A 144,179-nucleotide genomic window follows, 5' to 3' on the forward strand; every position below is an offset into this window, starting at 1 on the left:
CCTATGGGTTTAAATTAAAAACACTCAAATAGAGTGTAAATTTTTTTTTTTTATAATAACTAAGAGTGTTAATGAAAAGGTTACAATATTAAGATAGATTGAAGTGATCTCAAGTTATCTCTATCTAGATAACACAGCGGAAGGCTAAAACGATCCTAGGGAGTTTCCCAACGCGATTACACAACTTTACACCTAACTCAACTTGCGTCATTTGATCCATTAAACTGGATAACTTAATTATGAGGACAATGCATAGATCTTAATTACAAATGTGTTCAATGGTTTGACGTCTTATAATTTTAGGAAGAGATTATTTACTTTAGACGGTTAGGGAGCCATTGAGAAGTTATTTATTCATTGCACTTTAATTCATAATTACATTAGGAGGTCTCCAAATGGGCTCAAGCGCCTATAAATATAACAAGGTTCATTCATTAGAGTATTAAAATGACCATCCACACTTGACATCATCCTTTAATACTATAAATATGCTTTACGAGATTCATTCGTTTAGGGTTATACTTCGATTAGTAAAACAAGGATGCCATCATTTGATTTTAAGATATTCACCCACATTTGTTAACTTTTTTTTTTGTTAATATTAAAAGCATGGTTGATGAGAGGAATTCATTTCTTAAGGATTAACCACAATTAATAGAGTGAAGTCCCCTCATTTGGTTTCATGCATATTCAACTAATGAGTTGTAGTGCTTATACGAAGGGTAAGTTATGAGTAGCCATAGATCTCATTTGAATTTTTAATAATGCAATAAATGGACTAACTTCATTAAGTTGGATATGCATTAGAACCCCCGAGAGCATCCTTCAATTTAAAGTATCATTAACGAGATTACATTCATCATTTCAAGGTTTGAATAATTAGACCATAGTGATGTTCTTCTATTAGGATTAGAATGCAATTATCTTTTTGCATATCTCTTCTTATAAACGAAGTTAATATGAGATGGTACATATATTAAGATTAAGGTTTAAATAACTATACCAAAACTTCCCTTTTTAGATCCATTTCAGCATTCATAAGGGATTCGTTATTTAAGGTTACAAATATAGATACTAGTTGAGTTCACTCTTGTATAAAATAAATCTGATAAAGAATATTTGTTAGGATTAAAATGTAAACAACTAAGTAATTTCATTTGATAAAGTGAATTACAATTAACATGGCAATGTTCATTTACAAGGGTAAGAAGGTAAATGCCTAAATGAGTTTCACCAATTATCAAGTTAAATTTCGGTAAGGTTGATTTGTTAAGATTAAACGTATTTGACCAAACAACTATATCTAATATATTTAAACATAATTAACATGACATTTCCCATTCTAGTTCAATATTAGCAAGCATGAGGGATTCCTTTTTATAAGATTAACATATGGGTTTTCTAGTTGGGTTCACACAATTATAAAGTTAATTTAGTGAGGATTATTGTTTTTTAATTACAACACGAATTACTAAGTATATTCATCCAATATACAACATGAGTTACCTAATTGAGTCCACACGATTATCGAATTACTCTGGTGAGGTTTATTGTTAAGATTAAATCGTGAAATAACTTAACAAATTTACCCAATGCAATGAAACATAATTGACATGGCAAGGTTCGTTTACTAGGGTAAAGGATAGATATTTCTATGATGTTCATCTTTTAGATTTCAATTTAAGAATAGTGACATAATTTTATCTTTGTTTCCTTTTTACATCCATCCCATTTATATACTTAATATCAAGATGATCCCATAAAGTAATTCTAATTAGATTTCTGCCACTATTACAATTTAAATTAACGTTACCAATTTACCCCTTTCTTTTTTTTTACACTTTAATTTCTAATATTTAAATACCATGCCATATCCATAATTTACAACGTTTTATGAACTTAAATAACTATGTTTATCCATATGAAAAATGTTATACATTTAAATTTGAATTCATTTAATCTACACTTTACACTTTGCAAGATTACAACCATTCAAGATAATTTAAAGCATAAAACAGAGAACGCTATAAACATCGCATAACACAGATATGATCTCGGAGTTCACCCCGGATGGGCTACATCTCCGGGTCTGCTCAACTGCAAGACCCCTTTAGTATTATGTTGTTAGAAATACATGATTTATGAGTCTTTTACATCTTGCCACTTAGGCGAATAAAATCAATATACAACAGACTCCTCGGACGTTAATTACATAAGGATCCCTTTTAGAAGCGGGTCAGAATGAGTCATAACAAACAAAAAAGAAACAAACAATCCTGGATACTCTTGTTTGGCGGTTTCCTAATTAGGGCTTGACCAACTTGCAACCAACACTATCATGTCAAGACTTACCATTACATAACCAAATTCAATAATAGAAGATTAAATCCAGCATAGGCATTATCCGGTAGAGGTATTCGTTTTATCATATTGCTTTGACTAATAATGTTAATACTTCGATATACTAACTAAATTAACTTTTACTTAAAACTCTTAATAAACCGCCATCACTATTTCTTCTATGTTAATGGCAGTACTAACCCGGGTATGAAGTAATCAACATGAAATTAAAACTGGTATTAGGCTAAGGATTAACTAAATATTGCTTCTCGAACTCCAAATGTATTATTTACTAAGTTTGAAGTCAACTAAGATAAGATACTAAATTTAAAATTACCTAATATCAACGCAGACTGGAATTCAATTCCCTTATGCTATTTTTTAATTCACTAAATAATCTGAAATTCTTCTTCTTTTTACATGTGACATAAATATACCTTTATCCCTTTTTTTTTCTTCTTAAACATATTATATAATATAATAAACAATTAATAATTAAATATCCATCAAACTGAACCCCTTTTTTTAAAAAAAAAAAACAAATTATATAAAATAAAATATTAATAATTACATAAAACAATAAAATAAACTGTTTTTTTTTTTTAAATTTCAAAAAAAGGGAGGGGAGAGGGTACCCACGTGGACATCCACGTGGGCCCTTCCCCATCATTGGTAGCCTCGCTACCTTTTGGTAGCGCTGCTACGAAATGGTAGCAGAGCGCTACCAAAGGTAGCGCTGCTACCATTTGGTAGCAGATTGCTACCAACTGGTAGCAATGCCGTGGGGGGCAATAAAACCCAGTTTTTTTTAAAATTTTTTTTTAAAATTTCCTTTTTCTAAAATTTATTTTATTACAGACATTAAACACAGTCTGAAAACAATAAAGGAAATAGCAAGAATTCTCAGTGCACACACACAGCCTGAGACAGAAAGAAAGGGCATTCTCCAGCATTTTTATATGTATTTTTTTTTTAATATCATGAACAATACACCCCAAATGAAAATGTAAGACAAATAAAACCCCCTTTTTTTTGCAGTCCTAAAGTAGATTTCCAGATTTCTCATAACAGATAACCAACTGGGGAAACTAATTTTTTTGAAAAGTTCATGAACCAAACAACCAAAACAAATGTAAAAACCCTCATTCTTTTATCAGATTTTTCCAAAAAAATAAACTCCATTATGAGAAAACTATATTTTCTCATCAAGCTGAAACACAACATCAAACTTCATTCTAAATCAACCAAGCTTAAAGAAGCAACTGCAACTATTCTTCTAAGAAAACACATTCATGAGTAAAAATGCTCTCTTTTTTTTTTTTTAAAACAAGAAGTAGATAGGAAGATTCAAATCCTACCTCGTAGTGCAATCCCGGGCATGAATCTTGATGAAGAGTTTTCCCCCAATCTGCTGCTCCATTGCAATTTCCCCATTTTTCTCCCAAAAAAACTCCCAAGCCCAGAACCCCCAAAATGTCTCCAAAACTAGGTTAAAAAGAAAAAGCCCTAATTTTGCCCTAATTTCAATTTCGAATTTAGGGTTTTATTTCTAAAATACAATAAATGAAAATCCAAATGGGAATCATTCATTCCCTCCTTGTTCATTTTTCTTTTAAAATTTAAAAGCTTCTATTTCATATTCAACTCTAATTTAATTTACTGAAAATCAAACTTTTATATTTTATCAACTATACAAGTAAGAAGAAATAATTTCTTTTAAATAATAATAATTTTCCCTTTTCCCTCCAAATGCGAAAATGCGTAATTTATTGCTATCTCCCAAATGTCTTTAAATTTTTCCTTTCCAAAAATGCATAATCTCATTAAATTCATTATTTTAAAATTAGCTATTAAATTAACTCGCTACAACATAATAAAGCGATATTTTTAAATAAATGACTAATCTAATGCAAGAGTTTAATTTATTCTAATTTCTCGACTACAAATGCATAAAAGTTACAAATGCGTAAATGAGCACACTAACCTCAGTTAAATACCTTAAACTTGCTACAATAATAATTTAAAGCAAGTCTCTTTAATTACTGATTAATCGTATAAAGAAGCTACCTATTTAAATTTCTATATCTCTAATGTGTACGTTTAATCATAATTTTAAATTTAATACTTAGGATAACAAACCTCACTTACCTCGTGCAAGGCACGCAAATCGAGGTAGTCCTCCAAATCTCTCGACACGCATCCCAATGAAAGGCAAGCTCCACGAATCCATGCACGATGCTCACCTAACCATGGCTAAGGCAAGACGAGCATTATATGACCACTAATTCCGAATTCAAAAGATGAAAGAGCATACTCAACCTTGCAAGTTCCAAAGGAGGTGAACCTTGCCCTAAGCGGTGTTGTACCTACAATCTCCTGCACCCATGAACTCATACAAGCATGCATATACATATACATATTCAATGAAGGCGTTAGCTCAAGATTTATCTCAAGGGTTAGGGAACAATTGCATTTACATGAAAATCGATGCAAAAGCACAATAATAAGTATGCACAATTTATTTATATTATCTAAACTACACATTGCATATCGGTTACTCTACCATTCAAAAATGCCACATAGGAAGTCAATCAAGGTTAAACGGGTTTTAAAAGTCCGACTAGGGTATGGGCATTACATATATCTAGGTGTGTGGATATGGGTCTTTTTTTGTATGCCATGGGGATTTTTGCATCTGGTCTGAAAAGATGGTTTTGTAGAAGTGTTTTTGGGTGGTAGGGTTGACTGGTGGTTTTATGAAACCACCTTTATCTAGTTCAAATGTACTCATTTTCTTTTTAAATTATATAAATACCAATTCTCGATCCAAAAAAGGCATATATTATACCAGAAAAATTACTTCTCCTACAATAGAAATCTTAATAACAATATTGTAACAAATATGAGCTCAAAGATTTAAAACTTTGACAAGATGGTAAGTTTGAATGTAATTTCTAAATGTCAGGAAAAATCACTTACAATCATTGTCCCTTGGTCGATTTTCCCTTTCTGAGTGCCCTCAACTCTCGCTCTGGCTTTCCTCCTGCCAAATGGTTCCTAGTCTTCCTCCTCGTCTTAATGGCCTTTCAACACTCATCTAGTGAAGTCTCGTAACTCTCCAATCAAGGGTTGGATGTAGTGGTTCTTGGTGCAACTATCCAGTTAGGGTCTCAGTGCAGTATGCGATGTCGTGCTCCTACACGCGCACAGTCAAAATTGAAATAAATAGTTTATATATATGCTATGTCAACATATAGTTTATATACAAAATATATATGTCATGCCAACATATAGTTTATTTTATTTTCTACAAAATATAATTTTTGTATGGTGGCTTGCTAAGCTTATATAGTTGGCTCTCTCTTTTCTTATAATTATTGATGATTTATATCCTACAATATGATTGAATATTATGTACAATCCTAGTGATTGTTAAAAAGGATTATGATATGTGATGTTTTATCATGATGAATGTTTAAGAATCAGTTATTGAAATACTTATCCTTGTGCATAAAGAGTTTTCTTCTATCCTATGATTCACATTGTTGTTTTAAAACACTCATTACAACTAACATGGATATGAATTATGATGTGGGTGTGAGAATGGATTGTTGAATATGAAGGAATGGTTTAGGAAAGTACTCCTTAATCCAAATGAGTCATTTTCTTGTCATGGAACATGTTGAGACTTTAAAAGTATATTCAATCTAGTTAATATTGACACATCTAAAGCATTCCAAAGGCACTTCAAATAAATGATATGACATAAAGAAGATTGTTTAGGTGATGTCAAGTCTTGATCCATGAGGGTAGGAAACATAGATGCATCGGTAAAAATGGTTCCATTCAACTTGAGAAGAATGGTTTATTTGATCATTATTGTTGAAGTTTATTAATGCAAGACATGAAGGATACAACAGTTAAATATGCATCAATTACAGAGTTTTCTTAATACATGAACATGAGTTTTCTAAATGTGGGGACAAATGTGGCTCCCATGAGGGTCGAGCCTAGCATGTAGTAACAAAAGGAAATAAAATCTATGAATTCCACTAAGAGGCATCCCTTACCTCTTAAATTAATTCCATATGTGGGTTTATCCTCCAATATAGTGCCATTGGTTAGCTTATCATGTAAATTTCTACTATAAGTAGGATTACCATACACTTTCATAACATGCATGTGTGGTTTCAAAAAGGACGTTTATACGTTCTTGTGATTTTGAAAGAAATGCATGTTTTGACTTTTCCAATAGGTGTTAGGGGTTAATTTGACTTGGTTTTAGCATTAGAGTGACAAACCTCGTGGTTTAGGTGTTGGAACCCTATTTTTCTAAAAAAAGTTTAGTCTTTCTCAAATAATAAGTTAACTCCCCTGGTCTTGTCATCACCAAGCTTTTGTATTCAACCAGAAAGAGAAATTCTTCTCTAAGACTCTGCTCAGAATTTTCTAAGTTGTCTACAAACATTGGATTGAGAAGAATGGTTTATTTGATCATTGTTGTTGAAGTTCATTAATGATAGACATGAAGGATAAAATAGTTAAATATGCATCAATTACAGAGTTTTCTTAATACATGAACATGAGTTTTCTATATGTGGGGACAAATGTGTCTCCCATGAGGATCGAGCCCAACATGTAGTAACAAAACAAAACAAAATCTATGAATTCATTTTAGAAAGTCAAGGAAGAAATACATTATACTCCTTATACGAAATACTCGGTATCGACAAGACTCGTGAAATGCTACAACAAAAAGGAATATTTCAGAGTAGCTAATAACAACAACACAATAAGTATTACTTTCTTTGAAAGGGATACTTGTACCAAAAAGGGATTTCATATCGGCATATAATCACATCTAATATTACCGAAAATACAAATTTTGATGTATTGTATCTATCCTACCAAATATAAAGATACTTTGTCGAAAGCACATACTACAATGAAAAGAAGATATATCAGGGTAAGTCATGCAAGTTATATTGATGATATAAGGTTTTTTTTCTTCCCACCGAATGTTTTTTGGCAAAGTACTTGAAGTCTCTTCAACCCTACTTTGTTTTACGCTACCTCAACAACATCGATGGTTTATATTTGAAGTTTTAAGCTTGGTGTCCAGAATATGGAATTGAGATCTTAAGTAACCCAGAGTTGATTGTGTGACTTCTCGACTTGCATGCAGCTACAATTAGTAAAGTATACGTGGTAAGTGAATGTCTTGTCAGGTACATATCATAATTGGTGAATATTGCGATTTGGAAAGAAAGGATAGATAAGATCATGGTATAATTGCTTTATTTAGAATAAGCTTGAACATAATGAGTAAAATCATGTACGAGCCTTCTGAAGTTTACATATGGTAGATAAGGAGGGATTTGAAAGCAAAAAAGCACGAGTCACAAATTGCATGATAGAGTAGTTGTAGGACTATTTTTGGAATCCTCTTTTTTCTATAAAATCAGCAAAGTTGTTCACTAAGAGGAAAACACAATGAGTCTTATTTTCCTGAAGAAGTCTACTAGCCTTGCCTGAGATGAAGCAATAGAGTTGCACTTTTGTGTTGTTCTTATTTTACGACACTTGTTGGAGAGAGTGTCATTAGGTTGCTAGATAATCAGGGGATCTCAGAAAGGATATGGATAATCATAGGGATCTTCAAAGTTCTTCTCAGTTGTGGGGATCCTTTCAAGGATTGTTTATTTTTTCTCCTACAACATCGAATCACTCAAAGGGGGTGGAAGAGAAAATAAGAGGAGCAGTTGAGGAGGATGGATGGATCGGGTTTGCAAAAATTTGGATCCTATCAACGCATGGAAGTTGCTACTCCTTCTCAGTTCACAGGCTTTTTGAATAAGCTCTTCTTTCCACCCTCATTGCTACTAGTTCAGGGAAAAGGGCTCCTCCAAGTCTGAGGGTGCACAATTTTTCAACCCATAGGGCACGGTTTCAAAGCAGATGGGCTTTTTCACATAATGAAGTGGTGGAATTCATGCCTCCATTTGGAAGCATCTGTAGTGCGATGATGGCACAACTCAAAAGTAGTTAAGACTCCAACAAAGCGGTTTTTGGACATATTCTCTTTTCTTGTTGGTTTTGTAGAAGTTTATTTTCTTGTTATGGGCTAAATGATGAGTCATAATGAATTTTCTAGATGTAAACACCCTGTAGATTATGTATTCCTTATTATATAAAAGGAATACCAAGGTTGTAAGAAAAAGGGACAGAACAAAAAATTAGTTTCACCTTAGCAAGTTGGGTGGTATAAGCTAGTTTTATTAGTGGTTGTAGAGTTTGTTTCAAAAGGGAGGCATATGACTGAATCATTTTAAGAATTCAATTTAAAATGAAAGAAATTTTTCCATTGTCGTATGCTTTGTCTCCTAAATTTTCTTTTTATGAATTCATGTGAACAAATTTGTTAAGGATTGATTTGTTTACCGTGATATTTGCATATCATTGTGTGATTTTTCTCTCGGGTTATTTTTAAGGAAAGTATTAAATTTTGTGAGCAGGTTGCAATGGGTTAAGTGTACAATTTTTAGGATATTCAAGAATGGGTGTACATGATAGTACCTATGACACATAGTCAAGGGGAGAGTTTCATTATCAGCCAGTATAATGAGTTTCCTCAAAATATTATTGCTCCTGTAGCCATGGAAGAATGAACAATAGACAATATGATTTTTGTAATACTACTTCCAATTTTTTCTCATGTATGTAATGTAAAATCCCCATATGTAATCCTTCTTTAGCATGTGTTATGGATTTTGTTGGCTATTTTTGTGCCAACCTTAGCAAAAAAAAAACTTAGGTCTCGCAAGATAAGGTCCTGCGAGACAAGGCAAATAGAAGAACAAAGAACTGTCTTATCCCACGTGTTCCTGTGAGATAAGAAAATAAAGGTTTCAAAGAACACAATGGGCTTTAATTCTATTTTTGAGTTGACCAGGTCAGCTGGTCAGCTCACTTAAGTCTATCGGCTGGAGGGTTCGATGGTCATTGGCAGACCGGTTTTCCTCCTTGCCCACTCATCGGTCGATGGCGGTCTTCTCGCAGCAACAACAACAGCCCACAGGATAAGAAAGTAACTAAAAAGGAAGAATTTAGTCTTATCCTACGAACTTTCAAGGACTTTAGTTGGATCGCGCGAGATAAGGAACACAAAGCATAAAGGTTTTTTTTTCTTATCCTGCGAGTGGAAAAGAGAAGTGCATAAGTGTCACAGGATATGAAAAGACAGAAGCAAACCAAAGAAACCTTATCCTGCGGAGTGAAACAAAGGTTTGTGAGGCCGCGTGAGATAAGGAAATAAGAGTAAATCAAGGTGACTCTTATCCCGCGAGGTAAACAGGAAGGACAAAAAGGCTCACGGGATAAGGTTTATCAAAGAAACATTGAATGTTCTTTTATCCCACAGGGGAACAGAGTGGAAACAAGGGAACATATGACTTCCTCATCCCGCGTGTTCCTGTGAGATAAGGTAATAAGGAAAACTCGAGGGACTCTTATCCTGCGATGTGGAGGAGAGACCCACAGAGATCCTGCGGGATAAGGAGCAAACATAAAGTGCAAAGCATTTTGCTTATCCCACGGGGTAAATTTGAGGACACAAATGGCCCACGGGATAAGAACAAAGAAAGAAAAGACATTAAGGCCTTATCTAACAAGGTAGACAAAAGAGTGCAAAGGATCGTGTAGGATAAGAAACAAGGAATAATTAAAGCAAATGCTTATCTTGTGAGGTAAGGTCAGGTCCGCAGGGGCCCTATGGGATAAGAATTCAGGGGCCATTTAGCAGCCAAACACAGTAAGGATACATGGACCCAGGGTGCCACGTCGGCCAATTGTGGTCATTGGATCTTCATAAAGGCCTGATCCAATGACCATGTTTTAATCATCGATTGGGCATGTTGGAGGCCTAGATGGAGATCTCACGCATCCATCTTTGTGCGAATCTCTTAGAAAAATAGTCAGCATTTGAATTCATTGAGGGCATTGGCATTTAAACTTTGGTAGGTGGTTTGTTGTCGACCCAATGGTTGAGACGTTCTTCCTGCTCAGTCGGCGCCTCATATCTAATCTAATCATCTTCCAACCACCAAATTTGCTCATCATTATTTCAGACGCAACCATGCAGGCCATTTTTAGATGCCACCATGCCCTCTTTAATGCAGAATAAAGAATTTGTGTCCCTGCAAGTGTGCTCAACCATGCTTGTTGGTAGGGATTACTTCGCCAAGGGGGCATTTTTTATGCTTCTAAAGACAGAAGACTAGCTTGTAGAGTTGTTATAGTACACCATGAGATCTGTCAATCTAATTTCTTCCCCTCCTCTCTAATTTTTTGTAACTTAACCCAGGTAGGGTTAGGGTTTTCTCAATGTAACCATCTGAGTTATGCCTGAACTATAAAGGAAATTTTGTACATTTTTCTCAGGATCTTCTCCCTTCTTTTGTCATGCAGAATTCTTATGTTTCTCTGCACTTGTAAAGTTTTTCTTTGCCCTTATATGACTAGAATTCACTTGTTTTGCCTTCTTTCAGTTTTGACAATCTGTGTATTTCTTTTACCTCTTTGTTTGAGTGCATTTTAATTTGTTTGTTGAGTATAGATGACTGTGTTGATTCCTTGTGGACATCATCTATGAACTGGATCACTTCCTCCTACTATCTTACAAATTCCAACCTTCACTCTACATTTTAGGGGTTGGTTACGATAGAAAATTGTGCATACTTGGGTAGTCATTCATTTTCTATGAGTTATAGGCATGAGAGATCATCATTTCAGTCTAGGTGCAAACCCCTTTCCCCTCTTACAGTTACCCTTCTCTCTCTCCCTTTTCTCCTATCATTCATAGATTAGTTTTATCAATGCTGGGTTGATCCAACACTTGTTCTTAGATTAAAGAGGAAGTTGGCCTTCTCCAGAGACTCAGCCTTACTTCTACAAGTCCCACACTTGGGAGGTTATTTCTATGTGTCACAAGGTTGATGAGCTCAAAGGTTCATCAAGGGTGTACACTTTTGTGATAACAGTTTTTGGCATGTCAGGTGGGACATATTTTTAAAGCATTCAAGAAAAAACCTAGTTCCATTCCAAGCCACCAGCCATACCACAGTTTTTGGCATGTTTGGTGGGACTTTTCAACATCTTTGCTAAGGATTTAGTGCTACTCTTAGCAAATAAGCCTTTGGAGGCAAACATCAAGCACTTGGTGACTCTCTTAAGGAGCAATTTAGACTCTCGGTGATACCAGTTGCAACTTTATGCCAAGGAGACACACTAGATCATCAACTAGAAGTGTTTTTTAATTTATCTAGCTTCCTTATTCAAATTACAAGAGTAGAAGAGGTAGGATTTTTTTTGTCACTAATTAAGGGAACTCAAGCAAATACATCTACACCATCTAGGTCTCAGTCCACCCCTCCTATTACAAGATTAACATGGCCTAGAGGCCCTTCTATCCACATCAATAGGCCCTTATTTCATATGGCGGTCCCAAGACCACATACCTTTGTCACCTTCAATAGTGGCAGTCCCTTAGTCTTATCTCAAAAAAATGACATTCCAGTAGCAACCTTGAAGGCTATACCCCTTTTCACTAGAGAGACATCTACCTCCCCAGAGGAGCATATACAAGATATGGCAAGCATTTGCACAGTATTTTATGTCACTCAAGACAATGTTGCAATGAAGCTTCTTGCTGCCTCATTCAAGGGAAAGGCCCTTTAGTTGTACAAATTACTAGCTCTTAACTCTATTCACAATTGGGATGAGTTAGGGGAGAAATTGTGCAAGCATTTTCAGGACAAAAGTAACCATCTATCACTTATGGGTGATTTTAACTATAGATTGCAAAAGACATGGGATAGAATCTCATCATTAGTAAAGCCTTCATCAAACCATGCTTTCTTATATTTTCTCAAGGCTTTGAACAACAACATAGTTGCAATGATTCAATCTATGGGAGGAGATAATCTCCCATTAGCTTATGAAACTACTATAATGGCATAAAATTGCTTAGTACAGGCAGAAAAGTTGTCTCCTAGGCCTCTAATACCCTTATTTCCAGAGGCTCCTACCCAATAGCCTGTTTTAGCTCATATTCTAGTGGCTTCCACAAGCCATTTGCTTACACCTGCACCCTCTTCCTTATCTTATGAAATTAAGGAACTGCAGGCGTATCTTGAGATATCGATGTAGAAGATGATTAGTCCATTACAACAACTACTACAGGGACATGGAAATGAATTGGTCTCAATCAAGAGATAGTTACCATAGGCTAATAGTAGGCCTTATTAGCCCTAAAAGCAAAATTATCAACAGTAAAGATCAAATTTTCAAGGGCAGAACCAATGGAGCAATATTAGGCCCTTGAACAGTTTGAATCCCACAATTTCAAGCACCTCAAAGGCTATAGTGCCAGTTCAGAATAATCGTTCTCAAGAGCAAGATTGGTTTGTTCCATGCAATCAACCTCATAATCAGGCCTCATGTCAGAATGGTGAGTTTTCCCAGGCCCTAGTAGCACAAGAGGAGCGAACAACATCAGGGCAATAACAATTTGCCAACTATCTCAGTCATACATAGGAAGATACAAATTTTATGAATTGGGAGAAGGCTGAATTTTGTGGAATGAATTGGACAAGTGGGGGTAGTGTGGATGGCAACACAAGATCAAAAAGGAGGGCCATAGATCCTAGTGATAATTCTGCAACATCACCTCAAACTCCATCTATAGCTCAAGCTTCACTACCCATCCTGCAATCTTCAATGCCAAATTCATTTGATAAGGCGATTGCTCTAAACAAAGAGAAAGACTTGACACAAAGTGTCAAGGAGAGAGAGCCACCTAAGGCTCCTATAATATCAAAACTAGACCTTGTTGTTGCAAAATTCCCTGCTAAGGATGTCATCCCCTTTAATATTGTTGAATAGATGAAGAGAGCCAGCCTTGGTGTATCTATGTGGGATGCTCTTGCTATCTCATCTCAAAGAGACCTACTTTAGGAGGCCCTGAAGGGGATGGATGTTGCAGAAGGTACCGGTCAACATTGCAATTCTTCAACTTCCACAAGCTTGGTGCAACCTTTTGAGGTAAAGAGTTCAAATAAAATAATTAAGCCCCCCCCCTTTATATCTGTCATTAATCATAGGAGATAAGCTTATTCATAATTGCATGATAGATAGTGGGGCTAGTAGTTTAGTTATGCCAAAGGGGATAGTTGACCACCTAGGTATCAAGTATGAACCTATAACAAGAGGGGTGGTGCATCTTGATGGCACATTAGTTCAGACTGTGTAAGTCATTAAAGATTTAAATCTATCCTTGCACGCCTTCCTGGGTTGTACTTGCATGCCTACCCAGATTATAGTGTGTTGCAAGACATCTTAGTGAATGACCTCCCTACTTATTTTTCTATTTGTCTGTCTAGGGAATTCACTGCCAAGATAGGTGGTTGCCTATCTTCTGACTGGTCTCACATGTTGTTTAGGACAAGATATGGTACCAAAGTAACCATTAGGGTTGAACCTATTGTCAATGATCATATAGAACCCTATACCCCAAGTCCTATCAACATGAATTGTACTCTCCATGAGGAGAAAGAAGAAATTTAGTAAGAGAGCCTGTAACTCAGTTGGATGAGGTTCCTAATTGACTACTTGATGAGTGGGAAAATGCATTTCAATTTGAACCCATTGATGAGGTCAATAATACCGGCGTGGGCACATATTGTATACATGAGCAAGACACACCCATTCCCAATATTTTAAAGGAAGACAATGATATGCAAGGGATATGGGGCATGTTCTTTGATGGTTCAAGGAGCAAGAATGGTGTAGGGGTTGGTGTATTGCTGACCTCCCCCAAGGGGGAGAAATATTACTTTTCTTTCAGACTTTAGTTTAGTTGCACAAACAATGTAGCTGAGTATGAAGCCCTGATTTTAGCTCTCCAAATGACACAAAAGAGAGGGAACGAATCCTTAAAGGTGCATGGAGATAGTGAGTTGGTTGTAAACTAGATTAGAGCTCAGAGCACCACCAAGAACAACCTTCTCAAGTCCTACAAGCATAAAACATGGGACCTAATTGACAGAGTTGAAGCCTTCAATATTTCTAGCTATTAGATAGTTCAAATAACCAGAAGACAACTGAGAGGGGGGGGGGGGTGAATTAGTTGTCATAGATTACCAGAACTATTAGCAATTTAAACTTTAATATCGAACCCCAAAACATTAATACCAGAATAGCAATTAAACCAATTAAGCATAAACAATAATCACAGAATAAGAGCCATCCACATGACACCAAGATTTATACATGGAGAACCCAGTAAAGGGAAAAACCATGGTGGGAAGCCTACCCATAGTCAAATAATACTTCTGCAGTAAGTATGTGAATTACAACTGAAGGGCTTGCACTTGCAAGAAGGCCAACAACCTAGAGCGCACTACTCATCACAAATGGAGCCTCACTGACTACATAGAAATCTAGACTACAATCTGGAGAAGTGTTGAACTACAAAAGATAGCATCTCCTATGCCCGAGTACAGTTTCGGTTAATCTCAATACTAGAGGACTAAATCCTCTTACATAAACCCAATTCGATCTCTAATGATCGATCAACTCCTCTGCCTGAATGATATTACATTGTTCGGACATTACATTCCTTGACCATAACCTCTAACATAACCATGATGATCTACAATGAGATCTTACATCTATATATACAAACCCTCGACCATAAATAATTAGGTCGGCCACCAGACAATAAACCAATTACATAATTACAAACCATGTCAGCCTAAGACCAAAAACCTAATATCCAACACATAAGACATCCTGGAAACACATCGAGAGGTCCAATCCACACGTTACATTAAAGTCGATCCATAACCTAGATCAACCGAGACCCAGTATAGGTCCATACGCTATAGCAATGATCTCTATTCGCCAAGTCTCAAACATGATCACCAACAGCATCTTGAAACTCCACCAGAAGCTACACCAACACCATTTGTGTAATTCATCAAAGATCTTCATCAAAATCTCTACTGGTGAAACTCTCGTTGGAACCAGGAACTAAGCTTCTAAGCAAGCAGGATAGCATCTGATCACCAGACCAAAACCAACTGACCAAATATGAGCACAAGTATCATGAATAATCCAATTCCATCACCAAACTATACTGGAGCCTACCGGATCATGCCATATCCAAATCAACTAGAAACCACTCAACCTATCGGGACCAAAAGGGTGTCGGTAAAGCATCCAAATAGCTAGTGTTGGAATCAATGACAAAACATCAATGCAACACATAATCAATTCCACCAAATGGCCAACACTAGCATCCCTAGAAATCAAAATAAACATGTTGACTGATTAGCAGCAATTGGTGCCCAACGTGACATTCCATCTCATGTTGCAACTGAGAAAGAACAACATATTAGACTTGTGATGATACCTGTAGTGCCTAATAATCAAGTAAATTGGTAGGTCTTTGATTCTGATTAGTAGATTGTGAACTTCCTCCAAGATGAAGCAAAGTTCTCCCATAGGAAGTAGGGCATGCTACAGGACCAGTATGGAGATCAAATCATGTAGCTCGGCTCTAACAAGTTGCCCAAGGGGTTGATCACCTTAGAGGGGATCTTCAACCATGATGATCAAATGAAAGGGAAAGCAATGAACCTGGTCACCAAGAAATGAGACTACAAATCAATAGTCATGTTGGAAGGAAAATCTCTCAATTAGGTGAAGGTATGTTCCCAATCAGATCAAAATACTTTTGTAAATCTCTGTCAAGAGTATAGTGATATTTTTGATTTTACATATGAGGATCTAAAAGGGTTTGACCCTATTTTAGCTCAGCATACCATAGAGTTAGATCCTAATGCTAAAACAGTTAGACAAAAGAAAAAGCCTATAAATCCCAAAATTGAGCCTTTGATGAGGAGAGAGCTATCCAAGCTTAAAGAATCTAACATTATTTTTCCAATTAAGCATTCCTCTTGGGTAGCCAATCTTGTTCCAGTTAGGAAGAAAAATGAGGAAATTAGACTGTGTGTGGACTTTATGGACTTTAGGGACCTCAACAGAGCCTCCCTTAAGAATCATTACCCCCTCCCTTCCATGGAACAAATTTTAGCGAAAGTTAGTGGCTTTGAAATATTTTCATTCTTGGATGGATACTCAGGGTATAACCAAATTTTAGTCCAAGAATATGACCAATACAAGACTGTATTCACTATTAAATGGAGCGTTTATGCCTATTGTAAGATGCCTTTTGGACTAACAAATGCAAGTGCAACTTTTCAAAGGGCCACATATATGGATTTTAAGGGAGTATTAGCAGAATTTATACTAGTATATCTTGATGATATTACTATATACTCTGAGCATGCAATAGATCACTTTGCTCATCTTGAGCAAGTATTCAAAAGGTGCAGGGAATATGGTGTGTCCTTGAATCCCAACAATTGTGTATTTTCCACTGATCAGGGAAAATTACTTGGACATATTGTATCCAAAGATAGTTTGGCCATAGACCCAGAGAGAGTAGAAGCCATTATGTCTCTTCCACTTCCATGTCACAAGAATGAAATTCAAAGATTCCTTGGAAGAATCAACTTTGCAAAAGGTTTATCCCAAACCTTGCAGCTTTGGTTAAGCCTCTCACAACAATGCTAAAGAAGGATTTACCCTTCAAATGGACCAGTGAAGGGAAGGAGGGCTTTGACCAAATGAAGTAGGCCATTGCTCAGGATCCTACCTTAGTAAATCATAACTATGAGAAGGATTTCATCCTTTATACATTGGGAGGAGATGCAAGTATATCTTGTGTCCTAACATAGTTAAATCAGGATGATTTGGAGCAGCCCATAGCCTTTTTTAGTGAAGGCCTAAAGGACTATGAACTCAGGTACAACTATGTGGAAAAACAAGTCATCATAGTTGTGAGAGCACTAAAAAAGTTTAGACACATGCTCTTGAACAATAGGATCTAGCTCTTAGTCCTACATGCCAACATTAAGGATTTCCTTCTCAGCAAGGATATAAGTGAGAAGAGAGTTGGGTGGATCACTAAGGTCATGGAGTATGACCTTGACATAAAAATTACCAAGTTAGTGAGAGGAAGAGGAGTTTGTGAGAAATTCAATTCATCTTTTGGGAAAGAGTCAAAGACCTCCCTCTTGCTGTAGGAAGAAGAATAGGTTGATAACCAGAGAGATGCACAAACCAGTTGGTTGGAAGTTGTATGTCTTCTTAAGGGATGGTAGCTATCCTTCTCACTTTAATAGAACCAAGAGAAGGCATCTCAGACTGTAGTCCATCCCTTATGCCTTAGTGGAGGATGAATTATTCAAAAGAAACCTGGATGGTGTCTTGTTGAGGTGCATCCATGGAGATTGAACCAATAGGTTGTTAGAGGAATTTCATAATGGGCCCTCTGGTGGCCATTTATCAGCAAGAACTACAGCCATGAAGATCATGAGAGAAGGATATTATTGGCCTTCCCTATTCAATGATGCTCACAAGTGGGTCAAGAGGTGCAAGGAGTGTGCATTTTTTGCAGGAAAACAAAGATTAGCAGCCCTGCCCCTTCATCCCATTTCAATTGATTAGCCCTTTGCACAATGGGGGCTTGATTTAATTGCCCCTATCAATCCAATATCAACTACAGGCCACAAGTGGATTCCAGTCTCCACAGACTATTTCACAAGGTGGACAAAGGTTGTTGCTTTGAAGGATGCAATTGAGAATTCAGTGGTTCAATTCCTTGAGGGGATTACAACCAAATTTTGAGCCCTTTCCACCATCATATCAAAATATTCCAAGGCCTTTGTGGGATCTCATATCAGTCTATGGGCAGTCTAGCATGATGTGTTTCTCAAAACATCATCAAATTACTATCCCAAAGGCAATGGCTTAGCTGAGTCCTCCAACAAAAATCTCATTAGAATCATCAAGAGGACTCTTGAAGACAATCAGAGGTCGTGGAACCTCAAATTAGGAACAACCTTGTGGTATGATAGGATTACTCCCAAGAGAGCCTTGAGCAGCTCACCTTTTGTGCTAGTGTATGGAAGGGAAGCAAGGCTTCCCTTATCACTTGAGTTGCCATCCCTGAACCTGGCATATCAGTTGGAGCTCCTAGAAAATGATGCCTTATCAATGAGGTATGTTGAACTTATAGAGCTTGAAGAGGTTAGAGATAAATCCAAGCAAGTTTTAAATGTCAATCAGGGGCAGGTAAAGAGATGTTTTGATAAAAAGGCCACTTTCAGGACTTTCAAGGTTGGAGACCTTGTCCTAAAGTGGGATGTTGATAGAGAAAAGCCTGGGAGACATTCAAAATTTGATACAATATAGTGTGGTCCCTATGTGATCATAGGTCATAAGAAGGCTAATGTTTTCAATTTGGCTAGACAGAGTGGTGAAGACCTTCCCATTGCAATAAATGGGATTCACCTTAAAGCATGTGCTTGAGGCGAATTCAATTTTGTATATCTGTAATTTATGTTCTTCTACTTTCCAAGAAGTGCTCGAGCACAATCTGCTCTTTCAATGTGGCAGAAAATTTTGACATTTTATAGGGATAGAGATTTATTTTGTTCCAGGTTTTGACTCTATGCCCAATGGATACCTAAAGGCTATTGATTAGTGTGCAAAGAAGGCTTGCCATCCCCTCAGAGTTGCCATAAATGTTGGCTATTTTTGTGCAAACCTTAGCCAAAAAAAACTCAAGTCTCATAGGATAAGGTCTTGTAGAACAAGGAAAACATAAGAAAAAGGGACTATCTTATCCCTCACATTCCTGTGAGATAAGAAAATAAAGGTTTCAAAGAACATATCGGGCTCCAATTCTATTTTTGAGTTGATCAGGTTGGCCGATCAACTCACTTATCTACCGACTGGATGGTTCGATGGTCATTGGTGGGTCGGTTTTCCTCCTTGCCCTCTCACCAGCTGATGGTGGTCTTTTCTCAGCAACAATGGAAGCTCGCAAGATAAGAAAGTAACAAAAAAGGAAGCATTAATTCTTATCCTGCAGAGTTTCAAGGACTTTAGTTGGACTGCACAGGATAAGGAACACAAAGCATAAAGTTTTTTTTTTCTTATCTCATGAGCTAAAAAGAGGAGTGCATAAGTGTCATGAGATATGAAAAGCCAAAAGTAAATCAAAGAAACCTTGTCCTGCGGAGTGAAACAAAGGTTCACGAGGCCATGCAGGATAAGGAAATCAGAGTAAATCAAAGCGAATCTTATCCCGAGAGATAAACATGAAGGACAAAAAAGGCTCGTGGGATAAGATTTATTAAAGAAACATTGAATTTTCTTTTATCCCGCGAGGGAATAGAGTGAAAACAAGGGAACATATGGCTTCCTTATCCTGCGCGTTCCCGCGGGATAAGGTAATAAGGAAAACTTGAGGGATTCTTATCTCGCGATGTGGAGGAGAGACCCACAAAGATCCCGCACGATAAGGAGCAAACAAAAACTACAAAGCATTTTTCTTATCTTGTGGGGTAAGTTTGAGGACACAAATGGCCCATAGGATAAGAACAAAGCAAGAAAATACATTAAGGCCTTATCACATGAGGTAGACAGGAGAGTGAAAAGGACCAGGTGGGATAAGAAATAAGGAAAAATTAAAGAAAATGCTTATCCCGTGAGGTAAGTTCAGGCCCGCAGGGGCCCTACAGGATAAGAATTCAGGGGTTATTTAGTGGTCAAACATAGTAAGGATACGTGGACCCAGGGTGCCACGTCAACCAATTATGATTGTCGGATCTTCATAAAGACCCAATCCAATGACCATGTTTTAATCAGTGATTAGGTCTGTTGGAGGCCTAGATGGAGAGATCTTGCATGTCCATCTTCATTTGAATCTCTCAGAATAACGATCAGCATTTGAATTCATGGAGGCAATTGGCATTTAAACTTTTGCAGGTGGGTTGTTGTCAACCTAATGGTCGAGACGTTCTTCCTACTCAGTTAGCACCTCATATCTGATTCGATCACCTTCCAACCACCAAATTTTCTCGTCATTACTTTAGACGTGACCCTACAGGCCATTTTTTGTGCTTCTAGAGACATAGGACTAGCTTGTAGAGTTGTTACAGTATGCCATCAGATCTATCGATCTGATTTCTTCCCCTCCTCTTTGATTTTTTGTAACTTAACTTGGGTAGGGTTAGGGTTTTCTCCATGTAACCATCTGAGTTATGCCTGAACTATTAAGGCAATTTTGTACATTTTTCTTAGGATCTTCTCCCATCTTTTCTCATACATAATTCTTATGTTTCTCTGCACTTGTAAATTTTTTCCTTCCCCTTACATCAATAAAGTTCACCTATTTTGCCTTCTTTCAGTTCTGACAATTTGTGTATTTCTTTTACCTCTTTGTCTGAGTGCATTTTAATTTGTTTCCTGAGTATAGATGACTATGTTGATTCCTTGTGGATATCATCCATGAACTGGATCAGTTCCTCCTGTTATCTTACAAATTCCAACCTTCACTCTGCATTTTAGGGGTTGGTTAAGATAGGAAATTGTGCATACTTGGGTAGTCTTGTTCATTTTCTATGCAGTTACAAGCAGGAGAGATCATTATTTCAGTCTGGGTGCAAGCCCCTTCCCCCTCTTTTAGTTACCCTTCTCTCTCTCTCTCTCTCTCTCTCCATTTTCCCCTGTCATTCATAGATTAATTTTATTAGTGTTGGGTTGATTCAACACTTGTTCTCAAATTGAAGAGGAAGTCGACCTTCTCCGAAGATAGCCTCACTTTTACAAGTCCCACACTTGGGAGGTTCTTTCTATGTGTCACAAGGTTGATGAGCTCAGAGGTTCATCAAGGGTGTACGCTTTTGTGATAACAACTTCCTTTTTTTTTTCTTATGGAAGCAAGCCTAATCTGATATGTATAGGTAACCCTAGAAGTTGTTTAGACCTATAGGTAACCCTGGAAGTTGTTTAGGCCTAGAATACTTGTTATTTTCTGTTGAAAATGTTAGAGAAAATCTAGCTAATAAGAGCCCCCCTTTTTTTATACATTGTAAAACTTTTACTAAATATCAATATAAATATATACTAGGCTTCCAACATTAGGTACATTCCATAAATAAAATATACTCATTTTTTTTAGCTTCCTACTATAAACCAGTGATTTTAAGCTCCAACATTAGGTACATTCCATAAAGAAAATATAGATCATGAATTAATTATGTAATGACATAAATATTAAAAACATAATGAATTAAATATCTATCCATATAAGTCAAATATAATTCTCTCAAGAAAATAATATCAAATAGAAAATATAATCGCATAACTCATACATTTCAATGTCATTGATCTTCTTCTTCATCTAACTCTTTGTCTGTATCATCCAATCTAGATTCGACATTGTAAGGAGTAAGGGTAGGGTTGGAATTACAATTAGGGTTGGGATCAAAATTATGATTAGGAGTAGGGTGAAGATTTAGATTTGGTTAGGGCTAGGGTTAGGGTCAAGGTTAGGATTAAGGTTAAGATTAACATTAGGATTAGGATTTGGCTTAGGTTTATGATTATGGTTAGGGTTAGGTTTTAGGAATATCAAAGTAGTATTTCAAAAATTAGTTGAAGCCAACCTTATTAAATTCCCATATGACAATGCACCCAAACTTGCATGATACAAAGAAATTTAGTACTTTTAGCACTATCATGTAGAGGGTCATTCTTTGTCCAAATGCATGAAACAATATAATTATAGCCATATCTAATCAAATACAATGAGAGTTGTCTATCTTAGTGGGTCACATTGAGGAAACTAAGGTCAACACTACTAAGTTGTCTATCATATATGAATCAATATTAGTTTAGAAAATATGTCACTTTTTGATCCATCAAATGTACCTAATCAATACAATTATAATTTTAACCTAAACCCTAATGTAACCATGTTTGTCATTAAAAAAGGGATCATGAAATTTTTGTAACCCTAAAATTTCATAATGATGCTTAGTATCCCTGGCATGTTAGTCGTCACCAATCTTTTGTATTTACAAGGGTGAAAGGTTGAAGCTACATAAGTTTTCTTTCATCTAGCATAGAGCCCCACATCTCATCTTCATTATGCCCCAAATCTTGTGTAAAGCATGCCTGATAAGACTCTAGCATAGTTATCTATCTTGGAGCTTCTTTTATATTCATCTATCCATAGGGACATATTAGATCACACCTTAATAGAATCATAATTCCCTAGTGATATTAATATAGATTAATTTCAAGCCATAACGGGTCAGCTATCATCATCTTATCAACCTATGTTTAGTTTATCAAATATGCTATTTTTTGATCCATCAAATGTACCTAATCAATACAATTCTAATTTTAATCTAAACCCTAACATAACCTTGTCTATCATTCAAAAAGGGATCATGAAATTTTTGTAACCTTCAAATTTCATAATGATGCTCAGTACCCCTGGCATATTAGTCATCACCAAGCTTTTGTATTTAAAGGGTGAAAGGTTGAAGCTATAGAATTTTTCTTTCATCTAGCATAGAGCCCCACATCTCATCTCCATTATGCCCCAGATCCCATGTTAAGCATGCTTGATAAGACCCAAGGAGGATCAATAAAATAACCTTCATTGAGAAACACTTTATGTATATATCAAGATAGCTTACCTGATCTAGCAAGTCAATGATAAACATCAACATCGGGATAGCATTACTAAACATGAGGTCTTAACACCTATCGAAATAACCAATAAAAGCAGAATGACAATTCTTTGTGATTTCAATAGCACAAGCTATTCCTATAATGTTACATTAATTTAGTCATACCAAACACAACACTTGAGATGTCTATCGGAATGACTACCAAAGGCGAAGAAGCATAATTTTGTAATGCTAGTAGAGTAAACTATTCTGACATGTGTATTTAGGAATATGTTATGCTGATACAAGTTTTATCAAAATCATATACAAGATCGGGATAGGACTAGAAGGCTATCCAGATGATGCGAGTTATCCCAATAAAAGAAAATAAGAGGAAATTTATCTGTAGTGACAAATTTGTCCAAATGGCACCAAACTTAGAGGCATCAACAGAAAAGAGTTAAGCCTATGTTACATGTATACAACACAATTCAAATTTTGAAAACACTACCCCAATGATTAGAAGGTTGAAAAATTTATTGTTGCATGAACGACATTCTCTAATAATACATTAAGGAAAGTTTTCGCATCAGAGCTACAAACATTTAGGGATGAAATTGGAGTGGGTTAAGAAGAACAATAACATCAAACAAACAAGTATCTCAAGCAATTCCTTTGTGATTTCCTCAAGAAATTAGTCAAATTGCCTATAAAATGGAAAGTTCTAGTAGTGTCAAGAATAGGCAGAGAGGGGAAATAAGTAAGGGTAAATGGAAGAAGTAGAAAAATGATGAGGTGAACATAGAAACTTGGGTAGAGGAGAGAAAACTAAGCCAGGACTTGTTAGACCAATTTCCTGGTTCTACCCCTAAACCTAAGAGGTCTGTGCAATGAAAACTAGAAGACAATTATAACAATGTGGGAGATGTGTATACAACTATCAGGGATTATGAGTTTTTTTGTTCCATTATCGTAGGTGTGACACTCCTGAGCTGATTTGCAACCCGTGGAGATTACGCTTGCGAAAACTAGTTGTTCCCAATGTTTACGTTAATGTGGATATACTGAAATTGTTGGCACAAAACTATGACCACGAGAAGAGGGAAATTTGCAGTGGAGATGGGAAGCCCTATTTTTATGTGTTAAGAGATGCAATTTCTAAATTTTTTTATTTGCTTGGGATTTATGAACATCCCATTATTCTTGAGGATTTTTTGAAGGAATATTGCAAGTTAGACACCACCTATACAGGATGGAGGTTGCCTCTTCATATGCTCAGTCCTGATGCACCATTGGAGGCAAAGGAAGGACTTGCCTTTCATGTGAATTTGTTCAAAAATTACTTGAAGTATACCTATTACTTAGCTGGCCAGGGCCTAGGGTTGAACACCCTAGATTTCATGAAGATTGAATCCATGGTCATTGCAGTAGATGTTCAAAGCCTGAATGCCAAAGAATTTGACTATGCTATGTTTGTAGCAAGACAACCTGATATAGGGATCACTACCATCAAGAAGGATTCTTCCAAAATCTGCTCCTCCTATTATTCTTTGCTAATGCATATGATGTTATTATGTGGTCAATAGCTTTGTCTGTGTCCTGAAGAGATGAGAATAAAGCAATTTGATGATGACAATCAGCCTTTGCCAGTCCAATTATGGACTTTGATATGGGATTGCAGATTTGTGAGATCTAGTTATATTCATTTTCGAGAGTTCTTTGTAAAAATTTTATATAGGTTCTATGATCACTCGTGCAATTTTGCACTTTTAGAAGAAGTTAAGAAATTTATTAAGCCTACAGACTTTGGGGGGCTTGAGACAGCTCGGCATAATTAGGGTGACCAGTACTATTTTTTTGATGTAACAATGATTAGAGTATATGGCTTTGAGGAATCTCCACTACTACTGCCCAAGACAGTGCCTTGTAGAGTTGCCTATTTGGAAATCATTAGGTAGATGGGAGTTTCTAATCACATGCATTTGAGTTCATATGACAAACAAGCCTTTATGTCTGGAACTTTATGTGTTGGAGAATTAACTATTACTTGGAAAGAAGGTCAAGAGCTCACACCGCATAAACTAGCCCATTTCAACTTAAAGTTGGGAGAACCAAGGAGAGGCTTTGACCCTTAAGGATATATTCATTTAGCATTAAAATAAATTAAAACTTGGTGAATATGTGGACATCCCATATATAAGGGATGGCTTTATAAGAAACATGGATAAGGAGGAGGCCGAATTGGCCATTGATAACCATAACAAAGAAATGGAGCTAAGGGCAAGAGAGATGCAGATAATTGATGTATCATCAGAAGGAGATGAGATTTCATTTGAGTAGCTCTCCAAGATGCTAATTAAAGAGCAAGTGTCCTTGGTTAGGGATCGAGATGAAGAAGTACCCATAAAAGAGGATCCAAGGCAATTGACTTGTAAGGATTCTGTGTCTGATGATAGTTTTGTAAAGTCTTCTGAATTTAAGTCTTTCTTGTATAAAATAAAAGGTAAATTGATTAGGGAGAGTGCTAGAGAGGTGAATGCCTCTAATGAAAACCAATTATTGATTGCTTTGAGAAGTGAAGTAGAACATGAAATGAATCAAATTAATCCTGAGAGAGGGAGGAAATTACTTGAAGATGCATGCCTCTTAATCTTTCCTAGATGGGATCTAAATTCAGATCTGATATTTGACAGTTTTCTCCATGATATTGATGCAAAATATAAGTTGTCTCCAGAAGTTGTGACCCAAGTGTACATGGGGTTTGTGTACAACCCAGATGAGCACTCTATTTTGATTTGGTCTTTATATCCTCCACACAAAAGACCCATGGTGATTGATAAACAAAAGGCCTTTGGGCACATAATGACTCTAAAGGTTGGAGAAATAGATCTTGTAGTTAGAGCTAATCTGGGAGTGAATATTGCCAAATTGAATAAGGCAGTACAGATTGAATTGTTGCTAAGAGAAAATGAGTCTACCAAACTTGAGAACATTAGACTAAATAAAGAGATTGATCATTTGAGAGAAATGTTGAAATAAAAAGAGCCACAAAAACTATTGACACAAGGAGAAAGCTCCTAGCCTCAAACCAAATCTAGCAAATTGATTGAAGAGAATCTTCAGCTCCAAGCCCAATTGACAAATATCAAGAATGAAACTCTATCTGTACTCATACAAAAGAGGTTCACAAATTTAGTGGTATGGATGGATAAATACTGGGATATGTACTTTAAGAATGAGACTATCATTGAGTAGCACAAGAGATTTGATGAGTTATTGCATGAGCGACCTAAAGAGATTTAGGGCAAAGATGAAGCAGACCCTAAGGCTGTGCAGAATTGTGAACAACTGACAAAAATTCATAAAAAATATATGAAGGCTCTAAGATCTGAAGGTGTTGATTTCATTGGTGATGGATCAAATGACATCCCTCATTTGCTTGATGAAGATGGAGATTAGAAGGAAAGTGGAATGGATTGGGGAATGCCAACAAGTGCTCAAGGATGCAATGAAAGATGCCAAAGTTGAGGACACCGACAAAGTGGAAAACTACATGGAGAGCATGGTGTTGATGGAGGTGGAGCCATGAGATTGTGTTCATGAGCGTGATACTCATTTCAGTGATAAATACTTGGCCACACTTAACCAAAGTGCATTTGTGCCTTACTAGATGATAACTACTTTCATTTAAAGATTAATGTTTTAATTTGTTTCCAAAAGACTTTTTCAAAGGGTGTAACCCTGTGATGTGTTATAAGTACTTGATGTAACCATTTACAAAGGACAATTTGATATATGTTTTAAGCTTTTACAAGTTTTTAGAAGTTCATGTTTCAAACAGTTCTCATGTTCCAAGAACAAGACTCTTATTTTCAGAAATAATATATAGAAATCGGTTTCCTTATTTGCTTATGGTATTGTGGATGTTTTCATTTTAAAATCAGTTCTTTATTTTTATTATCTACAATAGATAATTTTTGCTTTAAATATCTATGTGAAGAAATTATATATGTTGTTACATGGTTGGATTATCAGGATACATATGGCATAAAAATTAAAAACATCATGAATTAATTATGTAGCCATATAAGTCGAATATATTTCTCTCAATATCAAATAGATAATATAATCGCATAACTCATACATTTCAATGTCAATGATCTTCTTCTTCATCTAACTCTTTGTCTGTATCATCTGATCCAAATTTGACATTGCAAGGATTGGTCATATCATCATTGTTGTCATTGATATCAGTTTTGATAATGTCATCATCCACACGGACATCTTCATGAACATTAACTCCTACATCATCATGATCTAGTGCCTCTTCTTCAACATCTTCCTTGGGCACATCATCAACTAATTGTTGATCCAAATTGTCATCTAGATCATCTTCTAGTTCTTTTGTACCTTCTTCTTCCACCATATTATACTTTATCGGCCTTCCTCTAGGATAATGTCTAACAAAAAATGACCAACCCGGTTTACCTGGAACCTCTAAGTAAAATACCTGCTCACATTGGCTTGGAAGAGCATAGGGCTTATTTTTAGCTTGCTCGAACAACCTTGTATTAACCATGGTAAATCCATTATAATGTTCAATAACAGTTCTCTCAAGATCATTTTCATTCAATCATAGCTTGTACCATTGGACGATGAACATAACTAATTTGAAGGACTTAAAGTCACACTCAAGTATATGATCCAAAATCCCATAGTATCATTTTTTTGAGACTTTTTAATGTATGTTGCTTTCTGGATGAAACATTAGTCACCTAAAAGAGTTCAATTATCCCAGAATCACAAGTTTTCTTCGTGTCAACCAACTTATTGATTCAAAATTTACAACCATTGCACCACGTAGCCTTGTGGTTTTTCACTTGCAATATGTCAAACATGTAAAAATTATTGCATCGTTAGATGATAAACATATTTATTCTTGGTCGAATGTATGCAAAGAAAAAAACTCAACATATATATACATTAATAATGTAATTGAAAATAAGTAAATAATATGGGTGATTAATATATTTATATGTACTTGTTTATCTCTTAAACCATATGCTAAATCAATTTCCCTTGGTGTAACATTGGAATCTCCATTACGATGAGCTTATTTAACCAATGAAGCCACACCTTCCCATGTTAATGTGCTTCTAGATTGTTGACATTGTTCAATCCATACCGTCATCCAATCAATATTGTTTGTGATGTCCAAATGTAGTGCATCCCACTCTCGACCAACTCTATCAAAAAAAAAAAAAAATTCACAAATGACGTATAATTAGTTAATTACCACAGTATATGACCTTAATTTATAATTGATGTATATTGAAGATTTATAATTAAATAAGTATAATATACATAAAACCTAATGTAAATTGTATTCTAATTAATCTCCATGACCATCTTATAATTACCTCTCACTTTCCTCAATCTACCTTTCCCCATAAGGTACTCCCCTTTGAATCTATTAATGGAGTTGGGATCCCAAATGCGTTCTACATAGAACTTTGTTGCAAACTTAGCAAATATTCAATAATGTACACCATGGTCTGGTATACCACATATCCCTCCACCATACAACCCTCAGGATGTGCTCTTTGTCTAACCAAATCCTTAAAAAACTTCAAGTGCCTCTCAACCATCCACACCGACCTTGTGTGTATAGGTCCACACCATTCAATCTCCTCCACTTGGTGTATGAGGTATTGTTCTTGTGCATTGAAAAATGTCAAAGGTAGACACTTCTGTATTTCACATATTAGATGAGGAATTTTTCTCTTCCAAAAATTTATCTTCTTTATGGATTTCTTTAGATGACAACCATCTACAAGCGATTCAAGGCACAAATATATTAACGAGATTTAACAAAAATATTCAATATATTACATAAAAAGTAAAAGAAATGGCAAATATAAGATGTATACAATGAATTGAACAAATATCACTACTTACCTCATGTATTTTTCAAGATCATATATGACTTGCTTGACAATGTTGTCAAAGTTGTCTGGGAGAGATAGAGGTAGAACGCCTTGCAACAATTATAAAATAAATTTTTCATTATTTTTCCAAAACTAGTAAACATAATACACTGAAAAGTACATGCAATATACAAATATATATATAATATACCAAAATAATTACCTTAATGAAGGTATGTCAATCATGCGTTTTTCATCCCTGACCCAAATTCACCTTTCTTTGTTATGATATTGTTCATGCTTGCTACAAATCCTGTGGGAAATCGAATTTTTTGTATGACTTCTTTTATAGAATTGCTTTGCTACTCCATTAATAACCAAGGAAGGGCACTTATATTAATTTGGTCTCCATCGTTATTTAATTGAATGAGATTTTTCATTGCATGATTGGCTTCCCTAATGTCACTACAAATTTTGACAATTTTTTCTTTGTCATGTCTTCCATCCAATATTTTCCATAACGTTTGTGTTATATTATTTCTGATATGCATTGTATCAAACAAATGCACAATTTTGTAGCTGCTCATAGTAGGGAAACCTACTAAATTGTCTGGGATAACTTTTCAATCCATGTGGAAGTCGACCACTAATGCCTTGACGACCTTCATGAATCATATAAGTTAAACAAATTAACAATGACAATCATTGTCAATTACAACATGAGTAAACAAAACACAATATAAAAATATAATTTCCAAACATATCATATATGATAGATAAACAATTTGATCTGATGTATAACCTTGATGATTAATTTTATTATATTCCAAATTCCATAGGCGAGGTGTCATTCTTTGTGGTTTTGTCATAATCTCTTTTTTCCCATTGAAAAGATGTTTTTCAGTAGTTCAATATTTATTATTTCTATGGAGGAAGTGCCTATACTCATCAAACACTTGCTTTCCTAAATTTGTTGAATGACGAAATTTCATCTTTGGACCACAAAATGGACATGCAAATTTTCCCTTTGTTTGAAGACCTGCATGATCATATATAATTGGATTAAATATGTCAATTTTTATAATTATATATAATATCTACTTCATAAAATTAAATATCATTAAAGTGCAGTCGAACGTTATAACATACCACAAAAATGTGTTAGCCTTGGGGCATCATGAATTGTCCATACAAGCATTGCATGGAATTGAAATTGTCTTTGTCTTATTGGTCTTGAGACATCATACATAGTGATGTCATTCCATAACTTTAGTAACTCGTCGATAAGAGGCTCGATATATACATTCATATCTTTAACTTGGTACTTACCTAGTTGAATGAACATAAAAATTACATAATTATTATAACCATTTTACTACAATATATATAAATTAATGTACATGACTATTAAATCAAAAAATTATAATTCATTATGCAACAAATAAGACAAATGAAATGCTACTACGTTAAAGAAAATTGATAAACAAATACCTGGAACAATCATTGCCAATATTATGTGCTCCCTCTTTATTAGCATCCATGGAGGAATGCTATTGTTGATAACAAAAATAGGTCACGCCAAGTAAAAAGATCTCAACTCTTCAAATGGATTGACACCATCCGCTGCCAATGAAAGCTTGAGATTACGAGGTTCTTCTTTAAAGTGTGGTCATTTTTCCTTCATGTCCCTAAAAGGATAACCATCCACAAGCATTCAAAGAATGTCATCTCCACTTCTATTTCATGCATGGTAATCCATAAATTGCACCAAGGTTTTGCACCTAAATAATCATTTTATATGTGGAATAATGGGAATATAACGAAGAACCTTGCAAGGTACCTTTTTTGTTATTTGATTTGATCGATATCTACTGGTATGATATTCTGAGCATTCTGTTGCAAATTCATGTTGTTTATGATATATAATATGATCATTGGGACATGCATGCATATATTACTCGATACTCCATTCCAATATCTTTCATAATAGTAGATAAATCTCGGTATGAACGAGGTAAAATATTTGATGATGGTAACAAAAAATCACCTATCAAAGATTACAACAAATAAATAATTTGTTAATATAAAGAATATTAATGGTACATATTTCATCCTTTACTTACTAGTGATGAACTAACAACAAAAATAGATGAAAAAAGATGACATATATGACATACCTTAACATCTATGAGATTGCTATGTTGGATAAACCATTCATAACTTTTAAGTTCAACACCAACAACACAACAGAGAGAAGAGTTATTCTGGAACCTTCATAAAGGGGCTCGTATGCCTTCTCAAGTATAGGTAAATCATAAACATCATCAAAGTCCTCTCAATCATCATGTTCACCTACACCACTAAATGTTTCATGGATCAATGTATTTGTACCATCATCTTCAACTATGTTTTTTTGCACATGATCATCTTCTTCCCTAGGATCATTAACTTCATCTTCGATATTCACAACATCATGTTCCTCCTCTTGCAAAACCACATTCTTCAGGCCGTGATAATCCATATCATGTGTCCTAGGGCACCCCACCTTTATAATAATGATAGACACAAATAAACCATGATCATGATCAAGTGATTTTTTGTATATATAAAAACTGTTAAAACGATATAAACATTTACAAATTCAATCAATATAAAGACATATAATTAACATCCTACTCATGGATGATAATCATGCCCCCCTTCAACGTGACAATATTGCCTACAATGTTTCTCAGTTGTTGTGATTAAAAGTCTTCTTTTCTTTAATCCCTTGCAATTATTGCAAGTACAATAACATTTCCCATCACCCTTCCTTTTCAATATAGCCCACAATCTAGCAATTGTCTCTACATTTTGTTCTGAAATAATATTATCTGACATTATTTTTCTTTACCAAGCTCCCAAGTATATGCAAATTTGATTACAATGGATCAAGTTGAAGAGTCGGCCACAAAAGTGTATACATTTAATTTGATAGAAGGTAAAATACCCTCAAAGGTCAAAATCCCCTAAAAAGGGTCCAGAATCCCAAAGGATCACCAACCCCTATTTTGAGCAACAACTCAAATGAATTAAAATGAAGATCAATTTTTGGTTACAATGAAGATACCTTGTTACAAATAATATTTTGTAACTCTCGATTGTACTATGCACCTCTCCCTCTTCTACATTCTTTGTTATCAACTCTTTGCTCTGAACTCTTCACTTTCCTCTATTTTCTATTTACTGCTCTCTACACCGTGCTATGCACTTCTTCAGTGTTCTTCTTCTCTTTCCTGAATCTCTATTATCTTCTTCTCTCTTTTCTCTACCCTCTAAAACACTTCTTCTTTCTTCTCTACCAATTCTACTCTCATCATTAATTGTATTACCAAATTTACTTTTTGAGAGAGTCTTCCTATGTATCATAAAACTTCCACTAATTCTTGAGTTAATTTTTACTTCTCTAGATGTAAAAGGATTCGAGATATTCCATCTACCCTATAGACAGATAGCCATCAACATTAATTGACACACTTCCTTCTTTTGGTTAAAGTTTCTATGTTCAAATACGACCAGGCTACCAACTACCATTAATTATAGTATATTCATGCAACGATTCTTTATCAGCAATAAATCTCTTTCTTAGACAAAAATTAAGAATTTCATTTCTTCTTTATTTGCCACATCCTCAAGATCTTCTTTTCCATTAATTATTCCTTAGTCAAAATCCCCTACTAAGGGTCAAGAATCCCTTGCACGGATGTTAGTTATAAATGCTTTTTGACAAGCATTAGCTGCAATGGGTCGCTAATTATAGATAAATTGCCAAAATTAATTTTATTCAAAAAACATTGGTCAGAACTGTGATGAATGCTAACCATATACCTGTCAGTGCAAAAGTTAAAGGGAATGTCGAAATAGCAACAAAAATCACTGAGCATCACAAGATCGACGAATGTTGGGAATAAATGAAAAAAAAATGAAAATTTTGCACATGTACCTGACGATACAAATAATGATTGGACTTTCATCAAAATGTTTTATCAGAATTCGTAGTGTAATGAGTTAGTGTCTCCCATTTTCGTCATGACTTAATATCATAAGAACATTTGGCTTTGGGTTTGAAATGAACATAGTACTTAGGAATGTTAATGTATCATACTTCATGGTTATTTTCTATAGTTTAAATATGAAATCTCTTATGCTATGTTTAATGTAAGTCATTAGACTAGTAAAGGTTAATTCTCGTTAACTTATGTGAAATTTGATATACCATGTACAATTGTGGCAATCTATGTATTATCATTTGGATATCCTGGAGATTATAAATCAGGATGATATGAATTATTTTCGCTTATGCTTAAATAGCTGTCTTTAATATGTTATTCTATATGGTTGAGATATTGTATTTTTTTTTAAAATTATCTCTAAATTGTCTCGTTATTTTTTTAGAAGTATAATTCTTTAGGGTTTCTTGGCAGGCATTACATCTGGTATCAAATCCAGGTTACAACACTATGATCTTTGGCCAAGTATCTTACCCTTAGTCTTGCATGGTGTGCTGTCATAGCAAGTCATTAATAGTGTTTCTTGTTTTCCTTAATGCATGATAGTGAGAGAATAATTTACTTGGTACTCTCTTTCTTTTCAATAATTAAAAAGGTGTGTCTAATTTTGTGTGTATTCATTCCTTGTGTATACTTCTTTAATATTAGTCATTGATGATTTGATTTGAACTACATAAAAGTTTCTAGCATATACTTGGATGAAAAAGATAGTATTGATATGGTGAATGAACATGTTTATAGATTAGAATGACATTGTATGAACTTCTTTATTGAAAATTCCATTCATGTAATTAGTCTTGCTATATTGGGATAATGTATTGTTTTCCTTGTGACTAGTTAGAAGAAGGGTGGGTGTGCATGAGAATTTGTATGTATCTATTTTGGATTAATCTTGATACGTATGTGAAGAAATTAAATGACATATATGAGTATTATCTTTCTTTCCCTCCTTTCCCTACCTTTATATGCAATAAAAGGATGATTTGTTATGATTTATTTTGTACCAATCAACAATAATTGCTTATTTCATGAATGGGATCTTGTATGTATAAAATATGGTTTGTATAGAACTCATCTTGTTGTATGGTCCTAAGTTTTCAAGTTATGTTTATTAAATCTTGGAAATCTCATGGAATATTATATTTGTGTTCCTTATCAAAATTTGTTGACAATTTGGAGGAATTGATTATGTGTTGCGTTGATGTTTTGTCATTGATGTCAACACTAGTTGTTTTGTTATCTACCGACTTCTGGTAGAGTGGTTGGACTATGATATTGATTTGGAGACCATCTTTGGTATTCTCAAATTTGGTATGCCTCGTGGTATTGGCTTGGATTGGTTATTCATGTGTTCTTGATGCGTATCACATTCAGTTGGTTTGGGATTTGATGATCAGGATGCTATCATTTGTTCTAGTAAGCCTTTTGGTCACCGATAAGGGTTTTACAGGCAATGCTTTAATGAAGATCTTTTTGATGAATCCGATAAGTGTTGTTAGTGTGACTTCTAGAAGGTTATCACCATGCTGATGGTTATCATGTTTGTGTTCTAGTTGAAAGTGATTTTTTATTTGTCTTATGGTGACCTATTATAGGTCTGGTCTTATTCTGTTAGGTTATGGACCGGTTTGTGTAATGTGTTGGTTGATGCTCCCGATGTGTCATTGGTTGGATTTATGGTTTGGTTTATGTTGTTTCGGTCTTAGGCTGAATTGGTTTATCATTGGTTTGTGGAATTATGTAATGGGTCTATTGTATTATCTTTTAGGTGGCCAACCTAATTGTTTAGGTCTCGGGTTGGTATAAATATAATGTAAGATCTCTTTATAGATCATAACATGGTATGTGGGATATAGGATTATCTGTGTGGGAATAATATTGTAATCATATGCAGAGGTTTTGGTCGATCATAGGTGATTGGGTTGGGTTTGTTAAAGAGGTTTAAGACCTCCAGTATTGAGCTTAACCGGAACTATACTCAGGCATAGGAGATGTTATTCTTGCAGTTCACTCATCTTTCTAGATTGTAGTCTAGATTTATTTGTAGTCAATGAGGCTCCTTTTGTGATGAGCAGTGTGCCTTCTTTCATGTGCAGGCCCCTCTTATTGTAATCACATACTTGTTGCATAAGTATTATCTGATTGTGGGTAGGCTTCCCACTGTGTTTTTTCCCTTTACTGGGTTTTCCATGTACAAATCTTGGTATTATGTTTTATGGATGGTTGGTTAGCTATTCTATGATTTATGTTTATGCTTAACTATTACATCTGCTATTTCGGTATTTGGTTTATGCATTCTGGTAGAAGTTTTTGTGAGCTTAATTTTTTATGATTTATTGAAAATTTATTCACCCCCCCTCTTAGTTGTCCACTGGTTATCCTAACAATTGGTATCAGAGCTTGGTCCTCTTTTGCAGAAGCTTAACTGCTTGAGGAAGATACTGGTGCAGGAGCACCTAGTTGAGTAAAACTCCCATTTTTAAGTATTTAAATGATTTCATGTTTGTAATGTCTTGTTTTAGGTTGATAATGTTGTTTTAGGTTTTTTTGGGTCATGTTTAGTGGTTTTGATATCATTTTGGACTCAAGAGATCAAATTTTGCCTTTCAGGCTTTGAGTTGACAATTTTTGGCAAAAAAGTGCAAAATTGCCAAAAAGGTCTTCTAATGCTTTCCAAAGCATTGAAACATGTTTGATAAGTGTTTTTAGGCATGTCTAAGTTATTTAGACAAGTTGATAAGGCTAGATTGTCAAAAATGCCTTTTTCAGCAAGAAAAGTTGTCATTTGGCTTGAAAAGTTGTCAAAATTGTCATTTTCTTCCAAAATGAAGTTATGGAAGCCTCATGTCCATACTAGGGCTTGAAAACCAGCTAGAGAAACTATATAAGGCCTCCCTTTGTCTTGTAAATGGTTGGTGATTGTATAAGCAAGAGCTTTTTAATAAAATCATGACATTTTTTGGCTTTACGACAAGTTTTTCCTTCCTTTGTAAAACAGTCCGTACTGTAGCTCCATAGTCCATACTGTACCTTTGGGAGGTGTGCATAATAGTTGTATAATGCTCTCTGATTGATTGTGGTATTGGTTTCAGTTGTAAATTGGATTGTACAAAATTATTTGCAAACTGTGTGCTTTTTGTCCTGTCAAGGGTTTGAAGCTCTAAAATGACACCACTTGACTAATCCAGGTCTAGGATCCCACATAATGGATTTAGTCAGGTTGGAAAACATGTATATACTATACATATGCTCTATATTTTTCCAAAAGTGTGGTTGGAAGAAGAACTTGAGTGAATACTAGGCAAATATTGATTATTTGGTTGGTAACATGATCAAAACTCAAGATTTGCACCCAAGAGGAAGTTGGAGTGAAAAAATGAATGATGCAGAGGTCTAGAAATGTGGCCAAGTGTGTTGAGAATCATCTTAGTCTATTGGAATAGCTTTTTCTTATCAAACATTCTCATTTTGTAAGCAAAACAGTGAGTTCACTATTTTTATGAATTGTGTCACCAAAATGCTCATTGGAATGCTTCAAAGCATAATCCAAGCCTTGTAACTGAGAAGGAAATGTAATAGGAAGAATATTTAGTGTTTTTCAGACCTCATTGAGGTGTATTTACAATTAAAACTCTTCATTATGCAGGTCAAAAAGTGTAGCAGCAGTTGACTGGTAAAAGGGCAGCAAATTGACAGTGACAAAGGCAATTTTACTATTTTCTCACTTGTTTGCCAAGTGTTTGGAATTATGTTTGCATGGAAGCAATAGGGGAAGGCTTTATTTTGTGTGGTAGAAGTTCTAAGTCAGTTTGGAGACTTGATGAGAGGAGTTGGAAAGACTTCTCAATGTTCTTTGGTCTAAACCCTACCAAACCCTCTAAAAGTGCCTAAAATGGTGGACAACCCTCATATTGCCATAACAATGGCCTAAACCATGAAAATCAGTTAGCATATACCTCTAAACCATCAACCAAGACAACTTTGTGGAAGTTTTTATCCATCATTTAGCAGAATAAGCAAAAAAGTGCCAATTAGGCCTCCACGGGCTAGTAGCCCTTTTTGGTTGCATAACACACAAATGACAATTTTGGTCAAAATGCTCAAACCCGATTGTAAGGAGGAGTTGGGGGCTTGTGAAACCTTAGGAGAACAATCCTAAGCAGTGAGACAAATTCCAAATGGAACCTTGGACAGTGTGTAGCCCCTTTGGAGGTTTTGGATCCCTGGTTGCCTAGCTGAGTAAGCCAAGGCTATGTGCCTTAAACTAAAATTTGAGCATCAAAACTGGAACAAAACCTTACTACCCTTACTTTTCCATGCAAAATACTACTATAGAACTTTGAAATAGAGGGTTGAATGCCAAAGATCATAGATTGAGGGTGTGTAGATGGGTGGAGTGAGTAATGTGAGTAGATTTGAGCATGGGAATGAGCCTTCACCAAAAGGGGAGTGTGTTAGGGAAGTGATACATGAGATGATTGGTACTATAACCACAAGAAGGATTTTATAAACACATACAGTAGACTTAAACAAGTTTTTGGGTAACAAAATGAACCTCTTGAGCAATTGGCCTTTTGAGCACTTTCCTATCATACTCCCTATCATAGTGGTATCAGAGCCAACAAAAGATTCAGGAGGGAAGGAACATTAGGAAAACATGGTGACTAATGTAGAACTAGCTAAGAAGGTTGAAGACCAAGAAGAGGAAAATAGGGGACTCAGAGAAAGATTAGGTCAACTAGCAATGAACCTAGCTAAATTAGAAGTCAAAACTGAAGAGGTCCATGATAAGGTTGGAGATAAGGGTAAAATGGTGGCCATAGAAGATGAGGTTCCCATACCTGACCCTATCATTGAGCAAGAACCATTATTGAAAGCCTTAAGATCTATGAGTGGTAAAACCTTAGAAGGAGTGGCCCTTTTCAATGGAAAGATGGATCTAGATGCTCTAATAGAGTGGATTGAAGGTCTAGAAAACCATTTTGAGTGTGATGGAATAACTGAAGCACAAAAGGTTAAGTAGAAAAATCAATGCTGAGAGGGGCAGCCTTAACTTGGTGGAAGTTCATCCAAGAGGAAAGGGTGAAAGAAGGTAAGCAACCAATAGCCACCTGGAAAGCAATGGTAGCCAAAATCAAAGATACCTACCTTCTTGAAGACTATGAAATACAACTTCACAAGAAAAGACAAAAAGACCTAGATGTCAGTAGCTACATTGAGGAGTTTCAAAAATTGTGCATGGGATCTAGAGTAGCAGAGGATGAGAGCATAAAAGTGGCAAGGTACTTGAATGGGTTAAGATAGAACATCCAAGAAGAGATGAGCTTGTTATGCCCACAAACAGTACACAAGTGCTATCAATTGGCACTTAAGGTGGAAGAGAAAGGTAGGAGAAAGCAAGAACAAAACAATAGAGGAAGAGGTAGGGGAAGAAATGGTAGAGGCCATAGAGGCCATAGAGGCAGTTTTGGGGGAAGGAGTATAGATCAACGATCCCAGGGAGAGTCTAAACTTATTGAGCAAAGTGGGGATTCTTAGAGAAAACCCAACTATAGGGGTAGGGGATCAAGCAACCCAAGTAGAGGTAGATCTAATGGACCAAGGAGAGGGTCCTACTTCTCAACCATGAAGTGCTATAACTACCAAAAGTTGGGCCACCCTTCCTATAGATGTCTAGAGAAGCCTAGTTTATCCAATAGTGGTGAAAAGAGGGTAAACTATGTTCAGGAAGATGGAGGACCAAAACTTCAGCATTGAACAACCTAGCTTCAGAAGATGGTGAGAGTTTAATGATCAAGAGAGTGTTAATGAAGAAGCCACATAGTACAAAGGTCTCACAGAGAAGAGCATTGTTCAGGATTAAGTGTAAAATCATGGGAAAGGTGTGTAAGGTGATCATAGATTTAGGATCCACAAATAACATCATATCAAAAGAAGTAGTAAGCAAATTGAAACTACCTAGGATACAACACAAGGAGCCATACAAGGTCACATGGTTAAATAAGGGACAACATGTGCTAGTAAATGAGCAAGCCTAGGTAGATTTCCACATAGGTGGATATGTAGATAGGATCCTATGTGACATCCTTCCTATGGATGTTTGCCACCTACTGTTGGGTAGACCATGGTAGTTTTATAGAAAAGCACACCATGATGGGGAAAGAAACTCCTATTCATTTCAGAAAGATGGAGTAACCTATCAGATTCAATCCCTCATTGAAGAAGGAGAGAGCAACAACAAAGTACCTAACATCTTGTTAGTGAATGAGAAAGAGTTCATAAAAACACTAGAAGAGGGTGAAGGAGTGGGATTTGCACTCATAGTGAAACCCAAATAAGAAAAGGTAGAAAAGAAAGTTGAGATACCATATGAGGTGCAGCAAATCCTTGGTAACTTCAAACAAATAATTAGTGATGGTACACCTGCAGCCTTACCACCTCCTAGAGCCATTAGCCATCAGATTGACTTCATACCTGGAGCCTCTTTGCCCAATTAGGAAGCCTACAAGATGACCCCTGAACAAAACAAAGAGGTAGAAAGACAAATACAAGAACTCTTAGACCAAGGGCTGATTAGGAAAAGCACTAGTCCTTGTGCAGTACCTACAATGTTGGCACCTAAGAAGGGTGGAACATGGAGGCTTTGTATAGATTCCAGAGCCATAAACAAGATCACCATCAAATATAGATTCCCCATATAGGATAGAGGACTCGATGGATTGTTTGGGGGGTGCACAGTATTTTAGTAAGATTGATTTGAAGAGTGGTTACCATCAGATAAGAATCAAAGAGGGGGATGAATGGAAGACAACTTTCAAAACAAATGAGGGTCTCTATGAGTGGCTTGTCATGCCTTTTGGACTCTCTAATGCTCCCAGCACATTCATGAGACTCATGAATGAATTTTTACATGATTTCATTGGCAAATTTGTTGTGCTATATCTAGATGATATTCTTATTTTCAGCAAGACTAAGGAAGAACGCTTACAGCATTTAGCTAATGTTTTGAAATAGTTATCTGATGAACAGCTAACCATTAATCTTGAAAAATGTGATTTTATGAAGCAAGAATTGGTATATCTTGGTTTTGCTATATTAGGAGGCAATCTGAAAATGGATCAATCTAAATTTGCAGCAATAACCAGTTGGCCAACTCCTAGGACAGCCAGTGATGTCAGAAGCCTCCATGGTTTGGCATAGTTTTACAGAAAGTTCATTAGGGGATTCAGTGAGATTTGTGCTCCAATGTTAGACACCATCAAAGGGGGTGTAAAGGTAAAATTTTAGTGGACAAGTGCAGCCAATAAGGGGTTTGAATTATTGAAAACTAAAGTAGCTACTCAACCAGTGCTCATTTTACCTAGTTTTGATAAGCTTTTTACTATTGAATATGATGCTAGTAATATTGTTGTAGGAGCTATTTTAAGTCGAGAAAATAGACCAGTTGCATTCTTTAGTGAGAAGTTAAATGATGAAAAGAAAAAGTACTCTTCCTATGATTTAGAACTTTATGCATTAGTACAAGCACTTAGGAAATGGAGACACTATCTTCTTCCTAAGGAATTTGTTGTTTACACAGATAATCAGGCACTCAGTTTCTTGAACTCACAGGATAAACTGAATCATAGGCATGTTAAATGGGTAGAATACTTACAAGCTTACACTTTTACTCTTAAGCATAAGAAGGGTCAGTTGAATAAAGTAGCAGATGCTTTGAGTAGAAGGTTGTTAACTATTCATGAGATTCAAGTTCAGAGCATTGGTATCGATAGTTTCAAAGACATGTATCCTACTGATGATGATTTTGCTGAAGCTTATAAAGTTTGTCAAGATTTTGAGAATAATTTCTATGGTGCATACACTAATTTCACTTTGCAAGATGGTTTGTTATTCAGGGGTGGACAGTTGTGTGTTCCAAAGGGTTCTATGAGAGAGAACCTCATTCAAGAGAAGCACAATGGGTGCTTGAGTGGACATTTCAGTCTAAACAAGACCTTAGAGCTAGTTCAAAGGTTCTATTATTGGCCTAAGATGCAGAGACACATCAGGAGGTATGTTGAGCAGTGCTTGGTATGTCAGAAAGCAAAAGGTAATTCCTCTAATGCTAGTTTATATCAGCCTCTTCCCATTCCACATAGGCCTTGGGATTGCATTAGTATGGATTTTGTGGTAGGATTACCTAGAACTCAAGCAAGATTTGATAGCATCTTTGTAGTAGTTGACAGATTTAGCAAAATGGCTCATTTTATTCCTTGTAAAACAACACATGATGCAAGTCACATTGCTTATTTGTTTTTCAAAGAAGTTGTTAGGATTCATGGTTTGCCTACTAGCATTGTTTCAGATAGGGATGTTAAGTTTCTTGATCATTTTTGGAAAACATTGTGGAAGAGATTGGGTACTAATCTCTCTTTTGGTTCAGCTTATCATCCACAAACTGATGGCCAAACCAAAGTTGTGAACAGGTCTCTTGAAAACATGCTTAGGTGCTTGACAAAGGAATATGGGCAGAGTTGGGATCAACTCATTCATCAAGTAGAATATGTCTACAATGACAGTGTTAACCGGTCTACAGGTAAAAGTCCATTTGAAGTTGTTTATGGTATGGTATAATGGAGTTGAGGGATATCACTAACTTGTAGCATAAGAGTGGAATAGCGGATGACATGGTTCACTCCATGAAGGAGGTTCATGAGCAAGTGAGACAAGCTCTCCAAGATACCTCTCAAAAAGTAAAGGCAAGAGTGGATGCTACAAAGAGAGATGTTAAGTTCTCCATAGGTGATTATGTGATGGTTCATTTGAACAAGGCAAGGCTACAAAAGGGAGTTCCAAGCAAACTTCAGATGAGGAGGATAGGCCCTTGCAAGATTGTCAAAAATTCCTTTTTGAGCAAGAAAAGTTGTCATTTGGCTTGAAAAGTTGTCAAAATTGTCATTTTCTTGCAAAATGAAGTTATGGAAGCCTCATGTTTGTACTAGGGCTTGAAAACCAACTGGAGAAACTATATAAGGCCTCCCTTTGTCTTGGAAAGGGTTGGTGATTGTATAAGCAAGATTTTTTTAATAAAATCATGACATTTTTTGGCTTTTATGGCTGGTTTTTCCTTCCTTTGTAAAACAGTCCGTACTGTACCTTTGGGGGGTGTACATAATAGTTGTATAATTATCTCTAATTGATTGTGGTATTGTTTTCTCTTGGAATGTACAAAATTATTTCTGTCAAGGGTTTTGAAGCTCTAAAATGTCAGCACTTGACTAATCCAAGTCTAGGATCCCACATAATGGATTTAGTTGAGTTGGAAAACATTTTTATACTGTAAATATGCTCTATCTTTTGCCAAAAGTGTGGTTGGAAGAAGAACTTGAGTGAATACTAGGCAAATATTGATTATTTGGCTGGTAACATGATCAAAACTCAAGATTTGCACCCAAGAGGAAGTTGGAGTGAACAAATGCATGATGCAGAGGTCTGTAAATGTGGCCAAGTGTGTTGAGAATCATCTTAGCCTATTGGAATAGATTGTTCTTATCAAACATTCTCATTTTGTAAGCAAAACAGTGAGTTCACTGTTTTTATGAATCATGTCACCAAAATGCTCATTGGAATGCTTCAAAGCATAATCCAAGCCTTGTAACTGAGAAGGTAAACTAATAGGAAGAATCTTTAGTGTTTTTCAGACCTCATTGAGGTGTATTTCCAATTCAAACTCTTCATTATGCAGGTCAAAAAGTGTAGCAACAGTTGACTGGTAAAAGGGCAGCAAATTGAGAGTGACAAAGGCAATTTTACTATTTTCTCACTTGTTTGCCAAGTGTTTGGAATTATGTTTATAGGGCAGCAATAGGGGAAGGCTTTATTTGGTGTGGCAGAAGTTCTAAGTCAATTTGGAGACTTGATGAGAGGAGTTAGAAAGACTTCTCAATGTTCTTTGGTCTAAACCCTACCAAACCCTCCAAAAGTGCCTAAAATGGTGGACAACCCTCATATTGCCATAACAGTGACCTAAACCATGAAAATTAGCTAGAATATACCTCTAAACCATCAACCAAGTCAGCTTTGTGGAAATTTTTATCCATCATTTGGCAGAATAAGCAAAAAAGTGCCAATTAGGCCTCCACGGGCTAGTAGCCCTTTTTGGTTGCATAACACACAAATGACAGTTTTGGTCAAAATGCTCAAACCCGATTGCAAGGAGGAGTTGGGGGCTTGTGAAACCTTAGGAGAACAATCCTAAATAGTGAGAGAAATGCCAAATGGAACCTCAGATAGTGTATAGCCCCTTTGGAGGTTTTGGATCCCTGGTTGCCTAGTTGAGTAAGCCAAGGCTATGTGCCTTAAACTAAAATTTGAGCATCAAAACTTGAACAAAACCTTACTGCTCTTACTTGTCCATGCAAAATAATACTAGAGCACTCTAAAATAGAGGGTTGAATGTAGATTGAGGGTGTGTAGATGGGTGGAGTGAGTAATGTGAGTAGATTTGAGCATGGGAGTGAGCCTTCACCAAAAGGGGAGTGTGTTAGGGAAGTGATACATGAGATGCTTGGTGCTATAACCACAAGAAGAAATTCATAAACACATACAATAGACTCAAACAATTTTTTGGGTAACAAATTGAACCTCTTGAGCAATTGGCCTTTTGAGCACTTTCTTATCATACTCCCTATCAGATACTATGGTAGCTAATAATTCAACTATATCTATTTTTAGGAGAGAAACCCCTAAGCTTGATTCGATAAATTACAGAGGATGGAAGATTCAGATGGAGACTCATTTGAGATGTATTGGGAAATAAATTTGGGAGATCATGGAGAAAGGATTTACTCCTCATAATCTGGCATTTGGCAATCCTCCTCTGGCAAGCCTAGATAAGGATATTGAAAATGATTGTAGAGATAGAGAAGCACTCTTGAGTGCATTATCTAATTAGCAGATTATGGGATTAACTTACCAATCTAATGCAAAGGCTATATGGGATAAGTTGGAAGCTTTGAATGAAGCTGACCCTATTGTTAAAATTGCTAAACTTGATGGTTACCAGGTAAGGTATGAGAACCTGAAGATGGAAGAAGATGAAAGGATTAGTGCTTTCACGGAAAGCGTTAATAAAATTGTTATGGGAATGTAGTGTTGTGGTGGATCTTTGAGAGAAAATGAGATTGTTTCTAAAGTTTTGAGAGCTTTTCTAATGGCTTACAAGATGAAGGCTACTGCAATTAATGAGTTGAGAACAATCGCTAACACTTCTGTTAACTGAGATACTTTGGTTGGAAAATTGTCTTCTTTTGAGCTTGAATAATTTGGTCCGCAAGGAGCTGCAATGACTAAATTTGCTTTCCATGCACCTACATCATCAACCGGCAAGAGTGATTGGAAAGCTTTATATGTGAAGGAACTAGATGAAATGAAGAAAGAAGATGATGAGTTTGAGAAACTTGAAGCCCTATTTGCTAGAAGAGTATCTAAAGGTCCTGCTATAAGTAAGTATGAAGGAAAATCACCTTTTAAATGTTTTGCATGTAATAAGATAGATCATTTTGCATCTAGATGTCCTGAGAGGAATTCAAGATTTGAAGAGAGAGCTAGAAGATCTTTTAGGCCTAACCATGATTATCAGAACAAGCATAAGTACAAGAGAAACAAAGACAAATCATGTTACTATGCGGATGAGGAAAGTGTAACTAACTCTGATGATGAACTAGCACAAGATTCAGCTAGTGGATCCGGTAGTGGTAAGGAATGGTTTTTTTTGGCTATTAAGGAAGATGCTCTGGTACATGTTATTTAGAATGAGGAAAAGGCCCTTACTGCTAAAATTGAAGACACGGGTGAATGGGTGATAGACAATGGTTGTTCACATCATATGACTGGAGATAAAAGGAAGTTTTTATCTTTGCAAGAATTTGATGGTGGACTGGTTAGATTTGGAGATGACAAAGCATGTATGATCAGAAGAAGAGGAACTATATCTTTGGATGGTAAGCATAATACTGATAATGTGTATTATGTTGAAGGCTTAAGGCATAATATTTTGAGTGTAGGACAATTAGTGGATAAGGGATTTCAATTACAGTTTAATGATGGAAAATAGAAAATCATTACCAGATCTAGATTGGAGATTGCAACCGATACACAGACTAAAGGTAACATCTTTCATTTGAACTCCGGTGAGAAGACATGTTTGATTGCACAAATTGATGAGTTGGATATGGTATAAGAGATTGTGTCATGTGAATTTTGATTGCATTGTAAAGATCAGCTAAACTAAGGTTGTTAGAGATATACCTAGGATTGTGAAGCCCTATAATCCGATATGTAAGGAATGTCAATTGGTAAAGCAAGTTAGAACTTCTTTTAAGAGTATACAAGATAAATCTAGTGATTTTCTTGATCGTATTCATACTGTTTTATGTGGTCCTACTAGAATTAAGAGTTTTCAGGGTGATAGATATTTTATGCTAATCATTGATGACTATTCTAGAATGATGTGGGTTACTTTTCTAAGGGAGAAATTTGAAGCTTTTGAATAGTTTAAGATCTTTAAAGATAAAGTTGAGACATAGACAAGGTTCAAGATTAAATGCTTAGGTCAAATCAGGGTGGTGAATTCACATCTAGTGAATTTAACAATTATTATGAGAAGCATGGGATGAGGAGACAATTGTTTGCCACCTAGACACCTCAACAGAATGGTATTATGGAAAGAAAGAACAAAACTAACTTGGATGTGGCTAGAACTATGATGATGGAAGCTAATCTGCCTCATATCTATTGGAGAGAAGTTGTGAGCATGACGGTATACACATTCAACAGAGTTCATATCAAAGGAGACACCGGTAAGAAACCTTATGAGTTATGGTTTGGTCAAACACCTTCAGTTAAGTATTTCAAAATCTTTGGTAGTAAATGCTATATCAAAAGAGACGATTCCATTGGAAAGTTTGATCCTAGATGTGATGAAGGGATATTTCTTGGTTATTCTAATGAAAGCAAAGCATATAGATGTTATAACAAAAGATTGCAAAGAATTGTGGAAAGTGCTAATGTCAAGGTGGATGAGCTATACAAAGATCAAATCAGAACTTATGAGAGAGAACTGGAAGTGGAGATGATCATAATTGAACCAGTAACACCTCTATTGGAACAAAATGTTGAACTAGTTACTCTGGCAGCATCAGAAAATTCAACAATAACTGAAGATCAGAGCAAGGAAACAGAACATCAGAACACTCCTCAGTATGTAAGGTTAAATCATTCAAAAGATCATATCATTGAAGACAAGAAAAAAGGTGTGATGATAAGAAGAAGGTTGGTAACTGATGAGGTATGTTTAATTTCTCAAGTTTAACCGATATTAGTTATTGAAGCTTGTAAAGATGAATGTTGGATGAAAGCTATGGAAGAGGAATTAGATCAAATTGAAAAGAACAACACATGGACTTTAGTTCCTCGACCTAAAAATAAGAATGTTATTGGAACTAAATGGGTTTTTAGGAATAAATTGAATGAGGATAGACAAGTTGTGAGGAATAAGGCTAGATTGGTATGTCAAGGATATTCTTAGAAGGAAGGAATTGATAATGATGAGACTTTTGCTCCTGTAGCTAGGATTGAAGTTGTGAGATTATTTCTTGCTTATGCTACCAATGAGAAATACAAGGTTTATCATATGGATGTTAAATGTGCATTTTTTAATGGAGATCTTGAAGAGGAAGTTTATATTGAGCAACCTGATGGTTTTTCACTTCGAGATGATAAAAACTTGGTTTGCAGGTTAAGGAAAGCGTTATATGGTTTGAAACGAGCCCTTGGAGATTGGTATGCTAGATTGGACAAATATCTTTTGAAGCTTGGTTTCACTAAAGGTAATGCTGATAGTAACTTATATTATAAGATCATTTATGGTGACATATTGATTGTTGAAGTATTTTTTGATGATATCATTTTTGGAGTTGAGGATAAGTTATGTATGGAATTCTCTGAAAATATGAAGAATGAATTTGAGATGTCTATGATTGGGGAGATGAAATTTTTCTTAGGTTTGTAGATAACTCAGAATGATAAAGGTATTTTCATCTGTCAAACTAAGTATTCTAGAGAGTTTCTTAAGAAATTTGCTATGGAAAATTCTAAACCAATTGGTACCCATATGGTTACAAGTGAGAAATTGACAAAGAAAGATGTATCAACTCTGGTAAATCCTACAAGGTATAAATCTATGATTGGAGGTTTGTTATATCTAACTCAAACTAGACTAGATATAATGAATGTTTCTTGTATTGTATCAAGATATTAGAGTGATCTTAGAGAGAATCATGAGTGTGCAATGAAAATGATTTTTCAGGTATTTGCAAGGAACAACTGAGTATGGTTTGTCATATACTAAAAATGATGACTTTACACTATGTACATATATAGATGTTGACTTGGCTGGTGATGATGATCGGAAGAGCACATATGGTGGAGCTTTCTTTCTTGGAAAGAAACTTGTTTCATGGATCAACAAGAAGAAGTCATGTACTTCTTTATCTACTGTTGAAGCTAAGTATGTTGTTGTTGCTACTAACTATAAACAAGTTTTATGGATGAAGCAACTGTTAAAGGATATAAGGGTTGATTGCAATGAACCGGTAGTTATTCACTATGATAACTGTGTTTCTATTGATATATCAAAGAATTTGGTATTTCATTCTAAGACTAAGCATATTTCTATCAAGTATATTTTTTTGAAGGAGAAGGTGGAAGCAAATGAATTCAGACTGATTTATGAGAGCACTAAAAAGCAGATTGCAGATATCTTCACTAAACCTTTGCCTAAGGAATCATTTAAGTACTTCAGAGATAGATTGGGAGTTTCTGCCCCTTTGGTAGAGACTTGAGTGATGTTGATTGGCATTAGTCTAGTATGCATTTATCAGTGCTATCATTCATTCTGGATTGATTTGTTGATGCTACTACTCAGGGGGAGTAGTCAGTTGTGTGGTTCAGAGGTTTTATGATTTATCTTTGATGTTTATGTAAAATTTATGGCATTGATGTTAAAGGGGGAGAGATATATGTGAAAAATAGAGCTTTACAGTGATATCATTCTTAGGGGAGTTTGGTTTTTGGTTCAGAACTTCATTGTCATGTTATATTGGAGATTTTGTTGGATGTCTTCCATTGGTGGAGACTTGTTTGGCATTTTCTTGGCACTTGGATATTTTTCACATCTAGTGTTGCCATCAATGCCAAAGGGGGAGATTGTTGACAATTTGGAGGAATTGATTATGTGTTGTATTCAAGTTTTGTCATTGATGTCAACACTAGTTGTTTTGATGTCTACTAGCTTCCGATAGAGTGGTTGGACTATGATATTGATCTGGAGACCATCTTTTGTATTCTTCGATTTGGTCTGGCTCATGGTATTGGCTTGGATTAGTTATTCATGTGTTCCTGATGTGTATCACATTCAGTTGGTTCAAGATTTGATGATCTAGATGCTATCATTTGTTCTAGTAAGCCTTTTGGTCACCGGTAAGGTTTTTACCAGTAGCGCTTTGATGAAGATATTTTTGATGAATTTGATAAGTGGTGTTGGTGCAGCTTCTAGAAGGTTATCAGGATGCTGATGGTTATCATGTTCATGTTCCAATTGATCAGTGGTTTTTCATTTGGCTTATAGCGACCTATTATAGGTCTGGGCTCATTCTGCTAGGTTATGGACTAGTTTGTGTAACATGTTGGTTGATGCTCCCGATGCATCATTGGTTGGATTTATGGTTTAGTTTATGTTGTTTCGATCTTAGGCCGACTTGGTTTATCATTGGTTTGCAGGACTATGTAATGAATCTATTGTATTATCTTTTAGGTGGCCGACCTAACTTTTTAGATCTTGGGTTGGTATAAATAGGATGTAAGATCTCTTTATAGATCATAACATGGCATGTGGGATATAGGATTACCTGTGTGTGAATAATGTTGCAATCATATGCAGAGGTTTTGTTCGATCATAGGTGATTGGATTGAATTAATGAAAGAGGTTTAAGACCTCCGGTATTGAGCTTAACCAGAACTTTACTCAGGCATAGGAGATGTTATTCTTGCAGTTCACTCATCTTTTTGGATTTTAGTCTGGATTTCTTTGTAGTTAGTGAGGCTCCTTTTGTGATGACCAGTGTTCTCTAGGAAGTGTGCCTTCCTACATGTGCAGTCCCCTCTTATTGTAATCACATACTTGTTGCAAAAGTATTATCTGACTATGGGTAGGCTTCCCACTGTGGTTTTTCCCTTTACCGAGTTTTCCACATACAAATCTTGGTGTTATGTGTTATGGATGGTTGGTTAATTGTTCTGTGATTTATGTTTATGCTTAATTGTTACTTCTTCTATTCTGGTATTTGGTTTATGCATTCCGATAGAAGGTTTTGTGAGCTTAATTTTTTATTATCTGTTGACAATTGATTCACCCCCCCCTCTCAGTTGTCCACCAGTTATCCTAACAAAATTTAACTATATAACATGTGGCGGTGGTTGCATTGTTTGATAAAGATTGTGTATTGAGATAATTTAATTATCCTTGAATGGCCTTACTTGATTTAGTATGTACATATTATTTGTTAGAATGATAGCTCTCTCTTTTCGTCTTCTCTCTGTTGAGATGTTTTATTAATGAATATGCTACTTAGGAATATAAGTAGAATAGTATATGTAATGATAATTGTTTGATTAGAATAAATTTTGTGTTGGGAAAACAAGTTCTTGTATTGTATTCATGATCCTTTTAATATAAATTATCGGATGGAATGTCTTTTTCTTGATGATATTTTAAATGTTTGTATGTGAAACTTGAATCTTTTTTTTCATGTCCTTATGGACTTGGGTAATGGTTGGCTTAAACCTTGAAAGGACCTATATGCTTTTGATGAACATGAATGTTGTGGTTGATCAATTAAATATGAAAGGCAATGGTGTTACCATTTCCTTGTGAATAGAATTTAGAAAGAATGTGTTTGTTTAAGAGATCTAGTACAATGAATCAATGTATAACATTATTTTTTTAATGCAAATTCCTTGGATGTTGCTGAAAAATTTATGAGGATGGTTGGTTAGTGCTATGTATTCTAAAAGGAATTTTAATGAAATTGGGATACTTGTATCTGGGAATAATTTTTATATAGTTTATTCATGTGGGAAAAATAATAAAGTTTTTTCTTTGAGTAGATGATGGTGTTATTGAAAATTACTCCTCGTAAATGTGAATAAACCAGTACCATTGTTTATGTTGTGTGTTGTGAGAAACCAGTGCTTTCTTTGTGTGCCCATGGGATGGTGAAGTGATGAACCATGGAGATTATGTTTTCTTATGGATATGGGAATACCGTACTATCTATGTGTTGTTTACATGTTTGTTACCATACTGAGTGCCAACCCACGGGTTGTTGATAAGTCAGTATGTGAAGGGGTAGTAGTAGTCACACGTTCCTCGAATAGTATGGATCAACATACGAATAAGGGCAGCACAAAGAGACTTAATCTTCTCTATTAGATAAAAAATATATATAAAAAGTGTACTCAATGCTTCCCCTTATGATGGACCAACTTGTATGGTTCATATGTGCCAACTTAATCCCCAAAATTCTTGAGCATATTGATGGTATCTCTTGGAGGATCATTTACCTTGTATTCATGAAAGGTATGTTATTTCCACATGAGTTGCCAATTGGGGGCTGGGGTCTAGGGTGAGAGGGACCACCAGGATAACCCACTGGGACTATGTGATGACATCTGTCACCACTTGGGGGCCAACGTATAGGGTGAGAGGGACTACTAGGATAACCCAAGTGGGACCATGTGCTCATTGTATATGTATATTTTGAGGTCCAGCATGTGGAGGGAGATTTATTATCCATGCTGAGACAAATTTTGTATTAGCACATGTTCCAACATGATGCAATAGGTATGATCCCATACCCCACTGATGTTCTGTCATAGTGAGGTGATGATGTCATGTTGCTAATGGTGGCAAGTTGAGCTCAAGAGCGCAATGCCACATACATGGTACGTGAAGGCACATATGTATGTTATGTATTCCTACATGATGTAGAGCGATAGGGAGATGCTTGCACTTGTAGAGGACTGCCCATGGCTACTCGATTATTATTTCATCGATAGGAATATGGGTGGGCCTTAGCCATGTATACCTCTGGCTTACAACTAGTATCCTAAGGGGTACGTCGCTATGTGGGGTGTGATCTATGTGTGCCTTCCTTGTGAGGTACACTACCACATGGGATACATCCATTGCGTGCCTTCTCTACTTGGAGTATTTCCATGCTGTGTTGAGACAGGATGCGGGATGTGGACGATATTGTTATATGGCCTACTAGTTTTGCTTGGGGTAGGGCCATGTTATGTGACGACCCAATGTAGGGTGATGTCGAGGTGCACATCACCATGCCATGTGGGTAGTGTGACTATGTCACACCACATGATGATTTATTGTGATAGTTGGATTATTGTTCCATCCTTCCTCATTTGGTGGGTAGATTTTAGCCACATAGTGATGTTATGTGCAATTTATGATATTTTTATTTATTTACTTGTGTGGACCAGAAATTTATTTTATTTTTGACTATGAAGGTTTAGCCACAATCATGAGATCTTTTGGCACATTTGATTTAGTGTCACGAATTTCTTGGAATTTTCTTGTTTTACTGTTGAAATTGATGCTTAATTTTTCTTTATTAATTCATATTTTCATGGCTAAGCTAGTTTACCTTTATTGTTTACAAACATTGGTCTTGTGTTGTAATGTGATTCCTCTCCAAGGTCATATGAGCTGGTCTTAGTTGAGAGTATACAAGGAAGAAGATGCAAGGAACCATTCAAGATGGGGGTATGTGAAGTTGTAATGTAGCTAGGATCGACTACCTTCCTATGGGTGGTTCCTATCTCTTGGAGGCTAAACACCTTACACAAATAAGAGATAGGGCACAATGGTCTTGTATGGAGGATCTCACAGTATGAGTGCATGGTCCGAACACCATCAAGACACTATGTGTGAAGTGAGGATTTTTGATGTTGGAGTATGGAGGATGGATGCAGATATGGTAGAGTATTATATGACTAAGCATTGGACATGTTCATGTAGCCTTGTGATGTGCACTTCCCAGTGATGTGGATGAGTATGTATGTGTAAATTATTGAGTAAAATGTGTGTTTTGTCACTATATTATTATTAATGGACATTAAAAAAAATTACTTTTCCTGAAAAGTATAAAATTATTGTGTTGTGTTTTTCATGGATACTAACATAGAGATGCAATTTGAAATTTGAAGCTATTTTTATGCAATAATATATTAGGAAGGTGATAGAATAGTAAATGAAATTTGACAAGATGGCATGTTTTTCTTGTATGAATTAGTAGATGAATGATATAATTTGTTGCTTACCTCAATTAATGCATAAATTTGGTATGATTAAAGGAACAAAATTCTTGTTTCACTACCTTGATTATAGTTAGGTCCAAGAATGATAGGAAAAATACTTGGATGTTTCTAACTAATGGATAATTGCATTCATAAAAGATCTATCAATGATGTTTCATTCATCTGAGAAAGATATATATACATATATATATATATATATATATATATATATACATATATATATATATATATATATATATATATATATATATATATATATATATACATTTTGATATTTGTTTAATAAGTTTGAGGACTAATGTGTGCTTGTTATCATTTAACTTTTGGAACTTACAAGAGTAAGTCGATTTCTAGGGGGGAGGATGTAATACCCCTCTAGGTCGGCTACAAATAAGGATGTATTGTGATATCATACTTTTGTAAAAATATTATCAATAGATATATTCGACATTAAATGATAATCAATATAGTTAGGAATATGGAAGATTGAGAATGTGTTGTTGGATTAGGACTTGATTCTTATAATGATTATGATTTTTTAATGTTTTCATAGGATGAAGAATGATTATTTTTGTATGCTCAGATCTTTGCACCTTCACAAGAGACACAAACAAGACAAGCACACCAATGGGACATTGCATTAGAGATCAAAATCGACAAGCCATGTTAGTCAATTTAAACCTCTCAAAATCATCTCATTGTCCTCTATCTCCAAGGATATTTAAGATTCAAGGTGGCCCTCACTTGGAAGAGCACTTGATCTTTAAGTGACAACCTAAAGAATGAGATTTGAAGGATGAACTAGAATCTAAATTGATACAACTAAGATCTTAGTTGATTAGATGATAAAAAATATTGATATGAAGATGATATGGAAAATGGAGATGTGTTTCCAAATTGAAAGATTAAGTGATGTAATTAAGCTATGATGAAGATGAAAATGCTCTGGAAATGATATGCAATTAAGCTAAATGATTAATCTAGCACATGATATCATCTAAAAATGATGCAATTAGGATGGTCTAAATGCTTGAGAGAGGTACAATGAGAGCTCCTTGATAACCTGCAAAAACAACTATAATAAGGATGCATAAAGTGGATTAGATGGATCCTAAGATTGAATAAATAGACTCTATATAGAGATAAAATAGAGAAATGGATGGTTGAGATTGAGCAATGTCAATAAGGGTTAGGATTGAAAGTTATCAATCCATGGGAGGAATTCAGCCCAATCCCAAGTTGACAAATGTCATCTTGAAATGGCTTGAGAGGGTGCTAAGCAAGAAGTAGATGATAAGTAAGCATTAGGGATACCATCAAGGGATTACATCATTGGATAATGCCATTATCCAAGGGAGCATGCTATTTTACCAGAGGTAAACTCTTGTGCAAAGTTGAGGGATGGCCAAAGGGGCAACCATCATGGGCTAGGATGATGTCTTGTAAGAGGCATGAAATGCTCTTTGAAGAATTTGGAGGTTAACTTGTTGAAAGTTATATAACCTTACAAGTTTGGAAGACTCAACAAGTTAACTTGTTGGACAAGGTAAAGTCTTCAACACATTTAGAAGAATTTCTTCCAAATTTGGAGAAGTGACTCTCCAAAATTTAGGGATGTGATGTGATTAGAAGAATTAGGCTAATTAATGAGGGGTTAGGGAGGTTCTAGAAGAATGTTAGCATGCTAATGAAAAATGTAGGAGAATGCAAGTGGAGGAAAATAGGCATTTTAGATAAAATAAAATAAAAAAATTTAGCCAAAAAAGATGCAACTTGTATTTGTAGGATTTTCCAAGTGGGGAGGACTATTCACAAAATAAATAATGATTTATTTAAATGCAAGGGGATTTTTAATCAAATGTAAATTCAATTAAAAGGGGAAAGGGGTTCTAATTAAATTTTTAGGGCATTTGTCAACTGTTTTGAAATTTTTGAAAACTATCACATGTGCAAATTTGATTTTTAGGATCATTATGATGTTTGGCACTTTTTCAATGTGTTGGTAGGTGTCCATTGCGTCTGTTGAGATGCATGATATCAAAAAGTTTGTCTAGAGTCGATATGAGTTGTCGTTTGATATGAGTCAAGTCTATATGGATCAAATTTGGATATGGGTCACTTGGTACGAGTCTTGGTTGTTGATATGGGTCACTAGTCGATATAGGTCAATTGTCCATATGAGTTAGTTGTCGATATGGGTCAATTGTCGACATGGGTCTTGATTGTTGATATGAGTCAATAGGTCGATATGGTTTGATTGTTGATATGGGTCAAATTATCATTGATAGGATACTTGATATGCATCCTTGATTGAGTGATGATGATATGATACTGGATTTCAATACGATGCTTGATTTTGATATGATTCCTGATTTCGATATGAGACTTTGATTGCGATATGATTCCTGATTTTGATATGATTCATGATTTTGATATGAGACGTTGATTGAGATATGATTCTTGATTTTGATATGAATCCTGATTTTGATATGAGACTTGGATTGCAATATGGGACTAATTGATAGATAGATAGGTCAAGTTGAAACCTCTTGATTGTCAAGGGTGTCTAATTTGGAACTCTTTGTGTGGTAGCATGACTGTTGTCACTTTGATAGTTGCCCCTTTTTTATTGAAATTTGATGCTTGATTTCTTAGAATAGGTGAAACTGATATGGTACTCATGTATTGATATAGGTGGAATTAGGTGTCATACACCTTCAGGAGAGATACCCGAAGATGCTCTCCTTACACAGTTGATTGACAGACAATGATCTAGTGGTGCTCAAGGCTTGTGGTTTGATTCACCTATTGTGCATGCCTTCCTATCAGAAGAACAAAGCACTTCTGATAGCTTTAGCATAGCAATAGCACAATGACCACAACACCTTTCACTTGCTGATAGGAGAGATCACGGTTACTCTTGAGGATGTCTATCAAATAATGCGGATTCTGATCATAGGTGAGCTAGTTGTCTATGATGTGGAGGAGGTTGGGGAGAAAGATGCACTTCAAGACACTTTTAGTGATCCTCATATTGATAGGTACTTAGTGGGTTGGAAGGAGATGGTAGATAGATACTCCCCAATTCCATCAATGTTAGTGGTATTAGTTGTTGGTTTCCTCCTTCCTGACAGGAGATCACATGGGTTATCAATTGGATGGGGCCATGTGTTGTGATGGATGGTTCAACAGAGGGCCTTCTATGCATGGGGTATATGTGTTTTGGCCCACCTTTATCATGAGCTTCATCAGATAGTGTATGGAAGAGATTAGGGGTCTACTTTGGCAGCAAGATGTATGTTGCTTCAGATTTGGATTTGGGAGCATGTAGCCATTAGGTACCCTATTGTACAGAGATCATGACCTACTAGATATCCTTATCTGTATATGTATAGACCTACAGCTTCCTAGCCTATGATAGGAAAGCTAGAGTATTGGAGGTGCACATTAGATGACATTGATGCAGTGGTTTGGTGCCCATATTGAGATTGTGAGCCTTGGCCTGAGGATGAGACAGAGGTACCAGTTTTACTACAGAGTCAATACTTGATTGGGTGGATGCCATATGTTGTGGAGAGGTTCCTTTTGTCATGGGTATACCAATAGTTTGGTCGGTGACAGTCGATTCTATAGGGGACAACCTTGTATGTGAGAGTGTACAAGGAGAGAGAAGAGTGGGGACCACCTTTAGATTATGCTACTTATGTAGAGTTCCACTCTTTTCCTATTGTTGTGTGGGATATGAGGCCTACAGTGATAGATGCGGGCATGCACCAGGATTATGCCCTTTATTTCATGAACCATCCTTTTCCTCAATTGATAGGGTCAAGAGAGTCAATACCACTACTAGAGGTGTTTGATGGTGATAATGATGATGACGATGGGGGACGATGAGGGGGCTGATGGGGCCAAGGTATGGAGAGGGTGATGAGAGGTCAAGGAGGAGATCAAGGAGTGGGTCGGGGTCAAGGATGGGTGGGTTGGGGTAGGGATGGTGGTGGGAATGGGGGTAGAGATAGGAGAGGTGGAGCAGGATCTAGCAGGCTAAGGGGTAGAGTTGGTGGATGGATATAGATGCTAGGTTGCGGAGGCTATGTACAAGTAGAGGATATAGAAATGGTGGGAAGTGGAGATGAGGGGAAGAGTTATGATGATAGATCTGATAAGGTGATAGAGTTGAAGGAGTTGGGTGGTGGGAGGTTAGGATTGGGTGGCATGTGCTTTGATGAGGAGGATGTGCATCCCTTGGTACATCGGAGGAGGTTGGATATGCCCCCACTAGCCACAGGATAGGTGAGCACACCATAGGTGCTAACAGTATAGGTTCTAGAGGCACCGTGACCTTCTTCAGTTTGGATCAAAATGTCATCACATCAGCAAGCACAGATAGTAGGATTACAGTCCCATGTATAGAGACTACATGCATAGCTAGCATAGGCACAAGGATAGATTGCTCAACTGCAGGCACAAGTAGCATAGGTGACTATTGAGAGAGACATGGAGATAGAGCAATGAGGTCATGCAGAGGAGATAGTGTGATCTTTACAACAAGCCACCACACAGGGTGTTACTGGGGAGACTATCAGAGGTCTCATAGATCAGATGGTGCGAGTTGAGTATTACCAAACTTTGTATCTTTAGGTTGTGCCACCAGATCATCGTGCCCCTAGTTATGTCATGAGTTCTCAATGCAAGGGCTCTCAAAGACATGGAGGTAGTGAGTACATGATGGTTCCTAGGAGAGATCCTCCTACTAGAGGTGCAGGTGCAGGTGGCTCTGGGGCCAAGCATTTAGAGTTAGGAGGTAGCCACTCCTATCCTTTTGCATGATGATAATGTACCATTTTGTTGATTATACATAGAGCATTGTATCTTTGATGATTCTCTCAAGATGGATATTGTTGTATTTTTATTGATCTCTTTGATATGATACACATTGATCTATTGATAGATGCTTATGTTGCTTGATTCATAGACTTTGTTATTGATGTGATATCCAAGGACTTTGGACATTTATTGCTTCATTGATGATTTGTTTTGGCTTATATCTTTGATTTTCCTTTAGATTAGCATGGGTCACATATGTGCATGATGATATGATACTAGATATGCTTTTATATGTTATGGATGCTTTTGATATGCATGATCTATATGAATTTTGCTTTGATGATGCAGATGATTGTCTATGTGGTATGTGTGATGATGTGACACCATGATCTATATGTTTTGAAGGTGATAAGCTCAAGATGTTTTGATGATCATGCCTAACTATATGTTTTTGCAGGCGATATGCGATGAATGCATTTCTTTCATTTTACTACTAAATGAAATGCATGTATGTACACGGATGTAAATGAGTTTAACATGTTTTTGGACTTTTTGTATGTTTTTGATGATCTCATTTATCACGCAAAATGTTCTTTTGATATGATATGGAATGCTCATGTATTTGCATGTACTTTGATATGAGATGTAATGATGACGTATTCTGAATGCAATTTGATTATGATATGATATGGTATGATATGAGATGTATCTTGAAAATGAGATGTGTGATTGAAAATAATAACAATATGAGATGTATCTTGAAAATGAGATGTGTATTGATAATGATAATGTTATGAGATGTATCTTGAAAATGAGATGTGTGATTGATAATGATAATGATATGAGATGTATCTTAAAAATGATATGTGTAATGATAATGATAATGCATCTAAATGCAGATTAAAATGATAATGTAATCTAATGTAACTTAACATGATATGGAAATGATAATGATAATGTTGGCACATGATCAACCAGTATGATGATAATGTATGTTGTCATTGATGTCAATAAGTGTAGGTGAACCGGTATGAAGATTGGAAGAAGTTGTTATTGATGTTCAAGTTGGAGAACCAGTATGAAGAGATGTAGTGGACCGGTGTCAGGGTTCAACTAAGTGTGACTACCGGTTGGTATTCTTAGCTCTAAGGTTTTTGGTTTGGCAATCTAGCTTGTACGATGCAACTGGTGAGATTTTGTGATGAGTTAGCTAAGAGATAAGGATGAGACCGAGATGCCACGTCACTTTTGTGCACGTGAAGGATTTCCTTGAGGATCTTAGATGTGAAGATCGATTGTATTAAATGTCTACCTCGACAATGAACATTCTCCTTAGCAGTATGTGAAGAGAGTGTGATGGGTTACTAATTTCCATATGCGATGGAGAATGGACAATGCAGAATGACTTGTGATTTGTTTGAGATTGTTTCATTCTATGCAAAGTGTTTTGAACGGTCAGGATTGGACTGCCTGTAATTGTAAACCTAAAATGTTTAGGGTTTAGGGTTTAGGGTTTATGCTACTGACCTAATTGTTGTCTATAAGGTCGATGATGTTTGTTATTGTTTGTGTTGGCAAATGTTGTGTTTGTATTTGAGTGATGAGATACTTGCCAGACCAGTGAATGCAAAATTGCAGTGTGATTACAAAGTAGAGGAACTAAAAAGAATCTGCCTTAGCATGTAGTGTTGTTATCAGATTAGAGCTTTACCTGTTGTCTCCTAACCATTTCAACAATTGGAAAATCCCTTTACTAGGTAGCTTTAACAGGCTTATTGCAAATCCTCTAACCAGGTGACTCAAGATCATTGAGTTCTTCAAATCCTCTAGCAAGGTAACCTTTAACAGGGTTTCAACCTTTAAAAGGGTATATAGCCATCCCTTAATCAGGTGATCTTTAATAGGATCAGTTCCTAATAGAACCTTATTGTAAAGTCTTTAACCGGACTAGGCTCCTAACAAAGCGAGCTTCAAAAGAGTTCAAAAACAAGCTTATGGGTATTTATCCCCACTGTGGTTTTTCCCATTTGGGTTTCCACGTGAAAATCTGTGTGTCACAAGTTGTGCATTTTTTATGTGATCATTTTGCAGTCTTTATTTAGGTGAATATGCGTGCAAAGTTAATGGTTATGGTATTACTGATACAACACATGCATGAGTATATTGGTGAAGTTGTTATCAAATGTTAATTGTTATTTGAAGTATTCAGTTTTACTAGTTTAGCTATCTAAAGTCTTACTGTATTTCACTGGTATTGCCATGTTTAAGTTCAGTGATGAAGACAACCGATTAGCATTGTTTTAACTTGATAAGTTGTTGAGAAGTTTTTGTATGTACTGATTCACCCCCCCACCTCTCAGTACCGATTAGGGTATTTGTTGTTGATCATTATTCATCAATTGGTATCAGAGAAACTCCAAGTCCTCGGTGATATAATCTTAACCGCTTGAGGTAAAAGATCTTGCTTTAATGATGAAGAGGGAAGGTCCTAAGTTCAATAGAGATAACTTCAAAATATGGAAGGAAATAATGAAGATTTATATTAAGATTTTGGGTGCTCAACATTGGAGCTATGTTGAGAATGTCTATGTGATCCCCACTGGCACTCTAACCGATGATCAAAAAAGAGAAATTCAAGAAAATGGACAAGTCATGGAAGCCCTTATTAGCAACCTATTCAATATTGAGTTCATTGATGTACAAGATAAGGACAATCCTAAGGATGTATGGGACACTCTAGAAACCATTTATGGTGGTGATGAGCATATCAAGCAAGCTAAGGAAGAGAGCCTTAGAGGAAAATTTGAAGATATGAGGATGGTTGAAGGAGAGACCATTCAGCAATATGGCATAAGGATCAAGACTGTGGTTGGAGATATCAAGAGCACTAGTGGAACAATTGATGATGCCACCATTATTAGTAAAGTTTTGAGATCATTATTACCAGTCTATGCAATCGGAGTTGTTGCTATTCAGGAGCTAAGGTCTATCGACAAAACCAAGGCATCCTTAGACTCTATCATTGCAAAGTTGACTGCATATGAGTTGAATAGCTATGATGCTAGTGTTCAAAAGACTGAGTCAACCTTTAGAGCATCTATTGCACCAACTAGAAAAGGCAAAGAAGTAAGTACCAGTTATGAATCTAGGAAATGCAAAGATATGGATGATGAAGAGATTCTGATGGAGTTTGAAGCTCTTCTTGCCAAGAGACTTCCAAAAGGCACCAGAAAATACAAGGGTAAGCTTCCTTTAAAATGTTTTTCCTACAATAAGATAGGACATATAGCTATTAACTATCCTAACAATGACAATAAGGATAAACCAAAGAGGTTTACAAAGTATAAAGGAGGAGGTAGGAGAAATTGTCTTGTTGCAATGGATGAAGGTGTTACTGATAAAGAATATGAGGATGAAGAGAATGAGGATATAGTGTTTGTAGCTATAAAGGAAGAAGTGTCTAACAAGAAATACCTTGTCTCTCACATTGACAACTCAATTGAGTGGATTATTGATAGTGGGTGTTCTCACCACATGACTGGTGACCAGAGAAAATTTCTATCTCTAGAAGAATATGATGGAGGTGTTGTCTGATTTGGCAATGATGCACCATGTTTGGTGAAAGGTAAAGAATCCATGTCACTGAATGGAAAGAGCAGTGTGGATGATGTATACTGGGTAGAAGGTCTTAAGAATAACCTTTTGAGTGTTGCTCAGCTAAATGACAAAGGACTCATTCTAGAGTTCAAAAGTGGAGTCTGCAGTATAATTGGAAAGAGTGGTGAACTCATTGCCACCGGTAAGTAGACACAGGTAACTTGTTTCAGTTGAATGCCAAGATTAGTCATTGTCTAATAGCATAGGAGACTTTGTCATATGAATTTTGATAATATTGTAAAGGTGAGTAAGATCAAGGTAGTAAGAGGATTGCCTTTACTGAACAAACTAGAGAATTCTTTGTGCAAAGAATGCCAACTTGGGAGGATGTCTTCCTCAACTTTCAAAGGTAAGTCTTTTTCAGCAGAGAACTTACTTGATCTTGTGCACACCGATCTATGTGGTCCAATGAAAACTAGAAGTATTCAGGGAGATAGGTATTTCATGATTCTTACTAATGACAACTCAAGAATGATTTGGGTCACATTCTTGAAAGACAAGTTTGAGGCATTTGGAAAGTTCAAAGTCTTTAGAGCATTGGTAGAAAAGGAAAGTGGTCAAAGGATAAAATTCCTAAGAACTGATCAAGGAGGTGAATTCACTTCTGATTAATTCAACAAGTACTGTGAAGAGAACGATATCAAGAGGCAACTATCTGCCCCTAGGACACCACAATAGAATGGCATAGCATAAAGGAATAACAAAACTGTAGTTGAAATGACTAGAACAATGCTGATCCAAGGAAAGGTTACTCACACTTTTTGGAGAGAAGCAGTAAGCACTATAGTCTATACTATGAACTAGGCACTCATCAAGAAAGGTAAAGATAAAACCTCTTATGAGTACTAGACTGGGAGTTATTTTAAATTCTTTGGTAGTGAGTGTTACATCAAGAGAGGTAAGCATCTGAGCAATTTTGATGCTAAATGTGATGAAGGAATATTTTTGGGATATTCCACTAAGAGCAAAGCTCTCAAATGCTACAACAATAGAAATTAGAGAATTTTTGAGAGCATCAACATTAGGGTTTATGAATCCCCTGAGAAACCTGAGGAAACCAACAACAAGAAAGTGGAAGATGAACCGAGTGTAGCCTTTTGGGAACCGGTTAAGAAAGAAACAAGCAAAGATCTCAGTGTTCCTATACCGGTAGAAGCTGCAGTAGGTGAAGAAGAAGATGGAGCTGAATGAAGAAGGCACAGTTGTAAGGAACAAGGCAAGACTTGTATGCAAGGGATATGCTCAGGAAGAGGGAGAAGACTATGGAGAAACCTTTGCCCCAATGGCTAGACTAGAAGGTGTTCGAATGCTACTTGCATTTGCAGCATTTAAAGGATTCAAGGTATACCAGATGGATGTGAATTTTGCATTCTTGAATGGAATCCTAGAAGAGGAAATGTATATTGAGTAACCAGATAGGTTTTCTTATCAGAAGATAGTGACATGGTGTATAGATTACACAAGGCCTTGTATGGATTGAAACAAGCACCAAGGGCATGGTATGAAGGGTTACACTCTCATCTTGTGAAGATAGGATTTCAGAGAACAAGTGAGGATAACAACATCTATCTGAAATCTGAAGGTGATTAGATTCTAATATGTGAAGTGTAAATGTAGATGACACAATCTTTGGAGGAGATGATGCAATGAGCCATGCATTTATAGATGAAATGAAGAAAGAGTTTGAGATGTCTCTAATTGGAGAGATAAATTTCTTCATTGGTCTACAGATTCAACAGATGAAAGAGGGTATCTTTATTACCCAGTCCAAGTATGTCAAAGAGGTATTGAAGACCTTTGGCATGGAGGAGAACAAACTAGTTGGTACATCGATGGTGATCGACTGCAAATTAACTAAGGAAGATGATTCAGCATTGGTAAATGAGAAGGAATACCGGTCAATGATTAGTAAGCTGCACTCTGTGGTACACAACAAACTGGATATTGCTCATGTAGTGGGCATTGTGGCCCATTTTTAGAAAAGTCTGAGAGAATCCCACTTGGTAGTAGTCAAGAGGATTCTTAGATACCTGAAAGGGACAGTTGATTATGGATTGTGGTATCCATACAATGGTTATTTTAATCTCAAAGTATTTGTCGATGCAGATTGGGCAGGTAATGTGGATGACCGAAAGAGCACAACTGGTGGAGCGTTCTTTCTTGGTGGAAGACTAGTCTCATGGACAAGTAAGATGTAGAGCTATACTTCCGAGTCTATAGCTGAAGCAGAGTATGTGGCAGCATTTATGAACTGCACTCAAGCAATTTGGATGAAGCATGTATTGGATGGTTTCAAAGTACCTATATCTGAACCAGTGAGTATATTTTGTGACAACACAAGTGCAATAAATATTTCCAAGAATCCGGTATTGCATGCTAGAACTAAGCACATGCTAGGAGATGACATAAGGCCCACCCCTCATGCTAGGAGATGACATAAGGCCCCACACACACCACTAGACCTAGATTGACAATCAACATCTAGTGTGACTCATAAGAACATATGGGAATAAACATACACAAACCTGAAACATCATATTTCATTGGCTTAACCCAAAGACATGACTCATTAGAGGCTTCTGCACAACATAAGGATTAGACCCTCAAAAACACTAAAGACATAAAACATGACATATAACTCATATGATATCAAAGGTTACATGACACAATTAAAAACTAAAATTGAAATTAATTCCACATAAAACCTCTTTATAATTTGAAACACAACTATAATTTACTACATATACTAAATTTTTACTATTAAGTATTTAAACTTAATTCTTATTTAATTTGTTTATTTCAAATATTTTACCTTACCTAACTTTTAACTTAAAATAAAAAAACTAAATTTAATTAAATGAGAATCCTTTCTTATTGAAGTTCTGGATGGTTCCCACCTAAACCTCACAATAGGTTAAAATTTAAATTGTTATTATTATTTTTTTAAAGCATATTTTCATACCAATGGTTGTATATATATATAATTATACTTTTCTTAGCATATAAATATATATCAATAAAAAAGGTAAAGATAATAACCCTTTTTTTACTATTTTTTTATAAATAGGCTCATTCTTTTTAAAGACTTTAATAAACTTGAACTTATGTGCCTTTCTAAATATTAATAAGTTTCCTTCTTACTTTTTAGAAATTTTATTAATTTGGTAAGATTTAATCATTTACTTTCTAGGAGGATGTGATTACTATATTGTAGAATATGTTGTTTAATTTGGTTTAATAATTACCTATAAAGCAAGTATTGTAGGTGGTATTGGTAATCCTTATAGTTTTACATCAACATAAGTAAAGATAAAATACAAAGTTAAATTGAGTATAATACTTAAAGTAATGATATTAATTGGCAGCTATAAGGTTGGATTCTTTTTCAGTGCAAGTCTATCAGAGGCTCCCGAAAAGGCCAAATTCACAAAATCCGAGACTCGAAACCAAAAATAGACAAAGAACCATTTGAGATTTGAGGGTAGACACTCCAAAAAAGAAACTAGATCATACCCAAGTATTTCCATAAAGTTACATGGAACAAAAATATAAATCTGCCCTAGAAAAAAACACCTCATATGTGCAACCTAAAACTCCAATTTTGAAGAATGAAACTAGATATTGACACAATAGAAAAACTCATGAACTTAAGGAAAAATACATTCAAAAAACACATAAATACACTCCAAAAATCAAAAGAAACCACCAATTAAGTTTATGCACTCAATTCTGTAGAAAATCAAGAGAAATTTTAGAATCCATTTTTTTTTTCAAAACAACAAATGCAACAATTATAGCATACACTTCCAGATTTATCACAAAATAATAATAACTAGAGATTCACACAACAATACACTCTTTTCAATAAAAAAATTCATATTTTCAATTGAAAACAAAGGTTTTAAGAATCCAACCTGGTTAACGAAGTATGAAAACAAGAGTTGAAACAAAACCACTTCGATGCAAAACCTGTGAAGAAAGAATCTCCAACAAGATGCCAAGACTTTCCATGCTAGGCAATCACCAACAATCGCTCAAAATAAGTCCAAAATCTACAAATTTGAGAACAAGATCCAAACCAACAAAGCCCACACAAAACCACTCACAAATATTCAAATACCACTTTCAAATTATCAAAACCACCTTTCAATTATCAAACCCACTCTCCAACCTTGAATACCACTCTCTAATTTTTTTTTTTAAACCACCCACAAAACTTCCTCCCCAATATCCCCTCCCCCCCCAAAAAAAAAATCCTAAAACAACTAAACACTCTCAAAACTATTTCCTCCCACATTCATGAATGAGAAAGGCATCCTGCCATAAGAAACCCCACTCCACTCGAAAAGAAAATATAAATTAGCATTTGAACTTGTAGACACCTAAATTTGGTTAATTAATTTAATCAAATTTAAATCCTTTTCTTCTAATTAATTATTTCCTATTTAATTAATTCCACAACCCGTTTTGTCTAATTAATTAATTCCCCAACCCGTTTCCTCCTAATTAATTAACCTAGTTAATTAATCCCCTTTTTGCCATCTCATTTGACTAATTACCTTTAATTAATTAAATGCCCCTTTCCTCAAAACCCCCATGAATTAATTAATTAGACTCAAATCTTATTTGAGCACATGGCTCCTACATTTTAACCACTTTTCTCCCTAACCTCTTTCCAATCCTATCCTAACCAACCCTATCCTATCCTAACCAACCTTATCCTATCCCTTCTAACCTCCCATACATGTGTGCATATCGTAACCAATTCCTTATTTTGGGGAAAATATCCTATTTTGGGTGGCCTTTCCCAAAATAGACATGCCTCATTAGGGACACATGTCACTCTATCCTATTTTTGGTGGATTTTCCCAAAATGGACATGTACCCTTGGGGACACATGTCACCCTTCCTATTTTTGGGTTGATTTTACCAAAATAGACATGTGGACTCATGGACAAATGTCATTCCTTTTCCATCTAGTTGAGCCACTTGTCCTTTTTTGAAGGACAAGTGTCTCCTCTTCACCTCCCCTTCCCTTCCTCATCTTGCCTATTTAATACCTCCATTTTTAGACCAAACCCTCTCTAATCCACTTTTCATACATCATACTATTACTCTGCTAGAATTATCACTCAACCTATCCATTATCATTTTTCATCCATCAATCCATTTATCATTGCATCAATATCAAACACTCGAAGATGCCATCGAGCATACATAAAAATCAAGGAACTATCAAATCTAAGCTAGATTTTGGTTTACATTTTCTATTTCATTTGAATTATGTTTTCATTTTATCATTATAATCTTGAGGTGTATGATCTCTTGTGTTTGTTTGATTAATTGGCTTTCTTTTTAGCCCTTAGTTTAGCATACACATTTTTCATCGCACAGAACTCCAACACTAAATTCATTTCCAAAATGAATATATATATATATATATATAATCAATATCTCTCTCACACAATTAATTTATAAATATAATAATAATAATAATCATATAATATTTTTATATAATTAATAATATTAATAATATTAATAACCATACTATAATACAAAGACATAATATCATAATGGTATAATCATGTAATACTAATGTCAACATTAACAATAATATTTTAATAATATAACTAATATAACAATCATATATAAATGATTTTATCTAACAAACTATGATATAAATATTATATATATATATATATATATAATATTAAACTCAATTATTAAATACAAAATAATAACAAATCATACAATTCCTTAGGTTAGGAATAATAAATAATTGTCAAACACAATCCATAATAAAGAAATGTGAAATAATTAAATCTCCTAAACTTCTAGTTTACATATTCAATTATATGCATATTCATATTGCCTATACATGTAGGATATTTGTATAGATGTACACACATAAATTAATTGCCTTATGATCGACATAAACCAAATATTAAATGCCACATATAAAACAATGAATAACATAACTTAACCAAAATAATATTCAACACAAGATCACACAAGGCCTAAGGACAACTCAAGACCTAAACCACACAAACTGAATTAGGCTATAGGATAGGTTTTGGATGTGATAAGGGCCTTGATGCCACCTCCGAACAACTACCATTGGGAGTAAAGACACACTTACACCTGTATAGCCATGTGGAGTCGATGTCTAGTACCTGCATCCTGCATGAAACCAACCGTCTATATGCATATATACATAACACTCAGATGTAGTGAAAGGAAATCGCAACATCATATGGCTCTCACAAGTGAGAAATATGATATTGTTCCCTTCACCCTAATCAACAATCAAATACGCATCAGTTAACTAAGTATAAAATATGCTCATCATACTAGGGCTAGCTCATGATAAACATCATAGTTAGTAAACATGAACCATAATCATCTAATTAATGAATAGCTAGCATAAACCTAACATCACCACAGAAAATCAATAATATAAAATTAACAAGCAAATAATATAACCATCCTAAGAAGTGTGTCACGAAAGGCCACTACATCTACTTACCCTCCAACTTTGACAACTGCAACATAGGTTAGTACATCAACCCTTATAAAAATTGTAGACACCTAAAACTTGCACTAATTAAACTAAGGTTTTATTAAATCCCCTTTAGCCATTTAATTGAATAAATCTTATTTATTTAATTAAAACCCCTTTCCCCTTTTAATTGAATTTACATTTGATTAAAAATCCATTTGCATTTAAATAAATCATTATTTATTTGTGAATAGTCCTCCCCACTTGCAAAATCCTACGAATGCAAGTTGCATCCCTTTTGGTTAAAAAAAATCTTTTTATTTTATCTAAAATGCCTATTTTCCTCCACTTGCATTCTCCTACATTTTTTGTTAGCATGCTAACATTATTCTAGTACCTCCCTAACCCCTCATTAATTAGCCTAATTCTTCTAATCATGCCACATCCCTAAATTTGGGGGGGTCACTTCTCCAAATTTGAAAGAAAGTCTTCTAAATGTGTTGAAGATTTTACCTTCTCCAACAAGTTAACTTGTTGAGTCTTCCAAACTTGTAAGGTTATATAACTTTCAACTAGTTAACCTCCAAAGTTTTCAAAGAGCATTCCATGCCTCTTACAAGACATCGTCCTAGCCCATGATGGTTGTCCCTTTGGACATCCCTCAACTTTGCACAAGAGTTTACCTCTTGAACAATAGCATGCTCCCTTGGATAATGGAATTATCCAATGATGTCAGCCCTTGATGGTATCCCTAATGCTTGCTTAGCATCCTCTCAAGCCATCTCAAGATGACATTTGTCAACTTGGGATTGGATTGAATTCCTCCCATGAATTGATAACTTTCAATCCTAGCCCTTGTTGATATTTCTCAATCTCAACCATCCATTTCTCTATTTTATCTATAAATAGAGACCATTTCTTCAATCTTAGGATCCATCCAATCCACTTTATGCATCCTTATTATAGTTATTTTTGTGGGTTATCAAGGAGCTCTCATTGTGCCTCTCCCAAGCATTTAGGCCATCCTAATTGCATCATGTTTAGATGATATCATGTGCTAGATTACTCATTAGCTAAGTTTCATATCATTTTTACAGCATTTTCATCTTCATCATAGCTTAATTAGATCACTTAATCTTTCAATTTAGAAACACACCTCCATTTTGCATATCATCTTCATATTAATAGTTTTGATCATCTAATCAACTAGGATCTTATTTGCATCCATTTAGATTCCAGTTCATCCTTCAAATCTCATTCTTTAGGTTGTCATCTTAAAAATCAAGTGCTCTTCCAAGTGAGGGCCACCTTGAATCTTGAAGATCCTTGGAGATAGAGGACAATGAGATGATTTTGAGAGGTTTAGATTGACTAACATGGTTTGTCGATTTTGATCTCTAATGCAATTTCCCATTGGTATGATTGTCTTGTTTGTGTCTCTTGTGCAGGTGCAAATATCTGAGCATACATTTTTGGCACCCACCATGGAGCTAGACCCCCGATTTTATTAAAATTTTAGCATTTTTACGCAAGTCTGACCCAAAAGTTTGAACTCTTTTAGCACATATGTTGTACACTTTAGCGTGTTTGTTCTCTGTTCTAGTGCATTTATCGACTGTTTTAGCTCGTCTATCCATTCTTCTAGTGCATTTGTAGTACAAAGTAGTGCATACAGTGCATGTTTTAGCGTGTTTGTCTGTTTGTGTTTTTTTTGGTCTTTGACAATGTAGCACATTTACACAGTCTCTTATTGTGTTTGTCTATTCTTCTAGCGCATATGTAGTACAACTTAGCGCATTAGTCTTCTATTTTAGTGCATTTGTAAAAGAGGCATGAAATTGTAATCCGCGTTGAAAATTATGCTTGTCTAGCCCACCTAGTGATTAAGATTTTCACTAACTCTCTTTTTGCAGGTTTCTAACAAATTCTTGCACGTTAGAGGAGTTTAAAATAGGATTTTGTTTTCTTTCCATCTTTTTTCCAAAGTTGGATAAAAAGAACTAACATTTCCATTTTGGTAAAAAGAACTTCACATTGATGGACTTGAAAAGCACTGAAAGGGGGGGGAGGGGGGGGGGAATCAATGGCACCAAAAATGAAACTACTTCAACTAGTAACCGGTAGATGAACTTAACAAAGCTTTGAACTAAAATGCATATAATCCACAATGATATAATAACATTCACAATAAGTAACGCATCCACCATATAACACAAATGGTTATACGTGGAAAACCCAAATAGGTAAAAACCACAGTGAGATGGAACTCACAAGTTAACTATTTGCAGTAATAGATAACTGGCCGATTAAGGTCTACAAAGTGCTCTGCTAAGAGCGAATCTAGTTAAAGATCTAAAAGCTTGATTAGAAGCTCATAACTTGTTAAAGGTAGTACCCTGTTAGGAGTAACCTCGCTAGAGGATTTAAGAACCCAAGTTAATGGATCACCCTGTTAGAGGATTTATATATTGAAGCTTGTTAGAGATTACCCGGTTAGGGGATTTGATTCTGTTGTAATTGTTAGAAAACAACAGGATTGGTTTGATCTATTCTGAGTAGCACAATACTTGCTTGATTAGATCATTCTAAACAATCTCAACACTGCTATACAACACACTCTTCATCTTAACACTTATTTCTCTTCAACATGAAAATATTTCACTCTACATGCATAGCAACATCATATTCCATTCTCAAATGATTTACTATGATGTCATTATATAGACATTCAAATTTCATGTCGGCCTAAGGAAATCATAGCACAATTTCCTAGGTGCAGTGTATCTAGTCAAGTGATCGTAACTAATAACAAAAATTACCACCAAAATTTTGGCAATGGAATAACTCATCACGATCTATGGTAACTCATCACAAAATCACCAAATACCGGTTGGAACAATCAATAGAGGTTTGAGTTAAATATTAAACCATTATCCTTGAATCTTCTTTCATGATATCCACTTGATCTCCATCTTGATCTTCATCTTGATTTTCATCTTGATGCCGACTGATCATAACCACAGGTTGTTTCACATGCACATACTGGTTGACACAAAGTACCGGTTAGAGATAACCACTAAGAATACCGGTTGACAGTGTAAACAGTTGAAGATACACCGGTAGACAATCTAATCATATGTGTGTGTGAGTGTTTCATCAATGACAACATATTACAATCATCATCATGCCAACACACACTTCATTTGGTGTTCTTAAAATAAATCACACTTCAAGTTTTGGGCTTAAAAAGAACATCACTTGCAAGGGCTAAAAAGAATCACAAAATCAAACCTTCATTTTCTTGCAAGTTAGAAACAAAAACACAATCTTTCATTTGGGCTTAAAAAGAAATCTTTTATTTCTTGCAAAGGTAAAATTCACAATCAACATCTTTATTTGCAAGTTAAAAAGAACAATCAAATTGTCCTTTTTGTAAAGCAATTTACTTTATTGCAACGATTTTCATTTTGTTGATCAGGATTTCCAATTCCTAGTTTAGAAAATCATTGTTATGTGGGACTAAGATAAACACCATATTTGATTGGAGCAACATCTCCAATTAGGACTTAGAAAATCATTGCTTTGAAGGCTAAAAAGAACATTGTATGCTTTATCTTGAGTGGTAGGTATATGCTCTCCCCTTAATTGGTTGACCAAAAAGCCAAACCCATTCTTTTCATGCTTTATTTACTTTCAAGCATTTAGAACCTTTAGAAGGCCTTCCTTCTCAAAACCTTTAGGGGGCTAGTGAGAAGGGTACAACCCAAGTGGGCAACAAATTTATTGCCAAGTTTACCAACCCACTACAATCAAATGTGGAGGTTGATGAAAATCCTCTCCAATGGAAGTGTGTATTTGATAGCCTTCTCCTAGTATCCTTGTGATGTGAAAAGCCTTTATTCTAAAGGTTGGGAAGCCTCTTAATTGAGTTTATCATTTTCTGTGCTAAATGGAATCCTTACTACGAACCATAGAAGTAGAAACTTTAAGATGGTCTTCAGTTGCCATACATTGGCAATATCATAGTGCAAGGGTGGGGAAGAATCTGCCCCCAAGATTACTCACCATACATCTCCCAAGATAACTACTCAATTGAGGAGCAATTATCTTTGGGTTAATTTCTGGACAAAGACAAAAAAACGGGCACCCTCTAGGGGGTGACAAGGCTATTTGAGATGAAGGAGTGTCGAGCGTGGGCTATGATATTGTCAATGACCCTTGAATAAAGAGTCTACTTGGTGTGTCTTATTTGTATCCAAACATGTGAAAACATCGAGGATTTGAACACATCCTCAAAAGAACATACACTCAATGTTTAGCATTAGAATGACCATTGTCTTCATGTGTGCTATGTATTCTTATCATAAATGCTAAAATATATTGCAAAAATATCCAACAATCAAACCCAAAAATCAGTTCAAAACAAAGAGAGATCATAAGTGGAAGAGATTTTCAAATCCAACAAAGCACCTTGGAGGTGGCTATCAACTTTTCAACTATCTTAGGCAAGACTTTCATCCAACAGAATTATGGGAGTATCAAACCAAGTGATCAAGAGTTATCATACAACTATCTCAACAATAATACTTAGCTAGGTATTCAAGTTAATCAAATCAAGTTTCCATATCAAGAGACTTTATCCATATCATTTGATGTGCTTTGTCATAGGGGCCTATCGAACAAACCATCTATTCAACTTAGTAAGCTTGAGTATCAAAATGAAGTATCCACATCAACCAACCATATCAACTTTTTGATCATTTGTATGACCACTCCACATATTTTGAGAAGAAGTCTTCATCAAAAGACTAAGTTGAAGAAGAGACAACATAGTCCTAAGGAGCTTATCAAGAGGAGAAAGTTTCTCTACATCAATCGTCAACTCTTTGTGTCACACTATATCTTCTTGTGTCATATGCGATTATACCTTCAAGGAAAATTTAACAAATTTGATGAAGAGCCTTTGAGAAGTAGGGCCTATACTCAAAAGGAATCATTTAACCAACATCTTAACAAAGGGGGGGAAATTAATCCTGCCTTCTTTCCAAATATTTGCATCAACTATGACCCAAACCACCAAGTCCACCAAGAACCCCAATAGAAGAGGAGGGATTCATTACTGTAGAAATATATTGATGTCTGCTGGCACTTGATCTCAAAAAGGCAAGGAATTGGATCCACAACCGAAATCAAGCATGATTCACAGGGATTCCAACCCTTTTGATTGATACACAAATATGGAGGAAGAGGAGATCACCGAGGAACTCGTCCAACAATGCCAACAAAGCATCACCTTCTAAAAGCTCATGGAAAGGCTTATAGAAGAACATAAACAAAAATACCTCCTCATGCTAAATAGTAAAGGAGTCAGGATTCTTGAGGACTATGATATGGAATGTTTGAGGAATACCAATGAAAGGTTCCCAAGGACAAGGATCGGGACCTACACTTATAATACTCAGAATCAAGAGCATTTGAGAGGAGAGGACACGCATGATCAAATCAACACCCGCAACCAAGATAATACAAGTAATTATGACAATGTTAGTGAACAAGGGGATGCCTATCATTGAAGGTCCAATGAAGAAAATACTCCCTTGGCCCACATCACCCAACAACTCCAAGCACTCCAATGATAAATGCAGGATATGCAACAAGGGTCTACGATGAGGTATTCTTTGGAGGACATTTGCCCTTATCCTTTTGATAGAAGGATAAACATGATACCCTTCCCACCAAATTCGGAAGACATATGGTTGATGCTTAAATGGTTACTTATGACTATATTTCCATCTTAGATGGTATTGTTGATGATAGTTTTTTATTAGGGAAAAAGCAGGTTTTATAGGGACCCAAAACCACCAAGATACAGACAAAAATTAAAATAAACTACCTAAGTTCACCAACGCAAAAAAGTTGTCAAACTGACAAAAAGACAACAGACTAGACAAAAAGACAACAAGAACTAAAACCAAAAAAACATTAATCTAAACACTTAATAGTCTCAGCTATCTCATTCTCTAGAGTATTCATCTCTTGGGCAAATTTTTTTAGTTTCTGAAGCTTCTGATTAGAGGACTCTACCTTTCTCTTCAGATTGGCTCTAGTTCTCTTGGACAGGCAAGACTCCTCTTTCTGGCCATTTTCTCTGTCAGCATCAAGGTCTACAATCAGGGTGCCTTACTGGGATTTTTCCAGTTTGTCCACCATCATGTTCATCATGGCCGCAAATTTTTTGATGATCTCATGACTTTGTTCATTATTGCATTCAAGGTTTCCTTGATTTTGCTAACTTCCCCCTCAAGCTGCAAGGTTTTCTTCTCATTTTCATTGTTCATTTTATCAATAAGCTCCACTGTTCTTTGTAGATACTCTGCCATGGATAGCTTTTCCTCCATAGTCCAAATTGTCCCTTCAGTTTTTTGGGGCTGCACTTTATCAACCAACTCCTCCAATTTATAGCAATTGCCTTGTTCTTTAGGCCAAGGTATTTGATTTCATGAAAGGCCCATTTAAAAACACTAAAAAGGTCCACTACACTATTCCTTGCAACAACCAACACATCATCAGGATATTCCTTGTTGAATTTAAAGTAATGTTCATTCGCTTTGAGGTCTTTTACAAATCTTGGCTTGTTCTCTCTATCAATGGCAGGGTGGGAAGAAAGCGAATCTTTAGGGGAATAAGAAGTATCAAAAGGGTCACCCAAAGAATCCTTGGAGTAAGACACCAACTTTTTCTTTGAGGAAGCTTTCATTTTCTTTTTAGCTATGGAGAAGGTTTTCGCAGAGGTTTCTGGTTTACACGAAGGCTTGCCTAAAGGGGATTTTTTAGGTGTCTTTTTAAGAGGAGGAGAAATTTCCTCTTCCCAATCCAAATCCCCATCAAAATTTCCCTCAGACATACTTATTTTAGTGTCATGCCTATCTAAGTCTGGGGGCATAATGGGATTAGACGGTGTAAGAAGACTAGCAAAGTACTCATGAATGAGCTGGATAAGACCAACATGCAACACAGGGGCACTCCTAGGACTCTTATGCTATTCCATAATATAGTATTTAAGAGAAAACAACATATAATGGGGAAAAAAAACCCTGACCTTGTACCTAAAGTGGTTGAGAAGGACGAAGTGGTAGCCATACACCCTTGTGAATCTCTCGTCCATGGTTATATATTCCATCATCACTCTAAGAACCTCCCTCCAGAGATTTTTTATGGTGTTGGCCTCAAAGTAGTTGTTCGAAACCTTTACCAGTGCTTCCCTCTCCTCCTCTGATTTAGGGAATTTCATAACCACTTCGTCAGATCTCTTCCTATCATGGAATAATTTTTTATCTTCAGTAGAGTGGCACGTAACTTCTCCAATGAGACCCTCATTGATAATCACTTTTCTTCCAAACAGAATGATGCCTTCCTCCTGCCATTTTTTGATGAAATACCTCACAATGTCAGGGTTAGTGCCATGAAGCTTTTCCAGGAAAGGTTTAAGCCCCCCTTTGACAATCTCATTCCAAACCTTTTGGTTTTTCTGGTGCTTTTCACAACTTTTCGGCTCCACCCTTTTCCTATTCCCCCCCCCCCATTTTTTCAGAGCTTTCTTTCTTCTCACTTGTAGAGTATATTATCTTGGCAACTCATTTACAACAAACCCTTGGCACCCACAAAACGTGCCATTTCACGTGGATAGAAGGGGTAATAATGGCATCGACAATGTAATGAATGAAATAGTACCTTTCACTAATCCTCTTAATAATTTTTTGAAATGGAAAATTTTCCATGAATAACATCATATCTTATTAAGGATTTCACCCCCACTTCTAGATCCTTGTAGCATTTCCATGTTGGCATATGTGCAGAGTATGATGACATGATGATATTGTATGTTGTCATTGATTCCAATATGTTGAAGAGTGAATCGATATATTGAAGTAAGCAACTTGCAAGAGAACTAGTATGATGTTGTGAACCGGTATATGTGAAAAAGTGAAGCAGTATGTCTATTCAAGTGAACTGGTATGTTGGAATGTGAACTGGTATATGGAATGTATGACTACCGATTGGTAGTCTTAGCTTCAGGGTTTCTGGTTGAAGTATTCCAAGCCTGTGTGATTCAACCGATGACATTGTGTAATGAGTTAGCATTGTAATGAAGAACAGATTGTGTTGCCATGTCAGCCTTGTGCACGTGAAGGATCTTGCATGAAGGAGATTGATCCTATCTACCTCGGGAATGTGTGAAGTCTCTGTAAGTGGTGGAGAATGCATGATGGGTTATCAACCTCCAAGAAGCGGTGAAGAACGAATGTTGGAGAACGTCTTGAGATCTGTTCAAGACTGTTGTAATCAATGCAATATGTTCAATGGTTAGGATTGAACCGACTGAATTGCTTAACCTAAAAATTTTAGGGTCTAGGGTTTATGCTACCGACCTATCTATTTCCTATAATGTCGATGTTGTTTTTCATGTTGAGGTTGTTGGTAAATGTTGTGTGTGTATCCTAGTGCAGTGATACGTGATTCTTGCCGGACCAGATAAGAGAATAGATACCTGCAGAGTGTGATTGTGGAAGGAAGGAACTAAAGCAGATCTGCATTGGCATTGAAGTGTTGTTACCAGATCATTGTAATAACTGTTGACCTCTAACCACTTCAATAGTTGGAAAATCCCTTAACAGGGTAGCTTTAACCGGCTTGCTGTAAATCCTTTAACAGGGTGACTCAAAATCATTGAGTTCTTAAAATCCTCTAACAAGGTAACCTTTAACAAAGTTTAACCCTTAACCGGGTATTTTAGCCATCCCTTAACCGGGTGATCCCTAGCAGGATCGGTTCCTTATAGAACCTATTGTAAAGTCTTTAACCGAACTAGGCTCCTAATAGAGCGAACTTCAAAAGGGTTCAAAGAATAGCTTGTGGGTATTCATTCCCACCGTGGTTTTTCCCAGTTGGGTTTCCATGTGAAAAATATGTGTGTTATGTGTGATGCTTTTCATGTGATGATTTGATATTCTCTATCAAGCGGTAAAGCATGTTGAACCAGTAATTCTTTACATTTCTGTTTATGTATTACTAGTGTATGCATATGGGTGAAGTGGAAATAAGATGCTAGATTGTGTGGAAAGATAAGAGTTACCAATTTATGTCTTTCACATTCTTATTGTGTTTAACTGGTAGTAATCTAGTTTAGACCGGTGTTATTGCTTGCCAGTTAAGTGCAATGTTCTCAATCAAACTAGTTCAGGGAAAAGTGTTTTTTTCAGTACTGATTCACCCCCCTCCTCTCAGTACCGGTTTGGTACTAACTGTTCATCATTGATTCATCAATTGGTATCAGAGCATCTTCCAGGTCTTCTATGTTGTAAGCTTAACCGCTTGAGGTAAAGATCCTACTCTAACGATGAAGAGGGAAGGTCCAAAGTTCAACAGAGACAACTTTAAAATATGGAAGGACAGAATGAAGATATACATCAAAAGCATTGGTGCTCACCACTGGAGCTATGTTGAGAATGCTTATGTTATCCCTACCGGTACTCTCACCGATGATCAAAAGAGAGAGATTTAGGAGAATGGGCAAGTCATGGAAGCCCTAATCAATAGTTTATCTAACATTGAGTTTATTGATGTTCAGGATAAAGAGAATCCCAAAGAAGTATGGGATGCCCTTGAGAATATCTATGGCGGTGATGAGCATATGAAACAAGCTAAGGAAGAAAGCCTTAGAGGAAATTTTGAAGACATGCAGATGGTTGAAGGAGAGACCATTCAATAATATGGAATAAGAATCAAAATTGTTGTTGGAGATATCAAGAGTGCAGGTGGTAAAATTGAAGATTCCACTATTGTTAGCAAAGTTTTGAGATCCTTATTACCGGTCTATGCAATAAGGGTTGCTGCTATTTAGGAGTTCAGGTCTGTAGACAAGACAAACGTATCCCTGGACTCCATCATTGCAAAGTTAATAGCTAATGAGCTAAATAATTATGATGGTAGTATTCAGAAGATTGAATCAGCCTTCAGAGCATCTGCTGCACCATCTAGAAAAGGTAAAGAAGCTAGTACCAATGGTGAACCAAGACAAAGTAGAGAAATGGATGATGAGGAGATCCTGATGGAATTTGAATCTCTTCTTGCCAAGAGACTTCCCAAGGGAACCAGTAAATACAGAGGTAAGCTTCCTTTGAAATGTTTTTCTTGTAACCGGATATGACACATTGTTGTAAACTACCCTAATGGTGATAACAAGGACAAACCGGAGAGGTTCAAGAAGTTCAAAGAAGGAAACTGGAGAAACTATTTTGTAGTAGTTGATGAAGGTGTCACTGATGAGGAATCAGAAGATGAAGAAAGTGAAGATATTGTGTTTGTAGTAGTCAAGGAAGATGTGTCAGACAAGAAGGCTCTTGTCTCCCGCTTTGATAATTCCAATGAGTGGATTATTGATAGTGGTTGTTCTCACCATATGACTGGTGACCGGAGTTGTAGCGTCCTAAAATTGCGACACTTGCAATTTTGACTGCATTTCGGTCTTCACGATGGCGACACAACACGCAACCTGAATGGAGACCCCAAAACTTGCTCACGACACTAAAAACTGCATTTTTCAAGCACCATTGGCCTGAACCCCCTTGCACCCCGCTGTCCTGGAGGTGGGACCAGAGCGCCCAGCGCCCTGGTCCCTCAGGACCAGAGCGCCCCTGGGTCCTATTTTGGGCCCGGTTTCCTAAGTGATATCGGGTCTTTTTGATTGCAATTTGGAAATATACTTCCCTGGTCGGCCTAAGGTCGGGAAAATTGGTCTATCAGCCCTAAATGACAAGTATATAAACTACATTTTCCTCTCTCATTCGATATGAGGGAAAAGGCGTGGAAACTATACTCAAGCATTCAAGCATTCAAGCATTCCTTCAAGCAATTGATCATTTCAAGTCTCCATTCAAGGCTAAGTGTTGCATTCAAGTCAAAGATTCAACCATTGAAGAGGAGATCACTTATTACATGCTACTACAACATACAACATCTAAACCTTTGCACATAAGGATACCAACATCCTTAGAACAAGGTATTAGTACTTGTTTTACATACATTTACATTTACAGCTCTTGCTCATTTCTTGGTTAATTCCAAAACCAGGGTTTGACCTAAAGGCAAACCCCTAATCCCTAACCCCCCAATCGTCTTCGCTTTTCTGTGTGTAGGTTGCAGGTACGCGGCTGAGATTGAAGATCTGGAATCCTTGTGCAGAGATGAACCGATCCCCCTTCATTTCGCGGATTTTTCGGAGGACCGTGGCGCCAGGCGCCATCGTCCTGACAACTTTTGCTCAAATTTGCAGGACAGCGCCGTATCGACATTCTACTACTAATTCCAGGTCCGCAGCTTCATCCTATAACCTAAACTCAGTTTATAAGCGAATCTTTATGACTTTCTATGCATCCTTAGCTTAATTTCCTTAATCAACATTCTTTACAAAAGAGGGTAGCTTTGCTTTCCAAACCCTTGAAATTCATTTAGCATCCAATCTTACATTGTGTGCGATTGAATCTTATGAGTTTCAACCCCTCTTTTGAATGTAAAGTCTTCCCCCTAAGTGAAAACCCATCGAATCCTAGCGAACCTCCCTTCTCTCTCCTCGGAGTTAGAAGAGGGGAGACCAACTAGGGTTCGACCACGATTTTCCACTTTACATTTTGGTGAACCCGACGTGAACATCCCTTCTGATTTTTTATGCTTAGATCTGAAAATTGATTCCTTGATTACATTTCCATGTTTGATCTTTTGCAAAATTTTAGAGGTGATTGCATAAAAACCCTAAATTTTCTTTTTAAGCAATTAAACTTGTGAAATGTTTAATTATTAATGCTTGCTTCAGATCTGCTTTTCTATTATAAATTATCAATTCATATCTGTACTTTAATTTTGAAAATTAAGTGGTTAAATGTCAAAACCCTAATTTTTGAAACCCTCTTAATTCAACCTTTGTCCGACAATTTGACCGATCAAAACATCTCCAAATCAGCTGTAACTTTGGATTCTGCAATAAAATCACAATATCTTTCATCCCTGAAAATTTGGAAAAAAGTTGTGAGGACCGTGTTGCACTCCGAGCGCCATCGTCCCCGACATTTTTTCCAAAATTTCGAGAGCGAGATCTTGCTGTATTTTCCTGCTAAAATCCAGAATTTTGGCTGATTTTGTCAATTATAACACTTTCAAAATTACAGTCAAAGTTGGTCTTGTGATTGCTTGGTTTAAGGCTTCTAATCATTCAAAAATCATCGAAATTGAAATTTTGTGTCAAAATTGTGTTCTTACTGTCTTAAATTTGAAAATTGTGTTTGCATTCATTCGAAATTTCAGTGCTTTATTCAAATCCTTGCAATTTGTGACTTTTGAAATTAAGTGCTTAATTACAACAACCTTGATTTCCGCTTTCAAAATTGAATTTTGCGTGAAATTGAGTCAATTTTCAAAATTCAAAATTTGCATTCCCTCTAAAATCATAAAATTCAAAATTTCAGTTTCCCTCTCTTTTTCAAAATTCAAATTTTGCATTTTTCGACAATCTTGATAGGGTTCAATTTTGAGATTGCAACTTTAATTTGGCCTATCTACAGATCGTAAAATCACTCAATTTTTTCAGATTAGCTCTAAAATCATCATACCTTTCATCCCTGCAAAATTCGAAAAAAGTTGCAAGGACCGTGTTGCACTCCGAGCACCACGGTCTCGGACATTTTTTCTGAAATTTCGGGAGACTGTTGTGATTGCATTTAACAGCTTAAATCTGGAAGATTGGCTGTTTTTACTGAAAATTGCTACCTCTAAGATCAAAATCTTTTCTCTCTCTCTAGTGCATGAGTTTTACAACAATAAGCCCTACTTACACTATTCCCGTTAGACGAAGCCGTAGAATTAAGTCTTTCCAAGGTTTAACTACTGAGGAGATGGAACCTAATTTGAGTAGCCTTTTTAACGAGGACATGGGTAATTCCTCTAATCCTCCTAATGATGAAGAAGCTCTCCATGAAGTTTCCGTTGAACAACTTTCCAAATTGGATAACCAATTTGACGATTTTCACCAATGGATGTCTCATGAGTATCCCGATAGTCAAGCTCTTCCTTTAATTGAGGGTCTAAAACGCATGCTTCAAAGTGATAAGAATGGAATTGATGTTTTGCGTGGTATTGCACACATTGTGGATTCGAATGTGATGCCTATGAAGAGTTGTGCTGAATCTTTAGGTTATACACAACCTCCTACACAAGTCAATCATTCTATTCCTTTGACAACTCCTATTGCTAGTATACCTACCTTTACATCAAACATAATGGCTACCTCTATACAAGACATTCCTCCTGTGATTACCAGTCATGGGGGCAATCCTCCTTCTTCAATTAATCCTCTTCCTTCATTCAATCCAACTTCTTCGTACATTCCTTCAATGAGTGTTCCTATTACATCTTCACAAATGAACATGATGCAAGGGGGCAATTCATTTAACCATTCCATTCCTCCTTGTAGTGTTCCTCCTATCCAATCATCCCCTATGGTTGACTATCATAGGGTCCCACCACCTTACTCTTTACCCTCTTTCAATAACATAACACCTCCATCTCAATCTAACACACCTAATATGAATTCTTCGACTGAAGCTACCATTAATAATCTTGCATAGACTGTCTCTTCTTTACAGCAACAAATTGCCTCTATGAATCAATCTAAGTTTAGTGTGCCCACATTTGATGTTGCGAGCCCACTTTCTCTTGACATTGTTCGAGCTATCCCTCCTAAGCATGTTGAAATCCCACATCTGGAGCTTTATAATGGTAAACGAGATCCTCTAACACATGTTAAGACTTTTCAAACAATTTGTACTGATTTTGCTTACGACCCAAGGTTGCTTGCGAAACTGTTCACTAGAACATTAAGAGACAAAGCCCTACAATGGTATTGCTCGTTGCCTTCTTATTCTATTACTTCTTTCGAACAACTTGCAAATGCTTTCATTCAACAATTTCAAAACAATATAAGTCCTAAAGTTACTTTGATTGATTTAATGCATTGTAAACAAGGTGTTAAAGAAAAAGTGACCGATTTCATTGGTAGATATAAGCATTTGTATGCTCAAATTTCTTTTCCAGTGCCTGATAATGATATTCAAAGAATCTTTATTTCTAATTTACAAAAAGATATTTGAGACAAACTTCTATTTTCTGAGTTTACTTCTTTCCAACAGTTGTGTGCCACTCTTCACAATTATCAACTGACTGTGAGTCAAATGGAACAATCACATCCTATGGCTCCGAGTGATAAGGGTGATAGCAGTCAACAACCATTTGGGAAGTTTAAACTGAACAGAGATTCCATCAAATTCAATGAAAACATCATCAACAACAATGTGAATGCAGCATCAGGTGTGCCTCCTATTTCTAAATTTTTCAGGAAAGAAAGAAAGTATACTCCTTTGAATGAATCATTGCATGATATTATGAATAAGTTATTGGGACAAAATGTGCTTACTCTTCCTCCTATAAGACAAATTGATCCTGCAAAGATTACTTCACCTTATTTTGATCACAAAGCTTTTTGTCACTTTCATCGTCAGCCTGGGCATGATACTGAAAAATGTTTTTCTTTAAAGGGTAAAATTCAAGATTTGATTGATAATAATACTATTTTTGTTTCTGGAGTGAATGATAAAGGCAACACATCTGTATCTCCTCCTAACCAAAATCTTCAGATTTTTACTGATCCATTACCTTCTCATACCTCTCATACCTCTAATGCGATTGAGGCTAATGATTCCTCTTTCTCATCTGATGGTCTTGTGTCTATGACTCTGAATGTGATTAACTCTGTAGAGCAGCAAGAAATCCCTAAAGAACCTTCCATCACATTTGATTCTAGTGAAACCATTAGAGCACCTGATGGTCCTTTATACATAGTTGCAAAAGTTAAGAATACACCTTGCCGTGGAGTGCTTATTGATCCTTCGTGCATGGTTAATGTTATTACTGAAGAATTTCTTTTTACTTTGCAATTGAATCAAGTGATCTATGACAAAACAGATGTGATTGTGAAACTATTTGATGCATTTTCTTCTCCTGCAATTGGTTCTATTACATTGCCTATTGAGGTCCATAATAAATCTCTTGATGTGAACTTTGCTATTATTCCTTCTTCCGAACAATTTCGTGTGAAGCTTGGCTATCCTTGGCTATCTTCCATGAAAGCTATTGCTTCTCCTATTCATAAGTGTTTGAAATTTCCCCATAATGGTGAAGTTGTTACTGTCAATCATAGTCTCTTTAAACCAGCTGAAAGAACCTCTAGTGTTCCTATTGATTACTTTTGGCCTAAACAATTCCAATCTCTTCCTTCGCGAAGTGATCATCTTTTTAAATCTTATCAAAAGTGGAAAACAGATATGATCTTATCTCTAAGTGAACCTAGAACACCTAAACTTGACATCCCTATCATTCTTGAGAAGGAAACTCTTCCTTTGAAAGATAAAACTAATGTCTTTTCTCAAGAAGATCCCCAACCCATCCCCATGGATGTGACTATGTCTATGCCTAATAAATCTTCTAAGAGTAGATCTATACCTCCTCGTCATGATGGACTTGGTCTTCTCCCTAAACCAAAAGTTCCTCCTTTATATGGAGCAGTTCCTCCTCCTGCCTTTTATAGAGAGAAGAGACCTTCTTCTTCTCGTATTATCCAGCCTAAGAGACCACAACCTAAACACCCAAGTGATAAAAATGAGAACATTCCTCCTCCTCTATCTTCTACACTTCCTACTAAGACTAGACGTAATCGTTCTACACGGGAACGCCGACGAAAGCGTCGTCTTAGGGCTCAAGCAGCTGCTTCTCAAACTTTGAAATCTCCAAAAACACCTTCAACAAGCATTATTCCATTTTCTCCTCAGCCAGAAATTGAGCCAAAATCTCCTAAACATAAGATGCATGATGGTCTTGATCCTGTGCGAGTTAAAGATCCTATTTTTATAAATCTTGATGATGATATAGATGAAAATGTTATGCATGATGAAAATGTTACTCCTCTTGCTTCTGATAGTGAATATGAACTTGTTGATGTTGATAACCATTTATCTAATGAATTTTCTAAAGCACTTATCCTAGCTCCTAGACAAGAACAACGTGGCTTGGAACATGAACATAGCCCTTGTTTGGATCTTGTGATAGCTCCATCTGCTGTGTTGGCTGTTCCTCCTCTAGCATGTTCCCTGCCTTCCCGAAACATTGATCAGCAAGATCGGGGGGTAGATGACGTGCTAGACTAGTTACATTAGCATGGCAGATTCTCTCCCCCTCCCTTTTATTACTTCTTCTATATGTTATTCTCATTCTTCTATTTGTTGTCCTTAGTGTTGTCTACTTGAGGATGATGCAAAGCATTGAGATCTCTTTGGTCTCTCTCATGTTGACTCAAGAGACACATGTGTTCCCTTCTTCTAGGTGACCTTCCTTGATTGGGGAATGAAGAACAATTATGCATACATACATATGATATATACATGACTTATCATACAACATACTGACCCCGAGGAAAGCGAAGTCACCTCGTGCTTTGTGTTTGTGTTTATTATCCTTGGGTTTATCTCACACTTGGGGGCTAAATCTTTGTGATAACGTGCTCCTTTCCTTTCTCATTTCCTATGTGTATCACTACGTTAAAACAATCACCCCCGTTGAGGCGTGTGCGATCGCTTTAACGAAGGGGGGCATACACCCTGTCTATCCTTTCAAAGATACTTGAAAATTTCTTGGCAAACTTAGTTTTGTCTTGAAAATTTTTGGTATTTCTTTTGCATGACTCATAGTGAGGGAACCTTACTACTGACAGTCATGGTTCTCCCTCGTGATCTTCCATTTTACTTTGTCAATCGAAGTCGTAAGATCCTTAGTCCACTGGGGGCTTGGTGTGTCTTGCCTCCTTGACGTGGTGAAAGTCTTTCAATGATTGTTTCCTTGTACTTTACCGGAAGTATGAGCATACATACTCCCGCTAAAGTGGGGGCTAAATGTAGCGTCCTAAAATTGCGACACTTGCAATTTAGACTGCATTTCGGTCTTCACGATGGCGACACAACACGCAACCTGAATGGAGACCCCAAAATTTGCTCACGACACTGAAAACTGCATTTTTCAAGCACCATTGGCCTGAACCCCCTTGCACCCCGCTGTCCTGGAGGTGGGACCAGAGTGCCCAGCACCCTGGTCCCTCAGGACCAGGGCGCCAAGCGCCCTGATCCTCCAGGACCATGGCGCCCAGTGCCCTGGTCCCTGGGTCCTATTTTGGGCCCGGTTTCCTAAGTGATATCGGGTCTTTTTGATTGCAATTTGGAAATATACTTCCTTGGTCGGCCTAAGGTCGGGAAAATCGGTCTATCAGCCCTAAATGACAAGTATATAAACTACATTTTCCTCTCTCATTCGATATGAGGGAAAAGGCGTGGAAACTATACTCAAGCATTCAAGCATTCAAGCATTCCTTCAAGCAATTGATCATTTCAAGTCTCCATTCAAGGCTAAGTGTTGCATTCAAGTCAAAGATTCAACCATTGAAGAGGAGATCACTTATTACATGCTACTACAACATACAACATCTAAACCTTTGCACATAAGGATACCAACATCCTTAGAACAAGGTATTAGTACTTGTTTTACATACATTTACATTTACAGCTCTTGCTCATTTCTTGGTTAATTCCAAAACCGGGGTTTGACCTAAAGGCAAACCCCTAATCCCTAACCCCCCAATCGTCTTTGCTTTTCTATGTGTAGGTTGCAGGTACACGGCTGAGATTGAAGATCTGGAATCCTTGTGCAGAGACGAACCGATCCCCCTTCGTTTCACGGATTTTTCGGAGGACTGTGGCGCCGGGCGCCATCGTCCCGACAACTTTTGCTCAAATTTGCAGAACAGCGCCGTATCGACATTCTACTGCTAATTCCAGGTCCGCAGCTTCATCCTATAACCTAAACTCAGTTTATAAGCGAATCTTTATGACTTTCTATGCATCCTTAGCTTAATTTCCTTAATCAACATTCTTTACAAAAGAGGGTAGCTTTTCTTTCCAAACCCTTGAAATTCATTTAGCATCCAATCTTACATTGTGTGGGATTGAATCTTATGAGTTTCAACCCCTCTTTTGAATGTAAAGTCTGCCCCCTAAGTGAAAACCCATCGAATCCTAGTGAACCTCCCTTCTCTCTCCTCGGAGTTAGAAGAGGGGAGACCAACTAGGGTTCGACCGCAATTTTCCGCTTTACAAGCGTAAGTTTCTATCTCTGGAAGAGTATGGTGGTGGTGTGGTTCATTTCGGTAATGATGCACCATGTATGGTAAAAGGCAGAGGGTCCATCTCTCTGAATGGAAGAAGCAGTGCTGATAATGTGTATTGGGTAGAAGGTCTCAGACACAACGTTTTGAGTGTTGCTCAATTGAATGATAATGGACTCACTCTAGAATTCAAAAATAGAGTGTACAAAATCAAAGGAAAGAATGGTGAACTGATGGCTACCAGTATGCAGACCAAAGATAACCTATTTTAGCTGAATGCTGATGTCAGTACATGTCTAATGGCTAAGTTTGAGGATAGCTTGATATGGCATAGGAGACTCTGCCATGTAAACTTTGATAATATTGTGAAGGCTAGTAAGATCAAGGCAGTTAGAGGATTGCCTATGCTGAGCAAACTGGAGAATCCTTTGTGCAGAGAGTGTCAACTAGGGAAAATGTCTTCCTCAACATTCAAAGGTAAACCTTTCACTGCAGACAATTTACTTGATCTTGTGTATACTGATTTGTGTGGTCCTATGAAAACTAGGAGTGTGCAGGGAGATAGGTATTTTATGATTCTTACTAATGATTTCTCAAGAATGATGTGGGTCACATTCTTGAAGGACAAGTCTGAAGCCTTTGGAAATTTCAAAGCCTTCAGAGCAATGGTAGAAAGAGAAAGCGGTAAGAGGATTAAGTGCCTAAGAACTGATCAAGGAGGAGAATTCACTTTTGGTGAATTCAATAAGTACTCTAAAGAGAACGACATCAAGAGGAAACTGTCTTCCCCCCAGACTCCATAGTAGAATGGCCTAGCAGAGAGAAACAATTAGACTGTAGTTGAAGCAGCCAGAACAATGCTGATCCAAGGAAAAGTTGCTCACACTTTTTGGAGAGAAGCAGTGAGCACTGCAGTCTACACAATGAACCGGGTACTCATAAAAAAGGGTAAGGATAAAACACCTTATGAGTATTGGACAGGTAAGACACCAGTGGTAAGCTACTTTAGAGTGTTTGGTAGCAAATGTTATATCAAGAGGAGTGAACATCAGAGCAAGTTTGATGCTAAATGTGATGAGGGAATATTCCTAGGGTATTCCACAAAGAGCAAAGCTCTCAAATGTTTCAACAATAGGACTCAGAGAATTGTTGAAAGCATCAATGTTAGAGTTGATGAAACCTTTGACAAATCTAAGGAAATCGATAGTGAGCAAGTAGGAGATGAACCGGTAGTGTAGCATCGTAAATTGTACGCACTTGCTAAAGTAGTACAATTTCACACCTAGTTTAGCACCTGCCTTGGTGCAGTTGCATTTTGCATTACATTTCCCCTTTAGCACTTAATTAATCAAATTAATTAGGTCTAAGGTCCTATTTCATCATCCTTCACATCATAAAGTCGGGCCCTTTCAGTAAAGTGTGCCCCTTTTCATGTGATTCCTCCAATGCATCATCTAATAAAAAACCCTAATTAAGTCCTATTTTGAACTTGGGGGCTTGATTTCGAGGGTTAAAACATCTCAAAATCACCTGTAACTTCGAGATTCTCTCTAAAATCATCATATCTAACAGCCCTGAAAATTTGGTGAAAAGTTGTCGGGACCGTGACGCCCGGAGTGCACACGGTCCCGGACATTTTTCTCAAAATTTTAGGAGCGCGATCCAATCATAAAATAAAGCTTAACCCCAAGAAATTGGTGGGAGATTCAATCTCTAGGTTGGCCAAAAGACAAAATTGTGACCTAGGGTTTCATACATAAGAGCTTTCTTTCTTCATTTGAAGGGATCGGAATTTTGTTTTCAGGAACCTCATATGCAGCGAAAGAGCAGATCTTTGAAGACTTCAACAACATTCAACATCCCTCTATCAAGCATTTATCAAATCCATTCATCCATTTAGGGCTTGGAAGACATTGAAGAACAATAGGAGATTACCGACTGAAGATTGGCTTGTACCTCTCCCTTGGGGGTTGGGTATGATTTCATGTTGTTTTCATGTCTTTGCATAAGCTTCAATATCTCATTTATTCATGCTTTAGATCACTTTGCATCTTGATTTAGAGCATTTACATTATCATTGACAAGCAATTAGGGTTTACTTTCTAGGTTGCTTTAGTTTGCTTACTTGCATTTTAGATCTTGCACACACACAAGGTTTGCACACACATTACTTTTACAATACAACTTGGCTATTCGTGGAGGTGGAAATCACTGAAGTGGGGGTTTGACTAAGGCAAAACCCTATATAGCCGCCCAAACACCTTTTTCAGATATAAGTGCAGGTTTCAAGACTCGGACGACGCCACAGGTTGCAGATCCAGAAAAAGCAGGTCGAGACAGCACCCCACACCAAATTGCAGAGCAGAATACTAGGACAGGGGCGTGGGGTGCCCTAGTCCTACCAGGACAGGGGCGCTGGGTGCCCTGGTCCCTGGGACAGAGGCACTAGGCGCCCTGGTCCTCCCGACAAATAGCATTTTTGACAGTTTTCCAGAGTTGCAGACAGTAGTTTCAAGTGCAGAATCAGGACAGTGGCGCCCGCGCCCCCGTCCCGAACATTTCCACTCAGATTTTGACTCTGGGTACGCATTTGCATTCTTGTTTTATCCTTATGTTTACAGCTTTCCATTGTTTAAGTTCAATTCTGCAATCTTGTTGTTAGCTCATACTTGCATTTTAGGGTTAGGAATTGAACTTGCATAATCTTACCTTGCAATTACAACAAAGGAATAGAAACCCTAATAGGTAGCCCGTGGCTCTCTCTTTCACAAAAAGAAGTAGCCAATTGTGCGATACCTCTAGGCTCTTTCGTATTCCATAATGTGTGTCAAAAGGTAGGATTAGGGCATGATAACCTAGTCTCACTTTTTCTCTCACACATTTTGGTGAACCTGACGTGAATCTATCATTGCTTCTTCTTGCATTGCATTTGTTAGATCTAGATCTAGATTTAGTGTGTTTTCATTTCATTTTCATTAAAAAGAGAAAAAAAAAAAAAAGAGAGTGTTCCTTTTGCATTGTGTGTTTAAATTTCATGCAACTTTTATTTCAAAATGTCAGACTTTTATTTGCAAAATGTTCATGCTTATGATGATTATTATGAGTATAGCCAAGATGAATTAGATGAAGCTTTAGATGAGTTTTTGAACCCTAAAGATGCCAAACCTTCATTTTACCAAAAACTCATAAACCTTGTTACTATGCCATTTCGTTGTGATGAGAAAGATAAGTTGAATGAGTCCTCTCAAGGGTACATTCCTATCAACTCTTCCACTGAATCTAGTAACATGGTTGTTTTCAATAATCCCCTCTATGAGGAGATGTCTCCTTTTGAATCAAAAGATAAACCTTTTAATAGATATGATCATGCTTTGTTGGATGATGCTCTTGATGACTTTGTGGCTTTATCGAAATCTTTAAACAAGAACAAGACTTCTAAATTGGTTAACATGATAAACTTGAATGAGCATAAAAAGCCTCTCTTTGAAGTCCAAGGTGCTTATCCTTCTCCCACCTTTCAAGTTCCTAAATCACCTCTCCTTACTGTCCAGGGAGGGTATGATCATGATTCCTTTCGTACTCCAAATAAACCAATCATCACTATGCAAGGAAGAAAACCTATAAGTCCTTATAGTTATGCCAAGCAAATAACTAGAGAGAGTTATCATGCAGTTGCCCATACTTACCATACCAGAAATAATAGGCAGCCTAGTCCTCCTCCTGTTATTCCAGTTTCTCTTCCGAATCCTCAACCAATTCTTCCGCAAGCTCCCTGTATTTCACACATTCTTAGTAAGGAATATGATCTCATAGAACAACTTAAAGTTACCCTTGCTAAGATATCCCTTTGGGATTTGATTCAAACTTCTTCCGCTCATCATGGAATGTTACAAGATGCCTTGAAAGATTTGAATGTTCCTCCACTGAATACATCTAGTAATATAGCATCTTTGGTTAACTCTGTGATGAATCCTAAAGCTCAAATTGTGTTTACCCAAGATGAGTTGCCTACTAGTGAAATTCAACATCAATATGATCCCTTGATGATTGTGGTTATCATGAAAGACACTGCTATAAGATGAACACTAGTAGATAATGGCTCTGGTCTTAATGTGTGTAGCATTAATCTTTTGCATAAGATGAATGTGGATACATCCCTAATTGAGCCGGACTCTCGTCCTATTCGAGGCTTTGATAATGTGGCTAAAACTTCATTAGGTACTATCACCTTACCCATCATAGTGGGGCTTGTTACTTTGCCTACTCCTATCCATGTTATGTCGGGAAATCTAACATACAACTTGTTATTAGGGAGACCTTGGATTCACAGTATGCAAGTTGTCCCCTCTACATTGCACAAACAAGTTAAGTTTATCTACAACAATAAGACATATACCTTGATAGGTGATACTAATTTCCAAGCTTGTTTACAAACATCTACTTCCAAAGGGGGTTCTTCTAAGCCATCCTTGTCTAGTGATGACTCTTTAAACAAGATACCTATCGATGAATCCTTGCTCTCTGATGATCAAAATTCCTTGGATGAGTCTGGAGCTCCTGAAGAAGACTCTTCTCAACTTGAAACTACACATAAGAAGGACTTTGATCCTGAGAAGGTTCTCGCAGACGACGATTGGGGATCCCTTGATTTTAATCCCACCTTTGTAGGTGAATATAAGGTTCCTTCTAGAGAGCTTAAAGTTGAAAAGAAGGAAGAAGCTAAAAATCAATCAACATTACCTGAGCCTATGAGTAATAATTTTGTGGCCGCTTCCCAAACTTCTTCTCCTCACACCTCTAATTCTAAAGAGTTTGATTCTTTGTCTTATGAAAAACCACCTTCTCTTTCTAAAATGGCTGATCGTTATGGTCGTGGTTTTCGCATTTTTGCTAAGCATGGGTATCATGGAAATGGTTGTGGCGCTCACGAACAAGGGATAAAAGTTCCTCTAGAGAATAATCTTCACAATTATGCCTTTGGACTTGGCTATAATCCCTGCAAGCATACTAAAGCTTCTAAGAGACCATGTATTAGTGTTAATACTATTTCTACATCTCTATCAATGCAACACCCCAAGTACATTGATGAGGATCCTTCGTGTGCTTGTGCTTTTGATGTTTTCCCTACCGATGATGCTTTAGCTGAATTTTTAGGAGCATATGATACTCTTCCTCATTATCATCACAATAGGGGACTCCCTTATTGTTTGAACACTGAAGCCTATTTTGGAAAAGAGATTGATAATGATGAGATTGTGAAAGAATTCCCTCAGTTAAAGGATACTCCTCAACAAAGTAATCTTCTCATAAGTGACACCACTAATGTTAAGATGGATCCTTGCAATGAAGAAAAAGTTATTAAAATTGGAAAATGTTTGGATGAAGAGGAACAAAAACAATATGAAGATTTATTGCGTGAATTCCCCGAGATCTTTGCTTGGACATACTCTAACATGCCTGGTATAGATCCTAAGATTGTTACTCATAATATTGTCTTAGTTCTTGATGCTAAGCCCATGAAACAAAAGATTCGAAAAATGAATCCTAAGGTGGCTCTGCTTGTTAAGGCTGAGATTGAAAAGTTATTGGAGGCTGGATTTATCCGCCCTATTGATTACTCCCCATGGATTTCAAATATTGTCGCTGTGGCTAAACCAGATAATAAAATAAGAATGTGTACCGATTTTCGAGATTTAAATAAGGCTTCTTTAAAAGATGATTTCCCTCTTCCAAACATTGACATGATAGTTGATTCTATGGCAGGACATGCCTTGTTATCCTTCATGGATGGTTTTTCAGGATACAATCAAATTTTCATTAACCCTCAAGATCAATTCAAAACCGCTTTCACCACTCCTTGGGGTACGTTTTGTTGGATAATGATGCCTTTCAGACTTAAAAACACCGGTGCAACTTATCAACGAGCGATGACCCTTATCTTTCACGATTACATGCATAAGATTTTAGAAGATTATGTTGATGATGTTTTAGCCAAATCCATTCTTCACATAGATCATATTAAGATCCTTCATCAAATCTTTGAAAGGATTCGTAAATATCACATGCGCTTGAATCCCCGAAAATGTGTTTTTGGTGTGGATAGTGGAAAACTATTAGGATTCATAGTTTTTCATCGTGGGATTGAGGTGGATACTAAGAAAATAGATGCTATTGTCAACATGCCACCTCCTAGAAATGTGTCTCAACTCAAAAGCTTACAAGGAAAGATTCAAGCTATTCGTAGGTTCGTATCTCAACTTGCAGATCGTACCTTTCCTTTTACTCAACTTCTCAAAAAGAATATCACTTTTCAATGGAATGAAGATTGTCAGCAAGCATTTGAAGATTTAAAAATGTATCTGGCTAATCCTCCTATCCTTCGATCGGCTAAACCTTCTAAACCCTTCCTTCTTTATACGGCTGCGTCCTCTCATGCTCTTGTAGCATTATTGGCACAACATGATAAAGATGGTAAGGAGTGTCCGGTTTATTATATAAGTCGTACCTTACTCGATTATGAGACCCGATATTCTGCGATAGAAAGACAATGCTTGGTCTTGGTGTTTGCGACTCAGAAATTGAGACATTATCTCTTAAACTCAGAAGTCCACGTCATGGTAAAGTTTGATCTGTTGAAGCATCTTTTCTCTAAAACTGATTTATCAGGACGCCTAGCTAAGTGGGTTATGATGTTAACTGAATTTGACCTTAAATTTGTTTCACAAAGAGCAATTAAAGGGCAAGCGTTGACCGATCACCTAGCTGAGGCCCCTTCACCTTTCTCCTTCCCTAACCCTGAGTCTTTTCTTGACGACTTCATTCTTTGTACAGAGAAAGATGAAACTTGGGAGTTGTATTTTGATGGCTCTAAGTGTCGTACGGGATCAGAGGCAAGTGTTGTTCTGATTTCTCCTACAAAGAAGTCTATTCCCTTATCTTATCATCTCAATTTCCTATGTACCAATAACATTGCTGAGTATGAGGCTCTTATAGCAGGAATAAAGGCAGCCTTAGCTCTAAATATAAAACACATACATATTTTTGTAGATTCTCAACTGATTATAAGACAAGTAACAGGACTGTATCAAGCAAAACAAGACAAGTTATCACAATATAAAAACCTTGCTATATCTTTGTTACAAAAATTTGATTCTTACACTATAGAACCTGTTCCTCGAAAAGATAATCGACATGCGAACACAATGGCATGTGTGGCTTCTCTTGTACCTTTAGAGGACCCTATGGTTGATCTTAAATTTGTTATTCACAACCTTACTTCTCCAGCTATTGTAGATGATTTCAGCTTGGTGACATGTTGCGACTTCATAGACTCAGATGAATGGTACTCACATATCGTAAGATACTTGACTGATGGTACCTTTCCTGATTCCTCCAATAGGAACACCAGGGCTAGAGTTCGCAAGTTGTCTGCTAGGTATATCATTCTTTCTAATGTTCTTTACCGAAGGGGTTATAACGGTCTTCTCCTTCGCTGTCTTAACAAATCAGAAATCCCTATTGCTCTTGAAGAGGCGCATTCAGGTGCCTGTGGGGGGCATTTTGGAGGTAAATCCTTGGTTCAAAGATTACTTCATATGGGATATTATTGGCAAACTATGCAGCAGGATTCTTTTTCATTTGTTAAGAAATGTCATCAATGTCAACAACACAATAATTTGATTCATGCTCCTACCCAAGAACTCCGTTCTCAGGTAGCTTCTTGGCCTTTCTCTACATGGGGGTTGGATCTCATCGGTAAAATCTCTCCTCCTTCATCTCAAGGACATATTTTCATTATAACCGCAACAGATTACTTTACAAAGTGGGTAGAAGTTGTTCCTCTTCGCTCTACTACTGCTGAAGTGATTTGTCGATTTCTTCTAGAAAACATTATTTCTCGATTTGGGATACCTTCCACTATAATCTCTGATAATGGGACACCATTTAAGAATAAAGACGTGAAGCAATTCCTCGAGAAATATCATATTAAACATCAATTTTCTACACCATACTATCCTCAATCAAATGGTCAAGCGAAATCATCCAATAAAATAATCGAACAAATTCTTCGCAAAACCGTGAACAAGCATGGTAAGGATTGGAGTACTCAGCTAATCTATGCTCTTTGGGCCTACCAAATGAGTGTACGAATTGCCATGGGAACTACTCCTTATAATCTTGTTTATGGTGCTGATGCTATTATGCCTTTAGAATTAGAGATTCCATCACTTAGAGTTTCTCTCAAAGGTATAATAGATGATGACTCCTATAGAGAACAAAGACTTCAACAGCTTGAGATGCTTGATGAATAGCGTATAAATGCTCTTGAGCATATTCAAGCATATCACAAAACTCTACAACGAAGCTATAATGATAAGGTTATTCAATGTTCCTTCTCAGTGGGTGACTTAGTGCTCTATGAGAATCAACGCAATGTGAATGCCTTACCTGAAGAAAAGGGAAAATTCAGTCCTAATTGGCTTGAACCGTATATCGTTATTGAAGATTATGGATCAGGTGCTTACAAAATAGCGGATGTAGACGATACGCCTCTTAAAGACCCTATAAATGCTATGCACTTGCGTAGATACTATGCTTAATGCCTCATTCCTTATCATTTATCTATTTCCTTTCTCACTTCTTCAAAATTGGATAATATGTTAACATATCTTTGATTAGAGCAAATAGAATTAAATGATGTTTTGTTTAATCTATATTGCTTCGTTCCTGACAAGCATGTGTCTTTACTTTATGGTTTGTCTTGAATTCATTTATGTAAATTACAAAAGATTTACATTTTCATTATGTTGACATATTATACAATGTTTTTATGTGTTAAGTTGAATCATGTCATGTTGTGTTTAAATTCAAATTAAATCACATTGGTTATATGATTCGTAGGCTTAATACATACTTTCTTCCTTATCATCAATATAGTACTTGATCAAATATTTTAATTAAGTCACACATGTATCAATTTAATCATGGAGCATTGAGAAATCAATCGCATGGAAATTAAATTTGGAACATACATGTACACTTACCAAATGTATTAACTTTAATCACAATACACATTGTTTAGGCATTAAAGATAACACGTTTGAAACAAAGAAGCATGTATATATATATATATATGTGTGGATCAGTATACAAAGGTAGGTCCCTATACACCCAAAATATGACCTACCCTACATCATAAAATCATCTTCTATCCCTAGGGCTGGTGGCCGGAGAGTGACAACTAGATGCTCCCTCCTGATCCAGCCGTGCAGGTGGACCCATAGGCGTATATCATGATATAGATCATGAATGGCTCTGAGAGGAACTCCTACGATCCCTATCCATAAGGATAGTGCGATACGAGGTAGCCTCGGCCTGAGCTGCTACTAGATCACGCTGTTCTCACTGAAGGTCCTCTGATAGAGCCCGCTCTCTCTCCCTCCATATCTCTACCTGTACTCGAAATGGGGAAAACAAATCATCATGCCGACCCGCGTTCCCTTGAGGTCTATAAGCAACCTGTGAGGAACTAGGGATCTGCGCTGTCGTAGAGATATCTGTCACTGCTTGCTGGATCAAGGAGCGCCATTCCTGCACATTAGCTATAGCAGTGGAGAAGATTTTGTGTTAGTACCATTTTATATCATCAAAACATCAATCAATCAATATAAACCTACTATACCTAGATCTCCCTCACGCTAGTAGGGATCGTGATATGGTAGCATCTGTGACTGGGAACTACTAGGCTCTCCACACTCGAGCGATCTGTGCGCGATAGGTGCAGGTCTCCGTAGCGCCTCGTGTTCCCCCTTTTGGGGAATAAGAGGAGGATCCAGGGCTATGGTATCATCCCCTGAATGGTGGGGAGCAGTATCTGACCCCTCCTCATCATCTCTATCCTCCTCCTCATCGTCATCCCCATCCTCATCTATATCCTCGTTCTCCTCATCATCATCTCTCTCCTCCTCATCGTCATCCTTGTCCTCCTCCTCCTCGGCACTAGGCTGATCCTCTGTGGGTGGATCAGGATCTCCTACCTCCTCATGACCCTCTCCCTCCTCCGACTTGGATCCCTGATCCTCATCTCAGTCTCCATGTCTCCATGGGCCTGGATGGCCTGTTGGATGATCTGGTGGAAAGATAGGCCCTAGGTATGATCTCATAAACCATGAGAGATACCTGCGTTGTGCCCCGGGATCTGCAGCATAATCAGTGACCACATCCTGGTCAGACCCCTCTATATCTATGATCTCGATATCATCTATCATAGGTCTCGCTACTGCTCTGGGTCTGGGAAGGACTCGGGAGTGTCGAGTGTAGATGGGCACATCAGCTGGAACACACTGCTCTAGCCCAAACTGCCTCCGTACTCGGTCAAAGTAGAATGGGACTATGATGTGGAGATATCATCCTCTCAGTAGGTGGTTCCTTTGTAGGCATGCTAACTGTCTCTCCATCCCATCCCATCTGTGCATCCGCAGATATGGTCTCCACACGGTCACCTCAGCTATCAATCTGTCAACTATCACTCTCCAATACAATAGATCTCCAAATCTCCACTCACTGGTAAGTGGATAAGAAAATACCCTAGGTCGCTCGCTAACCATACTCATCGGATAGCCGACAGGCCTGGTGCATGTAAAGTGCTCAAATATCCACACCTGCAGAAGTGTGCATGTCATCAAGCTGCAACCCTGTCCGAAAGCATACTCCTAGAGGTCGTGATAGAGATGTGCAAGCATACTCCGACCCCAAGCATATACTCTCATGTGTCTCTCCATAGCCCTGATGCACCATGTGAGACCCCCATGCATGTGTGTACCTCGCCCGTTAGGGCAGATAGCTAGTGCAATGATGGCTATCATGAGACGTCTCATGAGGGGCACCTCTCCTATAGGATGTAAGAGCCAGCTGACCATTATACGACCTCTCGTCTCACTCGGCATGACTCTCCCTATGCAATATACCTGCTCCCTCTGATGATCCTCTACTGACCGATCGGTCGCATATGTCATGGTAGCTCCTCTGATCGGTAGGCAAAGAAAGCAATACACATCCTCAAGTGTCACCGTCATCTCCCCTACTAGAAGCTGGAACATGCATGTGTCAGGATCCCATCGCTCCATGAGTGCCATCAGCATCACGGGATGAAATCAGATGGCCGGCATAAGAATCATAGACCACAAACCTACTATCGACAATGTGTCTCTCTCTGCCTGAGTAAGTCGGGGAATCTGATCTCGCAAACTGTGAAGAATCTGCCCCGCCGTGTGCTCTCTCATGTACGGGAGACCCTGCATCACAAAAACATAACTATAATCAGTACTCAATCATCAAAAATCATTCATGCAAACTGTCGAACATCGTATGCTAACCCTGGCATCTCTCGCCAAGTCCTGATTGGGACCATGGCGCCCTGTCAGGGACCATGGCGCCCTGTGTGGGACCCACGGTCGGGTTCCAGGGCCCGCAAATGATCATAGAAAGTCAAATGCAGAAAATCAAAAGTTAAAGTTCAGTCAACTCACCTCGTCCAGTGGCTCGTCGTCGATCACGGCCTGTCGCATGATCTCAATCCTCGTGGGATGCTCCGGTCGTTGTGAAGGCATGATGATGGCTATGTGGGCTCCGCTGCAATGAACAGTACTCAGAATCAACAAAGTGACAAATGCAAATGTCACTTTCAAAGGTATATACTTTCATTCTTTTACATTTACTTTCAAAACCCTAATTTTCCTCTATCACTCATTTCATCATAACTTGAGTTTGGGAGATGCGATTTTCGAACCGTTTGTTGCGTAGGAATCGTATTTTTGCTCCCCTACTCTCGGGATGTTCCAAAAAGTGCTCTGATGAAGCCTTTTCAGTGAACATCCCTCATCAATACTCTCTTACACAATTTGTCGTAAGTAAACATGCTACCCTGTTTCACCTCCCTAATAAGCAAGTCGAAACAAGGGGGGGCATATAGCTACTTGCAAGTTTCATCACTTTCCTTAGTAAGCATTAGGTGATTTTGTGATCTAACATGTGTTTTGTAGGGTGCCGTTCCTAACTGTGTACTGCAGATACTGCTGGGGGCTTCGTCCGACAACTTATGGATATATCCTTTTTCAAATGATGTTTACTTTCTGTGCTTTAGCTTACATATGCACGTAGTACTCATATGACCGCTAAAGTGGGGGCTAAATGTAGCGTCATAAATTGTATGCACTTGCTAAAGCAGTACAATTTCACACCTCGTTTAGCACCCGCCTTGGCGCAGTTGCATTTTGCATTACATTTCCCCTTTAGCACTTAATTAATCAAATTAATTAGGTCTAAGGTCCTATTTCATCATCCTTCACATCATAAAGTCGGGCCATTTCAGTAAAGTGTGCCCCTTTTCATGTGATTCCTCCAATGCATCATCTAATCGAAAACCCTAATTAAGTCCTATTTTGAACTTGGGGGCTTGATTTCGGGGGTCAAAACATCTCAAAATCACCTGTAACTTCGGGATTCTCTCTAAAATCATCATATCTGACGGCCCTGAAAATTTGGTGAAAAGTTGTCGGGACCGTGGCGCCCGGAGTGCACATGGTCCCGGACATTTTTCCCAAAATTTTAGGAGCGCAATCCAATCATAAAATAAAGCTTAACCCCAAGAAATTGGCGGGCGATTCAATCTCTAGGTCGGCCAAAAGACGAATTTGCGACCTAGGGTTTCATATATAAGAGCTCTCTTTCTTCATTTGAAGGGATCGGAATTTTGTTTTCAGGAACCTCATATGCAGCAAAAGAGCAGATCTTTGAAGACTTCAACAACATTCAACATCCCTCTATCAATAATTTATCAAATCCATTCATCCATTTAGGGCTTGGAAGACATTGAAGAACAATAGGAGATTACCGATTGAAGATTGGCTTGTACCTCTCCCTTGGGGGTTGGGTAAGATTTCATGTTGTTTTCATGTCTTTGCATAAGCTTCAATATCTCATTTATTCATGCTTTAGATCACTTTGCATCTTGATTTAGAGCATTTACATTATCATTGACAAGCAATTAGGGTTTACTTTCTAGGTTGCTCTAGTTTGCTTACTTGCATTTTAGATCTTGCACACACACAAGGTCTGCACACACATTACTTTTACAATACAACTTGGCTATTCGTGGAGGTGGAAATCACCGAAGTGGGGGTTTGACTAAGGCAAAACCCTATATAGCCGCCCAAACACCTTTTTCAGATATAAGTGCAGGTTTCGAGACTCGGACGACGCCGCAGGTTGCAGATCCGGAAAAAGTAGGTCGAGACAGCACCCCACACCAAATTGCAGAGTAGAATACCAGGACAGGGGCATGGGGTGCCCTGGTCCTGCCAGGACAGGGGTGCTAGGCACCCTGGTCCCTGGGATAGAGGCGCTGGGCGCCCTGGTCCTCCCGACAGACAACATTTTCGACAGTTTTCCAGAGTTGCAGGCAATAGTTTCAGGTGTAGTTTCAGGTGCAGAATCAGGATAGTGGTGCCCGCGCCCCCGTCCCAAACATTTCCACTCAGATTTTGACTCCGGGTATGCATTTGCATTCTTATTTTATCCTTATGTTTACAACTTTCCATTGTTTAAGTTCAATTCTGCAATCTTGTTGTTAGCTCATACTTGCATTTTAGGGTTAGGAATTGAACTTGCATAATCTTACCTTGCAATTACAACAAAGGAATAGAAACCCTAATAGGTAGCCCATGGCTCTCTCTTTCACAAAAAGAAGTAGCCAATTGTGCGATACCTCTAGGCTCTTTCGTATTCCATAATGTGTGTCAAAAGGTAGGATTAGGGCATGATAACCTAGTCTCGCTTTTTCTCTCACACAGGTAGTAACCTTCTGAGAACCAGTTGCAAAACAACCTAGCACTAGTAACAGTGTTCCTACACTGGTAGATGTTGATGCTAATGAAGATGAGGATGAAGAAGAAAAGAAAGAGGAAACAACTAAGATCATTCCTAGGTATGTAAAGCTAAATCATGATCCAAAGCAGATCATAGGAGACAAGGATGTAGGAATTCTGACAAGAAGAAAGGTCAGAGAAACTTCTTACATGATCTCTGAATTTGAGCCTAAAACATTTGGAGGGGCACATAAAGATGAAGACTCGATCAAGGCAATTGAAGAGGAACTTGACCAGATAGAAAAGAATGGTACATGGTCTCTAGTACCCAGACCTAAGCATAAAAATGTCATAGGCACCAAATGGGTTTTCAGAAATAAGTTGAATGGAGATGGCACAGTGGTAAGAAACAAAGCCAGATTGGTGTGCAAAGGATATGCTCAAGAAGAAGGAGAAGACTATGGAGAAACCTTTTCTCTAGTAGCCAAATTGGAAGGAGTTCGTATGCTTCTTGCATATGTAGCATTCAAGGGATTCAAAGTATATCAAATGGATGTAAAATTTGCATTCTTGAATGGAATACTAGAAGAGGAGGTGTATATAGAGAAACCATATGGGTTTTCCCTATCAGAAGATAGTGACATGGTGTGTAGGCTACATAAAGCCTTGTATGGACTAAAGTAGGCACCTAGAGCATGGTATGAACGCTTGCACTCCCACCTTGTGAAGATTGGATTTGAGAGAACAAGTGAGGATAGTAATATCTACCTGAAGTCAGAAGGAGATCAGATTCTAATCTGTGAGTTATTTGTTGATGACATAATTTTTGGAGGAGATGACAAGATGAGTCATGATTTTGTAGATGAGATGAAAAAGGAATTTGAGATGTCACTTATAGGGGAGATTAAGTTCTTCATTGGACTATAGATTCAACAAATGAAAGATGGAATCTTTATCACTTAGTCCAAATATGTCAAAGAGGTTTTGAAGACCTTTGGCATGGAAGATAGCAGACCGGTTGTAAATTATCAAAAGAGGATGACTCAGGGTTGGTAAATGAGAAGGAATACTGATCAATGATTGGTAAATTGCACTATGTAGTACATAGCAGACCGAACATTGCACATGTAGTGGGCATTACTGCATGGATCTTAAAAAGCCCAAGAGAATCCCACTTGGTAGCAGTCAAGTGGATTCTGAGATATCTGAAGGGAACTATTGACTATGGATTATGGTACCCATACAGTAATGATTTCAACTTGAAAGTGTTTACAGATGCTGACTGGGCTGGTAATGTGGACGACCGGAAGAGCACAACCGGGGGTGCATTCTTTCTTGGTGGTAGACTAGTCTCATGGATGAGTAAGAAGCAGAGCTGTATCTCTCAGTCTACAAGAGAAGTGGAGTATGTTGCAGCATTTATGAACTGCACCCAGACAATTTGAATGAAGCATGTATTAAATGGCTTCAAAGTTCCTGTATCAGAACTAGTAAGTATATTTTGTGACAACACAAGTGTGATTAACATCTCCAAGAATCCGGTTTTACATGCTAGAACCAAGAAATTCAAGCTCAAGTATCATTTCTTGAGGGAGAAGGTTCAGAACAAAGAAGTTCTACTGGAACATGTTTCCAATAAGGAGCAGTTAACAGACATATTCACCAAGCCTCTACCGAAGGCTACCTTTACCTATTTGAAAAGTGATTTAGGGGTGTTGCCCCTTCAAGAGGTGAACTAAAGGTGTGTGCTCCACATCAGTCAGGACTTACATTGATATATCTTTTCCAGGATTGGTGTGTTGAAGGATACTACTCCTTAGGGCGAGCAACATAGTAGAACATAGATGTATATGCCTCCACTTTGGCATTGTTGTCAAAGGGGGAGAAGATGTGAAGCGGAGAAGATATATGCAGTGTTGGGGGAGAAGATGTGAAGCAGAGAGATATCTTTGTATATTGCCATCAATGCCAAAGGGGGAGATTGTTGGCATATCCGCAGAGTATGATGACATGACGATATTGTATGTTATCATTGATGCCAATATGCTGAAGAGTGAACCAGTATATTGAAGTAAGCAACTTGCAAGAGAACTAGTATGATGTTGTGAACCGGTATATGTGAAAAAGTGAAGCGGTATGTCTATCCAAGTGAACCAATATGTTGGAATGTGAACTGGTATATGGAATGTATGACTACCGGTTGGTAGTCTTAGCTTTAGGGTTTCTAGTTGAAGTATTCCAAGCCCGTGTGATTCAACTGATGACATCGTGTAATGAGTTAGCATTGTAATGAAGAACAGATTGTGTTGCCATGTCAACCTTGTGCACGTGAAGGATCTTGCATGAAGGAGATTGATCCTATCTACCTCAGGAATGTGCGAAGTCTATAAATGGTGGAGAACGCATGATGGGTTATCAGCCTCCAAGAAGTGATGAAGAAAAAATGTTGGAGAACATCTTGAGATCTATTCAAGACCGTTGTAATCAATGCAATATGTTCAATGGTTAGGATTGAATCGACTGAATTGCTTAACCTAAAAAGTTTAGGGTCTAGGGTTTATGCTACCGACCTATCTGTTTCCTATAAGGTCGATGTTGTTTTTCATGTTGAGGTTGTTGGAAAATGTTGTGTGTGTATCCTAGTGCAGTGATACGTGATTCTTGCCAAACTAGATAAGAGAATAGATACCTGCAGAGTGTGATAGCAGAAGGAATGAAAGCGGATCTGCATTGGCATTGAAGTGTTGTTACCAGATCATTGTAATACCTGTTGACCTCTAACCACTTCAATAGTTGGAAAATCCCTTAACAGGGTAGCTTTAACTGGCTTGCTGTAAATCCTTTAACAGGGTGACTCAAAATCATTGAGTTCTTAACATCCTCTAATAAGGTAACCTTTAACAGGGTTTAACCCTTAACTGGATGATCCCTAGCAGGATCAGTTCCTAATAGAACCTATTGTAAAGTCTTTAACCGGACTAGGCTCCTAACAGAGCGGACTTCAAAAGGGTTCAAAGAACAGCTTGTGGGTATTCATTCCCACCATGGTTTTTCCCAGTTGGGTTTCCACATGAAAAATATGTGTGTTATGTGTGATGCTTTTCATGTGATGATTTATTATTCTCTGTCAAGTGGTAAAGCATGTTGAACCAGTAAGTCAATAAATTTATGTTGATGTATTACTAGTGTATGCATATGGGTAAAGTGGAAATAAGATGCTAGATTGTGTGGAAAGCTAAGAGTTACCGATTTATGTCTTTCACATTCTTACTATGTTTAACCGGTAGTAATCTAGTTTAGACCGGTGTTATTGCTTGCCAGTTAAGTGCAGTGTTCTCAGTCAAAACGGTTCAAGGAAAAGTGTTTTTGTCAGTACTGATTCACCCCCCCCCCTCTCAGTACTGGTTTGGTACTAACTATTCATCATTGATTCATCATTCCATGCCCATCGTCTAGAGAGCTTCGCTCCTTCGTTGGAAAAATAGTCAATGACCACGTTTTCTTCCCTAAACACATGTGAGATTCTTACATTCTCAAAGTTTCTAATGAGAGATTTAGCTTCGTCGATCCAATTTTTGATGGTCCATGAGGGGGAAGACTTACCTGGAAGGCATTAAATAATATTTTTTGAATCCCTCTCAATCCATATATTTTTAAAGTTCAATTTACTAGCAAGGTCAATGACCTAGAATGCTCCTATGGCTTCAGATAAGTGATTGGACTGAGAGCCGAAGGGGTATGCCACCACTGAAAAAAAGTTGCCATAGTGATCTCTCAACACTCCCCCACTCCCAGCTAGCCCCGAGTTACCCTTGGCCACCCCATCAAAATTAGCTTTTATCCATCCCTTGGGGGGATGGGCCCAAGTAACAACTTCATGATCCATTTTCCCTTGTCTAGCTTCCTTTGTAATATCCCCTTTGATATTCCAATCTCTCACAAATCTTAAAATCATACCAGGAACAAACAACTATCTTTGTTTTGCTCTCATTAGCAAGTCTGTTGTTCATATTCTTCATAATTAATCTGAAAATTCTTTCAAACATCACATTCTCCAGATCCTCCTTGTTCTTGAATACTCTGTTATTTCGTTCTTTTCACATTCCCCATACAATATGAGGGAGAGAAAGAGACCACAATATGTGAATTGTAGGGTTAAGAGAGGGCACATTCCATTGAGCAAATAGTTCCTCTAACGAACCAAGGAGAACCCAAGAAAAATTCCCAAGAGAAGAATCTTCCCCAAATTGCATCCACAAATAGACAATGGATAAAAAGGTGATTGGTCGTTTTTGCTACCTCCTTGCAGAAGTAACATCTGTTAGGAATTTCAAAGCCACGTTTATAAAGACTGTCCACTATGAGCACCTTATTCTAAAGCAAAATCCAAAAGAAGATATGTATCTTAGGAGTTAGGTGTTTAAACCAACCTTTGGCCCAAATAGGGGGAGGGGCAGAAGAAAGGGATAGCATAGAGATAGCCGACAAGACCGAAAATCAGCCTAAGGGGTTAGGCCTCTAGACAAGATAATCACCTTGCTGACTCATCTTGATTTTAACTACTAATAGAGTATTTTGAATAGTAGCTAGATCTGGGCTGACCTGGCAGAGATCTACCCATTGTCCATTCCTCCAATAATCCTTGACCTGACTTCCAAATAAATTTTTGCGAGTATCACTCCACGTAGAGAAGCTCTCATAAGACTTTAAGGGATCCTTCATAATCCACCTATCTTCCCAAAATCTGACTTGGTTCCCATCTTTGATACACCAACATGTACCCATTGTTCATGCTAGTTACTTTATGTGGATTTATGTTATTTGATATGCGATGCAGTCACCGATTAGGAGAGACCTCAAAGAGATCAGCCTAGACCGATCAGAAAGAATAAACACAATGCAAACACAAAGATGTGATGGAGGCAATGCAAATAGACTGAATTATAATATTAAAATTGATTACAACCAACTAGTAACAACCGAGTCATAGAAACCAACTCACATGCCTGCTAAACATCCTCAAAATATAGAACAGGTCACAACCGAAACCTCAAATCTTAAGATCTATCTTCTATGCTCAGTATAACTTCTTTATTACATTCTAATGCTCTATTACAATTATTTATACAATCCAAGAGGATTTGGTCAGCTGAAAAAGGGATCAAAACCCAAAGAACAAGACCTAATGTGCAAAATCAACAAGGTCGGCCTCCGCCAAAGAAATTCCTCTAGAAAATCCAAAGGATGAAGAGTAGATCATGGGAAAAGTTCGGCCATATGCCAAGGAACATCGAAATCAATTATTAGGGATTGACAAGCTATGGAAGGGATCTGGTATATCACAAATGCAAATAGGTCCAGACAACGGGTAACAGGAAACTACCAATTAGTAAAAGGAAATTGTCTCAGAAACCGATAGCGATAACTTGTCGGAAAACGATCCAAATGGTCCACGGTTTGGGAATAAGGAAGATGATCAGGTCTTCAAGCCAAAATCCAACTCCATAGGATCTGATGAGACAAATCTGGGACACACATAAAGAAATGTTGAAACTGAAAGAAAAATAGAATGGAAATATTTCTGGTTGATGCAAGATTTCTATGAACCGGGGATGCTCCTGCATCAACATCCGAGGTTGTTGAAAACATGAGTCTCTCACTTTATTGAGGCTAGAGGAAAACCAAGGTGATCTACCTTTTCCTAAGAAATCCAAGATGAATCTTCAACTGGTTTGTCCTTCCATTTCACAAGATACCTCTTATACTGATTGCTCCAGGTACTACGCCCAATCCTATTGTCCAAAATCTCTTCAATCTGATCTGGTTCCTTCTAGGTTAACTGTTTCTCCAAGTCTGCAATGCTATCCTCACTCAATTCTAGTTCATGATACTCATGAAGATCTACAATGTTAAACACAGTGAAATACTCTGACTATTCGGTAACTTCACTTCATATGCATTCCCAGAAGTGAACTTTCTCAAAATCCTGCAAGGTCCAAACTTTTTCATCTGCAATTTGTTATAAGTTGCAACTGGGAATCTTTCTTTTCTCAAATATATCATCACTTCATCACCAACTTTCAATTCCTTATGTCTCATCTTCTCATCTTCCTTTTCCTTATACTTGTTCTTCATGTCTTCCAAATGTTGCTTAACTTGAATATGTAAGTCCTTCATGTGATCTGCAAATTCTTCTGCTTTTGAACTTCTTTGATCTTCACTGCTAATATCTCTTAATTCTAATATACCTCTAGGATGCACTCTGGTAACAATCTCAAAAGGTGTTCTTCCGGTACTCTTGTTTCCTAAATTATTATAGGCAAACTTTGCTTATGCAAGAATCAAATCCCAACTTTCGGTTTTATCTCCAACTAAACATCTCAACAAATTTCTCAAGCTTCGGTTATCTACTTATGTCTATCCATCAGTCTGTGGATGAAAAGTAGAACTAAACTTCAAATTTGTCTTCATCTTCTTCCAAAGTGTTCTCCAAAAACAGCTAGCAAACTTAGTGTCTCTGTCTGAAACTAAGCTCTTAGGAAACCCATGCAATCTCACTGCTTCCTTGAAAAATAGGTCTGCTACATGTAATGCATCTGATGTCTTCTTACAAGGTATTAAATGAGCGATCTTCAAGAATCTATCCACTACCACAAATATAGAATCATTCCCTCTCAATGCTTTAGGAAATCCAAGTATGAAACCCATGCTTATATCCTCCCAAGGTCTTACTAGTACTGTCAAAGGTTTATACAATCCCACATTCTGACTACTACCCTTTGCAACTTGAAAAACTCTACAACTTTGTACATATTTCCTAACATCCTTATGAATCTAGGGCAAAAATTAATGCTCACTCACCAATACTACTATCTTGTCAATACCAAAATGTCCCGCTAATCTTCCACTATGTTTCTCCTTTATCAGATTTTCCCTCATAGAACTCTTAGGTATGCACAACTGAACTCCTCTGAATAACATATCATCCTGAATAAAGTAATCCAACCAATTGCTTCTATCTACCCTAACCGGTTCTCTACATGCTCTCCAAGGTTTTGCAAAATCTGGGTCATCATCATACAAGGTCTTCAATTCCTCAAACCTTTCTCTGTCAGAAAATTCCTTCTCCTGTTCAATGCATCAGTAACTTTTTTAGATTTCCCACTTCTATGCTTCAACACAAAGGTGTAACTCTGCAAAAATTCTACCCATCTCTGATTCAACTTACTCTGACTGTTCAAATACTACAAGGTTTGATGATCTGTATACAATACAAACTCCTTAAGTAATAGTTAATGTCTCCACTTCTTCGAGGCTTGAACTATGGCATAAAAATCCTTATCATACATTGAATATCTCCTTCGGGCATCATTCGATTTCTCACTGAAATAAGCTACTGCTCTCCCTTCCTGACTCAAAATTGCTCCTATTGTTTTTCCACTTGCATCACAATCCACTTGAAATGCTTTATTGAAATCTGGTAAAGCTAACACGAGCTACTCAGTCACTTTCTTCTTCAATAGCTCAAAGCTTTTGTTTGCTTTGTTGGTCCACTTGAACTCCTCCTGATCTCCCCTTAGTCATAGGGTTACAAACTGAACTAAAATTTTTGATGAACTTCCGGTAGAAACTAGCCAATCCATGAAATGATCTTACCTCTCTAATGCTTTTTGGTGTAGGCCAAACAATTGATTTTACTTTCTCAGGGTCCATCTTCAAACCATCCTTAGATATCACAAATCCCAAATAGACTAACTCATCTTTCATGAAGGTACACTTCTTAATATTTATCAACAACTTTTCTTCTCTCAACCTCTGCAAAACTTGTCTCAAATGCAACAAATGCTCCTCTTTTGTATTACTAAAAATCAAAATGTCATCCAAATATACAATAACAAACTTACCCAAGAATTTCTTCAATACCTCATTCATCAACCTCATGAAAGTACTCGGTGCATTAGTTATCACCAACCATTAATATAGTTCTTCATTTGGCTTGAATGTTGTTTTCCACTCATCTCCTTCTCTGATCATGATCTGATGATATCCACTCTTTAAATCTATCTTTTAAAGGTATTTGGCTCTGCTCAAATAGTCCATTATGTCATCCATCCTAGGCAAAGAAAATCAGTATTTCACTATGATTTTGTTTATTGCTCTGGAATTTGTCCACTCTCCATCCTTCTTAGGTGCTAATACTGTTGGTATTGCACAAAGGCTCATACTTTCTCTGATCAAACCTTTCTTCAACAACTCCTTTACTTGTCTATTCAGTTCTTCATTCTTTGTTGATGTCATCTGGTGTGTAGCTTTGTTAGCCAAACTAGCTCTGGGAACCAGGTCCATGCAATGACTGATACTTCTCATAGGTGGCAATCCATCAGGCACATTATCTGAAATGATATCTTCATATTATGTCAGCAAATCTTTTATCTCTTTTGGATGTTCCTCTTCATGCTCTGGATTCTCAATCTTCCTAGGAATTAAGGCAAAACACACATTCTCATGTCTCAATCCATCCAAGAATTTCCTTCCATCTACTAAACAGATTCTAGCATTCGTATAGACTTCACTCTTCAAAGGTTTCTCCAAGGGCAACAAGGTTTGCTTCATCCCATTGGCCACAATTATGTATGTATTCTTCCTCCCATCATGTATTGCCTCTCTATCAAACTACCAAGGTCTACCCAACAAAAGATGACAAATATTCATGGGCATAATATCACACAAAACTTCATCATGATAATTCCTGATTTTCAATTTCACCAAACATTGCTCACTTACTAACAACTTATGTTCATGCCAAATCCATGCTATCTATTAAGGTTTAGGGTGTTTCAATATTTCCAAATTCAACTTATTCACCATCTCTTCTAAAACAAGATTATATGAACTACCACTATCAATAACAACTTTACAACACTTACCAAATACCTTACATCTGGTCTTGATAAATTCTTCCTCTGCAAGGGCTCTTTATCTCTCCCAGTACGACACAAAGCTCTCCTCATCATCAACAGTTCTCCATATTCTGGTTTATTGTTTGATCTGATGAGGTTTTCTTCCACCACTGCTTCTCTTCCGATATTCTCTGTCTTCTTACACTCAAAAGCACGATGTCCTTATCTGCCACACTTAAATCAAGTTCCTCTAAACACTCTCATGTCTTGTCTTCCAAAATTATCATTCTGGTAGCCATCCAGTTCTCTCTTCTGGTAGAAATTTCTATCATCTTTCCAGTTATGAATTACCTTCTTTGTTCACTTCCTTATCCTTGTTCTAATCTATACAGGTTCCTCTACCTCTGGTATATCCTCTTCCTCCTTGAAATCTTCCTATGAAAAACATTCCACCTCTGCCTCTCTGCCTCTGCTCATGTCTTTTGTTTAGTTTCTCTTCCACCTTTAGGGCATACTAGTAAGCCTCTTCAACACTATATAATTTAATCAAACTGATTTCATCTTGTATAGACACCTGCAATCCATTCAAATATCTTGCAACTTGTTCAACTTCATCATCAATGTGTCTGAATCTGATATTCAACAAATAAAATGCTTCGGTGTACTCCTTCACACTAGATTCCTTCTATCTCAAATTTTGCAACTTTCGGAACAGATTCACTTGATAATCAATCAACATCAATATGACTCATGATGTTTGGTAATTTATATGATTGATGATGCTAGACATATTATATGACATGTGGCATTTGATGAATCCTATGGATGTTGGCACGTAGGATCACAATGATGGATGGATTTATATGATTTTTGGATTCATATGTGTTTGTTATTCATATGTGGAATATATGGCATATGATGTTACGATGGTACTAACCCTATTTCATGATCAAGGTTTATGCGATGCTTTGATGTTATATTGTGTGACTGTATTCGTGAAAGGGACGATGCCTTATCACTTGTTGCGAGCATGATATGGTGTTATGATTCTCTTTTCATTTGCCTTTTTATCATGATGTATATATATGTTGTATATATATTATATTATATGGTGATAGGATTGCAAGTACCAAACATCGACTCCACCTAGTCTCATAGGTTTGAGTGTGTCCTATCCAAATGGCAAGTTGTTGGAGATGACATAATTTCCCTCACACACTCTAGGCATAGGATGTATACCTTGTCAGTTTCGTCATGATGCAAGTTCGTGGTCAGGGTCTTGTATCGTTATTTGACCCCTTTTGATGGGTTGCTTGGTGATGTAAGTATATATGGTATTATTTAGTGATATTGGTTTGTAAAGTACTATCATAGTTTGATCTTTCATTTATTTATTTGATTTATTATTTATTAATTATTTGATTATTTTGTATTGTTTAATTGATTTAATTTATTTAATATTTGATTTATTATTTAGCAAGAGCTTAATTATTGTTATTTGTTGTTTATTATTATTATTATTTATTGTCAATTAGCTTTTATTTATTTATATTTTAATTGTGTTTTATTGAGTATTAATTATTGGATTTTATATTTAAATTATTTTAATGATGTCTTTTTGGATTCCCTATTATTATTATTTATTTATTTATTGTTACTTAATTTATGTTGTTGTTAAGGTTTATTAATTTATTGGATGAATAAATAATACTAATAATATTATTTATAAATATATGATATCTTGGGGGTGCAAGCTATTATTTTATTAATTGTCTTTTTACCCCTCCTTGGTTAATTTGATTTTAATAAAAACTACCTACCCTCTTATTTAATTGGTCGAATGGTGGGAGGTAGGTAAATAATATATATTCTTATTATTTCCCTCGAACTATGTGTGGATAGGTATAATATATGATTTTTGGGATTATTTTGATTGGTCGGCTTTTAATATAGTTTTTAGTTTATTTTTTTGTATATTTTGGATTTCGTGTGCATTCACGAGGTTGGATTCTTCAAAAAATTTCTGAAGTTGGATTTCAAACTTGGATTGAAGAGTGTTGAAGTTCTGGATTGCTTGTGGCTTTTTCTCTTCTTCGATTTCAACTATTATTGAATTTGCGTTTGCAGGTTCGTTCTTCTTCTCCTTCAAAATTTGATTTCCAGAAATGCAATGTCTTCTCTGTGACTGTACAAAGATTGCTTGTTGGATGTTGTTTGATTTGTTTTGGGAAGAGTGGATTTGAAATTAAAGAATTAATTTGAATTGGAAAAAAAATTGGAATAAGGGAAATGTAATTCATTGTTTTTAAAGCTTATGGAAATCTCTTGCCGGTAGTGTCATTCTCTGTTTTTCTCTATGAATACTTATGATTAATCTTCCATATGTTTTGAAGGAGTATTGATATTGTTCTAGGATTATACATCACCTTGTATTGTGTTTGTTGTATTCCCTTGCTACAGAGTTAAGATTTTGAGTTTTTGGGCTCCCTGTAGCTTGTCGGGAGACTCTTTATTTCTCTATGATTGCACTTTTTGGGATACATACCTTTTTAGGAGATTTTGAGATTGTATTTAATATTTTTGAAGCTTTTGTGATGTCTCTTTGAGGATTTTGCAGAGTTATTATATCTCCTTTTGATGTTATGCTTTCTAGGTGTCATTATGAGCACTGTAGGAGAGAGTTTTCTATACAGTTTTATGTCTATGAGTTTGTAACTTTGTATGTTTAAATTTCCTCTCTGATTTTTGGATCTTCTAGACCTTCTGGGTTGAGTTTGTGTGATGTCTTTGACCCCTAAGTAGATTTGGGAAAGTGTCTTAACCTCAGGTGTTCTTTTTGCTTGATTTTTGGCCATTTCACCAAAAACACTACTGAAACTACCCAAAATGCTATCTTATGAACCAAAAACACCATTCCTTAGAACAAAAATGCTAATGCGCATACCAAAAATGCCACTCTACATTCTAGGGGGACTGATCTACATGTGTGGGTTGTGTTGACATTCTCTAATTTGTCCTTGATGTATTTTGATCTTTCATGATGTCTTTTGTGCTCTGGTAAGAGGGTTTATGCCTTACCATTCAGGTGTTTCATATTCATTGTATTGCTCTAGTGAGAGGGAGAATTCCTCATTGTTGAGGATTGATTATATGGCCCCAGTGGGATGTTGTTTGCCTCACTATAGAGAATTTGGCATGGATTTGGTTTCATCCTTGTATTATATTTATGCTTGGCTCTTATTTTGCATTGTTTCGATGAAGGCTTATACCATGTGTATGGTTATATGTACACCGTTATGATCTTTTTCTCTTAGTTTCTTTTGACTATTTTTATATCATTTGTGAGCCTTCATGATGTTTTATTATGCTTCCTTGGATGGATGTTTTACCCTATGGTTATGTTTGCATTATGGATGAATTGATTATGTGTTGCATTGATGTTTTGTCATTGATGTCAACACTAGTTGTTATGGTTGGTTACCGACAGACAGGTTTTGGTTACCGACAGACAGGTTGTTGGCATATGCACACTCCAATGAGACATTGTATGTGATTGAAGGTTTTGTCATTGATGGCAACCTTGCAATCCTATGGCACCGGCAAAGACATTATACTGACATCAGCAGATCACACTCTACACCGACACTCAGGACACTGGGACCGACACAGAAGAAAGGAAGTATACCGACACAGAGGCTGACAGGATTTTTGTTATATAATATTTTGTTTATTATTGTAAGCCGACTTGGCAAATTGTAAAATGACTCTTATATATAAAAGAGATCATTGTAGACATTTTGTAGAGAGAAGAAGGGGAAGTAGAAGCATTAAGGAAAATATTAGGCAGACCTAATGTGTGAAATATAGGTCAAAGGGTATATGTAAAGAACAGAGCAGGAACTGGTACTAAATCAGGCATTGAAGATGCTATTGTAAAGCAGTACAAGATATTGGATTTGTATAATCCTTATTGTAAGTTAGTGAGACTTCCCATTGAGTAGTGAGCTCTAGGCAATTCGCCTTCCTGCATGTGCAAGCCCCTATTGTAAGTAATATTCTCTTATTAGCCAGTGAGTGAATATTGTGGGTCACAAATCCCACTGAGGTTTTTCCCACACCGGGTTTCCTCGTTAACATCTTGTGTTATGGTGTACTTTTCATGTGGATGTACTTGATTCTATTTATTGCATTATTTCTTGCATACCGGTACACTGTTACATTATGTTCTGCATGTTTTAAGTTAAGAAATTCTAATCACCGGTCAGATACTGATTCACACCCCCCCCCCCTCTCAGTATCTGTGGGACCCCTAACAATTGGTATCAGAGCATGGTCCACTATTTTTAGAAGCCTTACAGCTTCAGGAAGATCTTGACACTGGTAAAGATGGAAAATCTGATGAAGCAACTTGAAGGAGCTCTTACAGACTATGATGCAGAGAAATTGAAAAATATCATAGTAGAAGATGATTTAAGGGCAGCTGAGGATATCATTCAGGCACTTCAAGAAAATTTTACTGTTGCAAGAAATAAGAGAAGAGAACTTTGTGAAAAATTGCAAAATGAGAATGATGAAAAGGAATCACTTAATGATATGATAAGCAAGTTGAAACAAGAGATCATGACAACAAAAAATGAAATGCAGGATATGACTATGAGATTTTGCAAAGAGATTGAGGATAGGAAGAAAAATGAAGAAGAATTGACCAGAAGACTAAGTGATGCAGCAAATGAGAATACAAGACTTAGCTATGAAAATGACATGTTGAAGACAGATCTGATGTATACTCAGAATGACTCAAATGAACTGATGAGACAAAAAGAAATCTTGGAAAGAGAACTGGAAACTGCAAATCAACACAAAGAAAAAATCAAGAAAAGCTCAGAGGAACTTGGCACCTTGCTGAAGAATCAAAAACCTAAAGGTGACACTTCTAGAATTGGCTTTGAAGTTGGTGAAAGCTCCGGTATTGCAAATACTCAGGATCACAACAAACTGGTAAGATAACCTAATGCTTATAAATTCAATGGAAAATGCTTTAACTGTAATAAGTATGGTCATAGAGAAAATGAATGTAGATCTAGAAATTATTAGAATATCAACACACCCACTGGTCAATGTTCTAAATGTAATAAAGTAGGTCACAACTCTAAAAACTGCAGAATGAATGTGAGATGTTATGTTTGTGGAAGATTTGGACATTTATCTAATCAATGCATAACACAAACCGACATAGGTTATGGGAAAGCTATTCAGAAAAATAATGTAACTTGTTATGCATGTAACAAGATTGGGCATATTGCTAAATTTTGTAGAAGTAAAGGAACATCGGTAGACAACAAAAGTTCTAGCTTGAAAGGTAAAGAAAAAGTTGAAGAGGTTAAGCAAGAATTCTCAAAACAATGGATTAGGAAAGCTGATCTAAATATTGGGAATACTCCTCCACCGATAGAACCAACCAATGCTTCATCGGCAGGACAGAGTGATGCTTCACTGAAAGGACAGAGCAATGCTCCACTGACAGGAAGTTCTTCATCTAATTGAAGAAAATTTCTTTGAGGGTTTGGCAATCTAATGATGTGTGCTATTATTCCCTTGTTTAAGATAAGAAGTTGAAAATTACCTATTACCGACAAACAATGTTAAGTAAATACTTAACCGGCATGCAATTAATGTGGTAGATGGCGAAAAGACATTATAAAATTAAGGTTTTGGCTCCATTTCATTTCATCATGATTTCAAATTTTCAAAGAGCGTGAAGACTCCGAGCTAAGGCATTTCGAGCAAGAAGCAAGCACACTCCAAGCAATCATCCATCCAAGATAGTAAAAGGTATTTAATCATGGCATCCACCTCTGCAATTGAATACATAGCAAACCCTACTGTTGTTGAAGTAATAAAAATACATAGGCCCGTATTTCAGTTAGTTCCCGAGATAGAAAAGAAGTATGATACCTTAGGTGCTTTTTCTCAAATTCCTAAGGGAGTTGTATATGCTGAAGACCCTAGAATGTACATCCACTGCAACATTGAAGAGTTAGGAAATGAGGAAATTAAAACCATGTATAAAACTGTGATATATGATAATACTGGCAATGTTAAAGATGAACACAAAATCATTGAGACCCTAGGATTTATAGAGATCCTTAGCATTCTTGAATTTCCAAAGGATGTGATTAGGATATTTTTAAGCAGGGTACATGGAGAATTTTTCTAGTTAGATGCAATCCATAAGATCACCAAGGAAGTTGTGAAAGCTGTCACAGGGTTACCGACCACCGGTAAAAGACCAGATAAAACCAAGAAGGTTTCCAATGACCTAGTTATAGACCTAACTAGTGCAACATTTGACAAGAGGTCTCTAAGGGTTAATGATGTAAAAGATATCAATGTGAGATTCATCAGTATGATATTAGGGTATAAAGCAACTCATGCTAATAAACTAAATTCAGTTTCAAGTTTATACATTAAGAGTGCTTATGATATGGTAACAGATAATGCAAAAATTGACATATGTGAATGGTTAAAGGATGAATTAATTGACAATATTGGAAAGATCAAGAAGGACAAGAAAGGAACTTTCAGATTTGGAAATTTGTTGGTATGCCTAATGCTACACATAACCAAATAGGTTCCCAGTATAGGTTACAAAGAACTTGGATATGACATACTGGTAGGCAAACAATTGACTGAACTATTCAATAACATGGGTGAGAACAAGGAAAACAATATTAATGACTTCTTTCAAGCATTAAAAGCTAAAATGAAGAAAAGAGTAAGGTTATCACAGAAGATTGTAGACAAATACAAAGATGATATATGCTTTGTCATCAAGAAAGATGAAATCTGGATGGAAGCGGTCATCCCAAGGACAGTTTGGGTAACTGAGATGGGCTATGAAACAGATGATCACATAGTTGAAACATATGCCAAAGAACTTCTGGAAGCCCCTAGAGAACCAAAAGAAGAAGTATTTGGTAGTGCTGAAACCATAGAAAGCCAAATTCAATCAAAGAAAAGGGTGAAAAAGGTTGAGGCAGTTGTAAGGAAAGGGTCCAGACAAGCAAAATCCATCAAGGAAGATGTATTGAAGAAAACCGGCATAACAAAGGATGAGTTAGCAGCTCCACAACCTGAAACTCACCTATCTTTAGGAAGTGACATGCCTGCAACTTTTAAAAGAGTTGTAAGGAAAAGAGATCCCTCACCGGCAACCACACCTTCACCTAGGAGGACAAAGAAAAAGCAACAAGCAGTGGGATCTTTGGTTAGAAAGACCACACCAAAGAAGAAACTGACACCCAAGAAGAAGAAAAGGGCAAACAAAGACTTGGCTCCTCTTGATATACTACTGAATGAAATCACAGAGGAAGGTAAACTGAAAAATATAGAGAAAATATATGACACTCTAACAGCTGATGAAAAAGAACAAGTTGAAAACAGTGTTATATTGCACATGGATATGTACAAGAAATTTTTGATGGAAGTAGTCAATGAAATTCCTGATGAATTATTCAAAAGACTAGAGGCAAGAAGACAGGCAGTGATAGAATTGGATAAGAAAATAAAAATTGAGAAGTTACTTGCTGTATATCTGGTAAACTCTCCACAAGAAATTGATGATCTGATTGCAAAGGCCAACCGGTCAGTATTCTCTATTGCACACCAACATATTTCACTAATGGCTAGAAGAGTTAATGAAGTGACAGAGGAAATAGAAGATGGATGGGATATATTTTTGGTTGAGAAAGAAAAATAAGAAGAGTACAGGAACCCCAAACCTATAAAGGTATATCAGAAAGATAGAGACAAGGGGAAAGGTAAAGTTGGTGGACCACCAAGTATCAAGGTTAGAGACAACTTACCCCCACCTTCTTTAAATACTCCACCAGTAAAATCAACAACTACTAAAGATCAACCAGCAGCTGAGAATATGGATATAGAGGATAATAATCCTAATCCTAAAGTCCTATATACTATGAATGTTGATACTCAGAAGATCAACATAGTAGTAGACAAAGATACAACTGTTAAATCAGATATGGCTAGTGAGCCTCCAGTAACAGAGGAAATAGATAAACTGGCAGAAGATAAAGAGCAAAAGGTAGAGACACAAACTGAGTCAATGAAACATCCAAAGAAACAAACAGAGGTAAAGGCTCCAGAACAACAATAATCGGAATAGGTACATAAGGAAACAGTGCCACCGGCAACTAGTGAAGTAGGAAAACCAGTGCTTAAAGAAATGCAGACACAAATAAACCTACCAGAGGTCAATACAAGCTTGGTTACTTCCACAAGTACTTAGATTGTTAGATCATCATTAGAATATAAATCAACAAATGTGACTGAGGTGTTATTAGATTCTATCAAGAAAATAACCGACTGCAGCTCACAAGCTTACAAAGCAATTGATGATTCCATACCAATTTTGAAGGTAATTGCTCCCAACTGTAATATAGATAACAAAGATTCCTTAGGACAATTGGATACATTGTGTAAATATATCTCAGAAAACATTGAGAAAATAAAGGAAGATCCAGTAAAGGATAAGGTAGAAATTGAAAAACATAAATTCTTTGATGAGCAAATAAAGAAGTGTAATAAAGATTTTGACACACTTCTACTGGAACTATGTAATTTGTTGAAAGAATACAAAAATCTATATAAAGATACCTGTAAAACAAACTTTTTGACTGTAGATATTGACAAGAAAATGAGCAAGTTACAAGATGAGAAAAATAAACTTGCAAACAACTTTGTCAACTCACCTGATACACTATCAGTTTTTGAGGAGAAGATAACAAATTTTGAGGAAGAACTACTCAAATTGGAAAGAGAGAAAGAAAGAATAATAAATAAGGCAAAACATTTGAGATCTAAACTAAGTCCAAGATTGGACTATCTAGCATCTCTGCGGAAGGAAATTTCTGAGGCATTAATACAGGGAAGCAAAACATCGGCAGAGCATTTGCAACATCTCACCGGTATAGTAAAGAGAACAAAGACAACAATAAAAGATAGCAAGAAGTTTATGGATAGTATAAACTTGATTTTGGGAGATCTTTTTCAAATTGTAACTACCCAGTTACAAGGTTGAAACCACAAACTCTACTGACATCTTGACAACCTTTGTCATTGATGCCAAAGGGGGAGTAGTGGGATGAGAAAATTCAAATCACAAGAATCATATGCTCAGGGGGAGCGCACACATTTTTGGTAACATTTTTGGACTACACATTTTTGGATACTTTTTGAAATTTCTCATGAGTGTTGCCATCAATGCCAAAGGGGGAGATTGTTGGCATATGCACACTCCAATGAGACATTGTATGTGATTGAATGTTTTGTCATTGATGGCAACCTTGCAATCCTATGGCACCGGCAAAGACATTATACCGGCATCAACAGATCACACTCTACACTGGCACTCAGGACACCAGCACCGGCATAGAAGAAAGGAAGTATACCGGCATAGAGGCCGATAGGATTTTTGTTATATAATATTTTGTTTATTATTGTAAGACGACTTGGAAAATTGTAAAATGACTCTTATATATAAAAGAGATCATTGTAGACATTTTGTAGAGAGAAGAAGGGGAAGTAGAAGTATTAAGGAAAATATTAGGTAGACCTAATGTGCGAAATATAGGTCAAAGGGTATATGTAAAGAATAGAGAAGGAACCGGTACTAAATCAAGCATTGAAGATGCTATTGTAAAGTAGTACAAGATATTGGATTTGTATAATCCTTATTGTAAGTCAGTGAGACTTCCCATTGAGCAGTGAGCTCTAGGCAGTTGGCCTTCCTGCATGTGCAGGCCCCTATTGTAAGTAATATTCTCTTATTGGCCAGTGAGTGAATATTGTGGGTCACAAATCCCACCGAGGTTTTTCCCACACTGGGTTTCCTCGTTAACATCTTGTGTTATGGTGTACTTTTCATGTGGATGTACTTGATTCTATTTATTGCATTATTTCTTGCATATCGGTACACTATTATATTATGTCTTGCATGTTTTAAGTTAAGAAATTCTAATCACCGGTCAGATACTGATTCACCCCCCCCTCTCAGTAACTATGGGACCCCTAACACATGTTTTGGTTACCGGTAGATAGGTTTTGGTTACCGGCAGATAGGTTTTGGTTACCGGAAGACAAGTTTTGGTTACCGGCAGAAGAGACTATCTATTGGACACTTTCGGCATGTTTGGATCAATGGAGTATGTTTGGCTTTATGTGTTACATGCTTTTGGAGCATGTATTGGTCAATTGGTATTGACTTGGTAATCAGATGCTCTGGTAAACCCTTACCGATAGAGGTCTCACTAAGGAATCTTGACAGGATGCATAATTGGTGTTGGTGCAGCTTCTACATGGACTTCAAGATGTTGAAGATGTTCTTTGATCATGCTTCAACTACTTGAAGACATTGCTTTGATGTGGTGGACCCAGAATAGGTCCGATGCCTATCTAGGTTATGGACTGGTATCATGTTAACATGTACTCTACACGTTATCGGGATATTTCAGGATGTTTTATGGATTGGTTATTGTTGTTTTGGTCTTAAGCCAACATGGCATATCATTGTAATATGGATTTATGTAATGATCTTATTGTAATATCTTTTAGGTGGCTGACCTAATTGGTTTAGGCCTTAGGGTTTGTATAAAATGATGTAAGATCTCATTGCAGATCATGGGAGTGGAATGTAATGTGCCAATATTTTAATATCATTCAGGCAGAGGATTAGGTTGATCATTAAGGATCGAATTGAGATTAAGGAAGAGGTCAAAGGCCTCTAGTATTGAGCTTAACTAGGATTGTAATCAGGCATGGTAGATGCCATCTCTGGCAGTTCATTATTCTTGATGGTTGTCCATTTATCTTTAGGTGGTTTTAACCTCTGTAGTCAGTGAGACTCTTTTGTAATGAGCATTACGCTCTAGGCAGTGTGCTTTCCTGCATGTGCGGGCCCCTCATTGTAACACATACTTTCTGCAGAAGTATCATCTGATTATGGGTAGTCTTCCCATCATGGTTTTTCCCTTTCTGAGTTTTCCACGTACAAATCATGGTGTTATATGGTATGCTTGCTTTGCATTGATTATCTATTTAATTGTTAAGTTGCATTGTTTATCGGTATATGTTCCTACCGACATATGTTTCTGCTTTACCGATACTTCATCTGTTTAAAGGTTATTACATGGATTAAATGTTATAATTTGTTAATAACTGATTCACCCCCCCTCTCATTTGTTCACTGGTTATCCTAACAGGTTATGGTCCATGGTTGGGAGAGTGGACTTTTGCATGTGTGGACCAGGGTCTTGAGTATTAGGCCTCTTGGAGGGGGTCTAGACATGTTGGAATGACATGAAGATTTTTCTTGTAATTGCAAGTGATGATCCTAATAATTAATTAATGGGTTTGGGTATCTAGGAATTCACTAAACAAGATAATAATTGGTTTTTGTGTCCCACCTCATAACCCTAGAGTGTTGCTCGAGATGAGCTTGGGAAGATCGTTGGAGCGGTAAACCTATCTCCCTTGAATGGCTCCAAGGTGGAGAAGGTTCCACATGTTTATCAAGGTGAGGCTTGTCCCTTTCTATTGTGAGGGTAGAATGTGATGACACTCTTCCCTACATGTGTCCATAATCCATATGCCTTGATTTGTTGATTATGCATCTAGAGGTTTGGTTACTTTGATTTAGCCTTGTGATGTGATTGGATGTTCTATATATATTGGAGCCTAGTGATGTCATGTTGTATCCTTTGGTTGCTAGGTGTCAGCCTAGGTCTCGAGTATGAGTTGGAACCTTATGTCATCTCCTAGTGCAAGGGGTGGTTCCTATTGGTTCCACATGGTCGGGTAGTTTGATGCCTTCTTCCATTGGGATGTTCTTCATTGGATGCTTATGTGCTTGGACATGGTTTTATATTATCTCCTCATGTGGATGGATCTTGGAGCATAATCTATGTAATTAGAATTGATATCATGCAATATGTAACTAAAGAAGGATAAAGAAGACAATGTAATCAGTATTTTGAGAGCATGTATAATAGGCTTGTAGCAGGTTAATTTGAGGATGAGATATATTGAATGAGATTGTTGTAAATGGATATTCAATTGTATATGTCATTCTTGATTAGAAAGGAATTAAAATATTGAGAGATATGAATGCAATGCCTTGTGTATATCTTGTGGATGGTAGTGAATATGTTAACGATCATGTATGCCTTGATTTGAAAGATGTTAATCTTCAATGTTGGTTATCTTGGGATATGGAAATAAATGGGTAGCTATGAGTTTGTATGGATTATATAACTCTTGAATATATGGTTGTCCTATGGAGCTTATTTTTATGTATTAGAGATAAAATTGTATCACTATGACTTGTAAATGTAGAATAAAAGTATGTACTTACGTAACTTGTATTATTAAGCATTAGGATGTGATGTAGCAAAAGAGACTATGTGCTTGCTCCATGAGCTCTTATGTGTTTGGACTTGATGATGTAGAACTATCCTCTTGTAATTGGATGATGTATTACTATATGGTCCATGTTGTAGAAATGTTCATCATGTTGGGAATGAGATCATATGTCAAATTAGGGGATTGAAATATTAGATTATGTTAATTCTTGTAGTATCATATGACTCTTGAATTTGTTTAGTAGCATGGAATCCTATTTGGAAGTAGATAAGTTCTTGTTGTTATAACCTTGCATATGAATATGGATAGTATTTTTGATTTTCTTAAGGGAATAATCTAGTTCCATGTGTAAGAGAAGGATAAATGCATTTAAATTCATGGTGTTAAGTGATCAAGGAATAAAGATGGGTATTAGGAACATTTGGTAGGTATTTTAAAATGAACCTAAAGAGTATGGAAGGTGATAGAGTTATGCATATGTGTTAATGATTTATCATAATTGTGTGAGAAGTAAATGATTAGTTGAATGGTAGTATATGGTGTTCTAGAAGGATATGTGATGTGTTAGAATTATGTCAAGTAGTGACGTTGAGGTACCCTAGGGAATGGATATATTGTATGAGTTTATTTAGTGATATGTAACTGAGTAAATGATTTAATTCACTTGTGTTATATGATACTATGGTTATGTTCATGTTAATTTATGTGATCCTGTAAATAGTTGATGTTGCATTAATGTATGTTAGTGATAACATAGAAGTAATGGATGTTTTTTTTTTTTTTAATTATTGCCATTTGTTAGTAGATTATGGATTATTTCTCTAGGGTATTTTGGCAGGCATTACATATGAAATACAATAAAATTTACTTAGATTATATATATTTTTAAATAAATGCTATTTTTATTTGTAAGTTTTAATAATTACTATATTTCAATATATAAATTTAATTTAATTTTAAAATAATAAATATAATGTATAAATAATAAATTAAATGTTTTAAATTTTGTAATTTTTTATTTTTTATTTTAATAATTATTATCTCATTATTATATATATACCAATAATTAATTTTCATATATAATAAGAAAATTTCAATAATATTTTTATTTAGCATATATAGAAAGAAGGGGGAAAATAATAATAAATTTTTAATTAAAATATTATTTAAATTTTTAGATATTAATAATTGACATATTTGTAATATATAAATTTAATCTAGTTTTAGAATAATAAATATAATATATAAATAATAAAATATAGTTTAAAACTTTTAAATTTTAAATTTTATATAGATAAACAATAATGTAGTTTTAATTAAATAGTATCTCAGTTTCTAATATTTAATAATTATTATATTATAATATATAAATTTAATTTAGTTTCAAAATAGTAAATATAGTATATATAATAAATTTTATGTTTAAAACTTTGAAATTTTTTCTATTTTTATTAATTTTAATAATTATTATATTATAATATATCTAATATATAAAAATTCATTTTAATATGTATTATAGGAAAAGTTTAATATTATTATTATTTAACTTTTAAATATATAGGTAAATAACAATAATTTTTAATTAAATATCTTTTTTTAATTTTTTTTAATAATTATTATATTATAATATTTATAATATATAAACAATTAATTTTAATATATATATATATATATATATATATATAGAAAAATTTAATAATATTATTATTTCACTTTTAGTAATAATAAATATAATTATTTTTTAAATAATAATATAATTAGCCAATAGGCTCTCTGTGCGGGCTTTTGCCCACCAAAGTGTCAACGTTCCAACAAGGTGCATTTCCCACAAGTTTTTATTTTTCAAGGGATGGCCAGCTGGCAATAAAGTTTCCTTAACTTACAAGCAATGGCCAGTTATTTACCATCGTCATATGTTTGTTATGCAATCAATTTGAAGCCCACTTGCAGGAGTTCGATTTTGAAAGAAAGAAAATACAATGAAATTGGTCACATCACCCACAATGCATTTTTTTAGGGTTTGAAATTTATGACTTTTGTTGTGGCATCTCACTTTGCATCTGCCATTTTTATTTGTTTCCAAACCCTACAATTATTTTAGTAGTGGATAACTATGATCAATAGTAGACCTGAATATGTTTGTTTCCAAACCCTAGAATTATTTTAAGTTAATTTGATAAATTTAATTAAAATGTGTCATGGGAATCTGAATATGATTGCAAGGTTTTAAAATTTTGCTTGCAGTCCTTTTCAGGGTATTCTTTTGGCATTAGATGCTACAACTGGGGTATTAATTTAGTCCATGTTTTGGGTATGCTAAATTTAATTGCTATGAAGGCTTCTCCCATTTTTCACAATTTCAATCTTATCTTTTCCCTTTCATGTACTAATCATGTGTGAGGACGGATCACTCTACCCATCAACTTTGCTCTATTAGAGTCCAATTAGTCTAGCTAGATATGTCCATTGCAGTAGAAATCATAGTAAAAACTAATTATATCACTTCGGATAGTTTTCTCTATATGCAATATCTATTATTCAAATAGAAAAATGCTATATGATGAAAAAATTGGAGAATAAATTGTAAATAAAAAACAATTAAATATTTTTAGATTCACGGTTTAACATAATATATGAGGTTGAATACGATTATGTAGAGTTTTCCAGTTTTGACTCTTCAATTCTACTTGTAGAAACTTTTTTAATGAAATAACAAGAAGTTATTTACAATTGTGAGATTTTATTTTAGAATAATAATTGTCCACAAAGTGCTCTCATACATCAAATTGACATCTTGTTTGAAGGCAACCTCAAAATACTCCCTTTACCTTATATAGGAACAAGCTATTTACTACTTAAAATTTGTATTTTTTAAGTTAATTTGGTACAAGTTTAATTAAAATGTGTCATGGGAATCTGAATATGATTGTAGGGTTTTAAAATTTTGCTTGCAATCTTTTGCAAGATATTCTTTTGGCATTAGATGCTATAGCTGGGGTATTAATTTAGTCCAAGTTTTGGGTATGCTAAATTTAATTCTTAGGAAGGCTTCTCCCATTTTTCACAATTTCTATTTTCTCTTTTCCCTTTCATATAGTAATCGTGTGTGAGGATAGGTCACTCTACCCATCAACTTTTCTTTGTTGTAGTCCAGTTAGTGCGGCTAGATATCCATTTCAGTAGACATCACAGTAAAAACTAAGTATATCACTTCATATAGTTTTCTCTATATGCAGTCTCTATAATTCAAATAGAAAAATATTATGAGATGAAAAAATTGGAGAATAAATTAATACAACTGAGAACCAAAGATGCATATTATTTTCTTAAGTACCATTTTCTCTCAACTAACTACCAGGGGACTAAAGCTAAAGAAATCATAATGTCAACCTCAAAAGCAATCTATAATATCAAATTGGGAAAATATAGAGGTAATTTCCAATCATTGCATCCAATATGCCAAACATCACACTCTGGATTACCTATGCTCAATCAAAATGCTTGGCTTCTTTAGTTTGTTAAAGCATTTATCTTCCTAGGGATGCATCCCTTACCAAATATGACCATGTTCCTCCATGGGGAATGTTTGAGGGACATGGAGACAGGTAGGAAACATCACAGACTCATTCCCTATTTGGAAAAACTTAGGAATGTCCCCAATACACACAATTTTTTTTAGGACACCTACGTATGTGTCACGACCTTATTTCATAAATATTTTTATAAAATAATTAATTACTTATTTATTTAATTATTTTATTTTAACTTCTTCTAAATGTAATAAAATAGAATTTATATTAATAATTAAATATATTATTATTATTATAAATACTTTTACTAATATGTCTAGAAAATCAAATAGTAAGTATATATATTCCTTTTAAAATTTAAATAGAAATGTTTATTAAAAAGAATTATATTGTATACTACATAAATTCTATTTTGTATAAAATTATATCTAATTCTTAAAACTATCTATTTATTTTTAAGAAGGAAAAGTAAATTTTTTTTTAAAAAGAGAGAGAAAAGAAGTTTCTTTTAAAATTTTCTTAGAAATTTAAAATATTAAATTCATAAATTATAATTGAACATTTTATGTGGAAATGTAACCATTATAAAGAAAAGTAAGAACTTTAATATGAGAAAGTTTTACTTATCTAAATTTTAGAAGTTTCTAAAAAACTAAAACACCTCCATTTTCACGTTAAGGATAGAGAAAATTAAAATAGGAAACTTAGCTTTCCATGCATGGAAGATTTTGAGAGAGAAATGATAATATAAGAAGTAATAGAATGAGCAGTGATTCATTTCTCATGCAAAATGAAATCAGTTTTAAGGAAAAAGATTTTTAAATTAAAATTTAGGAAATAAATATGAGTTTCCTACATAAAAGGATAAGAAAAGGTAAGATAAAATAAAACAAATAATTATTATGAAATTTATATTTCTTTAGTTTCTATTATGTTTTAAGATATTAAGATAATTATTATTGGAAGGATAAGTTTAGATAAAGAAACATGTTTTTCTCTCGAGGATAAAATATGTCTTCTCCTATATAAGTTAAGAGGAGATGTAATAATGCAATTTAAAATAAAAAACTTAATCCTCACCCAATTTGTCTATATAAGCAGGGAATTGGTTTTCATTTGGGGGTTGTCATTTATTCTTTTTTACAATAATAATTATATTTTGAAAAACATTTTGAACATCAGTAATTTGTTTTGGAAAAGAGAAAATAATAGTTTTGTCATTTAAGAAAAACACAAATTATTGCCTATATGAAAGTGAGGTATGTAAATTAATTGTCAGTTGATCTTATCTATGTTGTGTTGCTTGAATCCTCGAGTTGTCTTTTCCAAACCATGTATTCATAGTTCATTCAAGTATGTTTATGAGAGCTTCTGTGCAAATGTGAATGCAGAGATGCAAAGACTATAATAATAGTGTTATGCAAGAGCATAAACAAATATCTTCTTTTTTACTCCATTCCACAGACAAACTATGGCAAAATCTAGGTATTACAAATAATTTATTTATTTTTACTAGAACCAAATATTTATGTAGAGATAGAGTTAAATGAACTAAAACTTTCACCTTAGCATGAATAATTATGCACAGTATAAAGTCTATCCCTACTTGGCTGAAAGATAAATTGCTATATACATTTACAGATAATATTTAAATAATTATATTAACTTAATGAATTATGTGAGAGGATATAAGGTTACCTCTAATAATGAAAATTATCATGAATAGTGGTTAAGAGATAATCTTTTATATGCTTTCGGATTAAATAATTTTTGATCATTTTTCCTTTTTGTTAGTAGGTTGGCATCATAGTATGTGATATTGAATTTACAACTAAGGGTTAAGTAGCTTGAATCAATAAGAAATTATTATATACAAAAACTTGTATTTCTTTGTAATTGAGAGTAGTTAAATCCTTGTGTCAATAAAGACCATAAGTCCCATGGCTTGAATCAAATATGAAATGGCATACTTAGGGTCAAATTAAGAAAAGATTCTTGTTAATAGTTAGATTCCTTAGATATTAAATATCTAGGTATATGAACTATAATTTTTATATTAAAATCGATTAAATAATAACTAATTAATTGGTCCAATTTCTCATATAATGTTCAAAGGTACTTTTAACCAATAATTCATATAGCATATTAATAACAAATGTTGGAAAATTATAGCTATTTACTGATTTTTCGGTTATTTCAAGATTAGTAACATGCAACATGAATATGATTATCAAAGCTTGAGATGTCATAGGCCTTGGTAGGATATTGAACGCTCATTATCAATGCATGTTAAGTATTATTGTTCCTCGAGTTCAATTAATTCACATATCTTATTGGAATGAATTTCTTGAAAGGTGTAATCAAAGTTTTATAACTACACTTGTGAATAAGCATGGATTGATGCATTTGTATGCACTTATGTGCTTTTGCTTACTTTATTTTAGGTTGTATCAAGGATGAAGGTGTCATATGCATAGGTGTAGTTTAGTGAGATTCTATGTTGAAGAAGCCTTTTTGGAATTAATAGATATGTTGTGCTCTCTTTATGAATGTCATGTATATAATTTTTATCTATAGTTCATAAATTTCGGGTTCAAGAATAGATGCATGGATGCATCATGTGTTTTCTCCATGTTGAGATATTTCATGTTATGTTTATCTATTGAGATAAATGTGATTGAGATGGAATTTGAATCTCAAAATAATTTTAGAGGGATAAGTAAAATAGTTGCTTTTGTATTCACTCATGTGGTTATATGCAATTTGTGTGTATATGCTATCATGACACTAGTATACTTTAATGCACGAATCCATTACTCTTGCTAGATTTGCATTGTTAGTCTACCTCGTGTTGGGTCGGGTATCTTTCATATCATGAAAGATTCTAGGAAAGTGTAACTGTTACTACTTATCAGATTGCCATTAGTTTTATGTCAAAGTTATACTATATACTCTAGTCGGTTAATATTACCGAAATATTTAGTCGGTATGCACAGTCTAGTCGGTTACAGAAGAAAGTAGTCACAGAACACAATATACACCGAGCTATCTACCGAGCATCATTTCATGTTTACCGAGCAGTAAATATGACACACTGAGTTGATATACACCGAGTGAAACATGTTACCAGATTCATTGAACCTGGACATGCATAGGAAAATGTGTTACAAGATCGAGGCACATCTAACTGTTATCACATTGGAAATTGCACTAGAAGATTGTGTATGATTTTGAGGTCATCTAACCAATGAAATTATTTGCATGATTATTCATTCAATAAATCGTGTTTGTAAGATCGAAGCAAGGAATTGGATCACCGTCATAAGAGATCTATTTATACAACACAAGGTAAGTGTATGTATGGGTGTGTGCATGAATGTAAGAAGACTGTTACAGAGATTCAGAGGTCATCGAGAAGGTTTTCAGAGAATAGTTAAAGAACAGAGTAAACAGAAGGGTTTACCGAGTTACTATATGGGTTACCAAGATATGCTATAAGAAAGGTAACTTATTTTGAGCACATAGAATCTTCTATGATATTTCAGATGTAAAGTTGCAGATATATGTAATGATTTTATTGTAATATTTTGAAGTTGCAAGAGAAACCTTTAACAAGGTAAAAGACTCTAATCAAGTCTATAAATTGTAAAGCCTCTAACCAGGTGCAACATTTAGATTAAGTGTTGTGAAATCCTTTAACAAGGTAGATCTAATAGATCTTGATACTCCTAACAGGGTAAGCTATCAAAAATAGCTAAACATGTAGCTCTAACCGAGCATCTTTATTATTGGAGTAGTGAAGTTGTGGGTGCCATCCCCACTGCAGTTTTTCTCTCTAACCAAGAGTTTTTGCATAACCAAAATATTTGTTATGGAGTAAATCATGTATGATTGTTATCTATTTGTTTTAGCTTTATGTTATGTTACTGCACTATTTGGTTTATGCATAATAGTTAAGTTATTATTGAAGAAATGTTTTGAAGTACTGATTCACCCCTCCCCTCTCAGTACATTAGCTTTCCATATTGGACCTAACAATTGGTATTAGAGCTTGAATCTTGGAAAAGGGTTTAACTACCTAAAGAGAAAGATCTTACCAATGGAAGGCTATAAACAATCTCAGATGATTGTGTATCTGCAAGAAGAGCTAGATTATGCTAATCAACTGATTGCAGACATGCAAAGGCAAATGCAAAAATCTCTGAAAGTGAGAAGAAGATTATTTGATGATTTGCAGGACTCTCAAGAGTTAGTGGAACAAATTGAGACATCATTTGCGAATAGTATATCTGAAGAAACTGAAGAAATGATTGGAATATTTAAAGAAAAGAACAAAGCACTGGCTGATCAACTGAAAGCAATGAAGAGAGAACATGAACATTTCAGCACACAGATGACTGAAAATCTTGATGCATTAAGGACAACCAAGGATAAAGTAAGAGATCTAGAAAGAGAGAAACAACAACTTGAAGCTTTAGTATCTGATAAGAATGATGAGATCACAAGGTTGACTAGGATTCAACAAAACCTATCAGATCAACTAGGTTATGCACATCATGAAGCAAATTTGAAAGATGATGAGAATCAAGCATTGAAACTTGAAGTATCAAGGTTGACCGATGAACTTGAAATAGAAAGGAAATCTAAAGAAACACTGAAGAAGAGTTATGAAGCATCAAAGATGTTGGATGAGCAACTGAATACAAGACGACCCTACAAAGATGCAGGACTCGATTACAAAGGAAAAGACTCTACCAAGAAGGGGATATGTACTACCGAGAGAGGAGAATCATCAAAGCAAGCTGGAATCAAGAAGAACATCAAAGGAAAGAAGCCTATTTGCAACTACTATGGAAATCAAGGTCATACTGCCAACATGTGCCAAATCAAAAAAGGTAAGCAACCAAATGTCACTAAGTCCAATGGTTATTGTTACAATTGCAATAAATATGGTCACACATCTAATCAATGTAGGACAAAGTCTGTTAACAATTATCAGAAGGCAAAATTCAAAGGGTTTTGTAAAAACTGCAATAGATATGGTCATAGTACAGAAAAGTGTTGGTTTAAGCAAAAGAACTACATGTGGTCTGCACACCGAGCAAACGCTAGAGGTTACCAAACACACACAGATCCTTACCGATAGTATTCTGCAGTACCATGGGATTACAATACAAGGATATGGTGTGAATATTTTGGAAGATATGGACACATAAGTGCCAACTATTTTATAAGGTTTGGGATGTACAACCGAAGATTATGGAGAAATCCTGGTATGGCATGTTTTCATTGTCACAAGGCTGGACACTTAGCTGGAGATTGCAGAGATCAACCTAGAAAAGACACTGAAGAAATAAAAGAAAAATTGAAGATGATTTGGATAAAGAAGGAAGTTGTGTCAAATGAAGAAAGCACCTTACCTACCGAGTTAGGTGCACCTATTCCAAATTAATCGGTAAAGGTATGAAGGGACTGCATTCTCTCAATGGTAAATCTTAACAGTTCCTATTCTGTTATGTACTAAATTCAAAATCTACATAGTTAAGATGTATTAGTAAGTTTGAAATTCTATCAAAGTCTTTTGAAGCACTTTATAGGAAACCTGTCAAGTCAGTGAATACAGGAAGCCTGTAAAGTCGGTAAATGAAGGAAGCTTGGTTATTCGGTTAAAGCAAAAAGGAGAGTAAATTGGTTAAAGAGGAACCGAGTGCATTTAATGTTTTTGACCTAACTCGCATGGAGCCCGGTAAGGTATTTTGTGTACTTAAAAGCATTTTCGTGGTCATTTACACTTAGCAAGTTTTCAAGAAGAGCATAGCAGAGCAATTCCAAGGCGATCAAACCTCCTTCAGAGCAAATTCAAGGTATTTTCAACAAACCTCAACACATTGTTAGCTGGTTTACCGATCTTGTCTAGTTGCCATTATCTACTAAGTTTAAAGCATATGTCGTTTGAAATCCTGAAACCCTAAGGACTCTTTACTAGTTTTTATCTAAATTCAAGAATGGTACCCAAGATCCAAGACCCCATTGTTGTCAAGAATATTGAAAATCCCTCACTAAAATACTCTTTGTCTCCCAAAGTTGCTTCTGAACCGGATGATAAAACTGCTTTTGCACTCATCCCAAATAGAGTTCTGTTAGTCGAGGATGTGAGATTCTTCACCAAATATTGTGTGGAAGAACTCGGCCATGTTGAAATCAAAGATGCATATGATAAATTGTGCACGGATGGTAAAATGGATAGCAAGAATGAGCACATCAAGATCAAGGGATTAACTAAAGCCCTAACCTATCCCCGTGTGTTCAAACCCCAGTGGGTCAAGTTTGTACTGAGCAGAGTGCATGATGACTTCATGTGGCTACAAGAGCAACCATTTAAAATCACTAAGGAAAACATTCATCTGATTACCAGTTACCCTATCTATGATCATGCTCGAGCCCAAAAGATGATATCACAGAAAGAATTGATCAGTTTAACCAGAGTGGAATTAGATTACAGAGGATTGAAACTGAACAATGTCACTGATGCAGAACTTAATTTTTCCATTAGAGTAATTGGTTACTATTTCTTCCAATCGGCAAGGGAAAATGGTGTACCCTATGCAGCAGTTGACTTAGCTTATAAAATTGTGAAAAAGGGAATGAAAATTGACTTATGTGAGGTATTGTTGAAGAACCTGTTTGAAAATTTGAACACAATTAGGAAGCCAAAGAAGAACAACTCGACAAATACTCTAAAGTTTGGATCGTTACTGGTATGCATGTTTTTCTACTTTGAAAAATTATTTCCAACAGTTGGTAAAGTAGTTTGTGAGCTAAACTGACCAATCACCCATCAGATTAATGACTTCATCAAGAAGCTAGGTGATAACTTTAATGATATAATGGATGATTACTTCAGCAAGTTTCAAGAGAAAATGCATAACAGATACTGGATCCCACCCCAGCTAGTAGAGAAATACAAAGATGAAATATGTTTTGAAGTTGACACCGATTACTGTTATGTGAATGCTGTGGAACCGAGGACTCAATCTTTGCCTCCTATGGGTTACGAGATTGACTTTGATATCACTCAATAGAAAATCGATGCATTTCTGACATTACCAAGGCATGCTACCGAGCTGAGGTATGGAACTTATGAGGAAGTGAAGGAAAAGGTGAAAATGAGCATTATAGTACCCAAAGCTACAAGAAAGGCAACAAAAATGATAAAGGCATTGTCTGAGAAATTCAGAGAAGACTCCTCCTCTACACTTGTCAAAGGCACTCTTGCCATCACCGAAGAAGAATCAGAAGCTCAAGAGGTAGCAGTAACTCTAAGCACCGAATTGCCTAAGGGTAAAGTATTGAAGAGAAAGAAACAGGACACATCAAAGGCCCTACCGACTTCTCCAACAAAGAGACCTAACACAAGAGCATCTGTAGCATCACCGAGTAAGAAACAAAAGAGTGTTACTGCTCCCAAGGTAACAAAGACATACAAGAAATCTACTCAGAGACTCATTCTGGCAAAAGAGTCTAGTGATACAAAATCTGAGGATGCAAACAAATTCTAGATTGTCAAGAGCCAGAAGGTAAATATTCATAGTGTTGAAAACTTCTGTGCTAATCTGAAAGAATATGGAGGATTTAGTTCATTTAGATTTGTTAAGTATGAAACTAGGAACAATGATGAGAAGAGACAAATTGAAGAAGCTGTCATCTGCACACTTCTAAAGTTCTGGTTAGCTCCATTGGAACTAGCAAAGTCACTTCCAAATGAACTTTACTTGCATATTGATAATAGGTGGAAGTATGCAATGGACTCAGAGAAACAAATCAGAGAAAGAAGTCTAGTCCATCTCTTTCCTGATATGTCAGTAGCTGAAATAAAGGAACATCTGACAACCTACAATTCAAAGTTTCTTGTCAAATAGAGAGCCTTAAAACTGATGAATGGGCTATACATTGACGTAGAAAATGAGACAAAAGCAAAGTGACAGGAAATCTTCAAAATCAAGGATGTCGGTGAACAAGTAGAAATTGAAATTGTTGATGTCACTGAGCACGATCCTGATGTCACCGAGCAAGGTCCTAATGCTACCGAACAAGACCCTGCTGACACTATTCAAATAGATGAAGATGTCATGGATACAGAAGCACCGAAGCAGGAAATGATAGAAGGCACTACATATGCAAAACTTGTATCTAGTGAATCTATTTTAGAACAAGTTCAGCCTTATCCACCGGTTAATCAACCTGTCTCTACCGACACTCCTCAGGATACAGCACAAGGCACCAAAAATCACAAGGCTACAATAGGAGAAGGTACTACTCAAGAACAGACCTCTCAAGCACCTTTTAGCATGGAAAATGTTGCAGCTGAGACACCAATACCGAGACACCGAAGGACTCTACCAAGGCTAAAGGAACCGACCAAAGTGTTTCCTCTATCAAGCAACCTACCGAGGGTTAGCAAGCCTCTCAAGCTATTGTAGTAGTTAACCTGGCCAAAGGTAAAGAAAAGAAAGTGAAAAAGCATAGTTTCAAAGTTGATTTGTCTAAACCAATAGTGTTGCCCAATGTGGATATATCAAGATTAAAGGGGCAAGCACTCATTGATTTTGGTGAACTATGCAAAGCTAAGGCCGAACAAGAAAAATAGATGGCCATACAAAAGAAGAATAAAGTACTTCAGAAGGTGAAGACACTGCTATCAGATATGCTACCTACCACTACCGTGTCAACCGATGCAGCCATCCATATTCAACTGGATGAACTCCTTAATCAAATAAAAACATCCGGAGTTGATGCATCTGAGTATTTGAGCAAGCTGAAAGACAAAGAGCTCACTACTAAGATGATAGAAGAAGTACAGAAATCCATTGTTGATGGCAAGGTAAAACTTGTCCAATTTATTGCTGAGTTGTCCCCTCAACTCAAGCACATTCTTTCATTATTTCAGAAACTCTATACATTTTCTTTATTCATTAAAGACATTAAGAATAAAATAGAGACAATTGAGAAAGAGATCACCGATCTCTCAAGCAAGTTGACCATAGAGCCAAATTCAATTCAGAATTTTTATACAAGGTTACAACAGCTCATGGCTCAATAATTAGAACTGAGGAATGAAAAACACAAGATCGGGATGGACATAATGACATTTAAGACATTATTCCTTCCTCATCTTTCATCCGTTCAAGAACAGATCAACAGAACCACATACCTCTCCACCACACAAGAGGGAAGCACTTTAGATGGCTTAATTTCATTATTGGTTGATATTAATGCACACAATTCTTTAATGGACAGTGTAAAGGATGCACTCTTTGTCGCTCTTACCGAAGCCAAGACAAAGTATAAATCCATTTTTGATTAGTTGCCACCTCCAAATGGTAACTAAATTTTGATGTTTGTCAAAAAGGGGGAGTGTATAGTATTCAAAGTATCAACCAACAGGAGTGTAAGTACACAGGGGAAGTGTACCATGCAATGAACAGAATGAGCAGAATGAACAGAGTATCCAAGAACAGTGAACATAGCAAAGAACAGTGATTACAGAATATTGAGCACCGAGCATACTGTAAGGAAGTTAAGTAGCGGAAACAACTTCCTACACTAACCTTGAGAGGAGGGTAATGTAAAACTTTTTCAGATCATTACAACAGTTACAGAAAATAGAAATAGATATAATAGCAATCATACCACAACACAATGATTTACGTGGGGAAAACCCTTTCGGGAGAAAAACCCCACCCTCCAAAAGCAGCTCAATATTTTATTCAGCAATCAAAAACAGATTACAAAACACTTGCAGAGCAAGCTCTTCGTAGGAGTATCACTAATCAGAGATTTAGAGGCAACTCAATAGCCATAAGACTCTTACACACAACCTCTATCTCACACACCTCATAAATAGGAGATACAATACAAGAAACCATCAAACGGGATTACAAAACCATGGGCTAAAACCACCCAATAAGGTGTAGCCGACCTTATCTCCCTTCTATGACATGTTAAAGCACACATCAACACATGTCGCTCCCTTTTACAGCTCATTTATGTATTCGATACAAATTATTTTTCCTATTTCAGGAGTACAAACTTCCGGAGGCCATAACTTGAGAACCGGGTGTCCGATTGACGAACCGTTTGAAGCGCCGGAAAGCTCGCGAAGTTCTCTATCACCTCGTAACCCGCTTCGCCGGTTATGGCAACTTTTCAGGGCGTTTCGAAGCCTCTAAAGTCCCCAAAATTAAGTTTAAACATTTTATTGCACCCCTCCAAGATGAAAACTTTAATATCTTCAAAACTAGTTGTGACCTTGCGACGCAACTTTACCGAAATGCTTATCTAACCAACCAGAAGCTTCAGGGAGAGTTTCGCACCATTTCGTGCTCAAATGAAAACTTACTATAAATAGTAACCTCACATAAATGCAAGATTGAGACACCATTTTTCCCAACAAATCTCCCACTTGTCGAACACCTTGCATGAGCGGAAGGGAATGTCAACACAATGAATCAATTGCTAGGGGCCATAAGGCCCATAGACTCTGAACACCATCTGAACTTCTCTGTGCTCACAGCCTTAGTTAAAGCATCTGCAACATTCATCAAAGTGTCCACCTTAACCAGCTTCACCCTACCATCTTCGACCATATCTCTAACAAAATGATACTGAACATCAATATGTTTGGTCCGGGCATGAAATGTCGGGTTCTTAGCTAGGCTAATTGCACTCTGACTGTCACAGTAAACTGTCACTGTACCTTGTTTTATTCCAATATCCGAACACAGTCTCTTAAGCCAAATGGCCTCTTTACAAGCATGAGTAGCTGCCATATACTCTGCTTCAGTAGTGGATAAAGCAACCACAGCCTGTCGCTTACTCATCCAACTAATTGCACCACCAAACAAAGTAAACACATAAGCACTGGTGGATCTTCTGCTATCAATATCACCTGCCCAATCTGAATCCACATAACCATGGATATCAAGAGAATTCATGTCTCCAATTGAATTACCATGATAACACAAAGAATATTCTGAAGTACCCTTCAAATATTTGAAGACTCTTTTGACTGCATCCCAATGAACTCTACCAGGATTAGACATATATCTAGAAAGTACTCCCACTGCTTGGGCAATGTCTGGTCTAGTACAGACCATAGCATACATCAAGCTTCCAACCGCACTCTGGTAAGGCACTCTGCTCATGTCTTCCATCTCCAATGGGGATGTAGGACAATCTGAAATAGATAGTTTCATTCCAACTGTAAAAGGAACACTCAATGGTCTACAATTTTGCATGTTGAACCTCTGTAACACTGAATTCACATACTTACTCTGGCCTAGCCATAGCTTTCTGTTCACTCTATCTCTTCTAATTTCCATCCCAAGAATGTGCTTTGCTGCACCAAGATCTTTCATTTCAAATTTAGCAGCGAGCTGAGACTTCAGTTCTGAAATCATACCTTTCCCTTTACCAATGAATAACATATCATCAACATACAATGCAATGAATAAGAAATGATCACCATAAGATTTATAATAAACACACTGATCTGATTTAGAACGTTCAAATCCCAAACTCAACACATATGTATCAAATTTCTGGTACCACATCCTAGGACTTTGTTTGAGGCCATACAAAGATTTCTTCAATTTACAGACCAAATTACTTTTGCCTTTCACCACATAGTGCTCTGGTTGTGTCATATAAATATCTTCCTCCAAATCGCCATGAAGGAAAGCAGTTTTCACATCCATTTGCTCAACCTCTAAATCATAAGCAGTAGCAATAGAAAGCAAAAATCTAATTGACGTCATTTTTGCAACAGGAGAAAATATCTCACCGTAATCAACACCCTCAACCTGAGAGTAGCCTTTTGCAACTAACCTTGCTTTATACTTCTCAATGCTTCCATCTGAACCAATCTTTTTCTTGAACACCCATTTACAACCAACAGGTTTTCGTCCTTCAGGCAATGGTACAAGATCCCATGTATCATTCTTTTTCAAAGCTGCCATTTCTTCCTCCATAGCAATCTTCCAGGATTCTGCATCATTCATACCTAATGCCTCTTCTACAGATTTTGGTTCATCCACACTAGTATTCAAAGCAAAAATACATCTCCAATCATCAGGTGAATACCTTTCAGGTGGTTGTCTATGTCTTGTAGACCTTCGAACAAGCTGAGTTGGAGGTTCTTCCTCCTCTTCTGAAGATTCAGAGCTAGATGAGCTCTCCTCAAATTCTTGCCTATCTAGGGGTCTCGATTCAACTCTTTCAGGTGTAGAAGGAAGTTGAATCACATCTTCCTTTTTAGTCTGTTCTGGCTGCAGTGTAACAGAAGGAGACTTAATTTCTCTAAAAATAACACTTCTACTGTGAATTACCTTTTGTGCAACAGGGTCCCAAAGCTTGTATCCTTTCACACCATAACTATACCCGATGAAGATACATTTCACAGCCTTGTTCTCCAACTTTGTTCGCTTCTCCTTTGGCACATGTGCATATGCCTCGCAACCAAAAACTCTAAGATGTCTCAATGAAGGCTTGTGACCTGACCATGCTTCCATAGGCGTTTTATCAACAAGAGCTGATGTAGGAGACCTGTTAATCAGGTAGCAAGCAGTGGCAACAGCTTCAGCCCAAAACTTTTGTTCAAGACCAGCACCACTCAACATACTCCTAGCCTTTTCCATCAGTGTCCTGTTCATTCTTTCTGCAACTCCATTCTGCTGTGGAGAATACGGAGTTGTCTTCTGCCTGTTAATTCCACAGTCTTTACAGAATCTATCAAAATCATTAGAGCAAAACTCACCGCCATTATCAGTTCTCAAACATTTTATTTTCTTTCCAGTCTGCAACTCAACCATTGCTTTAAATTCTTTAAAACGACTAAAAACTTCAGATTTACTCTTTAGAAAATAAACCCATGTCCTTCTACTAAAATCATCAATAAATGAAACATAATATGTGGATTTTCCAATCGAAGAGACATCTACTGGACCAAACACATCAGAATGGATAAGATCCAAAACACCACAAGTTTTATGAGAACTCGAGTAAAACTGAACGCGGTTTTGTTTTCCATAAATGCAATGCTCACAGAAATCAAAGTCAAGATTACAATCATTCAAACCTTCAACAAGGTTTTTATTTTTCAAGGTCCTTAAACCCTTTTCTCCAATGTGGCCAAGTCTCTGGTGCCATAACATAGTCTTCTCTGCAGGTAACTTTGTTTCAGACGAAAGAGCACCCTTAGGTACCCAAAAACCATTTCCATCTGCTGAAGGTGAAACCTTCAAATCTTCCAGTGAAGTATCCACAGATTTACTTTTTACAGAAGTGCTATTACACTCAACAGTGTATGCTTCAAGCTTATACAAAGTGCCAAACCTGACACCTCTAGCAACTACCATAGCACCCTTAATCATCTTACATCCTGCTTCAGAAAAGACTACCTGCACACCTGCATCTATTAGTTTGCTCACAGATAACAGGTTTCGTTTTAATCCAGGGATATGCAGCACACCATTAATCATTTTTATTCTACCATCAGAAAACCTGATTCTAACTTTACCTCGACCAACAATGTCTAGATGTGAATCATCACCCAAGTACACCTTACCTCCATTAAATCCTTCATATTCAGAAAACCAATCTCTATTGGAAGTCATATGAAAAGATGCACCTGAGTCAATTAGCCAGGCATCATTACCTGCATGAGTCGCCAAAGCCGCAATAAAGGCATCGCCATCTTCCTTGTCGGACTCAGAATCAGAATCGAACTTTTTCTTTTTCTTCTTCTTTTCTTCTTTGCAGTCCTTACGGATGTGACCCGGTTTACCGCAATTCCAGCAAATGACTTTGGACTTTCCAGGAGATTTCGATCTCCCTTTGGATTTGGACTTGCCACGCTTCTCATTCTTCTTGCCTTTCTCCTTAGGTCTTCCACGAACAGTTAGGGCTTCCTTTGAACTGATGGATACCTTCCTTCGCATCTCTTCACCAAGTAGGGCACCCACCACGTCTTCAAATTTCAAAACAACAGAAGTACTACCGATAGCCATAACAAGAGAATCCCACGAATCAGGCAAAGAACAAAGCAAGATCTGACATTTTTCCTCCTCGTCCATCTTAACACCGACGGATACTAATTGAGCCACAATCATATTGAATGCTTCCAGGTGGTCTGCAATTCGTCCACCCTCTTCCATCTTCAAGGAATACAATTTCTTTCTTAAGAAAATTTGATTTAATAAAGATTTCACTTGATACATCTCACCAAGCTTAGTCCATAGCTTCTTTGCAGAGTTTTCTTCATGGACATTGATTAGAACAGAGTCTGCCAGGCACAGTCTGATTAGACCCTTGGCTTTTCGGTCCATAACATCATACTGAGCTGCTGCAGTAGGATCTGAGGGCCTTTGGACATTTGCATCAACAGCATCCCAAAGATCTCGATCTATTAGCAGATCTTCCATCTTCAGCGTCCACATCTCAAAATTACTTCCATTAAATTTCTCCACCTCTATTCTCCCTGACGAACTCGCCATCTGAATATTCCTGCAACAAGATCAAAAAGTGTCTTCTGCACAAGCTCCCACTCAAATCTAGATTAGTTCAAAAAACCCAACTGCCCACAATTGAAACCAAAGGTGATCAGGCTCTGATACCACTTGTAAGGAAGTTAAGTAGCGGAAACAACTTCCTACACTAACCTTGAGAGGAGGGTAATGCAAAACTTTTTCAGATCATTACAACAGTTACAGAAAATAGAAATAGATATAATAGCAATCATACCACAACACAATGATTTACGTGGGGAAAACCCTTTCGGGAGAAAAACCCCACCCTCCAAAAGCAGCTCAATATTTTATTCAGCAATCAAAAATAGATTACAAAATACTTGCAGAGCAAGCTCTTCGCAGGAGTATCACTAATCAGAGATTCAAAGGCAACTCAATAGCCATAAGACTCTTACACACAACCTCTATCTCACACACCTCATAAATAGGAGATACAATACAAGAAACCATCAAACGGGATTACAAAACCATGGGCTAAAACCACCCAATAAGGTGTAGCCAACCTTATCTCCCTTCTATGACATGTTAAAGCACACATCAACACATGTCGCTCCCTTTTACAGCTCATTTATGTATTCGATACAAATTATTTTTCCTATTTCAGGAGTACAAACTTCCGGAGGCCATAACTTGAGAACCGGGTGTCCGATTGACGAACCGTTTGAAGCGCCGGAAAGCTCGCGAAGTGCTCTATCACCTCGTAACCGGCTTCGCCGGTTACGGCAACTTTTCAGGGCGTTTCGGAGCCTCTAAAGTCCCCAAAATTAATTTTAAATATTTTATTGCACCCCTCCAAGATGAAAACTTTAATATCTTCAAAACTAGCTGTGACCTTGCGACGCAACTTTACCGAAATGCTTATCTAACCAACCAGAAGCTTCAGGGAGAGTTTCGCACCATTTCGTGCTCAAATGAAAACTTACTATAAATAGTAACCTCACATAAATGCAAGATTGAGACACCATTTTTCCCAACACATACTTAATCAGAGTTTTGTACAGTATAATAATAAGGGGAGTATATATTTAATATACTATTTCATTGACTAATGAATATGTTGTATGTTTGGTCAAATTTTGTAAAGTATACAGATTTTTGAGTTATAACTTTGGAAGTAGTTTTTGTCAAACATCTCAACTAATGTCAAAAGGGGAGATTGTTGCTACTTATCAGATTGCCATTAGTTTTATGTGAAAGTTATACTATATACTCTAGTTGGTTAATATTACTGAAATATTCAGTCGGTATGCACAATCTAGTCTGTTATAGAAGAAAGCAGTCACAAAACACAGTATACACTAAGTTGTCTACCGAGCATCATTTCATGTTTATCGAGTAGCAAAGATGACACACCGAGTTGATATACACCGAGTGAAACATGTTACCAGATTCATTGAACCTGGACATGCATAGGAAAATGTGTTACAAGATCAAGGCACATCTAACCATTATCACATTGGAAATTGCACTAGAAGATTATGTATGATTTTGAGGTCATCTAAAGAATGAAATTATTTGCATGATTATTCATTCAATAAATCGTGTTTGTAAGATCGAAGCAAGGAATTGGATCACCATCATAAGAGATCTATTTATACAGCACAAGTTAAGTGTATGTATGGGTGTGTGCATGAATGTAAGAAGACTGTTACAGAGACTCAGAGGTCCCCGAGAAGGTTTTCAGAGAACAATTAAAGAACAGAGTAAACAGAAGGGTTTACCAAGTTACTATATGGGTTACCAAGATATGCTATAAGCAAGGTAACTTATTCTAAGCACATAGAATCTGCTATAACATTTCAAATGTAAAGTTGTAGATATTTGTAATGATTTTATTGTAATATTTTGAAGTTGCAAGAGAAACCTTTAACAAGGTAAAAGACTCTAATCAACTCTATAAATTGTAAAGCCTCTAACCAGGTGCAACATTTAGATTAAGTGTTGTGAAATCCTTTAACAAGGTAGATCTAATAGATCTTGATACTCCTAACAGAGTAAGCTATCAGAAATAGCTAAACATGTAGCTCTAACCGAGCATCTTTATTATTGCAGTAGTGAAGTTGTGGGTGCCATCCCCACCATAGTTTTTCTCTCTAACCAAGAGTTTCTGCGTAACCAAAATATATGTGTTATGGAGTAAATCATGTATGATTGTTATCTATTTGTTTTAGCTTTATGTTATGTTACTGCACTATTTGGTTTATGCATAACAGTTAAGTTATTATTGAAGAAATGTTTTGAAGTACTGATTCACCCCTCCCCTCTTAGTACATTAGCTTTCCATATTGGGCCTAACAGTAACCACTTTTTGGTAGGGCGAATAAGCACTCTGGCAATGTTCTAGCCTCTGATGTGATTGTGGGAGATAGATGTCAGAGTTCCTATCTTGGTGGTCTTCATGATTTGTTCCTATGTATTCTTATAATTGATCTTGTGGTCTATAATAAAGGTATATGTTTCCTTATATTTGCCTTGTATTTGACTCATGTATTGTATCTTTATGTCAAAATATAATTTTATGTCTTTATCTTGTATATATTTGTACATGTGGCATTAATGTGTGCTTGGTGATGTATAATTTGTGAATTATGTTAATTGGAAATTATGGTGGTAGTTACATTTGGTATCAGAGCTCTAGGTTTAGCATCAGAGCTCTAGGTTTAGCACTAGGGCCTTGAGTTTGCTATGCTTATTTGTGACATTTGATCGTTGAATCCTCTAGCTGATTTATACTTAGTGTATTTGTGCATAAGAACTTATATATGTATTGAACCAAAAGTTGAATAGTGCAAATCAACTTGAGTAGTGAGGGAGAGAGCCTCCTACATGTGTTTGACTTGATTTGACTTAAGTGATTATTGAATCACCTAGGTGAGAATTGTATTGCTATATTGCTTGTGTGTCTGAACGTGCTCAAAAGAGAATGACATGTGAATTGTCAAAATTGATAATTGGGAAATGACTATCATCCTCATATTCCATTGTTCATTGTATATATGTGATAACTTGTGTGGCTACTGCCTTGTAGTTTTCCAAGATAATTTATGTGGTTAAATTGTATTTGATATGTATAGCATCTATGACTATAGTTTGGTGTTGACCTTATTTTATCTAATGTGTAATTGGAGTGTTAATGAAAATTTTGTATCATATGTATATTGTAGTTGTTGTTCATGGTTTGGAGTTGACCCTACCTTACATAATAGGTGTAACTGAGTTCATGATATAATCTTGTATTATGATGGTATCATGATCGAGATGACTTAGTGTGTTTGTTGTGTTATTTTTGTTTAGTAAGTAGATATTATTGTTTATAGATTGTGATATTGAATCATGGTGTAGACAAATGCATGATCTTTGAGTGGACAGTCTCTACACATAGTTGAATGTATCTATTTCTTGAATAAAAAAATTATGAAGTGACCTTGTATTCATAACATCCTAGTTATTGTAACACTCTAAGTGAGTTTGAGCCTTGCATTAAACATATGTCATGTGTGTATGAAAGAGTTTTCTTTTTGCATAATAACTAACTATATTGCATAGATATTAAAAATGTTTGCAAGTTGAGTGAGTATATAGTTGCATGTAACAGTGTTTGAACTATTGTGTTTTATGTAAGTGATAGATGACTCATCTATAGGGTGGATTAGGGACTGATCTCTAATGCATTCAGGAGGTTGTATTCTCAAGTGTCGTGCATCTTTTTACTCCCTCGATGTGATTAAGAGTTATTCATTCAGTGATGTGGAAGTGTATTAGTTTGATGATTTATTTTGATTATTAATGAAATATTCCTCATGTTGTAAGGAATAGAATTGAAATTTAAATTTTATTATGACTAGTAAAGTCACAAAACTCTTCCATCTATCTTTCTTTGTGACCCTTGTCACACTTGAGTTAATGTTGAAATTGCATGCATTTTTTTTATGATTTAGTGATTGATAATCCTCCCTCTGGGATTTTTATTTGAAATTTCATGGTGGCTATTCCAATTGTTTGATATTATTGGTCTTATGTTAAGTGTTGTCTTCTATCATGTTGGGGATGAATATTGATAGAAAGTACAATGGAGTAGACTAAAAAGAACATACTTGTGATTTCCTTGATTCAAATACTTGATATACTTGTTGCTTAAACACTAGTATGATTAACATTACAAAACATGATGGATATTATATTATGAAAGCAATTGCATAGATCTCGTTATTGAAAGGAAAGAACAAGGCATATATAGCAAATTATGCATTAAAGAATTATGATATTATCAATGAATGAGCTAATATGCATGAGGCATTGCATGAAAATTAGAGAAGGAAAAGAATGTATTATTGCATGGAAAGGAAACTAGAATTGCGTGACATGTGACATGCATGTGTTAGTGTGTCTTTACTTGTTTTGCATGTGTGTTGGTAAAGCTTACCTTTCGGGAAGGGTGCCGAATATGGATAACAAAGAATGTGATCATCTTTTCGAGATCACGGTTATATTTTAAAGTGCTTTGGCCAAAGTTGAGAGTTCATTGAAAAAGATGAACATAGCCTAGAAAAAATTATTGATAATAATTATCTACCATATCCTAATTATCAGGCATTGTATATCCATGGTAAGAATTGCATGCGAGTAAATTAGGCTTGTGCCAAGATACCCTCCTACTTTTTACTTCCAAGTTGCTAGGCATTGTAGGGTCGGGTATTCTTCGAGTAGGAAGAATCTCGAGGAAGCGTAAGGATTCATGGTTGGGTGGAAAAGAACCTCAACCATGTTCTTGTCTTTGTACCATTGATGAATTTTTTTATGAACTTGTATTTCATAATTGTTTGGATGAGAATACATGGCATGAGAGCCAAGATAAATCATTATTTTTATACGTATGTGCTTGTACCTGGATCTAGCACAAATTACATGAGAAATGTAGTTTTATAATTTATATGTAGATAGATATCATTTCATTTTGTCAATTGTGTAAAATTTATTATGGAAATAATTAGGGAAAAAAGTGAAACACTTGATGGTGTGCATGATCATGAGTTGATATAGATATCTTATGAGGTTGGCATTGAATGAAGTATGTTCATGTCTTGAACTTAGTATATTAATGTTGAGTCGCATTTGAATTTCTTCATGAGTATGATATCAATATCGAGGATTTTGTACTATA

Source organism: Cryptomeria japonica, chromosome 5 (genome assembly GCF_030272615.1).
Source record: "Cryptomeria japonica chromosome 5, Sugi_1.0, whole genome shotgun sequence".
NCBI classification, from domain to species: domain Eukaryota; kingdom Viridiplantae; phylum Streptophyta; class Pinopsida; order Cupressales; family Cupressaceae; genus Cryptomeria; species Cryptomeria japonica.